Raw genomic sequence first — 137,933 nt, 5'->3', positions numbered from 1 at the left:
ACAGTAGGAAGAATTTCTTCACTATGAGAGTGGTGAGACACTGGAACATGTTGCCCAGGGCGGTTGTGGCTGCCCCATCCCTGGAGGGGTTCAAGGCCAGGTTGGATGGGGCATTGGGCAGCCTGAGCCAGTGGGATGTCCCTGCCCATGGCAGGGGGTTGGAACTGGACGGGATGATCTTTAAGGTCCCTTCCAGCCCAAACTATTCTATGATTCTATGAAGAAAAGCAAAGCTGATAAAGTTTCATAATCAATAAACCCCCTCCTCACCCACAGGCTCAGCACAAGCTGTCTCTGATGAGGGGCTGCCTTCTACAAGGGACAGTCTGATGAGAAATGTTGAGATAGACACAAAAAAAAGCAGAGATCAACAGAATTAAAGCCTTGGCTGAAGAGACACTCAGAGTGCTGAGACGGGCAAGCGCTGAACTCCATGGAGCTCAAAGCAGCAGCTGCGGAGGGGAGAGTTCTCCCAATGAACAGAAATCAGATGTGGATTTCTGGAGAAGGGCTTTAAATTCCAACGGAGATGTCTGATGGAAGGAAGAGGGATGCAAGTGCCAGGTGGCCAAAGTGGTGGGGTTGGAGGGGAGGAGCAAGGCTGTCCATGCAGGGTCAGACTCGAGGCACTGCTTTTCCACGCTGCCCAGACCTCCTACGGAGACATGCTGAGCCATTATCAATGAGAAAATGCTGCCATCATAATGCCCTTACCTGAACATAATGAAAAATAATCCTGAAAAATGAACATAAACTTCCTTTTATTAAATGTTGACACAAATCTTTTTTTCACCTGGACTCTTCAAACTTTTCTAATTAATTGTACAAGTTCTGAAGATGTGAAGAAAATTGCAGTAGAGACAAAGCTCATTGGGGTTTTCTGTGCTTTTGGGAGCCTCGTGGTGTATTTAACGCTGTGAACCTCAGTGCTGAGAGGAGAGAGAAGAGACCTCTCAAGGACAATACGTCAGAAGCAAACCCCAACGTGTCTTGGAGTCTTAATTGGCCCAAGGAAGGACAATTACTGACAAAGGTTGCGCAGGGACTCCTCGGAGCAGGGGACCGGAGGCCATGGCTGCAGGCAGACAAAGGCGCTGTGCAGGCAGCTGTAGTGCTGAGAAAAGCCGGGGTTTGCTGTATGAAACAGAAAGGCAAAGTCCTGACCCAGCCCTGGGAATGCAGATGTGTCCATCACCCATGGGTCTCCTCCCTCTCTGTGGATGATGGGATGGGACAGTCCCTGAACCACCCAGGGGACTAAGGAATTAAGTGCTCTGTCTCACTGCTTCCAACCCACCACCTCCTCCTCTCCTCCCCTCGCATTTTGAATCGTCCTGACTTTGGAGTCATCTGCTCTCTTCCTTTCTGTCTCTAAAACCGACTGCAAAGATGAAGGGAAAACACCAGTCTTTATTGCACGTATTTTTCTTGTGCTTCCTTCTGTGAGATATGTCTATTGGTTCTATAAACATAATGACTTAATGAAGCAGAGATTTGGGGCTGGAACGGTGAGTTTCATCTACCTCACTGCGGGCGCCTTTGAGAACCTGTTTTCCCCAGACTCCCTTCAGAGTCAGCAGGGGCAAGAGAAAACTCCAGAGGTGAGGTCCTCCCAGTCTGTAATTGGAAAGCAAAAGACAGGTTACAAATACCTCCCAGGTGCAGTTTTCTTCTCTGCATTCAGGTCGGGACACTCGACAGTGAGAGCAATGAGCAACTGTTTGGAAAGAGCTGTGTTGCCGTGCAGACAGATGTCAGCTGAGACTGAGAGACAGACCACGTGGAATCATAAACTGCTGTCATGATTTACAGTACTGAAGAAGACAACTTGTGCTTGGTTCCTATTCCACCTTCTTGTCCCCCTTTCTGAAGTGACGGAGAGCAAGAAGCTGTGGGAGAAAGCAGGGGATTACGGAAGAGACACTTAGTATTGCTGGGTTTGAAATACACAGGGATTCCTGGTCCAAAAAGGCAAGTACTGAAAAGTGGGATGAATGCTTTCAGTGTTCATATTGGGATTGTTTGATAGGTGAGCATTTGTGCAGTAGAAGAGATGAGTTGGGCACGTGGGTGCGACAGATGTTTGGAATAGGTCTGAGTGAATTTGGAATTTCCTAGGAATGAGGTGGAATAGCTGTCAGCCTCTTTAAAGTCCTCTGTTCTGGAGAAAGAACCCTTTACGGGTGTCTGAGAAAAGTAGAATGAAGACAACAAATTCTCTACCTGAAATGGGGAACAGAAAAAAAACAGGGAGTGAGAAATGCCTGCAGGACCATCTCTGTCTGTGTTACGTAGGGAGACTGAAAGAAAGGAAAGTAGCAGAGAAGAAAGGCTCAAACCTCTCATGCAGACGGTGACATTGTCACACTTGTGTTTTTGCCATGTTCCTGTCTCGGCAGGTTGAACTGAAGTACAGCATGGGTCCAGGGAATGGAACTGCAGTTACTGAGTTCGTCCTAGACGGCTTCTCAGGGCTCACCCAAAGACTGCAGCTATTTCTCTCTCTGGTCATTCTGCTCATGTACCTGACAACAGTGATCGGGAATGCAACCATCATCTTCCTTGTGTGTGTGGATCACCACCTGCAAACCCCCATGTACTTTTTCATCAGCAATTTGGCCTTCCTGGAAATCTGGTTCACATCCTCCACAAGTATCAAGTTGTTTGTGATCCTGGGTTTTGGAAGGAGAACGATTTCACTAGGCACCTGCTTTGCTCAATCCTATTTCTATTTTGCCCTGGGCTGTACAGAGTTTGTTCTGCTTGTTGTCATGTCCTTTGATCGCTATGTTGCTATCTGCCAACCTTTGCATTATGCTGCCATCATGAAGCCTCAGCTCTGCATCTACTTAGTTGTTGCAGCTTGGGTCATAAGCCTCACACTCTTCAGTTACCGCCTGGTTCTCCTCTATCAGTTGACTTTCTGTGGCTCAAACAAGATCCACCATTTCTTCTGTGACAACTCCCCCTTATTCAAACTGTCCTGCTCTGACACCAGTCTGCTTTGGAAAACAGACTCTGTTTTAGTGTCATTTGTCATCCTGGGTTCCTTATGTTTAACTCTGGCATCCTACATGCGCATCCTTTATTGTATTCTGCATCTTCCAGCAGCCTCTGGGAGGAATAAAGCTTTTACCACATGTTCTTCCCATCTCACCACCTTAGCTATCGTATATGGGAGCTGCATTGCTCTCTATGCATGTCCTTCAGGAGACGTTCCCTTAGAGACCAACAGAATTGTAGCTTTGCTGAACACTGTTCTGTACCCATTCTTAAATCCCTTCATCTACAGTCTTAGAAACAAGACTGTGATACAGGCCCTGAACAAAGCCATCGCCCATGCAACAATGCAGCTTTTCCACTTATTGCGATGCATTTCTGGACAGCGATTCCACTGATCTGCTGTCATACTTCCAATAATATCAGTGCCTGTGTATGGGCCTCCAAATCTGCCTCGACACTGAGCAATGCACTTGTCTGTCCACCGGGGTGGTCTCTACCTTCGTCCGGAACGGGGCTGGTATTGAGGGGCACTTACTGAGCAGAGTGAGTGTCTGAGCTCAGCTGCAGGAGGGATCCACCCTGCACAGCTCTACGTAGAGACTGGATTTTGTCTGGTCGGGAGACAACACGGAGTGACTTTGGTCTCAAGCTTTTATTGGGTACACTGGAGCCATGGGAAATATTCTGATCGAAAGGGTTTAAATCTATCAAGTGTGATTATGCATGAAAATCAAGTATATGTAAGGCAAGAATGGAATGCGGATAGAGAAGAGGGGATTCAGCAACTTCAGAGGACTGAAGGAGAAGAAATTAAAGTAGGATGCTGAATGGTTAATGGGAGTATCCATAAAAAAAGTCCCAAATTACTGTCTTGACTACTCCTATAGATAAGAACACAAAGATCTGTATTTTCAATGAATTCGACTGTTGGCATAATTTTACTCCAGTACAGACCATTAAGGTGTTTTGTCTCTGGGCCTATGATACTATTGGGCTCTCATTCAATTTAAAATAAATACTATAGCTAAGCCTGCCACAACCCAGAATGTATGAGATTGGTCGATATATAATAAGGAATACAGGCCAACAGCAAATGCTGTTCAACCCAGAATGGTCTCTTACAAGTGTTGAACTGCTAATGCAAACTAATATTCCTGAAATTCAACCATCATGCTCTCATTTCCTAAAAACATCCTTCGAGGGTTGGACAACCTGGCTGTGAAAACAATGCCCTTTGGGGCAGAACACAAAGGGAACTAACTGGAGTGTTAGAGACAGGATTGGGGGTCCTACATGGAATTGACTCAGAAATACTAATGAACAAATTGGCCACTGCCAGTAGTGATTTAACAAAAATAAGACACCCTTTGCAGTCTTCTCTATTAGCTTTAGGAACTAATCAGTGAACGTTATCAAAGTGTTACTGAAGTGGGAAAAGGTGGAGGAACGGGACCATGAATAAGTAGTAAATTCACTCGGTGTGATCCAAGATAACACTTCTTTGGCTCTCAGTTGTCTACAGGCACAATTATGGATGCAATCAGCGGCCGCCTTGATTATAAGAGAAGGTGGTGAAGGTCCTTTCCCCACCGAAATCCAGAAAATTGTTTGGGACAATGCCACTGACTGGGAGAGGGAGCTTCAATGCTGGTGAACTCTGGTAAATTTTACCTATGACCCCATCACTAATACGGCCACAGCCTTTATGTTGACCAAACCTAATGCTTCAATATATGTAATCCACCTCATTATTACATTAGGATTAAACCAGGATAAAACTGCGCTCTGTCCTTCTGAACATAGAACATGGGCACGAATGGTGAACGAGAGATGGTAAACTGTAAATTTAGAGTCTTGCATTAGACAAGAACAAGGATTCATTTGCGAAAGTAATGCAATCGATGCTCAAGACATCTGCCTCGACACTGAGCAATGCACTCGTCACTGTGAGATCCATCCAGATGCTCATCAGAGGACCGTACTGGTATATATGGGCCAGGGTTGTGTGTGTTTGAGAACTGCTTGTACCTCTATGGTAATAGATGAGATAATTATGGATAGTAAGAATCACTCTAATTTCTGTATTTGTAATTTCGTTGGGTGTGACTTTTCTTATTTAGCACCAGTCATATGCCATCAGCTGATAAAATCCAATTAAGCAATGTTTCAGAAATTATCACCTGTATCTATTGGAATGAATCTTACATCGGTGAAACAACTAATGCAACTTCAGGATTTGATCGAAATTTGGAAGGAGGTCCAACAAAATGGGAGAAAGACCCTGATAACAGTCCACCATGACACGGAGGAAAGAAATAGGGTCCTAAAAAGTTTAAAAGAAGATGCGAACCATCATTGGTGGGACGTGCTGTTTGGATGGTCCCCTACCACTACTGGCATTCTAAATAAGTTGTGTCACCCCGTTATTGTCCTTTTGATGTTAGTTTTAGTTAGCTTTGTTAGCTTTGTTTTCTCTGCTATGTTATTTGTTTGGAATTGGACAATGCTACAACAACGAACAACTTCTGCTTCTATGTCCAGTGCCCATGAGAATGTGTTAAAAGTAATTTACAAGCAAAATATCATCCGATTCCCCTTCAAGAGACAGATGATGCATTTGGCAAATGAATTTGCCCATGTTAAAAGACAGGAGGGAATTGATGAGCAAAAGCATTCGGGGGAGTTGGGAATGCTCACTGGAACTCGTGCTGTTCGTTGGTAAAGGCCTTGAAAGCAGATAAGCAGATGCGATTATCTTTCACAGAATGGGCCAATCGAAGTTCTAATTGGTCTTTAGCCTTTCTGATTTTATGTCTACAAGATCTCATTTCATGTTCGTAGTCCTCATGTGTTGCCTGCCCCTTCTTCCACAGTTTGAAACTTCTCCCAGTTGCTTGATACTCATCAGCCTCCTTATCCTGGCTGGGTGGTCTATAGCAGACTCCCACCACGAAATCTGTCTTACTAGGTGGATCTCTGATTTTCACCCACAGACATTCAACCCTCTCATCACCACCAATGAGTTCAAGGCTGTCAAAACTCTCTCTAACAAAGAGCGTTACCCCACCACCTCTCCCTTCTCGCCCATCCCACCTGAAGAGTCTGTATCCATCCACAGCAGCACTCCAGTCATGTGAGTCATCCCACCACATTTCCATGACAGCAATTACATCACAGTCCTCCTTACAACATCCAGCGCCTCTTGTTTATTGCCCATGCTGTGTGCATTGGTGTAGATGCACTTCAGTTGGGCTGAAGTCAATCCCACTACGCTCCTAAGGAGAACAATCTTAATTCCTAAGCAACTGCCCACTGAATTATTTGACCCTTTTGTGGAGCCATTTGAGGTGCTATTCCTCACTTCCTGTGAGGTGGCAGACCAAGGGTTCTTGCCAGCACACCATCCCCCAGAAACTGTAGTGCCATTCCCAGGCTTTTTGATCAAGCCTGATTATCTCCCCTCCCCTTCTCGTCTAGATTAAAGCTCTAGTAATGAGCCCTGTTATCTTCTTGGTGAGCAGTCTTCCGCCCGTAGGGGACAGGTGTATCCCATCTTTAGACAGCAAATCTGGTGATTTACCTGTCAACCCATGATCAAAGAACCCAGAGTTCTGCTCCTCACACCAGTTTTGGAGCCAGTTATTTATTTCCCAGCACCTCCTAATCTGGCAGTGCTGTGACCACAGGCAGGGACGGGCAATGGGCACTCGTGTAACACAGCTGCCTCCAGAACAGCCTTTGCATAAAGAAAGGGAATCTTCTCGGTGCGGTGCCTGAAGACTTAGGTCTTATTCTGGAGTTTCCTTAAAGAACATCCCCAAGAACATTGCTTGCAGATGGCAATACCAGTGTACAGATAACAGTGTGGGTGTGTAGCGTTGGGGCCCATTCAAGAATGGTTTTGGTTGGGAAAGACCTTGAAGATCATCAAACCCAACCACCGATCCAGCCCTGCTAAGTCTGCCTCTAGACTATGTGCCCAAGCACAACATCTACTCATCATTTAAACACCACCAGGAGTGTAGCGATGTGTCCAAAACTGAACAAGGTGCAGCCTCACTAGTGCTGAGCACAGGGGTGTTATAGATACTCAATCAATAGTAATTCCTGCAAAAGATTGCTTTATTCTGTTTATATGGGAAAGCATAGAAGCAAACAGCGCTGGGTGCGCCGGGGAGTCTCCACTCCACCAATAACGCACACCAAAGTCTAAGCTCTTAGTTCCTTTTATATTCTCTGCAGGTCGATATTGTAGATGTGGCAATTTCTCAAGAGTAGGTTTAAGCCGGTTTTAGGCTCGTTAGTTCCTTTTAAGGCGATTTTCTTTTCTTCTTCTTTACCTTCACTTCTGCACTTGGAGCTCAATTTCTTGCACAACATATGTTTCATGGTCGTTATCAAGTTAACCCGCAAGATGTCCTGCTATTGTTCCATGCCTCCTTAGGAGGTCCTGACCTTTACTCAGGTATCGAATCATCCCAGAAGGCCTTTTTTCCCTATTGTCTCTAATGCTATTTTGCAGGTTGTGCACCAACAGGCATTACACTGCGTTTTCTGGCACGAATTCCATCTATACTCTTCACATTGGCCATTATCATTATCGCCCCCATGAGAAAAGACCACGATGGACGGGAGGATCGAAGGTCATCTTCAGGTGAGCGTCAGGCGCCTCACGATCGTGTAACACGCTATGGGAGAGAGAGACGGAACCATATTTGTCCACCCCTTCCGGTCCCAATCAGGTCGTCTACCATCCTGACAACCACCAAAGGACTGTGCTGAACTCACGGGTGGTGTATTTCTGTTTTGATTGCATCGCTTGGGATTTTGTCGGATTGTTATACAGTTAATTGTTCTCAAGTTCTTATTTTCTATTAAATTCTTTAATAGTTCACTAAACTTGTCTTGGGATTGCATTAACTATATAATCCTTATTGTCGACTGTGTGGTTTGGCATACAGATCAAATTTGTTTAACGCCGTCAGGTGAGACCATAGTAGCAAATTGCATATTAGTTATAACATTTTGAATCAATCGTATAAAACATGGAATAGCACATGCCAAAACCAACATTGTGGCTAATTCACATAACAAATGCAACTAGATTTTTTTTTCCCATAGGCATCCGGGAAGCCAGGAAAACAGGTCAATGTCCCAGCCTTTCCAAGTTTGGACGGGGACGTGTGCTAACTACCGTATTTCGGCTGTAATTTGTTTAACTACTTCGCCATTATTGATCCTTGATCAATTGTCAAATTGATTCCCCAAGAAATAATTAAATCTCTCCCTAATAAATTAAAGTCTGCCTCCTCAACTAATAATAAGTTCACGACACAGATTTTGATTTCTGATTCTATCAATACATTCTTCATGATGGGAACTTTAAAAGGTTCCCCCTTTGCTCCCACCACCACGGCTTTTTCCTTACTCAACTGACATCCTTTTGGTAATTTTGGAATGGTAGATTTCTCGGCTCCGATGTCTACTAGGAAGATGACTTCTTCCCCCTGGGGACCTATCCATCATTTTATCAAGGGCACTGATGATGGTGTTGTCCCCAGGATGTAGAGCCCCTGACGCCCTTAATCCTCCTGAAACATTTTCTCGTCCTGCATTTTCTTTTTGCATTTTCGTTTAAGATGACCTTCCTTTCCACAATAATAACATTCAAGGCCTTCTCCTTTGGGGGCCCTATAATTTCGTGGCTTTTCTCCTCTGAAGAGGCTCCCTGAAGGTTTAATATTAGGCCTGTGGTGTTGTGTATTCCTTTGTGTTTCTCTAACAGTGGCCACGAATATCTTTGCCTTTGCTTTTTCCTTTTCTTCATCACGTCATACATAAACCTTTTGAGCCTCCCGAAGGAGGTCCTGTAGACCCCTATCTTGCCACCCGTCTAACTTCTCCAACTTTTTCCGAATATCCTCCCAGGATCTAGCCACAAACTGAGTTTTTAATAGAGCCTCCCCGACTGGGCAGTTGCGATCTACTCCAGAATACATTTGGAGGCTCTTCCTTAATCTTTCCAACAAGTCAGTGGGAGATTCATCTCTCCCCTGATGTTCCCCAAAGGCCTTCACTATATTTTGTCCCCTGGGAACCGCCTCCCTAATGCCTTGAATCATCATTTCCCCTAAATCCAACATGTTTTGCCTATCATGTACCTTTTGATGATTCCAATTGGGGTTTTGATTCGGCCATTTCTTCTCCCCTGGCAGACCCTGATGATGTCATCTTTCCCAATTTTGCATACCTGCTTGCCTTATCATTTCCCTCTCCTCCGTAGTAAACAATATACTTAAAACTGACTGAATTTCATCCCATGTAGAGGTATTGGGTCCCAAAAATCGGTCTAATTTTTCAGAGACCCCCAAGGGGTCGTCTAACAGTTGCCCTATTTCCTTTTTAAATGTTCTTACATCCCCTGTATTGAGGGGAACTGCTACAAATCCTATTCTCTCAACATTTCCTTCCAGAGGAACTTCGCGTAAAGGGTGGAGTTCCTTTGGTGGTTCCTCCTCTCTTCTGGTCCTACTTCTAGTTCGCAAAGCAGGGGGTGACTGTGGGGGGCGCTGTAGGACCTCCATTATCCGAAGTGGGGAGTTCCACCCTCTCTTTCCCTTGGTTTCATCTGGGGGTAGTAAATTATCTAAAACCTCCCGATCTTGTGTGTCCTTCTTTTTCTCTCTTAAGGGGTACAATGACATCCTCGTTGGGGACCCTTGCCATAAAGCAGCATAGTCACTTTCCTCCTGGCTGAATGGTTCCTTCCCATTTACATATAGATTCAAAGCCTGACAAATCCAATCATCAAAAGACCTGAAAATTGGCCAAAACAAATGGTCAGGCGTTATTTCCTCCCTGGTCCAAACTTCCATACAGTAATGGACCATTTTCTCCTCACTCTTCTCCTTCCGGGATGGCCGTTCATCCAGTGTTTGAACATTAACCCCAGTGGACTGTCTGAGGGTATTTCTGGTAACTTGCTCCCAATCTGTTTCCGAGGACCTCTCTGTGTGCCCTTCCAGGCCTAGGGAATTTACCTTTCCTTTGCCCCATCTCCGCCGTGTGACTCCTTTCACCCTTTTTCACTCACTTCCTTCCTTCGGTGACCAGGTCCCTCGTGGGAGACTGGAAATGCACCTAGAAGAGGTCCACACTCGCTTCATAACCCTGTTGTGTCTCAAGCACGCACACTTTGGCTGTTCACCCAACTCAACGGTACTTACAGTCCGACGTTCCTGTCCTGAATTCGTGCACAAGAATTATGGGTACAAATTTGGCTGCAGCGATTTTGTAGGGAGCTCAAACTTTGCTTCTAGCTTTCCTCTATTCAGGGTTGATATCGGCAAGGTATCTACCAGAATCGTTCCTTCACCAGGCCACGGTTAGTGGGGCACCCCCTGAACAAAGGAACATCTCCGGCAACCCAAGCCGATATCCCAGATGAGCCCCCATTTTTGTTATAGATACTCAATCATTCGTAGTTTTGGCAAAAGATTGCTTTATTATCTTTATATGGGAAAGCACAGAAGCAAACAGCGCTGGGTGTGCCGGGGAGTCTCCGCTCCACCAATGACGCAGACCTACGTCTAAACTCTTAGTTCCTTTTATATTCTTCTGCAGGTCGATATTGTCGATGTGGCAATTTCTCAAGAGTACGTTTAAGCTCTTTTCAGGTTTGTTAGTTCCTTTTAAGGCGATTTCCTTTTCTTCTTCCTTACCTTCCCTTCTGCACTTTGAGCTCTGTTTCTGGCACAACATGGTTTTCATGGTTGTTATCAAGTTAATCCGCAAAAAGTCCTGCTATTGTGCCATGCATCCCTAGGAGATCCTGACCTTTACTCAGGCTCTCAATCATCCCAGCAGGCTTTTTTCCCTGTCGTCTGTAACACTATTTTGCAGGTCGTGCACCAACAGGCATTACACTGCGTTTTCTGGCACGAATTCCATCTATACTCTTCACACTGGCCACACTATTCCTTGTTCCAGCCAAGATGCTACTGGCCCTCTTGGCCACCTGGGCACATTGCTGGATCAAGTTCAGCCCCAGTCGGAGGGCACTTTGATGCGCACTCCTGAACTTGTATGTACAGAAGACCCTTTATTATAAAAGCAGCTGCTTTTATACAACTCTGCTAAATACAACTTTTATACAACTCTGCGTGGGGTTGTTGTGACCCAAATGCAGGACTCTGTACTTGGCATTGTTAAACCTCATGCAATTGCCCATGGCCTTTTACCCGACTGCTCTATAACTCTTCTATGGTCCGACTCGTCCTTGAACCAACCCTTCTGTAACCAAATCCTTCTAAAATACAAATGAACTCTCACACTTCTATGACTCGCCTCTTCCATGGCTCATATTCTATCACCCTTTTATGACCTGAATCTTCTATGAGCAGAGACTTCTTTGACCGTACTCTGCTGTGAGACTTCTATGAGCCACCACTTCTATGAACCTTCTAAAACTGAACTCCTCTATGACCTGACTGCTTTGCAACTGCATGGAGCTGTGTGTGAGACACTTGGCATCTCACGTAACTCTACAGACCTGTCTTTGGAATTACATGGAATAACAGCTCCAAATTTCATTCAGCAATGTGATAATGTTCACAACACCATCATTGTAGGCAAAGCCAGATCTGCCTCTCCATGGCATGGGCATGAGGGCTTGGTCTTTCTGCTTCATCAAGCAAACCCAGGCTTTTCTCAGCATCACAGCAGCACCTTTGCCTGCAATCATGGCCTCCAACTCACTGCTCCAAGGAGTCCCTGAGGAGGCTTTGTCGGGAACAATCCTCGCTGAGACCAATTAATAATTCATGGCACTCTGAGTTCTACTCTTGACTTGTTGAGAGGTTTCTTCAGTCTCCTCTAAGGAGCTGAGGTTTGTCTCAGCAGTGAATGTACCCTGGGTCTCATTAAAATCCAGAAAGCCTTAACGACCTCTTTCTCTCCTGAAGTTTCCCCCAGGCCTTCAAGCCTTGCTCCTCACCTCCCCAGTGCCACCACTGCTCCCATTGCCCCCCTGGCTTTGCATCCCTTTCCCTTCCACCATACTTCCCTGCACTCCAGAGCTGAGGGTTCCAGCTCCATTGCACCATCTCCCCCTCTTCTCCTTACAGACCTGGCTGCACGCAGGCACAGGGGAATAAGAACACGTGGGTATGAACTGGAGAGGGGCAGATTTAGACTGGACAGTAGGAAGAATTTCTTCACTATGAGAGTGGTGAGACACTGGAACATGTTGCCCAGGGCGGTTGTGGATGCCCCATCCCTGGAGGTGTTCAAGGCCGGGTTGGATGGGGCATTGGGCAGCCTGAGCCAGTGGGATGTCCCTGCCCATGGCAGGGGGTTGGAACTGGACGGGATGATCTTTAAGGTCCCTTCCAACCCAAACTATTCTATGATTCTATGAAGAAAAGCAAAGCTGATAAAGTTTCATAATCAATAAACCCCCTCCTCACCCACAGGCTCAGCACAAGGGTCTCTGATGAGGGGCTGCCTTCTACAAGGGACAGTCTGATGAGAAATGTTGAGATAGACACAAAAAAAGGCAGAGATCAACAGAATTAAAGCCTTGGCTGAAGAGACACTCAGAGTGCTGAGAGACGGGCAAGCGCTGAACTCCATGGAGATCAAAGCAGCAGCTGCGGAGGGGAGAGTTCTCCCAATGAACAGAGTGAGGGGAGGAGAAAATCATAGAAGGATGCAGTGGGCCTTTGTCTGGAGAGTCTGAGTCTGCAAAGATGACATCAGAAATGGCCACTGGATCAGGATGAACACTCTAGAAGACTGCTTTGCGACCGTGGATTCCTCTCTGTCTCACAGATGAAGACGTCCCACAATTTACAACACTCACAGTCATGTGTTCCCTGTGCTGCTTTTACAGCAGTTTCTGGCGATGTGGAGGATGAAGACCCTGATGTGTTTGCTTTCAGTCATCCAAAGCCTTCTCATCAGCAGTCCCCGTTGTGTCTGGAACAGCGATATCCATGGATCTTTTGCATTTCCATTGGCAGTGATTCAAGCAAGCTCAGTCCCCTCTGAGCTGAGGGAAGGCCGTGCCCTCTGTAACCCCCTGCTCCCCAGTCTCTGCCAGCACTGCTGGGGGCACTATGCAGCTCTGTAGGTGCAGCTGCTGTCCAGAGTCTGCTTTGAGGAAGGTGTATTTTCACAGGTCTCACTTGTGGCCCATCCATCGTGGCACTGAACACCTCCAGGGATAGAGCGTCCACGACTTCTCTGGGCAACCTGTGCCAGTGCCACCCCACTCTCACAGGAAAATATTTCTTCCTCAGATCTCATTCCAGTCTCCACTCTTGCAGCTGAAAACCAGACCCCATCATCCTATCCCTGGACTCCCTGATCAAGAGCCCCTCTCCAGCTTTCCTGGAGCCTCTTTCAGCTCTGGAAGCTGCTCTGAGGTCTCCCTGGAGCCTTCTCTCCTCCAGGCCAAACAACCGCCACTCCCTCAGCCTGTCCTGGTATGGGAGGTGCTCCAGCCCTCAGATCATCTTTGTGGCCTCCTCTGGATTTGCTCCAGCAGATCCATTTCCTTCCTGTTCTGAGGACACCAGAGCCGGATGCAGGACTCCGGGTGGAGGGTCTCATTGGAGTGGGAGAATAATCTCCCTTGCCCTCCCGGTCCCACGGCTTTGGATGCAGCCCAGGATATGTTTGGCTTTCTGGGCTGCAAGTGCACATTGTCAGCTCATGTTCATCTTCTCATTCACCAGCACCCTAAGTTCTTCTCCGTGGGGCTGCAGCCAATCACGTTGTCCACCAGCCTGCACTGTGCTTGGGATTGCCCCGACCCAGGGGTAGGACGTTGCGGTTGGTCTTGTTGAACCTTATGAGATTCAGAGAGGCCCACTTCTCCAGCTTGTCCAGGTACCTCTGGGTGACATCCCATCCTTCAGGTGTGTCAACTGCACCACTCAGCCCGGGATCATCTGCAATCTTGCTGTCTATCTTGATGAAAACAGCCCTGGCCCCAGTACAGACCCTTGAGAGACAATACTTGTCACCCATCTCCACGTGGACATTGAGCCATCGACCGCTACCCTCTCAATGTGACCAACCAAACAATTCCTTATCCACCGAACAGTCCACCCATCAGATTTGTATTTCTCCAGGCTGAGGTATCATGTGGGCAGAGGATGATGAGGAATTTAACCCGGCAGCCTTGTCATCCTGAGTAGAATATAGATTATTTCATTGTTGGACCATGGCCACAGCCCGAATTGCAGTGTGGTCAGAGCAGCCCAACCGCTGGGCAGGCACTAAAATCCCATCCGATACCAGGAATCACCTCTGCTGGGAATCTGTCCCCTTGGATTCTCAGTGGTGCAGGGACTGGCATCTGTGTTGGGAATTTCCAGTGAAGAAAGGGAAAATTTAGATGAGATCTTAGGAAGCAATGTTTTCTCGTCAGGTGGTGAGGCCCTGGCCCAGGTTGCCCAGGGAAGGAAGTGGTGGCTGCCCCATCCCTGGAGGGGTTCAAGGACAGGTTGCGTGGGGCTTTGGGCAACCTCCAGTGGGAGGTGTCCCTGCCCATGGCCAGGAGTTGGAACTGGGTGGGCTTTGCTATCCCTTCTGACCCAAACTATTCAATGATTCTAAAGGATGGATACCACCCTCCTGCCAAGAAGGGGTGGTGACGGATCTGAAAGGAGGCTGCTGGCTATGCCTTGAGAGGAAACCTATGGACAAGCTTCCTCATGCTGTAGGGGCTGGGAACGGGCAGTGCCAGCAGAGCCTGGAAATGGGCAATTCAAATCTGAAGAGCATCCAGGTGGAAAGGGGAGTCTATGGAACATTCCACAGATCTATTCCCAGGCCTAAAGGCAATCAGCATTCCTCCAGATATTTCCAAACCTGCACCACATCCCCTCGCACAGCAGGGGGTTCCCCACAGCCCTGACGGACCCTGCTGCAATGAGCCATCACCCATGGATCAGCTCCCAGTGCTGTCTTTGTTTGCCAATGGAATTGATCTCTAAACTGGGCTGGGATGCAGTCACAGGGACATGGGCACCTCTGTGCAAGCTCCATCTGCATCTCCCAAGGTTCTCTGGTCTCCAGCAGGTTCCTTGCACGTGGTTGGAGAGCAGACACATCTCACAATCTATGGGCAGTTTTAAATCAACTGAAAAAAAAGTCTTTCAATAAAATGACTGAGTTTCATCCATGATTGCAAAATTACAATTTTTCAGCATGGGCATTAATAGCAGGAGAAAGAAATACAAATCTTCCTCAGTCCTTGCATTGCCAGTGCTGTCTTGTACTCTGCATCTTTGATCTTCCCCACATTCCAGTGATGTCCCCCAGCCTGAGGAAACACACCACCTCTTCAATTGTGCTTATATTTATCATTTCCTCTTTGTCTGTCAAAAACATTTCGTGTATAGTTGTCTCTCCTGGAAGGTGAACCTCCTTGGAGCCCATGGACTGCTAACGGAGCCTGTTGGATCTTTTTGGGGAGTCTTATCATGTTTCACTTTTGTGTGTTCAAAACTAACAACACGCCATCCCCCCGCTGCTGTGTCTTTTGGCAGCCAGTTCTCTGAGGAAATCAGATGTGGATTCCTGGAGAAGGGCTTTAAATTCCAACGGAGATGTCTGATGGAAGGAAGAGGGATGCAAGTGCCAGGTGGCCAAAACGGTGGGGTTGGAGGGGAGGAGCAAGGCTGTCCATGCAGGGTCAGACTCGAGGCACTGCTTTTCCACGCTGCCCAGACCTCCTACGGAGACATGCTGAGCCATTATCAATTAGAAAATGCTGCCATCATAATGCCCTTACCTGAATATAATGAAAAATAATCCTGAAAAATGAAAATAAACTTCCTTTTATTAAATGTTGACACAAATCTCTTTTTTCACCTGGACTCTTCAAACTTTTCTAATTAATTGTACAAGTTCTGAAGATGTGAAGAAAATTGCAGTAGAGACAAAGCTCATTGGGGTTTTCTGTGCTTTTGGGAGCCTCGTGGTGTATTTAACGCTGTGAACCTCAGTGCTGAGAGGAGAGAGAAGAGACCTCTCAAGGACAATACGTCAGAAGCAAACCCCAACGTGTCTCGGAGTCTTAATTGGCCCAAGGAAGGACAATTACTGACAAAGGTTGCGCAGGGACTCCTCGGAGCAGGGGACCGGAGGCCATGGCTGCAGGCAGACAAAGGCGCTGTGCAGGCAGCTGTAGTGCTGAGAAAAGCCGGGGTTTGCTGTATGAAACAGAAAGGCAAAGTCCTGACCCAGCCCTGGGAATGCAGATGTGTCCATCACCCATGGGTCTCCTCCCTCTCTGTGGATGATGGGATGGGACAGTCCCTGAACCACCCAGGGGACTAAGGAATTAAGTGCTCTGTCTCACTGCTTCCAACCCACCACCTCCTCCTCTCCTCCCCTCGCATTTTGAATCGTCCTGACTTTGGAGTCATCTGCTCTCTTCCTTTCTGTCTCTAAAACCGACTGCAAAGATGAAGGGAAAACACCAGTCTTTATTGCACGTATTTTTCTTGTGCTTCCTTCTGTGAGATATGTCTATTGGTTCTATAAACATAATGACTTAATGAAGCAGAGATTTGGGGCTGGAACGGTGAGTTTCATCTACCTCACTGCGGGCGCCTTTGAGAACCTGTTTTCCCCAGACTCCCTTCAGAGTCAGCAGGGGCAAGAGAAAACTCCAGAGGTGAGGTCCTCCCAGTCTGTAATTGGAAAGCAAAAGACAGGTTACAAATACCTCCCAGGTGCAGTTTTCTTCTCTGCATTCAGGTCGGGACACTCGACAGTGAGAGCAATGAGCAACTGTTTGGAAAGAGCTGTGTTGCAGTGCAGACAGATGTCAGCTAAGACTGAGAGACAGACCACGTGGAATCATAAACTGCTGTCATGATTTACAGTACTGAAGAAGACAACTTGTGCTTGGTTCCTATTCCACCTTCTTGTCCCCCTTTCTGAAGTGACGGAGAGCAAGAAGCTGTGGGAGAAAGCAGGGGATTACGGAAGAGACACTTAGTATTGCTGGGTTTGAAATACACAGGGATTCCTGGTCCAAAAAGGCAAGTACTGAAAAGTGGGATGAATGCTTTCAGCGTTCATATTGGGATTGTTTGATAGGTGAGCATTTGTGCAGTAGAAGAGATGAGTTGGGCACGTGGGTGCGAGAGATGTTTGGAATAGGTCTGAGTGAATTTGGAATTTCCTAGGAATGAGGTGGAATAGCTGTCAGCCTCTTTAAAGTCCTCTGTTCTGGAGAAAGAACCCTTTACGGGTGTCTGAGAAAAGCAGAATGAAGACAACAAATTCTCTACCTGAAATGGGGAACAGAAAAAAAACAGGGAGTGAGAAATGCCTGAAGGACCATCTCTGTCTGTGTTACGTAGGGAGACTGAAAGAAAGGAAAGTAGCAGAGAAGAAAGGCTCAAACCTCTCATGCAGACGGTGACATTGTCACACTTGTGGTTTTGCCATGTTCCTGTCTCGGCAGGTTGAACTGAAGTACAGCATGGGTCCAGGGAATGGAACTGCAGTTACTGAGTTCGTCCTAGACGGCTTCTCAGGGCTCACCCAAAGACTGCAGCTATTTCTCTCTCTGGTCATTCTGCTCATGTACCTGACAACAGTGATCGGGAATGCAACCATCATCTTCCTTGTGTGTGTGGATCACCACCTGCAAACCCCCATGTACTTTTTCATCAGCAATTTGGCCTTCCTGGAAATCTGGTTCACATCCTCCACAAGTATCAAGTTGTTTGTGAACCTGGGTTTTGGAAGGAGAACGATTTCACTAGGCACCTGCTTTGCTCAATCCTATTTCTATTTTGCCCTGGGCTGTACAGAGTTTGTTCTGCTTGTTGTCATGTCCTTTGATCGCTATGTTGCCATCTGCCAACCTTTGCATTATGCTGCCATCATGAAGCCTCAGCTCTGCATCTACTTAGTTGTTGCAGCTTGGGTCATAAGCCTCACACTCTTCAGTTACCGCCTGGTTCTCCTCTATCAGTTGACTTTCTGTGGCTCAAACAAGATCCACCACTTCTTCTGTGACAACTCCCCCTTATTCAAACTGTCCTGCTCTGACACCAGTCTGCTTTGGAAAATAGACTCTGTTTTAGTGTCATTTGTCATCCTGGGTTCCTTATGCTTAACTCTGGCATCCTACATGCGCATCCTTTATTGTATTCTGCATCTTCCAGCAGCCTCTGGGAGGAATAAAGCTTTTACCACATGTTCTTCCCATCTCACCACCTTAGCTATCGTATATGGGAGCTGCATTGCTCTCTATGCATGTCCTTCAGGAGACGTTCCCTTAGAGACCAACAGAACTGTAGCTTTGCTGAACACTGTTTTGTACGCATTCTTAAATCCCTTCATCTACAGTCTTAGAAACAAGACTGTGATACAGGCCCTGAACAAAGCCATCGCCCATGCAACAATGCAGCTTTTCCACTTATTGCGATGCATTTCTGGACAGCGATTCCACTGATCTGCTGTCATACTTCCAATAATATCAGTGCCTGTGTATGGGCCTCCAAATCTGCCTCGACACTGAGCAATGCACTTGTCTGTCCACCGGGGTGGTCTCTACCTTCGTCCGGAACGGGGCTGGTATTGAGGGGCACTTACTGAGCAGAGTGAGTGTCTGAGCTCAGCTGCAGGAGGGATCCACCCTGCACAGCTCTACGTAGAGACTGGATTTTGTCTGGTCGGGAGACAACACGGAGTGACTTTGGTCTCAAGCTTTTATTGGGTACACTGGAGCCATGGGAAATATTCTGATCGAAAGGGTTTAAATCTATCAAGTGTGATTATGCATGAAAATCAAGTATATGTAAGGCAAGAATGGAATTCGGATAGAGAAGAGGGGATTCAGCAACTTCAGAGGACTGTAGGAGAAGAAATTAAAGTAGGATGCTGAATGATTAATGGGAGTATCCATAAAAAAAATCCCAAATTACTGTCTTGACTACTCCTATAGATAAGAACACAAAGATCTGTATTTTCAATGAATTCGACTGTTGGCATAATTTTACTCCAGTGCAGACCGTTAAGGTCGTTTGTCTCTGGGCCTATGATACTATTGGGCTCTCATTCAATTTAAAATAAATACTATAGCTAAGCCTGCCACAACCCAGAATGTATGAGATTGGTCGATATATAATAAGGAATACAGGCCAACAGCAAATGCTGTTCAACCCAGAATGGTCTCTTACAAGTGTTGAACTGCTAATGCAAACTAATATTTCTGAAATTCAACCATCATGCTCTCATTTCCTAAAAACATCCTTCGAGGGTTGGACAACCTGGCTGTGAAAACAAATGCCCTTTGGGGCAGAACACAAAGGGAACTAACTGGAGTGTTAGAGACAGGATTGGGGGTCCTACATGGAATTGACTCAGAAATACTAATGAACAAATTGGCCACTGCAAGTAGTGATTTAACAAAAATAAGACACCCTTTGCAGTCTTCTCTATTAGCTTTAGGAACTAATCAGTGAACGTTATCAAAGTGTTACTGAAGTGGGAAAAGGTGGAGGAACGGGACCATGAATAAGTAGTAAATTCACTCGGTGTGATCCAAGATAACACTTCTTTGGCTCTCAGTTGTCTACAGGCACAATTATGGATGCAATCAGCGGCCGCCTTGATTATAAGAGAAGGTGGTGAAGGTCCTTTCCCCACCGAAATCCAGAAAATTGTTTGGGACATTGCCACTGACAGGGAGAGGGAGCTTCAATGCTGGTGAACTCTGGTAAATTTTACCTATGACCCCATCACTAATACGGCCACAGCCTTTATGTTGACCAAACCTAATGCTTCAATATATGTAATCCACCTCATTATTACATTAGGATTAAACCAGGATAAAACTGTGCTCTGTCCTTCTGAACATAGAACATGGGCACGAATGGTGAACGAGAGATGGTAAACTGTAAATTTAGAGTCTTGCATTAGACAAGAACAAGGATTCATTTGCGAAAGTAATGCAATCGATGCTCAAGACATCTGCCTCGACACTGAGCAATGCACTCGTCACTGTGAGATCCATCCAGATGCTCATCAGAGGACCGTACTGGTATATATGGGCCAGGGTTGTGTGTGTTTGAGAACTGCTTGTACCTCTATGGTAATAGATGAGATAATTATGGATAGTAAGAATCACTCTAATTTCTGTATTTGTAATTTCGTTGGGTGTGACTTTTCTTATTTAGCACCAGTCATATGCCATCAGCTGATAAAATCCAATTAAGCAATGTTTCAGAAATTATCACCTATACCTACTGGAATGAATCTTACATCGGTGAAACAACTAATGCAACTTCAGGATTTGATCGAAATTTGGAAGGAGGTCCAACAAAATGGGAGAAAGACCCTGATAACAGTCCACCATGACACGGAGGAAAGAAATAGGGTCCTAAAAAGTTTAAAAGAAGATGCGAACCATCATTGGTGGGACGTGCTGTTTGGATGGTCCCCTACCACTACTGGCATTCTAAATAAGTTGTGTCACCCCGTTATTGTCCTTTTGATGTTAGTTTTAGTTAGCTTTGTTAGCTTTGTTTTCTCTGCTATGTTATTTGTTTGGAATTGGGACAATGCTACAACAACGAACAACTTTGACTTCTATGTCATTCATGAGAATGTGTTAAAAGTAATTTTCAAGCAAAATATCCTCCAATTCCCCTTCAAGAGACAGATGATGCATTTGGCAAATGAATTTGCCCATGTGAAAAGACAGGAGGGAATTGATGAGCAAAAGCATTCGGGGGAGTTGGGAATGCTCACTGGAACTCGTGCTGTTCGTTGGTAAAGGCCTTGAAAGCAGAAAAGCAGATATTATCTTTCACAGAATGGGCCAATCTAAGTTCTAATTGGTCTTTAGCCTTTCTGATTTTATGTCTACAAGATCTCATTTCATGTTTGAAGTCCTCACGCGTTGCCTGCCCCTTCTTCCACAGTTTGAAACTTCTCCCAGTTGCTTGATACTCATCAGCCTCCTTATCCTGGCTGGGTGGTCTATAGCAGAGTCCCACCACGAAATCTGTCTTACTAGGTGCACCTCTGATTTTCACCCACAGACATTCAACCCTCTCATCACTACCAATGAGTTCAAGGCTGCCAAATCTCTCTCTAACAAAGAGGGTTACCCCACCACCTCTCCCTTCTCGCCCGTCCCGCCTGAAGAGTCTGTAGCCATCCACAGCAGCACTCCAGTCATGTGAGTCATCCCACCAGATTTCCATGACAGCAATTACATCATAGTCCTCCTTACAATATCCAGCGCCTCTTGTTTATTGCCCATGCTGTGTGCATTGGTGTAGATGCACTTCAGTTGGGCTGAAGTCAATCCCACTACGCTCCTCAGGAGAACAATCTTAATTCCTAAGCAACTGCCCACTGAATTATTTGACCCTTTTGTGGAGCCATTTGAGGTGCTATTCCTCACTTCCTGTGAGGTGGCAGACCAAGGGTCCTTGCCAGCACACCATCCCTCAGAAACTGTAGCGCCATTCCCAGGATTTTTGATCAAGCCTGATTATCTCCCCTCCCCTTCTCATCTAGATTAAAGCTCTAGTAATGAGCCCTGTTATCTTCTTGGTGAGAAGTCTTCCGCCCGTAGGGGACAGGTGTATCCCATCTTTAGACAGCAAATCTGGTGATTTACCTGTCAACCCATGATCAAAGAACCCAGAGTTCTGCTCCTCACACCAGTTTTGGAGCCAGTTATTTATTTCCCAGCACCTCCTAATCTGGCAGTGCTGTGACCACAGGCAGGGACGGGCAGTGGGCACTTGTGTGACACAGCTGCCTCCAGAACAGCCTTTGCATAAAGAAAGGGAATCTTCTCGGTGCGGTGCCTGAAGACTTAGGTCTTATTCTGGAGTTTCCTTAAAGAACATCCCCAAGGACGTTGCTTGCAGGTGGCAATACCAGTGTACAGATAACAGTGTGGGTGTGTAGCGTTGGGGCCCATTCAAGAATGGTTTTGGTTGGGAAAGACCTTGAGGATCATCAAAACCCAACCACCGATCCAGCCCTGCTAAGTCTGCCTCTAGACTATGTGCCCAAGCACAACATCTACTCATCATTGAACACCACCAGGAATGTAGCGATGTGTCCAAAACTGAACAAGGTGCAGCCTCACCAGTGCTGAGCACAGGGGTGTTATAGATACTCAATCAATTGTAATTTCTGCAAAAGATTGCTTTATTCTGTTTATATGGGAAAGCACAGAAGCAAACAGCGCTGGGTGTGCCGGGAGTCTCCACTCCACCAATAACGCACACCAAAGTCTAAGCTCTTAGTTCCTTTTATATTCTTCTGCAGGTCGATATTGTAGATGTGGCAATTTCTCAAGAGCAGGTTTAAGCCGTTTTTAGGCTCGTTCGTTCCTTTAAGGCGATTTTCTTTCTTCTTCTTTACCTTCACTTCTGCACTTGGAGCTCAATTTCTTGCACAACATATGTTTCATGGTCGTTATCAAGTTAACCCGCAAGATGTCCTGCTATTGTTCCATGCCTCCTTAGCAGGTCCTGACCTTTACTCAGGTATCGAATCATCCCAGAAGGCCTTTTTTCCCTATTGTCTCTAACGCTATTTTGCAGGTCGTGCACGAACAGGCATTACACTGCGTTTTCTGGCACGAATTCCATCTATACTCTTCACAATGGCCATTATCATTATCGCCCCCATGAGAAAAGACCACGATGGACGGGAGGATCGAAGGTCATCCTCGGGTGAGTGTCAGGCGCCTACACGATCGTGTAACACACTACGAGAGAGAGAGAGACGGAGCCATATTTGTCCACCCCTTCCGGTCCCAATCAGGTCGTCTACCATCCTGACAACCACCAAAGGACTGTGCTGAACTCACGGGTGGTGTATTTCTGTTTTGATTGCATCGCTTGGGATTTTGTCGGATTGTTATACAGTTAATTGTTCTCAAGTTCTTATTTTCTATTAAATTCTTTAATAGTTCACTAAACTTGTCTTGGGATTGCATTAACTATATAATCCTTATTGTCGACTGTGTGGTTTGGCATACAGCTCAAATTTGTTTAACGCCGTCAGGTGAGACCATAGTAGCAAATTGCATATTAGTTATAACATTTTGAATCAATCGTATAAAACATGGAATAGCACATGCCAAAACCAACATTGTGGCTAATTCACATAACAAATGCAACTAGATTTGTTTTTCCCATAGGCATCCGGGAAGCCAGGAAAACAGGTCCATGTCCCAGCCTTTCCAAGTTTGGACGGGGACGGTCTGCAACTACCGTATTTCGGCTGTAATTTGTTTAACTACTTTGCCATTATTGATCCTTGATCAATTGTCAAATTGATTCCCCAAGAAATAATTAAATCTCTCCCTAATAAATTAAAGTCTGCCTCCTCAACTAATAATAAGTTCACGACACAGATTTTGATTTCTGATTCCATCAATACATTCTTCATGATGGGAACTTTAAAAGGTTCCTCCTTTGCTTCCCACCACCACGGCATTTTCCTTACTCAATTGACATCCTTTTGGTAATTTTGGAATGGTAGATTTCTCGGCTCCGATGTCTACTAGGAAGATGACTTCTTCCCCCTGGGGACCTATCCATCATTTTATCAAGGGCTCTGATGATGGTGTTGTCCCCCAGGATGTAGAGCCCCTGACGCCCTTAATCCTCCTGAAACATTTTCTCGTCCTTGCATTTTCTTTTTGCATTTTCGTTTAAGATGACCTTCCTTTCCACAATAATAACATTCAAGGCCTTCTCCTTTGGTGGCCCTATAATTTCGTGGCTTTTCTCCTCTGAAGAGGCTCCCTCCAGGTTTAATCTTAGGCCTGTGGTGTTGTGTATTCCTTTGTGTTTCTCTAACAGTGGCCACGAATATCTTTGCCTTTGCTTTTTTCCTTTTCTTCATCACGTCATTACATAAACCTTTTGAGCCTCCCGAAGGAGGTCCTGTAGACCCCTATCTTGCCACCCGTCTAGCTTCTCCAACTTTTTTCCGAATATCCTCCCAGGATCTAGCCACAAACTGAGTTTTTAATAGAGCCTCCCCGATTGGGCAGTTGCGATTTACTCCAGAATACATTTGGAGGCTCTTCCTTAATTTTTCCAACAAGTTCAGTGGAGATTCATCTCTCCCCTGATGTTCCCCAAAGGCCTTCACTATATTTTGTCCCCTGGGAACCGCTCTCCCTAATGCCTTGAATACTCATTTCCCCTAAATCCAACATGTTTTGCCTATCATGTACCTTTTTGGATGATTCCAATTGGGGTTTTGATTTGGCCATTTCTTCTCCCCTGGCAGACCCTGATGATGTCATCTTTCCCAATTTTGCATACCTGCTTGCCTTATCATTTCCTCTCCTCCGTAGTAAACAATATACTTAAAACTGACTGAATTTCATCCCATGTAGAGGTATTGGGTCCCACAAAATCGGTCTAATTTTTCAGAGAACCCCCAAGGGGTGGTCTAACAGTTGCCCTATTTCCTTTTTAAATGTTCCTTACATCCCCTGTATTGAGGGGAACTGCTACAAATCCTATTCTCTCAACATTTCCTTCCAGAGGAACTTCGCGTAAAGGGTGGAGTTCCTTTGGTGGTTCCTCCTCTCTTCTGGTCCTACTTCTAGTTCGCAAAGCAGGGGGTGACTGTGGGGGGCGCTGTAGGACCTCCATTATCCGGAGTGGGGAGTTCCACCCTCTCTTCCCCTTGGTTTCATCTGGGGGTAGTAAATTATCTAAAACATCCCGATCTTTTTTGTCCTTCTTTTTCTCTCTTAAGGGGTACAATGACATCCTCGTTGGGGACCCTTGCCATAAAGCAGCATAGTCACTTCCTCCTGGCTGAATGGTTCCTTCCCATTTACATATAGATTCAAAGCCTGACAAATCCAATCATCAAAAGACCCGAAAATTGGCCAAAACAAATGGTCAGGCGTTATTTCCTCCCTGGTCCAAACTTCCATACAGTAATGGACCATTTTCTCCTCACTCTTCTCCTTCCGGGATGGCCGTTCATCCCAGTGTTTGAACATTAACCCCAGTGGACTGTCTGAGGGTATTTCTGGTAACTTGCTCCCAATCTGTTTCCGAGGACCTCTCTGTGGGCCCTTCCCAGGCCTAGGGAATTTACCTTTCCTTTGCCCCATCTCCGCCGTGTGACTCCTTTCACCCCTTTTTCACTCACTTCCTTCCTTCGGTGACCAGGTCCCTCGTGGGAGACTGAAATGCACCTAGAAGAGGTCCACACTCACTTCATAACCCCTGTTGTGTCTCAAGCACGCACACTTTGGCTGTTCACCCAACTCAACGGTACTTACAGTCCGACGTTCCTGTCCTGAATTCGTGCACAAGAATTATGGGTACAAATTTGGCTGCAGCGATTTTTGTAGGGAGCTCAAACTTTGCTTCCAGCTTTTCCTCTATTCAGGGTTGATATCGGCAAGGTATCTACCAGAATCGTTCCTTCACCAGGCCCACGGTAGTGGGGCACCCCCTGAACAAAGGAACATCTCCGGCAACCCAAGCTGATATCCCAGATGAGCCCCCATTTTTGTTATAGATACTTAATCATTCTTAGTGTTTGGCAAAAGATTGCTTTATTTCTGTTTATATGGGAAAGCACAGAAGCATACAGCGCTGGGTGTGCCGGGGGAGTCTCCGCTCCACCAATGACGCACACCTACGTCTAAACTCTTAGTTCTTTTATATTCTTCTGCAGGTCGATATTGTTGATGTGGCAATTCTCAAGAGTAGGTTTAAGCTCTTTTTCAGGTTTGTTAGTTCCTTTTAAGGCGATTTCCTTTCTTCTTTCCTTACTTCCCTCTGCACTTTGAGCTCTGTTCTGGCACAACATGGTTTTCATGGCGTTATCAAATTAATTCCGCAAAAAGTCCTGCTATTGTGCCATGCATTCCCTAGGAGATCCTGACCTTTACTCAGGTCTCCCAATCATCCCAGCAGGCATTTTCCCTATCGTCTGTAACACTATTTTGCAGGTCGTGCACCAACAGGCATTACACTGCGTTTTTCTGGCACGAATTCCATCTATACTCTTCACACTGGCCACACTATTCCTGTTCCGGCCAAGATGCTACTGGCCCTCTTGGCCACCTGGGCACATTGCTGGATCAAGTTCAGCCCCAGTCTGAGGGCACTGAGATGCGCACTCCTGAACTTGTATGTACAGAAGACCCTTTATTATAAAAGCAGCTGCTTTTAGACAACTCTGCTAAATACAACTTTTATACAGCTCTGCGTGGGGTTGTTGTGACCCAAATGCAGGACTCTGTACTTGGCAGTTGTTAAACCTCATGCAATTGCCCACTGGCCTTTTACCCGACTGCTCTATAACTCTTCTATGGCCCAACTCGTCCTTGAACCAACCCTTCTATAACCAAATCCTTCCGAAATACAAATGAACTCTCACACTTCTATGACTCGCCCTTTCCATGGCTCATATTCTATCACCCTTTTATGACTGAAGGCTTCTATGAGCAGAGACTTCTTTGACCCTACTCTGCTGTGAGACTTCTTTGATGCCACCACTTCTATGAACCTTCCAAAACTGAACTCCTCTATGACCTGACTGCTTGCAACTGCATGGAGCTTGTGGTGAGACACTTGGCATCTCACGTAACTTACAGACCTGTCTTTGGAATTACATGGAATAACAGCTCCAAATTTCATTCAGCCATGTGATAATGTTCACAACACCATCATTGTAGGCAAGCCAGATCTGCCTCTCCATGGCATGGGCATGAGGGCTTGGTCTTTCTGCTTCATCAAGCAAACGCAGGCTTTTTCTCAGCATCACAGCAGCACCTTTGCCTGCAATCATGGCCTCCAACTCACTGCTCCTAAGGAGTCCCTGAGGAGGCTTTGTCAGGAACAATCCTCGCTGAGACCAATTAATAATTCATGGCAACTCTGAGTTCTACTCTTGACTTGTTGAGAGGTTTCTTCAGTCTCCTCTAAGGAGCTGAGGTTTGTCTCAGCAGGAATAGTACCCTGGGTCTCCATTAAAATCCAGAAAGACTTAACGACCTCTTTCTCTCCTGAAGTTTCCTCCAGGCCTTCAAGCCTTGCTCCTCACCTCCCCAGTGCCACCATTGCCTCCCATTGCCCCCCTGGCCTTTGCATCCCTTTCCATTCCACCATACTTCCCTGCACTCCAGAGCTGAGGGTTCCAGCTCCATGTGTACCATCTCCCCTCTTCTCCTTACAGACCTGGCTGCACGCAGGCACCAGGGGAATAAGAACCGTGGGTATGAACTGGAGAGGGGCAGATTTAGGACTGGACAGTAGAAGATAGTTCTTCACTATGAGAGTGGTGAGACACTGGAACATGTTGCCCAGGGCGGTTGTGGCTGCCCCATCCCTGGAGGGGTGTCAAGGCCAGGTTGGATGGGGCATTGGGCAGCCTGAGCCAGTGGGATGTCCCTGCCCATGGCAGGGGGTTGGAACTGGACGGATGATCGTTAAGGTCCCTTCCAGCCCAAACTATTCTATGATTCTATGAAGAAAAGCAAAAGCTGATAAAGTTTCATAATCAATACAACCCCCTCCTCACCCACAGGCTCAGCACAAGCGTCTCTGATGAGGGGGCTGCCTTCTACAAGGGACAGTCTGATGAGAAATTGTGGAGGATAGACACAAAAAAAGCAGAGTATCACAGAATTAAGCCTTGGCTGAAGAGACACTCAGAGTGCTGAGACGGGCAAGCGCTGACTCCATTGAGCTCAAAGCAGCAGCGCTGCGGAGGGGAGAGTTCTCCCAATGAACAGTAATATCAGATGTGGATTTCTGGAGAAGGGCCTTTAAATTCCAACGGAGATGTCTGATGGAAGGAAGAGGGATGCAAGTGCCAGTTGGCCAAAAGTGGTGGGGTTGGAGGGGAGGAGCAAGGCTGTCCATGCAGGGTCAGACTCGAGGCACTGCTTTTCCACGCTGCCCAGACCTCCTACGGAGACATGCTGAGCCATTATCAATGAGAAAATGCTGCCATCATAATGCCCTTACCTGAACATAATGAAAAATATCCTGAAAAATGAACATAAACTTCCTTTTATTAATGTTGACACAAATCTTTTTTTCACCTGGACTCTTCAAACTTTTCTAATTAATTGTACAAGTTCTGAAGATGTGAAGAAAATTGCAGTAGAGACAAAGCTCATTGGGGTTTTCTGTGCTTTTGGGAGCCCTCGTGGGTGTATTTAACGCTGTGAACCTCAGTGCTGAGAGGAGAGAGAAGAGAACTCTCAAGGACAATACGTCAGAAGCAAACCCCAACGTGTCTCGGAGTCTTAATTGGCCCAAGGAAGGACAATTACTGACAAAGGTTGCGCAGGGACTCCTCGGAGCAGGGGACCGGAGGCCATGGCTGCAGGCAGACAAAGGCGCTGTGCAGGCAGCTGTAGTGCTGAGAAAAGCCGGGGTTTGCTGTATGAAACAGAAAGGCAAAGTCCTGACCCAGCCCTGGGAATGCAGATAGTGTCCATCACCCATGGGTCTCCTCCCTCTCGTGGATGATGGGATGGGACAGTCCCTGAACCACCCAGGGGACTAAGGAATTAAGTGCTCTGTCTCACTGCTTCCAACCCACCACCTCTCCTCTCCTCCCCCTCGCATTTTGAATCGTCCTGACTTTGGAGTCATCTGCTCTCTTCCTTTCTGTCTCTAAAACCGACTGCAAAGATGAAGGGAAAACACCAGTCTTTATTGCACGTATTTTTCTTGTGCTTCCTTCTGTGAGATATGGTCTATTGGTTCTATAAACATAATGACTTAATGAAGCAGAGATTTGGGGCTGGAACGGTGAGTTTCATCTACCTCACTGCGGGCGCCTTTGAGAACCTGTTTTCCCCAGACTCCCTTCAGAGTCAGCAGGGGCAAGAGAAAACTCCAGAGGTGAGGTCCTCCCAGTCTGTAATTGGAAAGCAAAAGACAGGTTACAATACCTCCCAGGTGCAGTTTTCTTCTCTGCATTCAGGTCGGGACAACTCGACAGTGAGAGCAATGAGCAACTGTTTGGAAAGAGCTGTGTTGCCGTGCAGACAGATGTCAGCTGAGACTGAGAGACAGACCACGTGGAATCATAAACTGCTGTCATGATTTACAGTACTGAAGAAGACAACTTGTGCTTGGTTCCTATTCAACCTTCTTGTCCCCCTTTCTGAAGTGAACGGAGAGCAAGAAGCTGGGGAGAAAGCAGGGGATTACGGAAGAGACACTTAGTATTGCTGGGTTTGAAATACACAGGGATTCCTGGTCCAAAAAGGCAAGTACTGAAAAGTGGGATGAATGCTTTCAGTGTTCATATTGGGATTGTTTGATAGGTGAGCATTTTGTGCAGTAGAAGAGATGAGTTGGGCACGTGGGTGCGACAGATGTTTGGAATAGGTCTGAGTGAATTGGAATTTCCTAGGAATGAGGTGAATAGCTGTCAGCCTCTTTAAAGTCCTCTGTTCTGGAGAAAGAACCCTTTACGGGTGTCTGAGAAAAGTAGAATGGAAGACAACCAAATTCTCTACCTGAAATGGGGAACAGAAAAAAAAACAGGGAGTGAGAAATGCCTGCAGGACCATCTCTGTCTGTGTTACGTAGGGAGACTGAAGAAAGGAAAGTAGCAGAGAAGAAAGGCTCAAACCTCTCATGCAGACGGTGACATTGTCACACTTGTGGTTTTGCCATGTTCCTGTCTCGGCAGGTTGAAACTGAAGTACAGCATGGGTCCAGGGAAATGGAACTGCAGTTACTGAGTTCGTCCTAGACGGCTTCTCAGGGCTCACCCAAAGACTGCAGCTATTTCTCTCTCTTGTCATTCTGCTCATGTACCTGACAACAGTGATCGGGAATGCAACCATCATCTTCCTTGTGTGTGTGGATCACCACCTGCAAACCCCCATGTACTTTTTCATCAGCAATTTGGCCTTCCTGGAAATCTGGTTCACATCCTCCACAAGTATCAGTTGTTTGTGATCCTGGGTTTTGGAAGGAGAAACGATTTCACTAGGCACCTGCTTTGCTCAATCCTATTTCTGTTTGCCCTGGGCTGTACAGAATTTGTTCTGCTTGTTGTCATGTCCTTTGATCGCTATGTTGCTATCTGCCAAACCTTTGCATTATGCTTCCATCATGAAGCCTCAGCTCTGCATCTACTTAGTTGTTGCAGCTTGGGTCATAAGCCTCACACTCTTCAGTTACCGCCTGGTTCTCCTCTATCAGTTGACTTTCTGTGGCTCAAACAAGATCCACCATTTCTTCTGTGACAACTCCCCTTATTCAAACTGTCCTGGCTCTGACACAGTCTGCTTGGAAACAGACTCTGTTTTAAGTGTCATTTGTCATCCTGGGTTCCTTATGTTTACCTCTGGCATCCTACATGCGCATCCTTTATTGTATTCTGCATCTTCCAGCAGCCTCTGGGGAGGATAAAGCTTTTACCACATGTTCTTTCCCATCTCACCACCTTAGCTATCGTATATGGGAGCTGCATTGCTCTCTATGCATGTCCTTCAGGAGACGTTCCCTTAGAGACCAACAGAATTGTAGCTTTGCTGAACACTATTCTGTACCCATTCTTAAATCCCTTCATCTACAGTCTTAGAAACAAGACTGGTGATACAGGCCCTGAAGCAAGCCATCACCCATGCAACAATGCAGCTTTTCCACTTATTGCGATGCATTTCTGGGACAGCGATTCCACTGATCTGCTGTCATACTTCCAATAATATCAGTGACCTGTGTATGGGACCTCCAAATCTGCCTCGACACTGAGCAATGCACGTGTCCTGTCCACCGGGGTGGTCTCTACCTTCGTCCGGAACGGGGCTGGTATTGAGGGGCACTTACTGAGCAGAGTGAGTGTCCTGAGCTCAGCTGCAGGAGGGATCCACCCTGCACAAGCTTCTACGTAGAGACTGGATTTTGTCTGGTCGGGAGACAACACGGAGTGACTTTGGTCTCAAGCTTTTATTGGGTACACTTGGAGCCATGGGAAATATTCTGATCGAAAGGGTTTAAATCTATCAAGTGTGATTATGCATGAAAATCAAGTATATGTAAGGCAAGAATGGAATGCGGATAGAGAAGAGGGGATTCAGCAACTTCAGAGGACTGTAAGGAGAAGAAATTAAAGTAGGATGCTGAATGGTTAATGGACTATCCATAAAAAAAGTCCCAAATTACTGTCTTGACTACTCTATAGATAAGAACACAAAGATCTGTATTTTCAATGAATTCGAACTGTTGGCATAATTTTACTCCAGTACAGACCAGTTAAGGTCGTTTGTCTCTGGGCCTATGATACTATTGGGCTCTCATTCAATTTAAATAAATACTATAGCTAACGCCTGTCCACAACCCAGAATGTATGAGATTGGTCGATATATAATAAGGAATACAGGCCAACAGCAAATGCTGTTCAACCCAGAATGGTCTCTTACAAGTGGTTGAACTGCTAATGCAAAACTAATATCCTGAAATTCAACCATCATGCTCTCATTTTCCTAAAAACATCCTTCGAGGGTTGGACAACCGGGCTGTGAAAACAATGCCCTTTGGGGCAGAACACAAAGGGAACTAACTGGAGTGTTAGAGACAGGATTGGGGGTCCTACATGGAATTGACTCAGAAATACTAATGAACAAATTGGCCACTGCCAGTAGTGATTTAACAAAAATAAGACAACCCTTTGCAGTCTTCTCTATTAGCTTAGGAACTAATCAGTGAACTTTATCAAAGTGTTACTGAGTGGGAAAAGGTGGAGGAACGGGACCATGATATAGTAGTAAATTTCACTCGGTGTGATCCAAGATAACCTTCTTTGGCTCTCAGTTGTCTACGAGGCACAATTATGGATGCAATCAGCGGCCGCCTTGATTATAAGAGAAGGTGGTGAAGGTCCTTTCCCCACCGAAATCCAGAAAATTGTTTGGGACAATGCCACTGACTGGAGAGGGAGCTTCAATGCTGGTGAACTCTGGTAAAGTTTACCTATGACCCCATCACTAATACGGCCACAGCCCTTTATGTTGACCAAACCTAATGCTTCAATATATGTAATCCACCTCTTATTACATTAGGATTAAACCAGGATAAAACTGCGCTCTGTCCTTCTGAACATAGAACATGGGGCACGAATGGTGAACGAGAGATGGTAAACTGTAAAATTTAGAGTCTTTGCATTAGACAAGAAACAAGGATTCATTTGCGAAAGTAATGCAATCGATGCTCAAGACATCTGCCTCGACACTGAGCAAATGCACTCGTCACTGTGAGATCCATCCAATGCTCATCAGAGGACCGTACTGGTATATAGGGGCCAGTGTTGTGTGTGTTTGAGAACTGCTTGTACCTCTATGGTAATAGATGATATAATTATGGATAGTAAGAAGCACTCTAATTTCTGTATTTGTAATTTCGTTGGGTGTGACTTTTCTTATTTAGCACCAGTCATATGCCATCACTGATAAAATCCATTAAGCAATGTTTCAGAAATTATCACCTGTATCTATTGGAAATGAATCTTACATCGGTGAAACAACTAGATGCAACTTCAGGATTTGATCGAAATTTGGAAGGAGGTCCAACAAAATGGGAGAAAGACCCTGATAACAGTCCACCATGACACGGAGGAAAGAAATAGGGTCCTAAAAAGTTTAAAAGAGATGCGAACCATCATTGGTGGGACGTGCTGTTTGGATGGGTCCCCTACCACTACTGGCATTCTAATAAGTTGTGTCACCCCGTTATTGTCCTTTTGATGTTAGTTTTAGTTAGCTTTGTTAGCTTTGTTTTCTCTGCTATGTTATTTGTTTGGAATGGACAATGCTACAACAACGAACAACTTCTGCTTCTATGTCCAGTTGCCCATGAGAATGTGTTAAAAGTAATTTACGAAGCAAAATATCATCCGATTCCCCTTCAAGAGACAGATGATGCTTTGGCAATGAATTTGCCCATGTTAAAAGACAGGATGGAATGGATGAGCAAAAAGCATTCGGGGGGAGTTGGGAATGCTCACTGGAACTCGTGCTGTTCGTTGGTAAAAGGCCTTGAAAGCAGATAAGCAGATGCGATTATCTTTCACAGATGGGGCCAATCGAAGTTCTAATTGGTCTTTAGCCTTTCTGATTTTATGTCTACAAAGATCTCATTTCATGTTCGTAGTCCTCATGTGTTGCCTGCCCCTTCTTCCACATTTGAAACTTCTCCCAGTTGCTTGATACTCATCAGCCTCCTTATCCTGGGCTGGGTGGTCTATAGCAGACTCCCACCACGAATCTGTCTTACTAGGTGATCTCTGATTTCACCCACAGACATGCAACCCTCTCATCACCACCAATGAGTTTCAAGGCTGTCAAAACTCTCTACTAACAAAGGAGCGTTACCCCACCACCTCTCCCTTCTCGCCATCCCACCTGAAGAGGTCTGTATCCATCCACAGCGAGCACTCCAGTCATGTGAGTCATCCCACCACATTTCCATGACAGCAATTACATCACAGTCCTCCTTACAACATCCAGCGCCTCTTGTTTATTGCCCATGCTGTGTGCATTGGTGTAGGATGCACTTCAGTTGGCTGAAGTCAATCCCACTACGCTCCTAAGGAGAAACAATCTTAATTCCTAGCAACTGCCCACTGAATTATTTGACCCTTTGTGGAGCCATTTGAGGTGCTATTCCTCACTTCCTGTGAGGTGGCAGACCAAGGGTTCTTGCCAGCACACATCCCCCGAAACTGTAGTGCCATTCCAGGCTTTTTGATCAAGCCTGATTATCTCCCCTCCCCTTCTCGTCTAGATTAAAGCTCTAGTAATGAGCCCTGTTATCTCTTGGTGAGCAGTCTTCCGCCCGTAGGGGACAGGTGTATCCCATCTTTAGACAGCAAAATCTGGTGATTTACCTGTCAAACCCATGATCAAAGAACCCAGAGTTCTGCTCCTCACACCAGTTTTGGAGCCAGTTATTTATTTCCCAGCACCTCCTAATCTGGCAGTGCTGTGACACAGGCAGGGACGGGCAATGGGCACTCGTGGAACACAGCTGCCTCCAGAACAGCCCTTTGCATAAAGAAAGGGAATCTTCTCGGTGCGGTGCCTGAAGACTTAGGTCTTATTCTGGAGTTTCCTTAAAGAACATCCCCAAGAACATTGCTTGCAGATGGCAATACCAGATGTACAGATAACAGTGTGGTGTGTAGCGTTGGGGCCCATTCAAGAATGGTTTTGTGTTGGGAAAGACCTTGAAGATAATCAAACCCAACCACCGATCCAGCCCTGCTAAGTCTGCCTCTAGACTATGTGCCCAAGCACAACATCTACTCATCATTTAAACACCACCAGGAGTGTAGCGATGTGTCCAAACTGAACAAGGTGCAGCCTCACTAGTGCTGAGCACAGGGGTGTTATAGATACTCAATCAATAGTAATTCCTGCAAAAGATTGCTTTATTCTGTTTTATATGGGAAAGCATAGAAGCAAACAGCGCTGGTGCGCCGGGAGTCTCCACTCCACCAATAACGCACACCAAAGTCTAAGCTCTTAGTTCCTTTTATATTCTCTGCAGGTCGATATTGTAGATGTGGCAATTTCTCAAGAGTAGGTTTAAGCCGGTTTTAGGCTCGTTAGTTCCTTTTAGGCGATTTTCTTTCTTCTTCTTTACCTTCACTTCTGCACTTGGAGCTGCAATTTCTTGCACAACATATGTTTCATGGTCGTATATCAAGTTAACCCGCAAGATGTCCTGCTATTGTTCCATGCCTCCTTAGGAGGTCCTGAACCTTTACTCAGGTATCGAATCATCCCAGAAGGCCTTTTTTCCCTATTGTCTCTAATGCTATTTGCAGGTTGTGCACCAACAGGCATTACACTGCGTTTTCTGGCACGAATTCCATCTATACTCTTCACATTGGCCATTATCATTATCGCCCCATGAGAAAAGACCACGATGGAGCGGGAGGGATCGAAGGTCTCTTCAGTGGAGCGTCAGGCGCCTCACGATCGTGTAACACGCTATGGGAGAGAGAGACGGAACCATATTTGTCCACCCCGTCGGTCCCAATCAGGTCGTCTACCATCCTGACAACCACCAAAGGACTGTGCTGAACTCACGGGTGGTGTATTTCTGTTTTGATTGCATCGCTGGGATTTTGTCGATTGTTATACAGTTAATTGTTCTCAAGTTCTTATTTTCTATTAAATTCTTTAATAGTTCACTAGAACTTGTCTTGGGATTGCATTAACTATATAATCCTTATTGTCGCTGTGTGTTTTTGGCATACAGATCAATTTTTTAACGCCGTCAGGTGAGACCATAGTAGCAAATGCATATTAGTTATAACATTTTGAATCAATCGTATAAAACATGGAATAGCACTGCCAAAACCACATTGTGGCTAATTCACATAACAAATGCAACTAGATTTTTTCCCATAGGCATCCGGGAAGCCAGGAAAACAGGTCAATGTCCCAGCCTTTCCAAGTTTGGACGGGGAACGTGCTGACTAACTACCGTATTTTCGGCTGTAATTTTGTTTACTACTTCGCCATTATTGATCCTTGATCAATTGTCAAATTGATTCCCCAAGAATAATTAAATCTCTCCCTAATAAATTAAAGTCTGCCTCCTCAACTAATAATAAGTTCACAGACACAGATGGTGATTTCTGATTCTATCATACATTCTTCATGATGGGAACTTTAAAAGGGTTCCCCCTTTGCTCCCACCACCACGGCTTTTTTCTTACTCAACTGACATCCTTTTGGTAATTTTGGAATGGTAATTTCTCGGCTCCGATGTCTACTAGGAAGATGACTTCTTCCCCTGGGACCTATCCATCCATTTTATCAAGGGCACTGATATGGTGTTGTCCCCAGATGTAGAGCCCCTGACGCCCTTAATCCTCCTGAAACATTTTCTCGTCCTGCATTTTCTTTTGCATTTTCGTTAAGATGACCTTCCTTTCCACAATAATAACATTCAGGCCTTCTCCTTTGGGGGCCCTATATTTCGTGGCTTTTCTCCTCTGAAGAGGCTCCCTGAAGGTTTAATATTAGGCCTGTGGTGTTGTGTATTCCTTTGTGTTTCTCTAACAGTGGCCACGAATATCTTTGCCTTTGCTTTTTCCTTTTCTTCATCACGTCATACATAAACCTTTTGAGCCTCCCGAAGGAGGTCCTGTAGACCCCTATCTTGCCACCCGTCTAACTTCTCCAACTTTTCCGAATATCCTCCCAGGATCTAGCCAGCAAACTGAGTTTTTAATAGAGCCTCCCCGACTGGGCAGTTGCGATCTACTCCAGAATACATTTGGAGGCTCTTCCTTAATCTTTCCAACAAGTCAGTGGGAGATTCATCTCTCCCCTGATGTTCCCCAAAGGCCTTCACTATATTTTGTCCCCTGGGAACCGCCTCCCTAATGCCTTGAATCATCATTTCCCCTAAATCCAACATGTTTTGCCTATCATGTACCTTTTGATGATTCCAATTGGGGTTTTGATTCGGCCATTTCTTCTCCCCTGGCAGACCCTGATGATGTCATCTTTCCCAATTTTGCATACCTGCTTGCCTTATCATTTCCTCTCCTCCGTAGTAAACAATATACTTAAAACTGACTGAATTTCATCCATGTAGAGGTATTGGGTCCCAAAAATCGGTCTAATTTTTCAGAGACCCCCAAGGGGTCGTCTAACAGTTGCCCTATTTCCTTTTTAAATGGTTCTTACATCCCCTGTATTGAGGGAACTGCTACAAATCCTATTCTCTCAACATTTCCTTCCAGAGGAACTTCGCGTAAAGGGTGGAGTTCCTTTGGTGGTTCCTCCTCTCTTCTGGTCCTACTTCTAGTTTCGCAAAGCAGGGGGTGACTGTGGGGGGCGCTGTAGGACCTCCATTAATCCGAAGTGGGGGAGTTCCACCCTCTCTTTCCCTTGGTTTCATCTGGGGGTAGTAAATTATCTAAAACCTCCCGATCTTGTGTGTCCTTCTTTTTCTCTCTTAAGGGGTACAATGACATCCTCGTTGGGGACCCTTGCCATAAAGCAGCATAGTCACTTTCCTCCTGGCTGATGGTTCCTTCCCATTTACATATAGATTCAAAGCCTGACAAATCCAATCATCAAAAGACCTGAAAATTGGCCAAACAAATGGTCAGGGCGTTATTTCCTCCCTGGTCCAAACTTCCATACAGTAATGGACCATTTTCTCCTCACTCTTCTCCTTCCGGGATGGCCGTTCATCCAGTGTTTGAACATTAACCCCAGTGGACTGTCTGAGGGTATTTCTGGTAACTTGCTCCCAATCTGTTTCCGAGGACCTCTCTGTGTGCCCTTCCAGGCCTAGGGAATTTACCTTTCCTTTGCCCCATCTCCGCCGTGTGACTCCTTTCACCCTTTTTCACTCACTTCCTTCCTTCGGTGACCAGGTCCCTCGTGGGGAGACTGGAAATGCACCTAGAAGAGGTCACACACTCGCTTCATAACCCTGGTTGTGTCTCAAGCACGCACACTTTGGCTGTTCACCCAACTCAACGGTACTTACAGTCCGACGTTCCTGTCCTGAATTCGTGCACAAGAATTATGGGTACAAATTTGGCTGCAGCGATTTTGTAGGGAGCTCAAACTTTGCTTCTAGCTTTCCTCTATTCAGGGTTGATATCGGCAAGGTATCTACCAGAATCGTTCCTTCACCAGGCCACGGTTAGTGGGGCACCCCCTGAACAAAGGAACATCTCCGGCAACCCAAGCCGATATCCCAGATGAGCCCCCATTTTTGTTATAGATACTCAATCATTCGTAGTTTTGGCAAAAGATTGCTTATTATCTTTATATGGAAAGCACAGAAGCAAACAGCGCTGGGTGTGCCGGGGAGTCTCCGCTCCACCAATGACGCAGACCTACGTCTAAACTCTTAGTTCCTTTTATATTCTTCTGCAGGTCGATATTGTCGATGTGGCAATTTCTCAAGAGTACGTTTAAGCTCTTTTCAGGTTTGTTAGTTCCTTTTAAGGCGATTTCCTTTTCTTCTTCCTTACCTTCCCTTCTGCACTTTGAGCTCTGTTTCTGGCACAACATGGTTTTCATGGTTGTTATCAAGTTAATCCGCAAAAAGTCCTGCTATTGTGCCATGCATCCCTAGGAGATCCTGACCTTTACTCAGGCTCTCAATCATCCCAGCAGGCTTTTTTCCCTGTCGTCTGTAACACTATTTTGCAGGTCGTGCACCAACAGGCATTACACTGCGTTTTCTGGCACGAATTCCATCTATACTCTTCACACTGGCCACACTATTCCTTGTTCCAGCCAAGATGCTACTGGCCCTCTTGGCCACCTGGGCACATTGCTGGATCAAGTTCAGCCCAGTCGGAGGGCACTTTGATGCGCACTCCTGAACTTGTATGTACAGAAGACCCTTTATTATAAAAGCAGCTGCTTTTATACAACTCTGCTAAATACAACTTTTATACAACTCTGCGTGGGGTTGTTGTGACCCAAATGCAGGACTCTGTACTTGGCATTGTTAAACCTCATGCAATTGCCCATGGCCTTTTACCCGACTGCTCTATAACTCTTCTATGGTCCGACTCGTCCTTGAACCAACCCTTCTGTAACCAAATCCTTCTAAAATACAAATGAACTCTCACACTTCTATGACTCGCCTCTTCCATGGCTCATATTCTATCACCCTTTTATGACCTGAATCTTCTATGAGCAGAGACTTCTTTGACCGTACTCTGCTGTGAGACTTCTATGAGCCACCACTTCTATGAACCTTCTAAAACTGAACTCCTCTATGACCTGACTGCTTTGCAACTGCATGGAGCTGTGTGTGAGACACTTGGCAATCTCACGTAACTCTACAGACCTGTCTTTGGAATTACATGGAATAACAGCTCCAAATTTCATTCAGCAATGTGATAATGTTCACAACACCATCATTGTAGGCAAAGCCAGATCTGCCTCTCCATGGCATGGGCATGAGGGCTTGGTCTTTCTGCTTCATCAAGCAAACCCAGGCTTTTCTCAGCATCACAGCAGCACCTTTGCCTGCAATCATGGCCTCCAACTCACTGCTCCAAGGAGTCCCTGAGGAGGCTTTGTCGGGAACAATCCTCGCTGAGACCAATTAATAATTCATGGCACTCTGAGTTCTACTCTTGACTTGTTGAGAGGTTTCTTCAGTCTCCTCTAAGGAGCTGAGGTTTGTCTCAGCAGTGAATGTACCCTGGGTCTCATTAAAATCCAGAAAGCCTTAACGACCTCTTTCTCTCCTGAAGTTTCCCCAGGCCTTCAAGCCTTGCTCCTCACCTCCCCAGTGCCACCACTGCTCCCATTGCCCCCCTGGCTTTGCATCCCTTTCCCTTCCACCATACTTCCCTGCACTCCAGAGCTGAGGGTTCCAGCTCCATTGCACCATCTCCCCCTCTTCTCCTTACAGACCTGGCTGCACGCAGGCACAGGGGAATAAGAACACGTGGGTATGAACTGGAGAGGGGCAGATTTAGACTGGACAGTAGGAAGAATTTCTTCACTATGAGAGTGGTGAGACACTGGAACATGTTGCCCAGGGCGGTTGTGGATGCCCCATCCCTGGAGGTGTTCAAGGCCGGGTTGGATGGGGCATTGGGCAGCCTGAGCCAGTGGGATGTCCCTGCCCATGGCAGGGGGTTGGAACTGGACGGGATGATCTTTAAGGTCCCTTCCAACCCAAACTATTCTATGATTCTATGAAGAAAAGCAAAGCTGATAAAGTTTCATAATCAATAAACCCCCTCCTCACCCACAGGCTCAGCACAAGGGTCTCTGATGAGGGGCTGCCTTCTACAAGGGACAGTCTGATGAGAAATGTTGAGATAGACACAAAAAAAAGGCAGAGATCAACAGAATTAAAGCCTTGGCTGAAGAGACACTCAGAGTGCTGAGAGACGGGCAAGCGCTGAACTCCATGGAGATCAAAGCAGCAGCTGCGGAGGGGAGAGTTCTCCCAATGAACAGAGTGAGGGGAGGAGAAAATCATAGAAGGATGCAGTGGGCCTTTGTCTGGAGAGTCTGAGTCTGCAAAGATGACATCAGAAATGGCCACTGGATCAGGATGAACACTCTAGAAGACTGCTTTGCGACCGTGGATTCCTCTCTGTCTCACAGATGAAGACGTCCCACAATTTACAACACTCACAGTCATGTGTTCCCTGTGCTGCTTTTACAGCAGTTTCTGGCGATGTGGAGGATGAAGACCCTGATGTGTTTGCTTTCAGTCATCCAAAGCCTTCTCATCAGCAGTCCCCGTTGTGTCTGGAACAGCGATATCCATGGATCTTTTGCATTTCCATTGGCAGTGATTCAAGCAAGCTCAGTCCCCTCTGAGCTGAGGGAAGGCCGTGCCCTCTGTAACCCCCTGCTCCCCAGTCTCTGCCAGCACTGCTGGGGGCACTATGCAGCTCTGTAGGTGCAGCTGCTGTCCAGAGTCTGCTTTGAGGAAGGTGTATTTTCACAGGTCTCACTTGTGGCCCATCCATCGTGGCACTGAACACCTCCAGGGATAGAGCGTCCACGACTTCTCTGGGCAACCTGTGCCAGTGCCACCCCACTCTCACAGGAAAATATTCTTCCTCAGATCTCATTCCAGTCTCCACTCTTGCAGCTGAAAACCAGACCCCATCATCCTATCCCTGGACTCCCTGATCAAGAGCCCCTCTCCAGCTTTCCTGGAGCCTCTTTCAGCTCTGGAAGCTGCTCTGAGGTCTCCCTGGAGCCTTCTCTCCTCCAGGCCAAACAACCCGCCACTCCCTCAGCCTGTCCTGGTATGGGAGGTGCTCCAGCCCTCAGATCATCTTTGTGGCCTCCTCTGGATTTGCTCCAGCAGATCCATTTCCTTCCTGTTCTGAGGACACCAGAGCCGGATGCAGGACTCCGGGTGGAGGGTCTCATTGGAGTGGGAGAATAATCTCCCTTGCCCTCCCGGTCCCACGGCTTTGGATGCAGCCCAGGATATGTTTGGCTTTCTGGGCTGCAAGTGCACATTGTCAGCTCATGTTCATCTTCTCATTCACCAGCACCCTAAGTTCTTCTCCGTGGGGCTGCAGCCAATCACGTTGTCCACCAGCCTGCACTGTGCTTGGGATTGCCCCGACCCAGGGGTAGGACGTTGCGGTTGGTCTTGTTGAACCTTATGAGATTCAGAGAGGCCCACTTCTCCAGCTTGTCCAGGTACCTCTGGGTGACATCCCATCCTTCAGGTGTGTCAACTGCACCACTCAGCCCGGGATCATCTGCAATCTTGCTGTCTATCTTGATGAAAACAGCCCTGGCCCCAGTACAGACCCTTGAGAGACAATACTTGTCACCCATCTCCACGTGGACATTGAGCCATCGACCGCTACCCTCTCAATGTGACCAACCAAACAATTCCTTATCCACCGAACAGTCCACCCATCAGATTTGTATTTCTCCAGGCTGAGGTATCATGTGGGCAGAGGATGATGAGGAATTTAACCCGGCAGCCTTGTCATCCTGAGTAGAATATAGATTATTTCATTGTTGGACCATGGCCACAGCCCGAATTGCAGTGTGGTCAGAGCAGCCCAACCGCTGGGCAGGCACTAAAATCCCATCCGATACCAGGAATCACCTCTGCTGGGAATCTGTCCCCTTGGATTCTCAGTGGTGCAGGGACTGGCATCTGTGTTGGGAATTTCCAGTGAAGAAAGGGAAAATTTAGATGAGATCTTAGGAAGCAATGTTTTCTCGTCAGGTGGTGAGGCCCTGGCCCAGGTTGCCCAGGGAAGGAAGTGGTGGCTGCCCCATCCCTGGAGGGGTTCAAGGACAGGTTGCGTGGGGCTTTGGGCAACCTCCAGTGGGAGGTGTCCCTGCCCATGGCCAGGAGTTGGAACTGGGTGGGCTTTGCTATCCCTTCTGACCCAAACTATTCAATGATTCTAAAGGATGGATACCACCCTCCTGCCAAGAAGGGGTGGTGACGGATCTGAAAGGAGGCTGCTGGCTATGCCTTGAGAGGAAACCTATGGACAAGCTTCCTCATGCTGTAGGGGCTGGGAACGGGCAGTGCCAGCAGAGCCTGGAAATGGGCAATTCAAATCTGAAGAGCATCCAGGTGGAAAGGGGAGTCTATGGAACATTCCACAGATCTATTCCCAGGCCTAAAGGCAATCAGCATTCCTCCAGATATTTCCAAACCTGCACCACATCCCCTCGCACAGCAGGGGGTTCCCCACAGCCCTGACGGACCCTGCTGCAATGAGCCATCACCCATGGATCAGCTCCCAGTGCTGTCTTTGTTTGCCAATGGAATTGATCTCTAAACTGGGCTGGGATGCAGTCACAGGGACATGGGCACCTCTGTGCAAGCTCCATCTGCATCTCCCAAGGTTCTCTGGTCTCCAGCAGGTTCCTTGCACGTGTTGGAGAGCAGACACATCTCACAATCTATGGGCAGTTTTAAATCAACTGAAAAAAAAGTCTTTCAATAAAATGACTGAGTTTTCATCCATGATTGCAAAATTACAATTTTTCAGCATGGGCATTAATAGCAGGAGAAAGAAATACAAATCTTCCTCAGTCCTTGCATTGCCAGTGCTGTCTTGTACTCTGCATCTTTGATCTTCCCCACATTCCAGTGATGTCCCCCAGCCTGAGGAAACACACCACCTCTTCAATTGTGCTTATATTTATCATTTCCTCTTTGTCTGTCAAAAACATTTCGTGTATAGTTGTCTCTCCTGGAAGGTGAACCTCCTTGGAGCCCATGGACTGCTAACGGAGCCTGTTGGATCTTTTTGGGGAGTCTTATCATGTTTCACTTTTGTGTGTTCAAAACTAACAACACGCCATCCCCCCGCTGCTGTGTCTTTTGGCAGCCAGTTCTCTGAGGAAATCAGATGTGGATTCCTGGAGAAGGGCTTTAAATTCCAACGGAGATGTCTGATGGAAGGAAGAGGGATGCAAGTGCCAGGTGGCCAAAACGGTGGGGTTGGAGGGGAGGAGCAAGGCTGTCCATGCAGGGTCAGACTCGAGGCACTGCTTTTCCACGCTGCCCAGACCTCCTACGGAGACATGCTGAGCCATTATCAATTAGAAAATGCTGCCATCATAATGCCCTTACCTGAATATAATGAAAAATAATCCTGAAAAATGAAAATAAACTTCCTTTTATTAAATGTTGACACAAATCTCTTTTTTCACCTGGACTCTTCAAACTTTTCTAATTAATTGTACAAGTTCTGAAGATGTGAAGAAAATTGCAGTAGAGACAAAGCTCATTGGGGTTTTCTGTGCTTTTGGGAGCCTCGTGGTGTATTTAACGCTGTGAACCTCAGTGCTGAGAGGAGAGAGAAGAGACCTCTCAAGGACAATACGTCAGAAGCAAACCCCAACGTGTCTCGGAGTCTTAATTGGCCCAAGGAAGGACAATTACTGACAAAGGTTGCGCAGGGACTCCTCGGAGCAGGGGACCGGAGGCCATGGCTGCAGGCAGACAAAGGCGCTGTGCAGGCAGCTGTAGTGCTGAGAAAAGCCGGGGTTTGCTGTATGAAACAGAAAGGCAAAGTCCTGACCCAGCCCTGGGAATGCAGATGTGTCCATCACCCATGGGTCTCCTCCCTCTCTGTGGATGATGGGATGGGACAGTCCCTGAACCACCCAGGGGACTAAGGAATTAAGTGCTCTGTCTCACTGCTTCCAACCCACCACCTCCTCCTCTCCTCCCCTCGCATTTTGAATCGTCCTGACTTTGGAGTCATCTGCTCTCTTCCTTTCTGTCTCTAAAACCGACTGCAAAGATGAAGGGAAAACACCAGTCTTTATTGCACGTATTTTTCTTGTGCTTCCTTCTGTGAGATATGTCTATTGGTTCTATAAACATAATGACTTAATGAAGCAGAGATTTGGGGCTGGAACGGTGAGTTTCATCTACCTCACTGCGGGCGCCTTTGAGAACCTGTTTTCCCCAGACTCCCTTCAGAGTCAGCAGGGGCAAGAGAAAACTCCAGAGGTGAGGTCCTCCCAGTCTGTAATTGGAAAGCAAAAGACAGGTTACAAATACCTCCCAGGTGCAGTTTTCTTCTCTGCATTCAGGTCGGGACACTCGACAGTGAGAGCAATGAGCAACTGTTTGGAAAGAGCTGTGTTGCAGTGCAGACAGATGTCAGCTAAGACTGAGAGACAGACCACGTGGAATCATAAACTGCTGTCATGATTTACAGTACTGAAGAAGACAACTTGTGCTTGGTTCCTATTCCACCTTCTTGTCCCCCTTTCTGAAGTGACGGAGAGCAAGAAGCTGTGGGAGAAAGCAGGGGATTACGGAAGAGACACTTAGTATTGCTGGGTTTGAAATACACAGGGATTCCTGGTCCAAAAAGGCAAGTACTGAAAAGTGGGATGAATGCTTTCAGCGTTCATATTGGGATTGTTTGATAGGTGAGCATTTGTGCAGTAGAAGAGATGAGTTGGGCACGTGGGTGCGAGAGATGTTTGGAATAGGTCTGAGTGAATTTGGAATTTCCTAGGAATGAGGTGGAATAGCTGTCAGCCTCTTTAAAGTCCTCTGTTCTGGAGAAAGAACCCTTTACGGGTGTCTGAGAAAAGCAGAATGAAGACAACAAATTCTCTACCTGAAATGGGGAACAGAAAAAAAACAGGGAGTGAGAAATGCCTGAAGGACCATCTCTGTCTGTGTTACGTAGGGAGACTGAAAGAAAGGAAAGTAGCAGAGAAGAAAGGCTCAAACCTCTCATGCAGACGGTGACATTGTCACACTTGTGGTTTTGCCATGTTCCTGTCTCGGCAGGTTGAACTGAAGTACAGCATGGGTCCAGGGAATGGAACTGCAGTTACTGAGTTCGTCCTAGACGGCTTCTCAGGGCTCACCCAAAGACTGCAGCTATTTCTCTCTCTGGTCATTCTGCTCATGTACCTGACAACAGTGATCGGGAATGCAACCATCATCTTCCTTGTGTGTGTGGATCACCACCTGCAAACCCCCATGTACTTTTTCATCAGCAATTTGGCCTTCCTGGAAATCTGGTTCACATCCTCCACAAGTATCAAGTTGTTTGTGAACCTGGGTTTTGGAAGGAGAACGATTTCACTAGGCACCTGCTTTGCTCAATCCTATTTCTATTTTGCCCTGGGCTGTACAGAGTTTGTTCTGCTTGTTGTCATGTCCTTTGATCGCTATGTTGCCATCTGCCAACCTTTGCATTATGCTGCCATCATGAAGCCTCAGCTCTGCATCTACTTAGTTGTTGCAGCTTGGGTCATAAGCCTCACACTCTTCAGTTACCGCCTGGTTCTCCTCTATCAGTTGACTTTCTGTGGCTCAAACAAGATCCACCACTTCTTCTGTGACAACTCCCCCTTATTCAAACTGTCCTGCTCTGACACCAGTCTGCTTTGGAAAATAGACTCTGTTTTAGTGTCATTTGTCATCCTGGGTTCCTTATGCTTAACTCTGGCATCCTACATGCGCATCCTTTATTGTATTCTGCATCTTCCAGCAGCCTCTGGGAGGAATAAAGCTTTTACCACATGTTCTTCCCATCTCACCACCTTAGCTATCGTATATGGGAGCTGCATTGCTCTCTATGCATGTCCTTCAGGAGACGTTCCCTTAGAGACCAACAGAACTGTAGCTTTGCTGAACACTGTTTTGTACGCATTCTTAAATCCCTTCATCTACAGTCTTAGAAACAAGACTGTGATACAGGCCCTGAACAAAGCCATCGCCCATGCAACAATGCAGCTTTTCCACTTATTGCGATGCATTTCTGGACAGCGATTCCACTGATCTGCTGTCATACTTCCAATAATATCAGTGCCTGTGTATGGGCCTCCAAATCTGCCTCGACACTGAGCAATGCACTTGTCTGTCCACCGGGGTGGTCTCTACCTTCGTCCGGAACGGGGCTGGTATTGAGGGGCACTTACTGAGCAGAGTGAGTGTCTGAGCTCAGCTGCAGGAGGGATCCACCCTGCACAGCTCTACGTAGAGACTGGATTTTGTCTGGTCGGGAGACAACACGGAGTGACTTTGGTCTCAAGCTTTTATTGGGTACACTGGAGCCATGGGAAATATTCTGATCGAAAGGGTTTAAATCTATCAAGTGTGATTATGCATGAAAATCAAGTATATGTAAGGCAAGAATGGAATTCGGATAGAGAAGAGGGGATTCAGCAACTTCAGAGGACTGTAGGAGAAGAAATTAAAGTAGGATGCTGAATGATTAATGGGAGTATCCATAAAAAAAATCCCAAATTACTGTCTTGACTACTCCTATAGATAAGAACACAAAGATCTGTATTTTCAATGAATTCGACTGTTGGCATAATTTTACTCCAGTGCAGACCGTTAAGGTCGTTTGTCTCTGGGCCTATGATACTATTGGGCTCTCATTCAATTTAAAATAAATACTATAGCTAAGCCTGCCACAACCCAGAATGTATGAGATTGGTCGATATATAATAAGGAATACAGGCCAACAGCAAATGCTGTTCAACCCAGAATGGTCTCTTACAAGTGTTGAACTGCTAATGCAAACTAATATTTCTGAAATTCAACCATCATGCTCTCATTTCCTAAAAACATCCTTCGAGGGTTGGACAACCTGGCTGTGAAAACAAATGCCCTTTGGGGCAGAACACAAAGGGAACTAACTGGAGTGTTAGAGACAGGATTGGGGGTCCTACATGGAATTGACTCAGAAATACTAATGAACAAATTGGCCACTGCAAGTAGTGATTTAACAAAAATAAGACACCCTTTGCAGTCTTCTCTATTAGCTTTAGGAACTAATCAGTGAACGTTATCAAAGTGTTACTGAAGTGGGAAAAGGTGGAGGAACGGGACCATGAATAAGTAGTAAATTCACTCGGTGTGATCCAAGATAACACTTCTTTGGCTCTCAGTTGTCTACAGGCACAATTATGGATGCAATCAGCGGCCGCCTTGATTATAAGAGAAGGTGGTGAAGGTCCTTTCCCCACCGAAATCCAGAAAATTGTTTGGGACATTGCCACTGACAGGGAGAGGGAGCTTCAATGCTGGTGAACTCTGGTAAATTTTACCTATGACCCCATCACTAATACGGCCACAGCCTTTATGTTGACCAAACCTAATGCTTCAATATATGTAATCCACCTCATTATTACATTAGGATTAAACCAGGATAAAACTGTGCTCTGTCCTTCTGAACATAGAACATGGGCACGAATGGTGAACGAGAGATGGTAAACTGTAAATTTAGAGTCTTGCATTAGACAAGAACAAGGATTCATTTGCGAAAGTAATGCAATCGATGCTCAAGACATCTGCCTCGACACTGAGCAATGCACTCGTCACTGTGAGATCCATCCAGATGCTCATCAGAGGACCGTACTGGTATATATGGGCCAGGGTTGTGTGTGTTTGAGAACTGCTTGTACCTCTATGGTAATAGATGAGATAATTATGGATAGTAAGAATCACTCTAATTTCTGTATTTGTAATTTCGTTGGGTGTGACTTTTCTTATTTAGCACCAGTCATATGCCATCAGCTGATAAAATCCAATTAAGCAATGTTTCAGAAATTATCACCTATACCTACTGGAATGAATCTTACATCGGTGAAACAACTAATGCAACTTCAGGATTTGATCGAAATTTGGAAGGAGGTCCAACAAAATGGGAGAAAGACCCTGATAACAGTCCACCATGACACGGAGGAAAGAAATAGGGTCCTAAAAAGTTTAAAAGAAGATGCGAACCATCATTGGTGGGACGTGCTGTTTGGATGGTCCCCTACCACTACTGGCATTCTAAATAAGTTGTGTCACCCCGTTATTGTCCTTTTGATGTTAGTTTTAGTTAGCTTTGTTAGCTTTGTTTTCTCTGCTATGTTATTTGTTTGGAATTGGACAATGCTACAACAACGAACAACTTTGACTTCTATGTCATTCATGAGAATGTGTTAAAAGTAATTTTCAAGCAAAATATCCTCCAATTCCCCTTCAAGAGACAGATGATGCATTTGGCAAATGAATTTGCCCATGTGAAAAGACAGGAGGGAATTGATGAGCAAAAGCATTCGGGGGAGTTGGGAATGCTCACTGGAACTCGTGCTGTTCGTTGGTAAAGGCCTTGAAAGCAGAAAAGCAGATATTATCTTTCACAGAATGGGCCAATCTAAGTTCTAATTGGTCTTTAGCCTTTCTGATTTTATGTCTACAAGATCTCATTTCATGTTTGAAGTCCTCACGCGTTGCCTGCCCCTTCTTCCACAGTTTGAAACTTCTCCCAGTTGCTTGATACTCATCAGCCTCCTTATCCTGGCTGGGTGGTCTATAGCAGAGTCCCACCACGAAATCTGTCTTACTAGGTGCACCTCTGATTTTCACCCACAGACATTCAACCCTCTCATCACTACCAATGAGTTCAAGGCTGCCAAATCTCTCTCTAACAAAGAGGGTTACCCCACCACCTCTCCCTTCTCGCCCGTCCCGCCTGAAGAGTCTGTAGCCATCCACAGCAGCACTCCAGTCATGTGAGTCATCCCACCAGATTTCCATGACAGCAATTACATCATAGTCCTCCTTACAATATCCAGCGCCTCTTGTTTATTGCCCATGCTGTGTGCATTGGTGTAGATGCACTTCAGTTGGGCTGAAGTCAATCCCACTACGCTCCTCAGGAGAACAATCTTAATTCCTAAGCAACTGCCCACTGAATTATTTGACCCTTTTGTGGAGCCATTTGAGGTGCTATTCCTCACTTCCTGTGAGGTGGCAGACCAAGGGTCCTTGCCAGCACACCATCCCTCAGAAACTGTAGCGCCATTCCCAGGATTTTTGATCAAGCCTGATTATCTCCCCTCCCCTTCTCATCTAGATTAAAGCTCTAGTAATGAGCCCTGTTATCTTCTTGGTGAGAAGTCTTCCGCCCGTAGGGGACAGGTGTATCCCATCTTTAGACAGCAAATCTGGTGATTTACCTGTCAACCCATGATCAAAGAACCCAGAGTTCTGCTCCTCACACCAGTTTTGGAGCCAGTTATTTATTTCCCAGCACCTCCTAATCTGGCAGTGCTGTGACCACAGGCAGGGACGGGCAGTGGGCACTTGTGTGACACAGCTGCCTCCAGAACAGCCTTTGCATAAAGAAAGGGAATCTTCTCGGTGCGGTGCCTGAAGACTTAGGTCTTATTCTGGAGTTTCCTTAAAGAACATCCCCAAGGACGTTGCTTGCAGGTGGCAATACCAGTGTACAGATAACAGTGTGGGTGTGTAGCGTTGGGGCCCATTCAAGAATGGTTTTGGTTGGGAAAGACCTTGAGGATCATCAAACCCAACCACCGATCCAGCCCTGCTAAGTCTGCCTCTAGACTATGTGCCCAAGCACAACATCTACTCATCATTGAACACCACCAGGAATGTAGCGATGTGTCCAAAACTGAACAAGGTGCAGCCTCACCAGTGCTGAGCACAGGGGTGTTATAGATACTCAATCAATTGTAATTTCTGCAAAAGATTGCTTTATTCTGTTTATATGGGAAAGCACAGAAGCAAACAGCGCTGGGTGTGCCGGGGAGTCTCCACTCCACCAATAACGCACACCAAAGTCTAAGCTCTTAGTTCCTTTTATATTCTTCTGCAGGTCGATATTGTAGATGTGGCAATTTCTCAAGAGCAGGTTTAAGCCGTTTTTAGGCTCGTTCGTTCCTTTTAAGGCGATTTTCTTTTCTTCTTCTTTACCTTCACTTCTGCACTTGGAGCTCAATTTCTTGCACAACATATGTTTCATGGTCGTTATCAAGTTAACCCGCAAGATGTCCTGCTATTGTTCCATGCCTCCTTAGCAGGTCCTGACCTTTACTCAGGTATCGAATCATCCCAGAAGGCCTTTTTTCCCTATTGTCTCTAACGCTATTTTGCAGGTCGTGCACGAACAGGCATTACACTGCGTTTTCTGGCACGAATTCCATCTATACTCTTCACAATGGCCATTATCATTATCGCCCCCATGAGAAAAGACCACGATGGACGGGAGGATCGAAGGTCATCCTCGGGTGAGTGTCAGGCGCCTCACGATCGTGTAACACACTACGAGAGAGAGAGAGACGGAGCCATATTTGTCCACCCCTTCCGGTCCCAATCAGGTCGTCTACCATCCTGACAACCACCAAAGGACTGTGCTGAACTCACGGGTGGTGTATTTCTGTTTTGATTGCATCGCTTGGGATTTTGTCGGATTGTTATACAGTTAATTGTTCTCAAGTTCTTATTTTCTATTAAATTCTTTAATAGTTCACTAAACTTGTCTTGGGATTGCATTAACTATATAATCCTTATTGTCGACTGTGTGGTTTGGCATACAGCTCAAATTTGTTTAACGCCGTCAGGTGAGACCATAGTAGCAAATTGCATATTAGTTATAACATTTTGAATCAATCGTATAAAACATGGAATAGCACATGCCAAAACCAACATTGTGGCTAATTCACATAACAAATGCAACTAGATTTGTTTTTCCCATAGGCATCCGGGAAGCCAGGAAAACAGGTCAATGTCCCAGCCTTTCCAAGTTTGGACGGGGACGTCTGCTAACTACCGTATTTCGGCTGTAATTTGTTTAACTACTTTGCCATTATTGATCCTTGATCAATTGTCAAATTGATTCCCCAAGAAATAATTAAATCTCTCCCTAATAAATTAAAGTCTGCCTCCTCAACTAATAATAAGTTCACGACACAGATTTTGATTTCTGATTCCATCAATACATTCTTCATGATGGGAACTTTAAAAGGTTCCTCCTTTGCTCCCACCACCACGGCATTTTCCTTACTCAATTGACATCCTTTTGGTAATTTTGGAATGGTAGATTTCTCGGCTCCGATGTCTACTAGGAAGATGACTTCTTCCCCCTGGGGACCTATCCATCATTTTATCAAGGGCTCTGATGATGGTGTTGTCCCCAGGATGTAGAGCCCCTGACGCCCTTAATCCTCCTGAAACATTTTCTCGTCCTGCATTTTCTTTTTGCATTTTCGTTTAAGATGACCTTCCTTTCCACAATAATAACATTCAAGGCCTTCTCCTTTGGTGGCCCTATAATTTCGTGGCTTTTCTCCTCTGAAGAGGCTCCCTCCAGGTTTAATCTTAGGCCTGTGGTGTTGTGTATTCCTTTGTGTTTCTCTAACAGTGGCCACGAATATCTTTGCCTTTGCTTTTTCCTTTTCTTCATCACGTCGTACATAAACCTTTTGAGCCTCCCGAAGGAGGTCCTGTAGACCCCTATCTTGCCACCCGTCTAGCTTCTCCAACTTTTTCCGAATATCCTCCCAGGATCTAGCCACAAACTGAGTTTTTAATAGAGCCTCCCCGATTGGGCAGTTGCGATTTACTCCAGAATACATTTGGAGGCTCTTCCTTAATTTTTCCAACAAGTCAGTGGGAGATTCATCTCTCCCCTGATGTTCCCCAAAGGCCTTCACTATATTTTGTCCCCTGGGAACCGCCTCCCTAATGCCTTGAATACTCATTTCCCCTAAATCCAACATGTTTTGCCTATCATGTACCTTTTGATGATTCCAATTGGGGTTTTGATTTGGCCATTTCTTCTCCCCTGGCAGACCCTGATGATGTCATCTTTCCCAATTTTGCATACCTGCTTGCCTTATCATTTCCCTCTCCTCCGTAGTAAACAATATACTTAAAACTGACTGAATTTCATCCCATGTAGAGGTATTGGGTCCCAAAAATCGGTCTAATTTTTCAGAGACCCCCAAGGGGTGGTCTAACAGTTGCCCTATTTCCTTTTTAAATGTTCTTACATCCCCTGTATTGAGGGGAACTGCTACAAATCCTATTCTCTCAACATTTCCTTCCAGAGGAACTTCGCGTAAAGGGTGGAGTTCCTTTGGTGGTTCCTCCTCTCTTCTGGTCCTACTTCTAGTTCGCAAAGCAGGGGGTGACTGTGGGGGGCGCTGTAGGACCTCCATTATCCGGAGTGGGGAGTTCCACCCTCTCTTCCCCTTGGTTTCATCTGGGGGTAGTAAATTATCTAAAACATCCCGATCTTTTTTGTCCTTCTTTTTCTCTCTTAAGGGGTACAATGACATCCTCGTTGGGGACCCTTGCCATAAAGCAGCATAGTCACTTTCCTCCTGGCTGAATGGTTCCTTCCCATTTACATATAGATTCAAAGCCTGACAAATCCAATCATCAAAAGACCCGAAAATTGGCCAAAACAAATGGTCAGGCGTTATTTCCTCCCTGGTCCAAACTTCCATACAGTAATGGACCATTTTCTCCTCACTCTTCTCCTTCCGGGATGGCCGTTCATCCCAGTGTTTGAACATTAACCCCAGTGGACTGTCTGAGGGTATTTCTGGTAACTTGCTCCCAATCTGTTTCCGAGGACCTCTCTGTGGGCCCTTCCCAGGCCTAGGGAATTTACCTTTCCTTTGCCCCATCTCCGCCGTGTGACTCCTTTCACCCTTTTTCACTCACTTCCTTCCTTCGGTGACCAGGTCCCTCGTGGGAGACTGGAAATGCACCTAGAAGAGGTCCACACTCACTTCATAACCCTGTTGTGTCTCAAGCACGCACACTTTGGCTGTTCACCCAACTCAACGGTACTTACAGTCCGACGTTCCTGTCCTGAATTCGTGCACAAGAATTATGGGTACAAATTTGGCTGCAGCGATTTTGTAGGGAGCTCAAACTTTGCTTCCAGCTTTCCTCTATTCAGGGTTGATATCGGCAAGGTATCTACCAGAATCGTTCCTTCACCAGGCCACGGTTAGTGGGGCACCCCCTGAACAAAGGAACATCTCCGGCAACCCAAGCTGATATCCCAGATGAGCCCCCATTTTTGTTATAGATACTTAATCATTCGTAGTTTTGGCAAAAGATTGCTTTATTCTGTTTATATGGGAAAGCACAGAAGCAAACAGCGCTGGGTGTGCCGGGGAGTCTCCGCTCCACCAATGACGCACACCTACGTCTAAACTCTTAGTTCTTTTTATATTCTTCTGCAGGTCGATATTGTTGATGTGGCAATTTCTCAAGAGTAGGTTTAAGCTCTTTTCAGGTTTGTTAGTTCCTTTTAAGGCGATTTCCCTTTCTTCTTCCTTACCTTCCCTTCTGCACTTTGAGCTCTGTTTCTGGCACAACATGGTTTTCATGGTCGTTATCAAATTAATCCGCAAAAAGTCCTGCTATTGTGCCATGCATCCCTAGGAGATCCTGACCTTTACTCAGGCTCCCAATCATCCCAGCAGGCATTTTCCCTATTTTCTGTAACACTATTTTGCAGGTCGTGCACCAACAGGCATTACACTGCGTTTTCTGGCATGAATTCCATCGATACTCTTCACACTGGCCACACTATTCCTTGTTCCGGCCAAGATGCTACTGGCCCTCTTGGCCACCTGGGCACATTGCTGGATCAAGTTCAGCCCCAATCTGAGGGCACTGAGATGCGCACTCCTGAACTTGTATGTACAGAAGACCCTTTATTATAAAAGCAGCTGCTTTTAGACAACTCTGCTAAATACAACTTTTATACAGCTCTGCGTGGGGTTGTTGTGACCCAAATGCAGGACTCTGTACTTGGCATTGTTAAACCTCATGCAATTGCCCATGGCCTTTTACCCGACTGCTCTATAACTCTTCTATGGCCCAACTCGTCCTTGAACCAACCCTTCTATAACCAAATCCTTCCGAAATACAAATGAACTCTCACACTTCTATGACTCGCCTCTTCCATGGCTCATATTCTATCACCCTTTTATGACCTGAAGCTTCTATGAGCAGAGACTTCTTTGACCCTACTCTGCTGTGAGACTTCTTTGAGCCACCACTTCTATGAACCTTCCAAAACTGAACTCCTCTATGACCTGACTGCTTTGCAACTGCATGGAGCTGTGTGTGAGACACTTGGCATCTCACGTAACTCTACAGACCTGTCTTTGGAATTACATGGAATAACAGCTCCAAATTTCATTCAGCAATGTGATAATGTTCACAACACCATCATTGTAGGCAAAGCCAGATCTGCCTCTCCATGGCATGGGCATGAGGGCTTGGTCTTTCTGCTTCATCAAGCAAACCCAGGCTTTTCTCAGCATCACAGCAGCACCTTTGCCTGCAATCATGGCCTCCAACTCACTGCTCCAAGGAGTCCCTGAGGAGGCTTTGTCAGGAACAATCCTCGCTGAGACCAATTAATAATTCAGGGCACTCTGAGTTCTACTCTTGACTTGTTGAGAGGTTTCTTCAGTCTCCTCTAAGGAGCTGAGGTTTGTCTCAGCAGTGAATATACCCTGGGTCTCATTAAAATCCAGAAAGCCTTAACGACCTCTTTCTCTCCTGAAGTTTCCTCCAGGCCTTCAAGCCTTTCTCCTCACCTCCCCAGTGCCACCATTGCTCCCATTGCCCCCCTGGCTTTGCATCCCTTTCCCTTCCACCATACTTCCCTGCACTCCAGAGCTGAGGGTTCCAGCTCCATTGCACCATCTCCCCCTCTTCTCCTTACAGACCTGGCTGCACGCAGGCACAGGGGAATAAGAACACGTGGGTATGAACTGGAGAGGGGCAGATTTAGGCTGGACATTAGGAAGAGTTTCTTCACTATGAGAGTGGTGAGACACTGGAACATGTTGCCCAGGGCGGTTGTGGATGCCCCATCCCTGGAGGTGTTCAAGGCCGGGTTGGATGGGGCATTGGGCAGCCTGAGCCAGTGGGATGTCCCTGCCCATGGCAGGGGGTTGGAACTGGATGGGATGATCTTTAAGGTCCCTTCCAGCCCAAACTATTCTATGATTCTATGAAGAAAAGCAAAGCTGATAAAGTTTCATAATCAATCAACCCCCTCCTCACCCACAGGCTCAGCACAAGGGTCTCTGATGAGGGGCTGCCTTCTACAAGGGACAGTCTGATGAGAAATGTTGAGATAGACACAAAAAAAGGCAGAGATCAACAGAATTAAAGCCTTGGCTGAAGAGACACTCAGAGTGCTGAGAGACGGGCAAGCGCTGAACTCCATGGAGCTCAAAGCAGCAGCTGCGGAGGGGAGAGTTCTCCCAATGAACAGAAATCAGATGTGGATTTCTGGAGAAGGGCTTTAAATTCCAACGGAGATGTCTGATGTAAGGAAGAGGGATGCAAGTGCCAGTTGGCCAAAACGGTGGGGTTGGAAGGGAGGAGCAAGGCTGTCCATGCAGGGTCAGACTCGAGGCACTGCTTTTCCACGCTGCCCAGACCTCCTACGGAGACATGCTGAGCCATTATCAATTAGAAAATGCTGCCATCATAATGCCCTTACCTGAAAATAATGAAAAATAATCCTGAAAAATGAAAATAAACTTCCTTTTATTAAATGTTGACACAAATCTCTTCTTCACCTGGACTCTTAAAACTTTTCTAATTAATTGTACAAGTTCTGAAGATGTGAAGAAAATTGCAGTAGAGACAAAGCTCATTGGGGTTTTCTGTGCTTTTGGGAGCCTCGTGGTGTATTTAACGCTGTGAACCTCAGTGCTGAGAGGAGAGAGAAGAGAACTCTCAAGGACAATACGTCAGAAGCAAACCCCAACGTGTCTCGGAGTCTTAATTGGCCCAAGGAAGGACAATTACTGACAAAGGTTGCGCAGGGACTCCTCGGAGCAGGGGACCGGAGGCCATGGCTGCAGGCAGACAAAGGCGCTGTGCAGGCAGCTGTAGTGCTGAGAAAAGCCGGGGTTTGCTGTATGAAACAGAAAGGCAAAGTCCTGACCCAGCCCTGGGAATGCAGATGTGTCCATCACCCATGGGTCTCCTCCCTCTCTGTGGATGATGGGATGGGACAGTCCCTGAACCACCCAGGGGATTAAGGAATTAAGTGCTCTGTCTCACTGCTTCCAACCCACCACCTCCTCCTCTCCTCCCCTCGCATTTTGAATCGTCCTGACTTTGGAGTCATCTGCTCTCTTCCTTTCTGTCTCTAAAACCGACTGCAAAGATGAAGGGAAAACACCAGTCTTTATTGCACGTATTTTTCTTGTGCTTCCTTCTGTGAGATATGTCTATTGGTTCTATAAACATAATGACTTAATGAAGCAGAGATTTGGGGCTGGAACGGTGAGTTTCATCTACCTCACTGCGGGCGCCTTTGAGAACCTGTTTTCCCCAGACTCCCTTCAGAGTCAGCAGGGGCAAGAGAAAACTCCAGAGGTGAGGTCCTCCCAGTCTGTAATTGGAAAGCAAAAGACAGGTTACAAATACCTCCCAGGTGCAATTTTCTTCTCTGCATTCAGGTCGGGACACTCGACAGTGAGAGCAATGAGCAACTGTTTGGAAAGAGCTGTGTTGCAGTGCAGACAGATGTCAGCTAAGACTGAGAGACAGACCACGTGGAATCATAAACTGCTGTCATGATTTACAGTACTGAAGAAGACAACTTGTGCTTGGTTCCTATTCCACCTTCTTGTCCCCCTTTCTGAAGTAACGGAGAGCAAGAAGCTGTGGGAGAAAGCAGGGGATTACGGAAGAGACACTTAGTATTGCTGGGTTTGAAATACACAGGGATTCCTGGTCCAAAAAGGCAAGTACTGAAAAGTGGGATGAATGCTTTCAGCGTTCATATTGGGATTGTTTGATAGGTGAGCATTTGTGCAGTAGAAGAGATGAGTTGGGCACGTGGGTGCGAGAGATGTTTGGAATAGGTCTGAGTGAATTTGGAATTTCCTAGGAATGAGGTGGAATAGCTGTCAGCCTCTTTAAAGTCCTCTGTTCTGGAGAAAGAACCCTTTACGGGTGTCTGAGAAAAGTAGAATGAAGACAACAAATTCTCTACCTGAAATGGGGGACTGAAGTACAGCATGGGTCCAGGGAATGGAACTGCAGTTACTGAGTTCGTCCTAGACGGCTTCTCAGGGCTCACCCAAAGACTGCAGCTATTTCTCTCTCTGGTCATTCTGCTCATGTACCTGACAACAGTGATCGGGAATGCAACCATCATCTTCCTTGTGTGTGTGGATCACCACCTGCAAACCCCTATGTACTTTTTCATCAGCAATTTGGCCTTCCTGGAAATCTGGTTCACATCCTCCACAAGTATCAAGTTGTTTGTGATCCTGGGTTTTGGAAGGAGAACGATTTCACTAGGCACCTGCTTTGCTCAATCCTATTTCTATTTTGCCCTGGGCTGTACAGAATTTGTTCTGCTTGTTGTCATGTCCTTTGATCGCTATGTTGCTATCTGCCAACCTTTGCATTATGCTGCCATCATGAAGCCTCAGCTCTGCATCTACTTAGTTGTTGCAGCTTGGGTCATAAGCCTCACACTCTTCAGTTACCGCCTGGTTCTCCTCTATCAGTTGACTTTCTGTGGCTCAAACAAGATCCACCATTTCTTCTGTGACAACTCCCCCTTATTCAAACTGTCCTGCTCTGACACCAGTCTGCTTTGGAAAACAGACTCTGTTTTAGCATCATTTGTCATCCTGGGTTCCTTATGTTTAACTCTGGCATCCTACATGCGCATCCTTTATTGTATACTGAACCTTCCAGCAGCTTCTTGGAGGAATAAAGCTTTTACCACATGTTCTTCCCATTTCACCACCTTAGCTATCGCCTATGGGAGCTGCATTGCTCTCTATGCATGTCCTTCAGGAGGTGTTCAGTTAAGGACCAACAGAATTGTAGCTTTGCTGAACACTGTTCTGTACCCATTCTTAAATCCCTTCATCTACAGTCTTAGAAACAAGACTGTGATACAGGCCCTGAACAAAGCCATCGCCCATGCAACAATGCAGCTTTTCCACTTATTGCGATGCATTTCTGGACAGCGATTCCACTGATCTGCTGTCATACTTCCAATAATATCAGTGCCTCCAAATACAGCTGCCTCAGCTTTATGTTCTTGTCGGATTGTGTTAGGATAAATGATAAAAATCTCATCTGCACACACAAAGGACAATGTGAAATCCCAAGTTATCGGCTGCTGAGGAATGAATGTCTTGTCCCAGCTTCTTCCAGGGATGCCCTGGGAGAGCCATCAGCCCCATTGTCCATTGAGATGAGTCCTTGAAAGCAGCTCTCTGGATCTCTATTTGGACTAAGGGTGTTGTTGCCTACGTCTGCAGGACACATTATGGGATGCAGGACAAGACCATTTTTGGATTGCACGGGACTTCTTTTGTGAAGTTGATGGGAGGACCTCACAAGTGCAATCTGTTGCGTCTTTTAATCAGATTTAATTTCTAACTCTTTGCTGCACGAGTGAATCTCTCTCTCACTGTGAATGTGTGAGCACGAGGCTGTGCGGGCAGTAACTGGAGCAGGACCGTATGTCACTGGTGACAGCGACTGAGGGACTGGAGTGACTGCAGTTAAGAGTATGTGTCTGTGCGTGTGTGACTGGGGTGGTCTCTGCCTTCGTCCGGAATGGGGCTGCAGCCGCTGAGGCTGGTATTGAGGGGCACTTACTGAGCAGAGTGAGTGCCTGAGCTCAGCTGCAGGAGGGATCCATCCTGCACAGCCATACGTAGAGACTGGATTTTGTGGTTTGAGCTAAGGCATAACCACTTTTCTCATTTCAGCTTAGTCTCATTTGAGTAACTTCGTTTCCTGGAAGTTCACTGCATTTGTTTCAGACAGGGTTTGTCTCTGGCAGTGATCACACAAGGCACTGGGATGCACAAAGGCCATTGCTTGTGCTTCTTCCTCCAGAAACCAAGGCCATCCTCAGGCTGGTAGAGCCATAAGTGAGATCAGCAAAAAAGGATATCACCTGCAGGGAGGGACGGACAGGACAGGAGACCCCAAAATGACCAACAGAGGATTCCATCCTATATACTCCTCACTTGAGATAAAACTAGAGTTCACTAGGGTCACATTCTCTTCTTTGATGGCAGACTTCTGGTGAGGACCTCGACTGTCTCTTTGCCCCTGATCCCACACCCATGTATTCCTGAATCCAGTTCCTGAGTCCTCCCTCCCAGTACTCACCCTTTTCCCATTCCTTCTCTGCAGCATCTGTGGTGAGGGCATACGATCTGGGGATTATGTGTATGTAAAGTCTTTTGCAGAGAGGACTCTGGGAAGGACCATTCCAGGTGCTCCTTATCTCCTTCACAGCAATCAAAATCAAGGAGCAGAGCCCATGGATCCATCGCACCCGACTGAAAAAGGCACATAAATCTCCATGAAGGATCACGCGAGTCCAACCAGGAAAATGATTTTGATGTCAGTTTTAGTTAGTTTTGTTAGCTTTGTTTTCTCTGCTATGTTATTTGTTTGGAATTGGACAATGCTACAACAACGAACAACTTTGACTTCTATGTCATTCATGAGAATGTGTTAAAAGTAATTTTCAAGCAAAATATCCTCCAATTCCCCTTCAAGAGACAGATGATGCATTTGGCAAATGAATTTGCCCATGTTAAAAGACAGGAGGGAATTGATGAGCAATAGCAGATGGGGGAGTTGGGAATGCTCACTGGAACTCGTGCTGTTCGTTGGTAAAGGCCTTGAAAGCAGATCAGGGGAGCTGGCTTGCAGAAGTTCACTGATAACAGGGCATGGGAATGTGGGCCCCAGCAGAACGCTGACTGCATCTTCTTCAGTGGTCTCAGAAGGGGACTGCACCTGCGCACACTTCGAGGAGAAAAAATTCATCCTGAGGAAGGCTGTTGATTTCATCCCCGAGACCTCGGCCCATGACCACCCGGAGGCACTACGCGGGTGCAAGACTGGAACAAACCTTCCAGAACTAATTATAATACGGAGTGGGGAAAAGTTATGAATATGTAGTAGGCACTTATAACTGTGCATGTCTTTACTCTGTCAGTAGCTGTTTGTTAAGTTACGCGGTGTGCAAGCGAGGAGGAGAATCCCCTTGCACCCCAGTGCTGGGAATAAACATATTTGCTTTAGAACTCAGTTTTGGGTTATAGGGTCTGAAATCCACAGAACACTCAATGTCTTACAGTGAGGGGCCCAAAACTGAACACAGTATTCAAGGTGCGGCCTCACCAGTGCAGAGTACAGGAAGAGATTCCCGTCCCTCGACCTCCTGGCCACACTGTTTCAGATAAAAGCCGAGATGCTATTGGCTTTCTTGGCTACCTCGACACACTGCTGGCTCATGTTCAGTCAGCTGTTGACCAACACCCCCAGGTCTCTCCCTGCCAGGCAGCTTTCCAGCCATTCTTCCCCAAACCTGCAGCACTGCACGGGATTTTTGTGTCCCAGCACAGGATTCTGCGCTTGGCCTTGTTGAACTTCATGCCATTGGCCTCAGCCCATCAATCCATCCTGTTCAGGTCCCTCTGCAGAGCCTCCCTACCCTCAAGCATATTAATACTTCCTCCCAGTTTAGTGTCATCCGCAAACTTGCTAAGGGCACACTTGATGCCCTCATCCAGGTCACTGCCATTGAACAGGACTGGACCCAGCACTGAGCCCTGGCGAACACCAGTTGTGACGGGCCTCCACCTGGAGTTAACTCCATTGACCACCACTCTTTGGGCCTGCCATCCAGCCAGTTTTTAACCCAGCAGACGGTATGCCTGTCCAGGCCAGGGATAGCGTTTCTCAAGGAAGATACTATGAGAAACTGTGTCAAAGGCTTTACTAATCCAGGTACACTACACCCACAGCCATCCAGCCACCATCCTCATCCATCAAGGGGTCGCCTTGTCATAGAAGGTGATCAGGTTAGTTGGGCAGGACCTGCGTTTTGTAAACCCACGCTGAGTGGGCCTGATCACCAGGTTGTCCTGTAGATGCTGTGAGATGGCACCAAATATGACCTACTCCATGACCTTGCCCGGAACTGAGGGCAGACTGACAGGCCTGTAGTTTCCTGGATCCTCTCTCCAGCCCTTCTGGTAAAGGGATCTAACATCTGTCAGCCTCCAGTCCAATGGAAATTCCCCAGTCAGCCAGGACTGCTGGTAGATGATGGAAACAAGTTTTCACCCAGCTCCCTTAATACTCTTCAGTGAATCCCATCCAGCCCCATTGACTTCCAAATATCTAATTGGCTGAGCAGGTCTCCAACCATTTCCTCTTGGCTCAAGGAAGCTTTGTTCTGCACTTTCTCCCTGTGTATTGGTTTGTGAGGCTGAGTATCCAGGAAGTATCTCCCCATACTATTAAAGACTGGGGCAAAGAAGGCATGAAGCACCTCAGCCTTCTCCTCATCCTTTGTCACTGTGGAGATTCTGCTTGGTCCTTCTTTTATTATTAATATATTTGTACAAGGATTTTTGATTATCTTTCGCAGAATGGGCCAATCTAAGTTCTAATTGGTCTTCAGCCTTTCTGATTTTATCTCTACAAGATCTCATTTCATGTTCGTAGTCCTCACGCGTTCCCTGCCCCTTCTTCCAGAGTCTGTATATTTTCCTCTTTTTCCCAGTTTCCATCCAGAGCTCTTTACTCAGCCAGGCTCGTTTTCTTCCCTGCAGGCTCATTTTCCAGCACACGGGGATGGCTTGCTCCTGTGCTTCCAGGAATTCCTTCTTAAAGAACATCCAGCCCTCGTGAGCTCCTTTGCCCTTAAGGACTGTCTTCCATTGAACTTGATTGAGCAGCTTTCTGAACAGACCAAAGTCTGCCCTCCAGAAGTCCGATGTGGCCGTTCCACCACCCCTCTGCCTTGCTTCTCCTAGAACTGAGAATTCTACCATCTCATGATCGCTATGTCTCAGGCGTCCTCCACCTGTCACATCTCCCACAAGTCCTTCTCTGTTCACAAACAGCAGGTCCAGCACGGCACCTTCCCTTGTCAGCTCGCTCACCAATTGTGTCTGGAAGTCTTGCACACACTCCAGAAACCTCCTAGACTGTTTCCTCTTTGCTTTTTCTTCCAGCAGACATCTGGTAAGTTGAATTCTCCCACAAGGACAAGGGATCCTGAAACTTCTCCCAGTTGCTTGATACTCACCAGCCTCCTTATCCTGGCTGGGTGGTCTATAGCAGACTCCCACCACGAAATCTGTCTTACTAGGTGCACCTCTGATTTTCACCCACAGACATTCAACCCTCTCATCACCACCAATGAGTTCAAGGCTGTCAAAACTCTCTCTAACAAAGAGGGTTACCCCACCACCTCTCCCTTCTCACCTGTCCCACCAGAAGAGTCTGTATCCATCCACAGCAGCACTCCAGTTCTGTGAGTCATCCCACCACATTTCCATGAGAGCAATTACATCACAGTCCTCCTTACAATATCCAGCGCCTCTTGTTTATTGCCCATGCTGTGTGCATTGGTGTAGACGCACTTCAGTTGGGCTGAAGTCAATCCCACTACGCTCCTAAGGAGAACAATCTTAATTCCTAAGCAACTGCCCACTGAATTATTTGACCCTTTTGTGGAGCCATTTGAGGTGCTATTCCTCACTTCCTGTGAGGTGGCAGACCAAGGGTCCTTGCCAGCACACCATCCCCCAGAAACTGTAGTGCCATTCCCAGGCTTTTTGATCAAGCCTGATTATCTCCCCTCCCCTTCTCATCTAGATTAAAGCTCTAGTAATGAGCCCTGTTATCTTCTTGGTGAGTAGTCTTCCGCCCGTAGGGGACAGGTGTAACACATCTTTAGACAGCAAATCTGGTGATTTACCTGTCAACCCATGATCAAAGAACCCAGAGTTCTGCTCCTCACACCAGTTTTGGAGCCAGTTATTTATTTCCCAGCACCTCCTAATCTTTCCGTCATCATTGTCAGTAGCTGGAATGATAGGGGAGAAAACAATTTGTTCCCCTAAACATTTCACCATACATCCCAAGGCCCTAAAATCCCTTTTATTTACTCTCCATTTTTTTCGTTGAGATCACATTATTACCTAATTGGAAGATCACCAATGGATAAGAATCCGTGGCCTGAGCAGGGTTGGTAGTTTTCTCACTACATCTTTAACTGAAGCCACAGAGGAAGAATCTATAGTACAATGTTCTATTCGCGATTTGCAGTTTGCAATGAAAGCGCTCCCGGGAGAAAGAGCTAACGAGCAGCAGCATTCCGTGCTAGCAGTTCCCCTTAGCTGCTATTGCTGAACGTTTCCAATTTGGCAGCGGAGCATATTCCAGTCGCGTCTGATCAATCTATACTGAGGCAAACTTATCTACACGTTGTGCGCTTTGCAGAGACAGCTCTGCCAGAGAGGGGATTTGTAGAAGCATTTTGTTTTAACAAAGTCTACAATGTCCTTGAAGGACTATAAATGGTGCAGTGAAGTGGAAACAACCGATAGCAGCATTAGACTATGGCTGTATGCCCAGAAGCTGAGAGGGAGGTGTAAGTTAGAGAAGTATAAATCATAATAACTTAGGGGAAAACCACGTAAAATATGCAAAGCTAAGTAACCAAGTAAGGACTTGATCCAGGCGTGTGGGCTGTAGCAACTGACCAATAGTAGTATACACTTATACACGTCAATAGCTGTCTGTAACCAATCAAATGATGCCAAGTTTTAGATGTAACATAAAATTGGGTTTATAAGGAGCTCTCTAAGAGCAATAAAGGTCTTCGATCCAAGATATCGGAGGCCGTGCCGTCAATCTCCTCAAACGGTGACCCCGACAGTCACACGACACAGCAAGAGAGTCGCTGATCTGGGGATCTAAGAGACTCTGGAAAGGATAGTGCACAGGGGAAGACATCTCAGCTGAACGATCGTCTTGCCGGCTGGACCGAGCAGACAAAGAAGAAGAAAAGCCCTGGTGCCCAAAACCACCTGTTCCATGAGATTCAGGTGAGCAGCTGAGAAACTACATAGATGGGGGCCAATATGCTGACAGACGAGAAAGCAATAGTAAAGATGTTTAAACATATTTTGAAAAGGAAAGGAGCTCAGTATGAAGAACATAAATTAGAATTGTTGTTAGCCTGGCTAAGAAGCAATAATATGCCCGCGGAATCCCTGAGCGTTTTTGATATCGGTACTTGGATGGAGGCAGGCGAAAAATTGTTTGAGGGTGCCTCCAAGGGAGATCTGAACGCAAGTCGAGTTTTAACAGCGTGGCGCTTAGTATTGGACACAGGAACAGACTTGTGGGCCATAAAACCAATGGCCATCTCTGCGCGAAATGCTCTGTTTGAAAACAGCAACCAACAGGAAACCGTAGAGCCAAAGTGCGCCACAGATTGGGGTGGTGGAGCGGTACCGCCATCCAGTGATCAGATTAAGGAACCAACCTATAAGGATGTGTCTGCAAAGCGAGATTGAACCTGGTGGTGAGGAGGATTATAAGGACAAAATATCATTATCGGACTGTAAAGAGCAAGGAAATAAAAGGGGACAAGCTCAAACATCCAATCAGCTATCCCCAACAGCGAGGCCACCACTGGCGGCCCCCGAGGAAAATAGAAAGGGAGAGTCCATTAGAGAACGCTGGAGAAAAATAAAATTCGAAGCATTAAAGGAGGAGGGGGAAATGCTTAACGTGTTCCCAGTGATCATTACCCCAGCACAAGCAAATCAATATCGTGCATTTGAGTGGCAGCTCGTTAAGGAACTGTGTAGGGCGGCAACGCAAAATGGGCTCCAGGCCCCATTCACACAAACATTATTAGAAAACATAATGACAGGTCAATTAATCACTCCCTTTGATGCCTCACAATTAGCTTCAATGATTTTAACACCTACACAAAAACTGTTGTGGCAGGACCGGTGGCTCGAATTTTGTGAAGTCAAGGCAATAGAACACCTCGGGAGGCAACCAGGTGACCCGTTATTCGGGGTAGGCATGCAGCATTCTATGGGAACTGGCCCATTTCCTGACCCTCAGGCACAAGCTAGGATGCTGCCTGAAATATTGAGAGATTCAGCACAATTAGCACTCAAGGCATTTGCAACATTACCCGAGGCCGGAAAGCCACCGGTATGTCTTACTAATATCAAGCAAAAGCCTGGAGAACCATATATGACATTCATAGATGGGCTGAGAGAGGCCATAGATAAAGCAATCGAACCCCCAGAAGCAAGACAGTCGTCAGTGTTAAAATTAGCCATAGAAAATGCGAATGTTGATTGTAAAAAGGTTTTGATTGTGCTACCAAGAAATTCAATGCTTGTAGAGATGATGGATGCAGCCAATAGGGTAGGGAGCATGGAACAACAGGCCGATGTATTGGCTGGAGCATTTGCTGCCGCTTTAAAACCATGGCAACCTAAAAGGTGTTCTACACGTGGCCAACGGGGCCATCTGAGCTCCCAATGCAGAAATCGAAATGTTAAAGAGTGCACAGGCTTAAGGCACAAATGGGCACCAGGACTCTGTCCAAAATGTCATAAGGGACCACATTTTGCTAACCATTGTTGATGGAGATTTGACCGGGCTGGTCACCCCATCGATCAGCAGGGAAACCAGAGGAACAGCGTGAATCAGGGGTGCGCCCGGACGCAAATACCCATGAAGGTGCCAAATCAACTGCCAGCGTCGGACAGCCGTGACAACAATCAGGATGTTTGGATCAGCTCGTCGCAAAGACTCGAGGAAGTGCCGGAGTGGATGTCATAACAACTGAATCGGTAACATAGACAACATCAAAGGTACACAAAATACCACTTAATGCCCATGGCCCCCTTGGACATGATTTGAGTGCTTTATTATTAGGACGTTCTAGTACCACTGCGCAGGGTGGTTTTGTTCTACCTGAAGTAATTGACAGTGATTATGTTGGCATAATTCAGGCCATGGTCTGGACTCCGAGTCCACCGGTATCCATAGAATCAAGAACACGTTTGGCACAATTGATACCCTTTGCAAACAAAGCCCTCCGGCATGAGAAAAAAGAAAGAGGTAGCGGAGGGTTTGGCTCAACAGGACAGGGAAAAAAGATAATGTGGGCATTGGAAATACAAAATACAAAACCAAAAATGAAAGTGACATTAATTTTGAAGAATTGTGAGGTGTATCAAGAAATGTGAGTCGACACAGGAGCTGATGTAACGGTCATTGCGGAAAAGGAATGGTCTGAAGAATGGCCAGTGGTTATACCACATGGTGCCCCAGTTGGCATAGGGGGCAACACCACATCTAAAATGAGCAAAAACATAATCGCAGTAAAAATGCCGGATGGGTTGTTATGCTGGACTAAACCCTACATTGCAAACATACCCATGAACCTCATGGGCAGAGACTTATTAGGACAGTTGAAGTGTGTATTGTCAACAAATTCAGAACAGCATTTTTAATCTTGGCCGCTGATGAGCGACCACTGCTCAACTTAAGGTGGAAAACAGAGAAACTAATTTGGGTAGATCAGTGGCCACTGGTGAAGGAAAAGGTCACCATACTACAACAGTTGGTACAGGAACAGCTGAATGCAGGATACATTAAGGAATCTACCAGTCCTTGGAACACGCCAGTATTTGTTATACCCAAGAAATAAGGGAAATGGAGATTGTTACATGACTTGCATCGAATCAATGAGGTTTTAGAAGACACGGGTCCAGTACAAACAGCATTACCATCCCCAACCATAATTCCAAAAGGGTGGAAAATTTTAATAATAGATTTGAAGGACTGTTTTTTCACAATCCCGATACATCCTGAGGATAGTGAAAAATTTGCATTTTCAGTTCCTGTTGTAAATAAAGAGGGACCGATGAGACGTTATCAATGGGCAGTATTGCCTTGAGGGATGAAGAACTCACCAACGACATGTCACATATTTGTGGATAAGGCCTTGAGACCTTTCAGAGAAAAACACAAGGAACTGTTGGTATATCATTATATGGACGATATATTGACAGCTGGCCAAGATTTAGAAGGAATAAAAACAGAACTATGTCAAATATTAAGTGAAAGCAAACTCCGGGTGGCACCAGAAAAGGTGCAAGAGAAAGCACCGTGGCAATATTTGAGGTGGAAAATTTTAGACCAGAGCATTATACCTCAAAAGGTAACAATTCGAGTCCAAATCCAAACACTTAATGATGTGCAAAAGCTTGTCGGAAATATTAATTGGATAAGGAATCTACTAGGAATTGACAATCAAACTTTACAACCCTTGTTTGAATTATTGAGAGGAGATTCAAAATTAACAGCCCCCAGAAATTGGACAAAGGAAGCAGAAAAGGCATTGCAAGAAATTGAAAACTTGATTAATGAGAGACAAGCACATCGCATAGTGTATGGGCAACCAATTAATTTGTTGATTATAAACAATGAAGTACAACCCATAGGAATAATAATGCAATGGCTAAAGGAAGAAACAGACAGGGAAAGATTAAAATTGTTAGAGTGGCAATTTTTGCCACACCAGCCACACAAGTCTGTCCTTACTCGGCCAGAAATGTTTGCCAAATTAATTATGAAAGGTAGAAATAGAATACTAGAATTTTTTATTCTGTCCAGGGGCAGAATAACCTCCCTGGACCTGCTGGTCACACCGTTTCTGATACCGAGATGCCTTCTTGGCCACCTGGGCACACAAGAGTGTTCCTAGGGGGTGTCTAGAGGGATTCTGGGGGACCCTACAGGGGTTCTGAAGGCACTAGAGGAGTCCTGGGGGTACTAGATGGGGTCTGGGGGCTGCTAGATAGGTCCAGAGGGCTCTAGAGAGGTCATGGGATCACTAGAGGTTTCCTTGGGGTCCTACAGGAGTCCTGGGGGTACTAGAGAGATCCTGGGGATCCCTAGTGGGTTTCTGGGGGGTTATTGAGTGGTCCTGGTAGTCCTAGACAGGTCCTGGGGTCTGTAAAGGGCTCTTGGGAGTCCTAGAGTGTCTGGAGGGGTCCAGAGCGATCCTGTGGGTCCCTAGAGATATCCTGGGGGGGCTTTAGAGGCCTCCTGGTGTTCCCCAGAGGGGTCCCTGGGGTCGCTAAAGGAGCCCTGTGGAATCCTAGAAGGATCTTGGAGGTCATTAGATGGATATTGGGGGTTGCTAGATGGATTCTGGAGGACCCTAGAGGGGTCCTTGGGATTACTATGGGGGTCTTGGGGGTCCTAGAGAGATTCTGGGAGTTCCTAGAGGGACCTTGGGATTTCCAGAGGTGTCTTGGGGTCCTAGAGAGGTTCTGGAGGTTTCTACAGGGGTCCGTAAAGGGCTCGTAGAGGGCTCTTAGGGGTCCGAGAGGGATACTGGGAGTCCTAGAGGGGATCTCGGGGGTCCTAGGGGAGCCCTAGGCGTTCTATAGGCACTAGAGGGGTCCTGGGGGTCCCTGGAGGAATTTGGGAGGGGATCCCAGAGGGAACCTGGGGGATCCTAGAGAGGTCCTGAGGGTTACTTAAGGGGTCCTGGATGGGTCCTGGGATCCCTGGAAGGGTCCTGGGGCTCCCTAGAGGGTTCCTGGGGATTCTTTGAGGGGTCCTGGAGGGGTCCAAGAAGGGTCCTTGAGGCTGCTAGAGGGATCCGGGGGAGGGGAGGGGGGTTCTAGAGGGGTCCTGGAATCAATAGATGTTTCCAGGGGGTCCTAGAGGGATCTTGGGGATCCCTAGTGGGTTTCTAGGGGTTTCTAGAGCTAAGGCTCTCGTCCCCCATGTCAGCCTGGGGATGGAACCCTGTACTTCATGTCCCCATCAGAGATAGAGCCCCATCCCTCTTGCCCCCTCCCAGGGATGGAGCCCTGTCCCCCATGTCCCCTCCAGGGATGCAGCTCCATTCCTCATGTCCCCTCTAAGGATGGAGATCCATCCCTCACGTCTCCTCCAAGGATGTAGCTCTGTTCCCTCTGCCCCCTTGGGAGGACGATGGCCACTTGACACTGTTCCCATCCCTGCAAGACCCAATCTGCGGATGCCAGTGGGGGACACGACTGGGGACACAGTGGCCAGTGCAGAATTGGCCCACAGCAACCCCTGCTTCGAGGACAAGGACCCGGGCAGGGCCGAGGCCACGGTCCCTGGGCAGGGCTGAGCCACGCTGCCCTTCCCCATCCCTTCCCACTGCTGCTTTTTCTACGGATGCTGTATTTAAATAAAGCCACAGGTATTCTCAGATTTGGGACTGGGTGGAACTGGGAGGGACTGGGGCACTTTCCATCAAAACTGCATCTTGGGTCCCGGGCGTCACAGGATCTGCGCGGGGACAGTGACATGTGAGGTTGTGGATGTGTGGGGCACAAGGGGACAGTGGGGACGGAGCCCTATGGGGCACAAGGGCATCACAGGGACGTGATGTGCGGCACAGGGACATCACCAGGTGGGGCACAGAGGGACAGGGACATGTGGGACATAAGGACGCTGTGGGGACAGGGATGTGTGGCGCACAAGGGAGCCGTGGGGACAGGGACATGTAGGTCACAGGGACATCACAGGGATGGGGCACAAGGGCACTGCGGGGACAGGGACATCACAGGGACAGGGACACAGGAATGCGTACATGTGGGCGCACAGTGGCTTAGCAGGGACGGGGCACACAGGTAAAGGGACAGAAGGACACTGTGGGAACAGGGATGTGGGACACATGGGGCAGAAAGACTCTGGAGATGGAGGCACAGGCCCACCGCAGAGCCCCACCGCGCTGTCCCCCCTCAGAGCAACCACAGCCAAGGCACAGTGGTTGCTCGTCCCACTTTATTGCCCGTGGGTGCTACAGGTTCTTGCAGACCACCTTGGTGGGCATGGTCTGGAGCTCTAGGTTCTTGCAGACCACGTAGCTAGGCAATACCTGGAGATCCAGGTTCTTGTAGATCACCTTGGTGAGCACTGTCTGGAGCTATGGGTACTTGTAGACTGCCTTGGTGGGCATGATCTGGAGCTACAGGTTCTTGTAGACCACCTTGTTGGGCACAGTCTGAAGCTACAGGTACTTGTAGACCACCTTGCTGGGCACAGTCTGAAGCTACAGGTACTTGTAGACCACCTTGTTGGGGACAGTCTGGAGCTACAGGTACTTGTAGATCACCTTGTTGGGCACAGTCTGGAGCTCCAGGCGCACGGGGCACTTGTAGAAGTGGCTGAGCAGGGTCTCAGTATAGCCCACCAGGAAGTAGAGCTTGGCAGGCGGCAGCACCCGTGCCAGCACGGCACACACCACCACCAGGTTGGCGCGGCGCTTCAGCACAGCAGCGTCGGCTAGGACGCCCGGGAAAGTGCCCGCCAGGAACCGGCGCAAGAACGCATCCTCCACTGCCCGCTCTGCTGCGCCTGCCTCCCCGTCCAGGTTCCCTGTGGACACCGAGAGCGGCAGAGCTGGCACAGCTGCCACCACTGTGGCCACGTGTCCCATGGCCCTGCCCTGCCGTGGCCATCTGTAGCCCATCTCTGCCCCCATGGTGCCCTTGTGCCCATGTCCCTGCATGCTTCATCTCTGTCCCCACCATGTCCCTATGCCCCAAATGTCCCTGTCCTTGTGTGCCCCACATCCCTGTCCCCATGACACCCTCATGCCCCATGTCTCTGTTTCCACCATGCCCTGTGCTCTGTACCCAACACCTTCGTGACCCACATGTCCCCATCCCCACTGTGCCCTTGCGCCCCACATCTCTGTCCCCACGTGCCCCACTGTCCCTGTCCCCACAATGCCCTATGGCCCATCCCCATAATGCCCTTATGTCCCACACGTCCCCATCCTGTCCCTGTCCCTGTCCCTGAGATGCCCAGAGCTGCCCACATGTCCCTGTCCTTACGATACCCACAACTGGACTGCCCCACACGTTCTTGCAATGCCCACGGTTGCCCCACACATCTCCATCCCCGCAACGTCCATGGCTGCTCCACACCCAACGTGTCCCCGTCACCACCATCCCTACGGCCCATCCCCATGACGCCCATGTGCCCCACATGTCCACATCCTCACGATGCCCATGTGCCCCACATGTCCACATCCTCACGATGCCCACGTGCCCCACATGTCCACATCCTCACGATACCCACGTGCCCCACATGTCCACATCCTCACGATGCCCATGTGCCCCACATGTCCACATCCCCACGATGCCCACGGCTGCCACTCAGGTCCCTGCTCCCCAGCCCATGAGGTGACGCACCGGTGTGCAGGGAGAGCCAACCCTTGCGATGGGCGATGTAGTGAGGCGGATGCGCCATCTCGTAGGTCACGGCTTTGTCTCCTCTGCCACCGCGCACACGCGCCGCCCGCGTCTGTGGGGACGGAGCCGTCACAGGGGGGACCCGCAGGGAAGGAGTGGGGGGGGAAAGGTGCCCCCCAGCTTACCTTGAGGCGGGCAGGGGTGGTGTGCAGGGGCCGGGTGACAGCGGGGACGATGGGCACACAGGGCACAGCCTGGGGAAGGGACAGGGGTGAGAGACAGGGGCACACCTCCCCCCTCTCAGTGTCCCCATTATCCCCCATCTCCATAACCCAGTGTCCCTATGCCTGGTGTCCCATAAATCCAGTGTCTCCCATTCTCCCTATACTCACTGCCTCCACATCCAGTCTCCCTATTCCCACTGCCCTCATTCCCAGCTCCCCGATCCCCAATTCTCTCCATTCCCAGTATCCCCAGTGCCACCACTCCCAGTTCCCCCCGTTTCCCCAACCCCAGTTCCCCCATCCCCCGTTTCCCAGCTTCCCCTATTTCCAGTGCCCCCACTCCCAATTCTCCCCATTCCCAGTTCCCCAGTGCCACCATTCCCAGTTCCCCCCACCCCCAGTTCTCCCATTTCCCAGCTTCCCCTATTTCCAGTGCCCCCCATTCCCAGTGCCCTCATTCCCAGTTCCCCCCACCCCCAATTCTCCCCATTCCCAATATCCCCAGTGCCACCATTCCCAGTTCCCCTCACCCCCAGTTCTCCCATTTCCCAGCTTCCCCTATTCCCAGTTCCCCCCACCCCCAATTCTCCCCATTCCCAATATCCCCAGTGCCAACATTCACAGTTCCCCTGTTTCCCAGCTTCCCCTGTTCCCAATTCCCCCATCCCCAGTTTCCCCCATCCCCAGCTCCTCCTATTCCCAGTTCCCCCGTTCCCCCATCCCCAGTTCCCCCCATTCCCAGTTCCCCCCCCATCCCCAGCTTCCCCCATTCCCAGTTCCCCCGTTTCCCAGTTTCCCCCTTTCCCAGTTCCCCTCATTCCCAGCTCCCCCCATTCCCAGTTCCCCCCCGTACCCTCACAGCCCTCCAGGCCGCCATCGCCGCCATCTTGGCAGGGGGCGGGGCTGTGGGGGGGGGGGGGCGCCCCCTGGCGGCGGGAGGGAGGGAGAGCGGGAGCAGCGGGGGTTCCCGAAGATCCCGGGGGAACTGGGAGACCCTGGAAGCACTGGGGGGCTATTGGGGGCGCGGATTTATTCGGGGTGCTGGAAGCACTGGGCGTATAGGGGATTATTGAGGATACTGGGAAGATTGGGAGCACTGGAAGGTAATGAGGGTACTGGGAGAGCTCAGGGATAATGGGGAGCACTGGGGGGAATATGTGGGTTATTGGGGGGACTGGGAATACACTGGGGGTAATTCGGAGCACTGGGAAGTAATGGGGAAACGGTAATAGTGGGACGACGGGTAGTGGGAGCACTGGGGAACAGTGAGGATAACGGGACACTGGGGGGCACTGGAGGATACTGGGAATAATGGTGGGAAACGAGATCCGAGAGGTACTGGCGGGCACTAAGGGTAATGGGACATATTGGAGGTTACTGGTGGGTACTAAGCAGGGACTGGGATGGCAGGAGGAGGCACTGGGATGGCAGGAGGAGGCACTGGGAGGGCAGAAGAAGGCACTGGATGGCAGGAGGAGGCACTGGGAGGGCAGGAGGAGGCACTGGGATGGCAGGAGGAGGCACTGGGAGGGCAGGAGGAGGAACTGGGAGGGCAGGAGAAGGCACTGGATGGCAGGAGGAGGCACTGGGAGGGCAGGGGGAGGCACTGGGATGGCAGGAGGAGGCACTGGGATGGCAGGAGGAGGCACTGGGAGGGCAGGAGAAGGCACTGGGATGGCAGGAGGAGGCACTGGGACGGCAGGAGGAGGCACTGGGATGGCAGGAGGAGGCACTGGGAAGGCAGGAGAAGGCACTGGGATGGCAGGAGGAGGCACTGGGATGGCAGGAGGAGGCACTGGGACGGCAGGAGGAGGCACTGGGATGGCAGGAGGAGGCACTGGGATGGCAGGAGGAGGCACTGGGATGGCGAGGGGAGCTGTGCCCCCACCCGCGAGTGGCGATGGCACTAGAGGACAAGGACAGAGATTTGGGGGAGGACGACAGAGACCACGACGATTGACGTGGGTTCCCCCCACCCCTGTCTGCTGCCCCCAAACATCGGGGGTCTCTCCAGCCCTCCAGGTGCCCCTCCAGCTCCCCTAAACACCCTCAATCTCCCTCGATGCACCCCTAGGTGCCTGCCCAGCCCCCCTGGATACCCACAGCCCCCTCAGGTGTTCCCCCCAAACCCCTCAGTTCCCCCCCCCCGCCCCCGCCATGACCTCCACTCCCAGGTTCCCCCCGAGATGCCCTTCAGTCCCCCAGGTGCCCCCCAGGTTTCCCACTGCTCCCCACCAGCTTCTCCTCCATCCCTCCTGGATACCTCCAGGTGCACACTCCCCCCCCAGAGTCTCAGACACCCCCAGCCCCCTGTGTGCTGCTCCTGGTGGGAGGCCCCCTGACCAAAGGTGGGGGTTCCCGGGGTGCAGCCTCCCCTCTCCCCCGAAGCAGGGAGGCTGTGGGCACCCCCAAAGCGAGGCTTTTATTTTCCAGGGTGCAGCCGCGGTGCTGGCCCCACAGCACTGGTCCTGGCGAGGGCCGTGTGCCCCCCAGAGCAAGTCAGGGGGGTCAGGGGAAGGTTATGGCAGCAAGGGGGGGCAGCTCCAGGGGGAGTTGTGGGGCAGCAGGGGGCCGGGGCTCAGGACTGGGACCAGTGCCAGGCTGGTGGGTGCCATGGTGGCCGTACTGGAACTTGAGGCGCAGCTCGCCAATACGGGAGTGTGGCAGGATGTTGGGGATCCACTCAATGATGAATGGCGTCGGCTCCTTCTGCGTTGGGGACGTATTGCCTGGGCAGGGGGAGAGACGGTAACGATAGGCCCAGTGCCCCCCAGTTCCTCCTAGTGATCCCTAATCCCCTCCCAGCGCTCCCCATCACTTCTAGCGCCCCCTCAATCCCTCCCAGCAACCCTAACCCCTTCCAGTACCCCTCATCCCTTCCAGTGCCCCCAGTCCTTTCCAGCGACATCCATTCCTTCCAGTGTCCCCCTCACCCTTACTAGCACCCCTAATCACCTCTCCCACCACTTCCAGCGTCCCTTCAATCCCTCCCACCAACCCTAACCCCTTCCAGTGCCCCCCATCCCTTCTAGTATCCTCAATGCCTCCCAGTGCTCCCCATCCCTTCCAGCAACCCCGCAATCCCTTCCAGTGCACCCCCATCCCATCCCTTCCAATGCCCTTCAATCTCTTCTAGTGCTCCCCAGTCCCTTCCAGCACTCCCCAATCCCTTCCAGCACCTCCCTCCTCCCTCCCAGTGATGTTGCTCCTCTACTGGGAAGTTTCTTTGGGGATGCGAGAGCTCCTGGTGCCCCAAAACCCACCCAACCCCCCTGGACTTCCTGGGCCAGGGAAGCAGCGGTCAGGGATGCCAAGTGGGACGGGGGGTCCTTCCCCCTACAGGGCACAGGAAGGGACTGGAGAGCTCTGGAAGAGACTGGAGGAGCGCTTGGCACACTGTCCCCCTCTCCCTCAGGAAGCACTCACCCACTTTGAGGAAGGTCTTGAGCTCGAGGGGCCGGATGGCCGGTTGCTTCTCAGGGTGCCTGTATGCCTCAGCGATGCTCTCCACCTCCACCTTGGGGCACCTGAAAAGCTCGTAACTCCCGTCCCGGTTCTGGATGAAGCTGCGCGTGATCTCCAGCGGCAGCTGTCAGCAAACAGGGGGGCACCACGGTGAGGGGCTGGGGGAAAGGGGCAAAGGGAGGTCCCAAGGCTGCCTCCCCCGCTTACCTCCGGTGTATCAAAGATCTGCTTGACCTGCAGAACGTTGGTGATGTGCCACGTGTACTTGGAGAAGGTGCCCAGGGGAAGGGCATCCTTGCGGACAAAAGCTGTGGGGAGGGAACAAGCTGTGAGGAGGAGGCTGGAGGTCACTGGGGGTGGTTCTGCCTCCCCCCTTTTCCTCTGTCCTCAGCTCTTGCTCCAGCTGGCAGCTCTCAGCCTCATCTCTTGGCTTTGTCCATGCTGGGAACTCTGCTCCAGGGCTCTGTTCAGCCCAAGCTGCACAGGAAGTGGATTTGAATTGGTGCTGAGCTAGAGCGAGCTGCGGTGCCTCTCTCGGACATTGCACACCTGTTACCCCAGCCCTACACGTTTCACACGCATCCCCTCAGCTCCGGGCGTTGCATACATGTTCCCTCAGCTCCAGGCATCACACACATCTTCTCTCAGGCCCAGGTATCGCTCACACGTTCCCTCGGCTCCATCTGCTTGGGCTGATGTCCAGGGAGGGTACAAATAGGGATGCTGAGGGTCCCATGGGAGCACCCCGTGCTCCTGCGGCCCTGACACCACACATTGAACATTGCACAGGGCACAAGAGTGTGGGTTTAAGTTTGACTTCGTGCTCCACGCTACTGTAAGAATGTGCAAAGCAGTGAGGACACTGGCCAGCACAGAGGGCTGTAAACATCCCTCGGCTCTGAGGCAGTGCTGGTTGGGGGACAGGGATAAAATCCCAGCTTTGAGCCTAGTGGGGCTGAGTTTGTTCCTGCAGCCCAGGCTTGTGCCGCACTCGGGCTCTGCTAAATGTTAGGAGCACTGGAGCCCACAGAGGCTGAGCTGAGGCAGGAGCTGACAGGAAATCCCTGCGGAGCAGAGGCTTCGTGTCCTGCTCAATTTGTGTCCTCTGCCCCAGGGCTCACCCACATCACCCCAGAGCTTCTCACTCAGCTGCAGAGATGGGAAAAGCTGCTGGAAACCAGGTGAGTGAGGAGTATTTCTTGCTGCTGGGATTTTCTCCCCAAAGCAGCGTGCCTTAATCAGCACACAAAGAGCTTTTCATGTGCTGGTGTGTTGATACCTTACCAGTAGTGGAGTTGGGCAGCCTCTTCTTTGTGCTCCCGCTGGAAATCCTCTGCTGCAGTGCGTCAAAGAAAGCCTGAGGGATGTGGAACACCAGCGGCTCCGGTTTGCCTGGGTTGGCATGAAGAGCAACAAAGCTGGTGAAGGGGCTGGAGAACAAGGAGCAGCTGAGGGACCTGGGGCTGTTTAGCCTGGAGAAAAGGAGACTGAGGGGAGACCTCATGGCTGTCTACAACTCCTTCAAAAAAGGTTGTGGTGAGGTGCGTGCTGGTCTCTTCTCCCAAGTAACAAGCAACAGGATGAGAGGAAATGGCCTCAAGTTGCGCCAGGGGAGGTTTAGATTCGATGTTAGGAAACATTTCTTCACTGAAAGGGTTCTCAGGCACTGGAACAACTGCCCAGGGCAGTGGGGTGGAATCTCCATCCCTGGAGGTGTTTAAAAGGCAGATGAGGTGCTTAAGGCTATGATTTGGTAATGGACAGGTACAGTTTGGCTTGATGATCTCAAAGGTCTTTTCCAATCTAGTGATTCTATGGTTCTATGATGAAGAAGATGGAGTGAGGGCAAAGGGGCATGGGGTAAAGGGGCTACTGAGGGCTGTGTGGTTCAAACCTACCACCATCCCTCTTGGGTTTTGATCATCTCCACAGCTCGTGACTCTGCCAGTGGGCTGGAATTTTGCTGCCAGCATTTTATCACCTTCACAGTAAATTCATTCCTTGAATTCCAAGACCAATGTTTGACCCTGTCCTCTGTCTCTTGTCCCATCTGCGCTGCTGAGCAGAGCCACGTCCTGTCAGTCTCACCCCACACCAGGCAGAGCTGTACAGCCACATCTCCGGGCAGGTGATGATCCTCAGGAGACCCTTCCCTCTGAAGCTCTTCACTGATCTTTCCAAGCAGGAATTCCCCCCACCTTCTGTGCTGTCCGCTAGAGCCCCCTGTCCCCTCCTCGCCCCTGCAGCCCCGTGCTGGACGTGCTCCCGTGTGCCCCTGCCTGGCTTGTCTTGGGAAGTGCAGGAGCTGTGCCCTCGGGACTTCTGCTCCCAATGGAAATCTCTTTTAAGAACCACAGAATCATTTAGGTTGTGAAAGATCTTTAAAATCACAGAATCATGGAATGGTTTGGGTTGAAAAGGGACCTCAAAGCCCATCCAGTTCCACCCCTGCCATGGATCAGGGGCTCAAAGTCTCATCTAACCTGGCCTTGAACACCTCCAGGGATGGGGTACCCACCACTGCTCTGGGCAACCTGTTCCAGGGCCTCACCACCCTCACAGCAAAACATTTCTTTCTAAGATTCCATCTCAATCTTCCCTCTTTCAGCTGAAAACCATTCCCCCTCGTCCTACCCCTGTGCTCCCTGATCAAGAGCCCCTCCCCAGCTTTCCCGCATCCCCTTTCAGTACTGGAGTCTGCTCTAAGGTCTCCCCACAGCCTTCTCTTCTCCAGGCTGAACTACCCCAACTCTCTCAGCCTGTCCTCCTACAATACGTTCTTCAGCCCTCGGACCATCTCCATGGCCTCCTCCGGACTCATTCCAACATTTCCGTATCCTTCTTATGTTGGAGATTCCAGAACTGGACCCAGGGCTGCAGGTGGGGTCTCACAAGAATGGAGCAGAAGGGCAGAATCCCCTCCTTCTCCTTCTGGTCCCACTGCTTTGGACGCAGCCCAGGATACAGTTTGGATTTCTGGGCTGTGAGCGCACGTTGCCGGCTAATGTTGAGCTTCTCATCCACCAGCATTCCAGTTCCTTCTCCTCAGGGCTGCTCTCGATCACATCATCCCCCATCCTGTATTGTAACCACAGTCTGCCCAGACACAGGTATAGGACCTTGCACTTGACCTCATGAGTTTTCCAAATCCTTACCCTCAAACTGGTAATGCATGGTCTGGTGGATGCGTTCGGTGACGCTGGCCAGCCAGTCCTGGAAGGAGAGGGTCACCTGCGACTCGTCCAGCAGCTGGTTGCAGCCTGCGAGAGAAAGGAAAGGGCAATCTGAACCCATACACCAAGCCACACCGGCTGCCCCACAGGCACAGCTCCTCTGCCACCAGCACCAGCTCCAGGATTCCCAATTTTAGTGCACGAGTTCCCCTAGCATCACAGACCGAGATTAAACAGAGTGCAGAAAGGCAGCAGGACAACAAACAGAGCTGTGTTTCCATCAGCTTCAAGGATTAAGCACTGCTGCTTTGGGCACTTTGCTCCTAGGGCTTGGAAATGCAGGACAGGGGCAATCTTATGTAAACCCCTGGCTGCTATCAGCAAGAGTTGCAGTCTCGGCATCACTGCAGAATTGCACCATCTCCCCAGGGAGCTGCCTTCACAATCCTGATCCATCACTGGGAGCAGGACCTATCAGGTCCTCACCTTCCCCACTGAGCACCTGTGCCACTGCAGGCCACGGGACAGGATCTATGCACTGTCTCCCGGGGAAAGGAGGAAAAATAAAGAGATTTGTACTCCTTTCCAGGCTGCAACTAAAGCCGAGAGGAAAAAAAGCGCTAAACAAAGGCTCCTACCCAGAGTATAACCAGCAAGGAGAACAACTTTCTCTAAGGGCTCTGAGTTGTTGGTCATGACATTGGACTGATCCCTCCCTCTGAATGTCAGGTATAAACAGATGTAAACACACATGAAGACGAAGGGAGAGGATTTAGATTAGACATTAGGAAGAAATTCTTCATGATGAGGGTGGGGAGGCCCTGGCCCAGGTTGCCCAGAGCAGTGGTGGCTGCCCCATCCCTGGAGGGGTTCCAGGCCAGGCTGGATGGGGCTTGGAGCCCCTGATCCAGTGGTAGGTGTCCCTGCTCATGACAAGGGGTGGAACTGGATGGACTTTGAGGTCCCTTCCAACCCAAACCATTCCATGATTCTATGTGTCCAGGACAACCTCCCCAGCATTACCTGAGGTCTCATTTATTTCCCACACTTGGCGAGACTCCAGATTGTGCTTCTGAGCAAGAATATCCCACCAGGAACCACGGCTACTCTGGCCACAACAAGTCCTACCAGCAGCTCTGGACATTCAGAGATGCTGCAAACACCAGCAATGGCAAGAAAGCCACAGAGACCAGCTCACAACCTTGGCTGAGCCAACTTGCCTATCCAGGTTATCCAGGAGTGCATGGAATGACATGAGAAAATATTAAATCACGCCTGCCCGCTCACGGCAGCACCGACCCCACAACAAGGCAGCTTCCTTATGCTTGGTGCACCAATAAATCCACCCTGAAAGGACACCAGCATGGTCCTTCTCTACCTACCATGCTTACCAGAGCTACACCAGCACCCCGAGCTGCAAACAACTACCAGCAACACCAAAGTGCCCCAACCCAATTTTCACCCCGTACAGCAAGAGACGGACCAAGAGGGCTAAGCTGTGCCCTCTACAGGGGTTATGGCACACAAATCGACTGGCTGCGGGCACCTGTGCCCTCCCAAGCCGCATGGCTGAGGCTCACCTTGTCTTTTCAGTGAGGAGGTGACGGCCGGCTTCTTGAGACTGCTCCTGTGGGGGCTGCTGTGAGCTGAGTCCTGGGCCAGGAGAGGGCTGGGCGCCTGCACCCCTGCGGGATCAATGCAGAGAGTGTAGGTTCACAACTCCTGGTGCCGCAGGCAGCCCGGGCGGGCATCGCTGCCACAGTCAGGGCAGGGGGATGGAGAAATCGACACTCTCCAAGCTGTCACACAGCTCTGGCCACCTTCAAACCACTAAAAGACTCGCTCAGACCTGGGACAGGAATGTGCCAACACCCAGAGCCTCTCTGAAAGCTCCCACTGGCACCAGACATGGCACAAGGTGAAGAGATCATGGCAGGGCTGTCGATCATGAGCTCATGCCAGCTGTGAAACAGTTTTCACCTGCAGACCAGGCCAGCCCCATCCCACTGAGCCTCAGCACTCACCAGGCGTTACGTCTTTTTTCCTCTTCTTGGGCTTGGCAGCAGCCACCTCCCTGGCCTGCACTGTGGATTCAGGGCCACTGACCAACTGCGGGACTGTGAGACCTTTCAGACCTAGGGGAAACAAGACATTGTCTTTAAAAGCATCCCAGCTGTGGGCAGCAGTACTGTGGCATCTCGCGTTCCTCTGAGACCTCCTAGCATGCTGCAAATGCCCTCCAAGAAGCCCCACAGTCCCCCAGGCCCTGCAGAGATGTTTCCTAGGGGCAAAACCAAGGCAAGAGGTGGTTTAATTCATTCACAGCACCCAGGTCACTCTGCTTGGGGCAGTTTTTCACCCTTAGGTGCCTAAAGCCGGGTGGGATTGTCCAGGCGCACCTATCGTGGATGGACTGAACTCCAGCAGCTACCGGCGAGCTGAGCTACCCCAGTGCTGCTCTGGACCTAACAGGAGAGGACAACCAGGTCCCCGCTCAGAGGAGGAACCCAACTTACCCCAAGGGCCAATCGCAGCACAGCACAACAGGATCTGCACCCCTAGCTCCCAGAGGAGCACAGGGAGCACCTCGCTCTGCTCCCACACAAAGGAACAGCAGAGGAACCACTCCCTGCAGATATGTCTGCTTGCAGAGGGAAGGAGCAGGAGATAAAGCCTGGGAGAGGTGGCATCAGCCCAATGCGGCTCCCTGACACCCCTTGACATCCTCTATGCCCCACCTACCACTGGAGTCGTAGGTGAGGAAGTCGGCGAACTCCTGTGCCAGGCTCTCATCACTGGCAAAGGCACAGATGCAGGCGAAGAAGTGAATGCAGCGCAGTGGCGGTGTCTCCTCAGCTGGGCCTTCCTTGCCCGGCTTCAGAGCCTGGCAGGAGCAGGAGAACCTGTGCTCTGCCAGCGTCTTGGTGCTTATCTTGTGGGCGAAGGAGGCATGTAGGTAGCCAAGGCTGTGCTTCTGACTCGCTTTGCACTTCACCACCAGGACATTCTTGGTGATGCGCTGCACCAGCGGCCCTGTGGGCTCCGTTGCCAGCTGCCATATGGTTTGTTTGGTTTCAGGAGAAGCCTGCATGGAGTTGAGCACTGAGCTTTTCAGGGTGAGTGGGGTGGCCTCGGTTTGGCAGTTCAGGGCCAGTTTGATGTGCTGGCACTGGTTCTCCACCACACCTTGCGTGGCTGCTTTCAGACATGACGGAACATAGCAGCGGCCGGAGCTGAGCTGTGTGATGATGGTCCCATCCACTGTCTGGATGGCAGTCTCTGAGACCCCCAGCTCCACAAAGCACCGGTAATCTGGTCCCCGGTCCCTCTGCCGCACTGAATAAACCTGTAAGTTGGAGCCGGTGATGAGCTTGACGGCATCGATGCTGGGTTGCTTGCGTGTGCCATAGCGGAAGACGGTCCCGCAGGTCTTGTTCTTGCAGCTCAAGCCTCGGGTGCCATTGTAAGTGCCGCAGCGGGGACATTTCCGGATGCCCCGGAGCGTGGCTTTCCCCAGGTCAGACAGGAAAGAGGGGACTTTAGTCCTCACAGATGCTGGCTCCATCCTTGGGGAAACCTGGAAGGGCAAAGATAGAGGAGATGAGTTGAGCGCCTGCAGGCTGGAGGGGCAGCAAGGATGCAGCCTGCGTTGGTGACACCTGCAGGTCCTTCTGCAGGAGGTGGTGGCTGCTCCCAGCAGCCACAGAGATGGAGGGGATAAACAGCAAGTGAGGGAAGCAGCTGGGGTCCCTGCTGGCCACCACATCCCCTGCCATGCTGGCCGCTTTGCTCTTTCCTTGCAAAGGAAAGGACAAGTGGGTGTGACAGGACACGTTGAGGCAGTGTGGCTCTTGTCATGGAGCCACCCTTGGAAGCACTGGACCCCAACACCTCCACCTTGGAGCAGTCCCTCTGCTCTTTCCCTGTCTCAGCTGTGCAGGAGGAAAATGGAGCTAAAAAGGGAGTTTTTGGTGTCTGCAGGCTATGTGCCATGGATTCACCCCCCAGGTAAATGCAACTAAAGGACACGGAAGGTAAAACGAAGAGAGGACACAGAGGCCTGTGCGCCTGCTGAGCCCAGTGCAGCTGCTGTAAGCGACACCAAAGTGCCCAGGGCAGCAACAATGGAAGAGAAGGGCACAGAAATGGGGCAATTTCCCCTCAAATCTGCCCACATCAGGTTTTTGTGCCAGGTTGGTGACTGAGGTGAGTCCCAGTGAGCAGCTGCAGGAGCAGCAGCTGCAGGAGCAGCAGCTGGCCCCGCCATCCTGTCTGAATCACAGAATCGTTCTGGTTGGGAAAAACCTTTCAGATCGTTGAGTCCAACCATAAACCTCACACTGCCATCTCCAACCACTTCCTCAAGTGCCACATCCATATAGCTCTTCAATCCCTGCAGGGACGGGGACTCCACCACTGCCCTGGGCAGCTTCTGTCAGGGCTTGATAGCCTTTCTGTGAAGACATTTTTCCTGATACCCAATCTAAACCTCCCCTGGCACAACTTCAGACCATTTCCTGTCATCCTATCTCATGTTACTTGGGAGCAGACCCCAGCACCCACCTCACCACAACCTTTCTGGGAGCTGCAGAGAGCGATGAGGTCTCCTTTCAGCTTCCTCTTCTCCAGACCCAGAGCCCTCATCCACTCCCAGTACCCCTGCGCTCCAGACCCTTCCGCAGCTGTTCCTTTCTCCGGACACGCTCCAGCCCCTCAATGTCATTCTTGGAGTGAGGGACTCAAAACTGAACATGTGATTTCAGATGCGGCCTCACCAGCGCTGAGTCCAGGAGGACGATCCCTGCCCGGCTCCTGCTGCCCACCTCATGGCTGATCCAAGCCACAATTCCTCTGCCAACTGCATTTCCCTCTTCCCCTGCCCAGGCTCACACAGCCACGACTCAAACCCCTTTTCTGGGGCAAATCCAATTACCGTGCGAAGAGCCAGACATAGCGAGATTTCAGCCTGGGGACTGCGGCACCTGCAAGGCTGGAAACTAAGCGCAGGGTCTTCCCTCACCCCTCATCCTCTCAGCACTGGGTCTCGGGATCTCTCCTCGCTCCCTGTCCCCTTAGGACCGGGTTTCAGGGTCTCCCTCGCGCCCTTTTTCGCCTCAAGACCGAGTCCTCCCCCGCCCCCCTCACCTCAACAATCCCACATCGCCCCATTCGCGCCCGGCGATGACGTCACGATGGCGTCACTTCCTCTCCCGCCAGCGCGGAGGGACCCCCCCCTCCCCTCCCGCCCTTTTACCTGGCCCGCGGCGCGCGCCCCTGCCCGAACCGCCGCGAGGCCTCTGCCCCCCGCGCGCCACGCCCCCCGCATTCCCATTGGCCCAGCGGTACCACGTGGGGGTGCGCGCGGGGGGTGATGGGAGTTGTAGTCCGATAGGCCTCGCCCCACCACTCCCATTGGTGCAGCGACGTCGTAGGGGGATGATGGGAAGCGCAGTGGCCTTTTCGCGTCCTTTTCACTCGCTTGAAACCGTTTTCACTCTTTTCATTTAGTTTGACTTGTTTTACTCTTTCACAGCTCCCAGCAGCCCCAGGCGCTTGCACCAAAGCCAATTTTCTTCTTTATTTCCCCCCACGTCCACTAAGAAACCACACCCTTCCCACCCTCTTCACCTTGGGGTGGGTGAAAGCCACAAGAAAAGAAAGCACGCAACGAGCTTCAGTTTTAGCTATTTTTTTTTTCTTTTTTTCTTCCCTTTTCAGGCTTTTTTTGCAATTTTTTTGAAGGCTGGTGAAGAGGTAGGACAGAAAAAGTCAGTTTTGGCCTCTGAACATCGAACAAAAAAAAAAATGTGCTGAGGTTCATAGAATTCTGGGTGTCCAGGTTCTCCCAGCACAGCCTGGAATATTGGATGAATTTTATACAATTAGGTAAAACCAGGAGAAAACGAAGTTCGCATTCCAAGAGTGTACAATAAGAAAGGAAAAAAAGTGAAGATTTGAGGCATAAATCTCATCAAAGGACTCTGCCTCCAACCTTTAAATAACGAAACGTACAAAGGCGGCGAGCGGTTGTGCAAAATATTAATTTGCTAAAATATTTTACATAATCAGTACATGGAAATGTAGAAACCGGTAAAAAAAACCCCCAAACCACCCCCCACCCCCCGCCCCGGCTGCTTCACAGATTTGTCAATGTGTCCCCAAGAGAAGTTTCGCTGTCCCAGCGTGGGAATCCTTGCTGAGGAGCGGAGCCGGGCGCTCTCCCCTTTGTAAGGCAAAGACAACCCTGAAAACGAGGCTGAGATAGAAAAAAAACGATGTAAACTCATAATTTATCATCAAGAAAACCCTGCGTGGGCAACGTGGAGGCGGGGGGTTTTATACAAGAGGCTGCTTTAAAATCAACGGCGACGGCTTTTGCGCGCGCTTTTGGCTTCTTCTTTTTTGTACAAGGGTTTATAATACAGTTGGAATCATTGAGGGGTGCAAACCGGGACCGGGGCGCTGCTCCCGAGGGAAAGAAGGACGAAGGGAACGGCTTTGCCCAATGTGCAATGCGCTGCCCCAAAATTCCAGCGGCAGCGCTCCCTGCATTCGCTGTGTTTCAAAAAAACGTGGATCTTCAGAAACACAAAAAACAAAAAAAAGGAGGAAAAAGAAGGCATAAGTTGGCGGACATCCAGCATCTCGTGTGGTTTTTGTTACGTTCTTCAATGATTTTATGATGAAAAACGTTTTTGGGTTTCTTTCTCTTAAATAAATACATGGCATCCGATGGATCCGGGCGGTGGCCGTGGCTCCAGCCCGCCAGTTGCCCAGTTCTCCCCTTCTCAGGGTGTTTCAAAGCCGGCCACGCGGTAGCCGGTCTGGTTGGCGAGCACGCTGCCGTTCTGCCCCTGTGGAGGCTGCACGCCATAGCTGGCACCCATCCATGCCGCCGAGGACTGTGTCTGGCTGTCAAGGTGGGAAAACACCATGTTAGGCAAACGTGTGGGTGATGAGGGAGAACTTAATGGAGAACAGGGCTACACCTTCATAGAATCAGGGAATGGCTGGGTTGGAAAGGACCTGAAAGCCCATCCAGTTCCATCCGCCTGCCATGGACAGGGACACCTCCCACTGGATCAGGGGCTCCAAGCCCCATCCAACCTGGCCTGGAACCCCTCCAGGGATGGGGCAGCCACCACTGCTCTGGGCAACCTGGGCCAGGGCCTCCCCACCCTCACAGCAAAACGTTTCTTCCTAAGATCCCATTTCAATCTTCCCTCTTTCAGCTGAAAAATATTTTCCCTCGTCCTATTGCTGCAGTCCCAGACCAAGAGCCCCTCCCCCACTTTCCTGCATCCCCTTTTCAGTACTGGAAGCTGCTCTAAAGCTGCCCCAGAGCCTTCTCTTCTCCAGGCTGAACATCCCCAACTCTCTCAGCCTGTCCTCGTATGGGAGGTGCTCCAACCCTCAGATTATCTCTGTGTCCTCCTCTGGACTCATTCCAACATTTCCATATCCTTCTTATGTTGGAGATTTCAGAACTGGACCCAGGGCTCCAGGTGGGTTCTCACCACAGCACAGCAGAGGGGCAGAATCCCTTCCCTTGCCCTGTTGGTCTCACAGCTTTGCATAGAGTCCAGGACACTTTTGGCTTCCTGGCCTGTGAGCACACACTTAGGCAAATGTGTCAGTAATAAGGGAGAACTTAACGGAGAATGCGGCTCCATTTCCTTCTTGTTCTTAATTGGCATTCATATACTGATACACTTCAATATAGATACCTTAGAAATCACAACATTGTTTTGCCTGTAAACTGCATAATTATTGTTTTGCCTGTAAACTGCATCGAAGGAAGTCATGTTTTGACAGTATGCCAGTTAACTTTATCCAGATGTCTACTGCCCTCCTTACTTCACTGACACTGTGCAAAGTACACATTAAGCAAAATGTGATGTGCAAGCTAGTTCATGAAATACACACATCCAATTACATACATAAATGTAATTTTATGTAAATGCATGCATTTTATGTATGTAAATATGTATTTATATGTATGTAAATAGACACAGAGAGTTGTGATGGGGAATGTCTAAGTAATGACGGACCAGAGCATTCCAGCAGCTGTTACAAGCCACTATCTCCGACTGCCACCTCCTGTGGATGGGAAACGGGGCCACAAAAAGCCCCAATACTCACTTGAAGCCCTGCTGGTTCCATGCTTGCCCGTACATCCCATAGGCGGGGACCTGCCAGCCATTGGGCACGTACTGGCCGATCTGGGCGCTGCCGTACCACTGGCCCCACTGCCCATAGGGTGGTGGATAGGTGATCTGATTCTGCAAGGGCAAACACCCTCATTAAGAGATTGACACCAACTCAGAGATGTGCCAGGGGCTACATTTTAGGAGCTTTCTCCACAACTTGTCCTGCAGGGAAATCCCCATGGACAACACAGGTCGTAGCACAGGCAACATGTGCCTCAGCAGGTCTGTAACTGGCATGCACAAAGGTTTTACAGCCACTTAACGGAGCTTTGGCACAGACTAAGGAGCAAAAATGCAATAGCAGAGAAGTTCTGACCTGCTGGACTGGACTGATCATGTCTGGCGTCTCCTTGCCCCAGTAGCACTTCACTATGTGTCCTTCTATAGTCGTCCCATTGACAGAAACAATGGCATGCGCAGCACTCTCGTGGGAATTAAACCTGCCAAAACACAAGCCACACCAATAAAACAACTAATTTCACAGAATCATAGAATGGTTTGAGTTGGAAGGGACCTTAAAACCCATCCAGTTCCACCCTCTGCCATGGGCAGGGACACCTCCCACAGGATCAGGGGCTCAAAGCCCCATCCAACCTGACCTTGAACACCTCCAGGGACGGGACAGCCACCACCGCTCTGGGCAACCTGGGCCAGGGCCTCCCCACCTTCACAGTGAATAATTTCCTCCTTATGTCCAGTCTAAATCTTCCTCTCTCCAACTTAAAGCCATTCCCCCTCATCCCATCACTACAGGCCCTTGCAAAATCCCCTCTCCAGCTTTCCCCAGACCCTTTCGGGTACTGGAAGGTCACTGTAAGGTCTCCATGGAGCCTTCTCTTCTCCAGAACAACCCCAATTCTCTTAGTCTGTCCTTGTACAGGAGGTGCTCCAGCCCTCAGATCATCTTTGGTGAGGAACAGCCAGAAATAACCCCAAGAGTTAACCCTCACCTGCTCAGCACAGGTTTAGGCTCGGTTCAGACCCCAGACTGACCACAGAAACCTCCTGCCACCCCACTGCGGGCAGCAGGGTCTGTGAGGCTACACCCACTTTTCCTGTCTCGGTGTTGTAACTCTCCCTAGGCAAATCTGAAAACTCAGGAGCAAGGAAAATAAGTCAATTAGCAATTACTTTATTATTTGGAACCTCATCAACAGAGAGACTTTGAAACTTGACTGCTTGCCTCAGCAAGCAGTGAAATTACACAACAGGAACACAGAGATCTCTTGCAACGAAGGGTGCTGCACCAGTTTAGCCTGGGTTAAGAGGTTTTGCCCTGCACCAAGAACACTAGAAGCTGTAATTTCCTCTTCAGATCCATCTGCAAAGCATCCCCTCCAGTTCGGCATACATCCCACCATGCTTCGCTGACACCCACAGCATCCAAATCCAACAGTTCCTATTCAATTAATCTACACCTACCGTACGAAGGAGTAGCCTTTATCTGGGAAGACTCGAATTTCCATGATCTGTCCGAAGGGAGAAAAGGTCTGGCGCATTAGCTGTTCTGAAGTAAGAAGAAAGAGAGCATCAGACTGAGGCAGTTGCTGTTACTCAGAGCTGCTGGGACATGAAGGCGGGGTGAGCTGTGCCACCTGTCAGTCCTGATGTCACGCCGCCGCAGTACACGGTGCAGTTGCTCGGGCTGGACTGATTGACCACGTCCTCATAAGAGAGCTGTTTGGCGTTAGCTGGAAGAGAGTTTATACAGTGACTCAGCAGATCAGACACACAACAAAGAGAAATTCTAATCCCAAGTGGCACAAGATCATGCAATGCTTTGGGTTGGAAGGGACCCTAAAGCCCATCCAGTTCTAAACCCCTGCCACAGGCAGGGACACCTCCCACTGGATCAGGGTGCTCAAAACTCCATCCAACCTGGCCTTGAACACCTCCAGGGATGGGGCAGACGCCACTTCTCTGGGCAACCTGGGCCAGGGCCTCCCGACCCTCACAGGAAAAACGTTTCTTCCTCCCCTCTAAATCTCCCCTCTTTTAGCCAAGCACAAACTGCAAACACCCATCAAGCAGGTCCGATACATCTAGCTCAAAACCTCCGCAACAGAAATACTGTCTTTGATGCAATCCCACTCGCTTTGTACTACAATCAAAAGCCTTAAAAGCAAGGAGTGAGGTTAAAAAGCCAGAGTTGTCCAGGCTGCCTAAAGAGAATGCAAGCTTTCAACCCGAGTGTGCAGAAACCCAGCGAATCCCTCGCTGCAGTGCAAACATAGCCACCCCTGCTAAGGCAGCTGCTTTATTCAGGAGGTTTGAAATGACTCAAGAAAGCCTTTGACCTTTCCTTTGCAAATTACAGATGCAAATTGAGGACTTACTTTCATATGTACTCTTTGGAGCTGGAGGTTTTCTGGTAGCCCAGTTTGTTCGGATTTGCCTTCCACCGAGCCACTGACCACCCATCTGCTGAATGGCGTTCTCTGCATCCTAGGAGGGAGGGAGGGAAGAAAACCCCACCATCAGCCTTTTGTGACAAAGCCACTCAAATGACAGCACCGTGCACCCACCCTGCCTGACACCTGCAACGTGCTAGAAGAAATCCTACTCCAAAAGCAGTGGATTTAGGCAGGGTGAAGGGTGAGGGCACCTGAGACCTGCTCGATGTATAAGGTCTGTCACAAAAACCCCTGAGACATTGCTTGTAACTCTATTTAACAAATAAAGAAAAACAACTACGCTCAATCTTCACAATCATCCCCTTCTGAGCTGGCACCCCGCTGCACATGATGCTGCAAACATCCAAAGCAATTCCACAGATCATTTTCTGAAAGGCTGTTGAGTATCTCTGTTGGTTTTGCTTTCACTTCTTCTCCTGACAAACAATGGGTTCCCTTGAGCCCTGACTGGATCTTTGGAGAGAGGCAGAAACTGCAGGGAGCCAGGGCTGGGAGCAGGGTGGGTGCTCAGGCACAGGGATGTTGTTCTGAGCTAAAAAACACATCACAGACAGAGCCCTGGGGGCTGGCACACTGTCGGATGTGAACTCACTGCTCACTCTTGCACACCAACATCTCCTGATCAAAGGTAAGGAAACATCTATCTCTATTTGAACCTGCATCTACTCGCACCGAGTGAAGTGGCGGAGCCGAGCCCTGTCTCACTGTGACAGGTTAGAATGCGGTCTGTACCCATCTCTCTGTCTCCCCCTTCCCACTCTTGGTTCCTTAGCTATAGGGTCAGTCTTGGGTTGTTTGTGTTGGACCTCAAACACCAGACGCATTGTCAGTCTCTGCCCACCGCCTGTTTGGACGATGTGCTTCAGGAATGAGAAAGCCAAGTGCTTCAGGAATGAGAAAGCAATACAGCAGAGCGTTTCCCCAAACAGAGAGCAAAGCTTCCTGACAGCAGGCAGGGAGAGCAAAGCTGGACAGAGATCGGGACCAACAATGCTCCTTCGCATAGCAGCTGCTGAAAATCACTGTCTGCTTTCACTGGGTGCTCGAGGCCGCAGCTTACCCATTTATTGAAGAAGGAGACGAAGCCATATCCTTTAGACTTTCCTGTCGCCATGTCCTTAACCACACGCGCGTCTCTAAAAAGCAGAAATGAGAACCAGTTTAGCACCATCGCAAGACCACCTTACAAAAACTACAACTCGAGTCACATGTACAGCTTATTTTCATGTTTCACCTTTGCTAACCTCAACTGTTTATCGCACCAGCAACACAGTCAAAGCAAAAGGCTTCTTTTCTAAACAGAACTTTACTAATGCTTTGCCAGGTAGTAGCAAAATTAAAACTTAATTGTGTAAACATGCAAATCAATAGCTTCTCTAACAAATATGACAGTTGGCTCCCGCTTCAAAATGCTTTTACAGACTGTTAAGACACAAAGCATGGTCAAAGCAGCTATTCCAAAGAATCACTTAAGGCAGGTAGCTGGCTAAACATTAGCTGAGTGGCTCTCTTGAACCATGCAATCTTTAAACTTGCTATTTGCCAACACATTCTACCTACTCATTCGAAATATTAAATAGAAAAAATGAAAAGAAGATAGGAATTAAAAGGCATACGTCGCCTGTTAACCGAATTCTTTAATTTTCTCGGGTCAATTCGTTACCCCCTTTTTGGACTGTGGGCAGCTGTAAATTTTGAGAGATTGACATTTTCAGAAATTATTGAAGAAAATAAAACACCGCAACATTCATGTCTTAAAAACGACATTATTACACATCATTTAAACTGCATTGTACAACAGCAATCATACAGGACTGATTGGAAACTATGAGATACAAAAAAAGTAAAAAAAAGAAGAAGAGTAATTTATAAAAGTAAATAAGAAAACTACAACGTTTGTCCACTGTGAACTGTAGCTTGTAGTTAGCCATGGCAATTCTGTCCATTCTTCAGAGACAACTCTGCAAAATAACCAGAGCCCTATTATTTGAGATTGAGTTACAAAAGAGAACCCAGCTACAAGAGCTAAACCCCACTCCTGGAACTCTATTCTACAGTGCTTCTCAGGCAATTTGTGTACGAGTCAGCTGAGGGCCGAGATGCTCTCGCGCACAAGGCCTCCCTCTCCTCCCCTCCTGCACCCCACACGTACAGGCATTAAAAGAACAGAAAGAACAATGTAAAATCAGTCAGAACGTCATGCAATATAACTTATAAAACAATATGGGTCAGAGAAACTAGAGTTAATGTGCGCACATTTAGCATTCCAAGACTGGCAAGAAAAGGCACAGTGGAGGTTCGTTACGCTCAAGTTTTTAAGCCTTTTAGGAACTGCAAATGCTGCATCGTAAGCCTAATACTGGCATACGTTAGCCCATAGCGCTGCCATCACTGCTGAAAGCCCGAGGTCCCACAGCTGCAGGAAGAACGGATTTCTTTCCTCTTTGTGAGACCCCCTCCCTTTCCCCTTTTTTCTCTCCGCCTTCCTGCATGAGGTCAGAATTTGGGTTATACGTTACAAATTGCCTGAGAAGAGCCACTTTGGTGAGCTTAGATGGGTTCGCTCTCAAGAGTCTACAGAGGGAAGAGGGGAAACACTCATCTCTACTTACCCTCAACTGAAAACTTTGAAAATAAAGACTTGAGAAGAAGTGAAAACATGCATACAGCAAGCATAAAAGGAAACCACAATGAGAGTGTGCTCTTACAGTGATTAAAAAAACCCAGATGCAAAGAGTTACTAAAATCTCTTATGCGCTAATCATGCAGTAGCTCTACCTTGGTGTCATTAAAAATAAAAAGCTCAGTTTAGCACCAATGAAGACAATGATGGAAAAAAATAAATGAGGAAATACTCCATTAGCACCACATTTCCAGAAAGCAGTCACTGAGGTAGAACAAGTAAAGTCAAGCAACTTAAATCGACCACTTAGGAGGCAGTAGTGATGTTTTTTTCAGGTTAAATTTAAGCAAGTACAAAATTGAGGACCCTTTGTCTTTTTGTAACCCTTTGCGTTTGGAGCAAAATTTCAAATGAGTCGTTATGGGGACAATTCTTGACCTACTGCTCTCATAGGAGGAAAGGAGCTGAGTTTGGGTTTGGGCAGTCAGTTTAAGGCAGGGCAACCCACGAGATTTCCAGATGTTAGCTCTCCAGCTGTGTGCGGAGCGCCCCAAAAGCAAGAGCACCACTCCCCGTCACCACCACCACGCAGCAACAGCTTGCGGCCAGAAAGCTCTTCTAGAGAAGATGGGACAAGGGGCACAGCTCCAGGAGTACAGTCTCTGGGACGATGTTCCCTGTGGTTTTATACTCTCCAAGATGTACTTTTTGCCTCAGGCCGAGGGGACTTTGGGTTTTGGGGGGCATTTCTTAAAGGCAACTTCCAGGAACTCTCACCTCGGACACTCAGCTTGGGAAACCTTCCTGGCTCCCTTGCAGCCCCACCTACGTTTGTCTGGCTATCTCTGCCTCCCTTCCGCACTCATTCCAGCAGGACAGCTCTGCTCTAAAGTCCCTCATCCCTTCCATCCAGACCACACCGGGCCAAAGGATAAACTGACTCTCTTAGGAGTCTGACCCTCTGCGTTCCCTAGATGATGATTACAGGATGTGGTCAAGCATTACAGTTGTCTGAAGCAAGTCACATTCATCTTTCCTTTAACCTTATGATAAAAGGAAATCAAGCTGACATTAAGAGAGCAATACACTGGACTCTGAGGGGAAAAAAAACAAAAGCAAACTTACTTCAATTAAATGCTTCACTACACAACACTCCAAAGCACTCTATGTTCTCTTACATCACCATCAAGAAACTTCAATGTCCAGTACAGACAACACTACAAGGAAAATTAATGGTTTACATTTGGAGGATGGAATGAATGAACCGCTCCTTACTCTGCTACACAGACCTGTGAGCACCGCTCCCCATCCCTAATGTATTCACTCGTTATGCCGTGGCTCTGCACTACTGGGATGAGCGCAGCTCCTCGACCTGAGACGCCTCATGGCTTTGGCACAGCCCTTCGAGGTGGGGGCTTATGCTGATCCAGTGCCAAATGCTTTGAGGCCACTCTAGTTGCTAAAAAAGGTTCGTTTTGTATGAAATGGGAATCTAACTGCAAAAAAACCACGAGCTACCGGTGGCCAGCTAAGAAAAAATCCAACGCCTCATGAGATGTGAAGGTGCAAACGGACTCAGCCCCAAACTGCACAGCGCGATGCTGGTTTGCAGTGAAATGCAAACCCTGGATTTAGGAGTCAATTTTTTCCAGCGTTGCTTTGCCAAATGAGGCAAGGAGTGTACGACTAAAGCAAGTTTGGTGCAACTTTTCTAAGAGAGCAGAACAAGCTAGTATAAAGGAAGCGGGTTACACATCCCTGCTTAACACCTGGTCACGGCATGAACAGATCAACATACATTCCTGCACTGCAACAGCTCTCATTATTACTTACTGAAACATAAGGCTGCCTCCACTTAGGAAAGATAACTTTTAGTGTATTTGCCCTAGGAAATTACTTACGATATTCTTCCAAAGGGCGCAAAAGCTGCTTTTATGTCTTCTGTTGTAATTTCTGGACTGAGGTCTCCGACAAAGACATGGAAATGGTCTTTTTGGGGGGGAAAAAAAAAAGAAAAGAGAAGGGATGTTAATGTTTGAAAACAACCCCTTCTGTGCATGCACACATGGAGCACAGCAACCTTGCACAGCACAGCTTTCCAGCTACTGTGGAAAACCGCGTGAAGGCCGGAGTTTACTATGAAACCGAATTTATCGTGGTTTGTAATAGATCCTGTGCTTGGCAGCGCCACAGAGTCAGTGCTTTTAAGGATACAACAGCGACATACGGCATTTATGCTCTGTATTTCACAAACTGCTTTACGACCAGTCAGCATTTACTGTACAAAGCCTTAAAGTCTTTACTTAGTGTGCCTAGACTATACAAAAGTCTTCCTCTCCATGTTAAGATTCGAGGTGACAGGAGGCCACCAGCGAACTGAAATCTGATCAGATGAAATGCTCAGCAGTTACAAGAAGCAAAGGATAATTCTTGTTCTAGAGCAGGATGGATTTTGAGCAGAGCCAAGGCATCTGCTTTAACACCACAGGTTGCGAAGAACAAATCAACAATACCTTGCACTGCAAGTTTGTTGTTAAAGCATTTGAGTTCTCAAAAGCCACCAGTTTGGGTTGCCCAGCCAACACACCATGTGAATTCAACATGTGTGAATGGGTGTGCAACTGAACTAATGCTGAAGGCAACAGAATGGAAACAGTAATCCCTTTGATTTACATCAGAGCCATTAAAACAGGCACCAAAGAGAAACTCGGGCACTGCGTCTTACAAGTCCTGGCAACACAGACTGATCTGCACCACAGCAGGTATGGAATTCTTGACTCCACTCGGACACTAAGGCAGTTTAGCCCTTCTTGCCTACAGAAATTCAGGCTCAGTGAGAGAAGCAGTGATCCACAGGCTCGCCAAGAGCAGTGGAGGTCAGTTTTGGAAACAGTCCAGATGCTCCCAAAGGAGTGCACAGGACAGGGAGCCAACGGTTCGGCTCCGATAGCCTAGCACAAGGGGTTTGGAATTTTTCCAACAACTGCACAGGTGACTAACAGCTGGAGCTCAGCACCAGAAACGAGGGGTGGCTGCTACAGGGAAATGAAAGGGAAGTATTTCCATAAAATATAAACTCATAATGAACTAAAACCCCAGTCACAGCTTCAGGTGGGTTAGTAAGGACCCTCAAGAGCTGTCGTTTTATGTTTAAGAAAATCCAATTACCTTGTGAGTGCTGTGTGTTCACAACAGTACTACAAAGGTTGGATTTGTTCTTAAGTTATTAACACAAACATGGCGAATGATATCTTGGGACTATGATCAAAAAGCTACTGCTTACCGTTTACATTTAAAAGCTACTGGCACAAATTGAACAGGTACACAAAGCATGAGCGACACTTACTGCTGGTGTCTTTCTTCTGGCTGCTGGGGGTTGTCGCCCAGTTCACTTTGACCTCCTGCAAACATCAGCGGCTCGTGTTAGATTGAGCAAAACCCAGCCAAGTCCAAACACCTTCAGCACTTCTTTCTGGTGCTACAGGGGCACCAGACATGCAAGTCTAGGGTGCGAGCTCAAGCTTAAGATGTGTTTCTTGGGAGAGAGTTTGCTCTTCCAAACCGTGTTTCACTGGTTAAGAGCAAAGATGGGAAACTCCTGGTCTGGGGTTTTTGTTTCATTTGGTTGGGTGGTTTTTTTTGAAGGTGTGGAGAGAGAGGGACGTTGTCCTGATAAGGTTGGCAGTGTTAAAATATTTGTGTTACGATCACTGTTTCCAAGCCCTCCCCTGCTCTGCATTCCCACCTCCCTCTGTAGTATCCCTACAACAGCCTGAACAGCTGTTCTTGACTGCGTCACATTAAGACCTCCTTGCAGTGTACCCACTTCATCTCAGGTGACATTTCACCCGCACCGCCTGAGCCAGCCCGCTTTCCAACTCCAGCTCACCCTGCAGACACGACAGCTTACCTTACCCATTATCTTCCGGCCATTCATTGCAGCCAGTGCTGCAGCCGCGTGCCGGTGCTCATAGAACTCGACAAAACAGTAGGGATCATTTCCAGCTGTCTGATAAAAGAAATGCACAAAGGATTACTAATACAAACCTCCCCAAACCATACTCTCAATGTTCTACTCAGCCCCTTGCACTACATCTAAACATCTCAATATGGACAGGCTTTTTTTCTCTACAATCAGACCACAGTCGATGCTCCTGGAGATTCCAGTTCTGATTTGGAAAGGTAAAAGTATGTCAAAGAACTTTGCAAATCCCAAATACATTAAACTGTTCAGTCTCCCTCACCATACCCACCCAGCCTCTTAAGGTGTTATCTTTAACACCAGATACGAGGCAGAAACGATGACAAAAGTACAAGATTACCACCTCAAGCCTTATTACATCCCTTTAAGGAGGTCCAGTGGATTTCTGAAACACGCAAGTACGACCCAAAACCAGTCACCGTAAGAAACATGAAAATGATTACGTTAAAGCTCTTACATCCATTATCATTTTGCAGCTTTTGCATGGTCCGATCTGGCTGAACAGCTGGAGGATGAGAGCTTCGGTCACATCTCTTGACAGGTTCCCCACGTATCTACAGGTCCAAACGTGAAGTTAGAAGCCTGCCTGCTCATCCATAACAAAGCTAATACAGCTGAAAGCTGCTCCCTCAGCACCCAATCCACCAAAATAAAGCCTGTGGCAAGACGATATCCTGACTCATGCAGTGTTGGAGCAGGAGCTGTTGGGTGGACAGTGGGCAGCAACAGTGCCTGACCTCAGTTCCACAGAAGGCCTGCAGTTCTCAAATTGCACCCCAGTGAGATTTATCTGAACGACAAGCCAGATACAGACAATTCAACCTAAACAAACTGCTTTCCGTGCAGGGAAATGGCAGTTCTAGTAACCATTCTCGATAATCTTCCTGGAGGTGTTCAAGATCAGGTTGGGTGGGGCTTTGAGCAAACTAATCCAGTGGGAGGTGTCCCTGCCCATGTCAGGGGGTTGGAACTGGATGGGCTTTAAGGTCCCTTCCAACCCAAACCATTCCTTGATCCTCTCATTTGCAGTCACCGTTCACCAGGCATCGTTTCCCTGCCTGCCCCAGCAGCTCAAGCTAGTGTTTAGCAAGCACATTACACAATATTCAGCCAGTTCCTTTTCAAAAAGGACTAATCATTTGAAAGCATCACATCTGCCTGAAAATGCCAAGAGCAAACACACTCAAGTGTGTGCATTCCCCTGTCCTCCTCCGTTTGAAAGGACCAGCCTCCTCACAGGCAGACAGACTGAGAATCCCTGCTCCAATTTGGGATTTTGGCATTCCTGCGGACAAAGATCACCCTTGACCCACAAGTAGGTTTAAAAACAGCAAAAAAACCAAACCCAAGTAATGGGATTTTTAAAAAAAGCACACAGAGAAACCTCAGCGCTACAGGTGTGGCAGCATCTTTCCACAAGGGAACATTCTGTGGCAAACGGTGAGCTCTGCAACGAGAACCACAGACAAACTGTGCCACTGAAACCACGTTAATGCATCAACAACCCCCCGTCTGGGTGCAAGAGTTGCAAAGACGATGTAGGGAAACAACAAGGCAGCAAAACCAGCGACTTCTTGTGCTCCTCCTGTTGACACAAGGCCCTCCTGAAGAGATGGATGTGCTCCAATATTTGGTTTAGCAGAGGAGAGAATGGGGGAACAAGACACAGAGTGTGTTTTTCTGTTGGAAACGACCTGACAAGCTCTGCGTTAATAACGTGAACAACTATTTTAGGGAGGATTCACAATTTTGTCCTGTTTAAAATCAACACGTGCAGATTGTCACAGGCACCTGCTAACTCAAAGCCAGCAATGCCTGTGCTTCAGATGTGCTTCTGTCCTTACAGCGGGGTTTAGCGTGCTCCCATTAACTTTGTGCTCATTAACACCAGAACACCTTGCATCAAGTTCAATCAAGAGCCACATTGAGCCACTCTTTTTTTCCCCTCTCTCTTTATCCATTATTGTTGCTGTTTGGATAACAAATAAGCCAAGGCATTAAAGAGATAAGACTCTTAACATCACCTTCTAGGTCTAAGTTTATGAACAGTGTATCTGTTACTGACAGTCTCTCAAATGCAGTGTCTACACCCTGACCTTTGCACTCAAGTTGGATTTTTGCTGTGATAATCAGACTGGCAACTCCTGGAACATCCCCTGCCTTAAGACTGGATTTAACTGCAAAAGGCAGGACGTAGGTGAGCAATTTCCACCAGCCTCATGGACCTCTGCATGGCCACAATTTTCCGAGGATCATCATCAGCAAGACATGTGTACATACACCTAAAGAGCACATGGAATTTCACACTATGCTAGATGTCGGCCTAGTGGCTTCTGCACAAACCAGACCTCAGCTCCCAGTGCACCGACATGGCCAAGACAACCCTTAATGGCCACACAAGCAGTAATGACATGCAGACCAGCGTTCTACAAAACACTAACACAGGGAGGGGGATCATAAAGCACATTGGTCACTCGGAAAAACAGCTCAACATCAGCCAAATTCAATTCATGTTTTTCTTGGGGTGTTTGTCAGTGTAACCTCAACACCCGTAGCTGCGGATGCACACTGCCTGCTCCCTGCAGCCACTCTGGAGAGGATTCTCCAGTCCACTTGTTGGCAAGCAACAACAAGGATCTGCGATACTGTCAGCCGTACTGAGAGGGATGGGAGAAATTCAGCCCCTCTGCTGTGTGCTCTCTGCGTGACACTCGAGCTGTCTGACCATCAAATCTTTCCACAGAGTTGGGCCGCAGCTCTGTTTCCATGTGGCTTACGGCAGGGCAGAGTCCAGCATTCCCAGACCTTGTCCCGGACCAGTTACACAAGAAACAGCCGAGTGCCAAGATGACCCTGCCAGGCAGGGACAGAAGCCTTCTCCTGCCTGACAGCTCTGTCATCTCCTGCACCTTTCCCATCCTTCTCTTTCTTGCTAATGGGATTCTCATTAATAAGCTGGTTGATGATGAAGGATGACACAAAACAAGGCAAATTATGCAGACAACTCCATTTATTCCCTGCCCACATCAGCACACAACTTCTGGAAAAGAAATACCAAACTGCTGGGTGTCAGCGCATCTCCTCAGACATACAAAGTGCATCAGAAGCATGTGTATTCCACAAGCACCTATGTACTCATATGGAAAATACAGCCAGGAGGTCTTTGGAAATCCAGGAACACTGTCTGCCTTGTAACTGCTCTTCAAACTTATAATCTTTGCTGTTAAAGAGTGGCTTTCAAGGAAGGTAACCAGCCACTTGAAGAGCTGCCTCTTCAGGAAATCATTTGCATAAGTAATACAGCCCCTCACACCAGGGCTCCAACAACTCCCTTCAGAGAAACAGGTTACGTGGAAATGGCAAAAACATGAGATTACTTCCAACGTCTGGAATCTGATCCAGGAGAACTACTTAAACACGCTGAGGGAACTAAAGAACAAGGCACACACAATGCAGACCCTTCATGATGCAGAAGGACCACGCAGCCGTAGAGGGAGCACCATAACAGCGTTTCTACCTCCAGAAATCCTCCCAAAAGCAGGTGTTTAGCACAGACTTCAGGCCCAAACTGGAAGGAGATATCTTGTAGTTGCACGTTCTTCCTTCCAGCTGGTTATTCTAAACTCCATCTGTGACACTGAGCCTGTGACAAACTTCTATAGGACTCCAGAAAGCTGCTCAGAACGGTTTGGGGCAATCCTGCGCTCTGTGCATCGCTCAACACCCAGCCCTGAAGACCAGAACCTGGTCATGTGTGTGCACGGAGCCACACGTGCTCAAAGACAGATAATCCACTCCATTAAGCATGGGCCAGGGCTGCCGAGACCAAGACCATGAGAAACCAGACAACGATTCCATTGGGACAGGGGAGAAAACACTTCTTTAATAAACACACCAATAAGCCAACAGGTCTGACCCATGTTTGCAGACACCAAGAATAGTTCCAAAAATGCACAAACCAAAAAGACAACAGGATCGTAGACACAAGAGAGTGTTTAATGCCCAGGAAAGCGTCAACCAAGGAGCTGGTGTAAGTCACGTAAGAGCCTTGTTTTGCAGCAGTCCCTCAGGCAAGTCAGAGAATAGAATCAAGGAATGTCTTGGATTGGAAAGGACCTCAAAGCACATCCAGTTCCATTCCCCCTGCCATGGGCAGGGACACCTCTCACTGGAGCAGGTTGCTCCAAGGCCCATCCAACCTGGCCTTAAACCAACTCCAGGGACAGGGCAGCCACCACTGCTCTGGGTAACCTGGGCCAGGGCCTCCCAACCCTTACAGCAAAACATTTCTTCCCAAGATCCCGTCTCAATCTCTCCTCTTTCATCGAAAACCGCTCCCCCTCGTCCTATCACTCCGTGCCTTTGTAAGAAGTCCCTCCTCAGCTTTTCTGCATCCCCTTTCAGTACTGGAGGCTGCTTTAAGGTCTCTCCAGAGCCTTCTCTTCTCCAGGTGGAACAACCCCAACTCTCTCAGCCTGTCCTCAGAGCAGAGGTGTTCCATCCCTTGGATCACCTTTGTGGCCTCCTCTGCACCTGTTCCAGCAGATCCCAATCTTTCTGATGGTGGGTCACTTATCAGGCCTTAGGGTGGGTGCAGCCATCAACCAAGAGCAAAACTTTCTCCTTGCCTCAGAAAAATTCCCTCTCCTGCCCATCTTTCCTCTCTACAACTCCTGCACTGAAACAGCGTAGCTTACATAGAGCTGGAAGAGAAAGATGGGGGTCTGTGATTTCCCTACTCCAAATGAGAAAAAAAACTCCAGCCAAAGAAAAGGAGAGAAGCACACATGTGAGATGTGCACAGGAACTCTCCTGTGCCTTTCCCACACATCCAGCTGCAGGAGCACGAGTCAACAAAGAGCCCAGATCCGTTCTGATAGCAGCAGGCGTCAGCCGAAAAGCTGTCTGTAATTAAAGGATCCCAATTGATAATTTCAGCACAGTGAGGAGCTGCCCTACAGCTAGGATTAGTTCTTCAGGTTACATCAGGCTGGCAGCGTGCTTCAAACACTTGGATTTTGTGGGCACCTGCTATTTCCACCGACATCGCAGTGGGGGGGATCCAGCTTTTGGGCCAGGGCAGCCCCTCAGCAATGGAAAAGAACCCAGAGATGGCAAAACTCAGCTAGGTGCTAGCAAGAAGGCACAGTAGGCAAGCACAAGGGTGGACAAGGCCTCAACCCCCTTTCCTGGAGATGGAGGGGCTGCAGGATGAGAAGAGGGAGCAGCTGGCCTGGGGGGCACAGCCTGCTTTCCTGGAGGCAGAAACTGTGGTATAAGGCGAGGGAACTGGTGGGCAGTGGCGACAGAGCCTCAGCCCCTGGAGGTGGAGCGGCTGTGGTACGAGGGGAGGGAAGCAGAGGGGCTGGGATAAGGGGCACAGGGCTCATTCCCCTTTCCTGGAGACAGAGAGGCTGTAGGATGAGGGGCAGAGGCTGCGGGGCAAGGGCCTCGGCCAGGGTCTCAGCCCCATTCTCTGAAGGAGGAGAAGCTCCGGGATAAGGGGCGGGGGCGGGGGGAAGAGCATCATCTCCCTCAATTCCCTAAAAGCAAAAAGGCCGTGGGATCAAGGGAGGGAGCAGAGGGCAGCGGAACTGGGGCAGCGCCTCGGCTCCTTCCCTGAAGGAGAAAAGGTCGTGGAGTGAGGGGCGCTACCCCTGCGCCGGCGGGGGTAGCGGCTCAGCTCCTTCTCTGGAAGGGGAGAGGCCGGGAGATGAGAAGAAGCCGCTAGACTGGGGGGAGGGGGGAACAGGTCTCAGCCCCCCCTCCCTGGAGGCAGAGAGGCCACGGGATGAGGGGCAGGGAGCAGGAGGACGGGGGTCTCAGCCCCCTTCCCTGGAGACAGAGACTCTGCGGGTGGAGGGAGCTGGGGGAAGCGGGGCCGGGGAGGAAAGGCCAGAGGGTAAGGGGTAGGGGCTGGACCAGGGGGGCAGGGCCTCAGTCCCCACCTCTGGAGATCCAGAAGCCACAGGATGAGGTGGGGGTAGCGGGCGGCCGGTCCCGTGGCACTAGGGCCGCTCAGCCCCGACAGCGCCGAGGCCCGGGCCGCGCCCCCCGCATCCCGGGTGGCCCGGCCCCGCCCCGTGTCCACTCACAGTGTTTTGGGCATTTCATCCTCCATGGCGCCGCCGCCACCCAGCCCGGGCCGTTCCCGCTGAGCCGGCCCCGTCAGCACCCTGGGCAGCCCGAGCGGGCGGCACTATCACCCCGCGGCCGCGCAAGATGGCAGCGCAAGATGGCGGCGGCGGGGGGCGGGGCCGGGGCGTGCGCGGGAGGGCTGGAGCGCATGCGCAGAGGGCGGGGCCACCGAGCGTGAGGGGGAGCCCCTGCGCGGGGTCGAGAACGCATGTGCGGGTTGGAGCACGCGCGCCCGCGCGAGAGGGGCGGGGGGAAGCTCCTGCGCGGGGCCGAGAGCGCATGCGCAGGGTGAAGAGCGCGCACGCAGGAGGGGCGAGGAGCAAGATGGCAGCTGTGAGGAGGCGGGGCCAGCGTGCGCGATGGACAGAGAGCGCATGCGCAGGGTGGAGCGCTAGCGCGGCGGGCAGCACGAGGCCAGGAGGGAGGGCAGCTCCGCGCAAGATGGCGGCGGCGAAGGGGGCGGGGCGAGGAGAGCGCCTGCGCGCAGAGGGGGGGGCGGGGAAAGACAGTAGCTCCGCGCAAGATGGCGGCGGCGCTGCAGACGCACGTGCCCGGGCAGCCGGTAGCGGTGGCGCTGAAGGCAGCGTCCGCTCAGAGCCTCAGCGCGGAGTCATTGACGGGGGCGAAACCTCCCTGCCCTCCCGCCCACGGATCCAGCTGGGCCGTGTCTGCAGAGCCTTCTCGCCCTCCGTGCCTGAAAAATAAAGGAATTGGGGAGGGGAAACAAGGAAAAATAAAACAATTAAGAAGGGAAATAAGGAATTAAGGATGGGGATAAAAATAAATGAGCAAGGAGTGCGATTAAAAGAATTAAGGACGAGGACAATTTAAAAATAATTAAGGAAAAAGAATCAATCATAGAATCACCAGGTTGGAAAGGACCCACTGGATCATCGAGTCCAACCATTCCTAACTCCCTAAACCATGTCCCTCAGCACTTCATCCACCCGTTCCTTAAACACCTCCAGGGAAGGGGACTCGAAACCCTCCCTGGGCAGCCTCTGCCAGTGCCCAATGACTCCTTCTGTGAAGAATTTTTTCCCGATTTCCAGTCTGACCCTCCCCTGGTGGAGCTTGAGGCCATTCCCCCTTGTCCTGTCCCTTGTCACTTGGGAGAAGAGCCCAGCTCCCTCCTCTCCACAACCTCCTTTCAGGGAGTTGTCGAGAGTAGTAAGGTCTCCTCTCATCCTCCTCCAGGCTAAACAACCCCAGCTCTCTCAGCCCTCTCCAATGAGAGGGAAAAGTAAAAATTAAAGGATATGAAAAGAATAAGGAGAAGTAAAAAAAAAAAAAAAGGAATTATGGAAAAAATAAAAGAATAAGGAGGGAGATAAGGGGAAGTGAAAGGAAATAAAGAGAAAAATGAAAGAGTAGAGGTATGAGGAAAAAACTAGAAGAGTTAAAGATAAATTAAGAATAACAAAACTAAACTACTGCGCCGCCCGGGAATCGAACCCGGGTCGCAAGAATGGGAATCTTGCATGATACCACTACACTAGCGGCGCACTTGAGACCTGTTTTCCAGCCCCGCCATTATGTGCGTGCGCTCGCCCACCCGCCGCGCGCTGCCCTTCGGCCGCGCCGTCCTTGGGCCGCCCCGCCCTGCCCCGCCATGGCGGCCCTCATCCCGCTGCTGCTGCTGCTGTTGACCGTGACCGGGCCCGGCCATGCCCAGCGCGACCGACCCGGCAGCATCGGTGCGGGTGGCGCGGGCAGCGCTGACAGCGTAGTCGTAGGGAGAGAAGAACTGGGGGGAGAACCTGGGAGGGAAGTAGAGGAGCAACTGGGGGGAAAAGGGGAGGCGAAACTGGGGAGGGACACCTTTGGGGAGGGACACCTCTGGGGAGCTGGGAAGCTTGAGGGCGAGGAAATGAGGGGGAAAGTGAGGAGAATTATGGGTGAGAGAAATTAGGTGGAGAGAGAAACTTTGGGGGGGGATTGGGGGTATGCTGTAGGCACTGATATCCCGGTTCTTGTAGCCGTGAGGAGGGGAGGATGCTGAGGGGGGGGAGGATACTGAGGGGGGGAGGATGCTGAGGGGTTGCGTTGCCGGGGGCGCTGATGCCCGGTCCCCACACAGCCGTGGTGGGCGGCGGGATCGGCGGAGCGGCCACCGCGTTCTTCCTGCGGCAGAGGTTCGGGACAGGTGTGCGGCTGCACGTGCTGGAGCGCGGGGTGCTGGGAGGGCGCCTGGCGACGCTGCAGGTGGAGGGGGGCAGCTACGAGGCGGGGGGATCCGTCCTGCACCCCCTCAACCTGCACATGAAGCACTTCGTCAAGGAGTTGGGTAAGCTCAGACACCTCTCTTGGCATCCACGTGCCCTGAAACCACCCCAGACACCTCAAAAACAACCACCCCAGACACCTCAAAACCAACCACCCTGGCTTCTCCACACTCCCCTACCCCAAAACCAACCCCCACCCCGGCATCCCTACACCCCAAAACCACCCCCTACCCCAAACCCAACTCCCCTCGGCATCCCCACACTCCAAACCCACCCCCCTGCTCGAAACCCAACTCCCCCAAGGGGTGCTCTGGGTCCAATCCACCCGCTCTGATGTGGGGACACTCCCATAAAGAGCACTATTCCCCTCACTGTCCTTCCCCCATTCCCTCCTCATTTCCCTCCCCACATCTCTATTCATCCTGTATCCCTTCCCTACTATCCCCCACATCCCTCCCTACTTTCTCCCCCCATATCCTTCCATTTCTGCTGTCTCCAGCCTCTCACATCCCTTCCTCATTGTCTCTCCATTATCTCTCCCTCTCCCCACTATCCCCTCCTATATCCCTCCCTGCTGTCCCCCATGTTCTTCCCCACTATCCCAATAGCTTTTCCCACTGGCTCCCCCTCCTATATCCCCCCTCTATCCCTACTCCCGTATCCCTTCCCACTATCCCTCACCTCCTATATCCCACCCCACATCCTATGTCTCTCCCTGCTATCTCCCCCACCTCCAATATACTTTCCCACGGCCCGTATTCCCCCTTCCCTCTCCAATATCCTCCCTTCTGTCTCTCCACCCATATCATTCTGTATGCATCCCCACTATGCCCCCCCCCATTTCTCTCCCGTATTCATCCCCACTATCCTCTCCACCCACCCCTCTGGGAAAAGCAGACCCACATCCTGATGAAAATGCACCCCCAACCATGGGTGATGCATTGATCCTGCCATAAGGGTCCAAAAATTCCTGCCTGTAACGACCTGGGCTCCTGGCCCAGAGCTATTTCCCCTTTCCATGCCTTGGGGATTCAGTCTTTAATTGCTCACCCGTATTAAAGGGAAGTTAAAATCAAGGTGTAATTTAGTTCAGCTCGATGCAAGTTCTCCCTTTCCTTAAATTTACCTTTTTTCACCCTCTCCTCAAGGCCTCTCAGTTGCCCCAGTGCACAGCACCCTCATGGGTGTTTATAACGGGGAAGAGTTTGTGTTCGAGGAGAGCAGCTGGTATCTCATCAACCTCCTCAAACTACTCTGGCACTACGGGCTCAACCCCCTGCGCATGTACATGTGGGTGGAGGACATACTGGACAAGTTCATGCGGTACGTTGGGCTCTGCATGGGTGTAAAACCACCTGCCAGGTTGTAAAAATGCGTGAAATCATCCCATGGCCAATGAGAAAGGAGTCTTTGTTTCCCCTCTTTCCATTGGCAATCATTTCTCCAAGGGCAAATGTTGAGATCAGTGCTGTCGTCTTCAAAAAAAAGAGGCTGTGGCGGATGTACATGATGGGTGTAGGATGAGCACCTGGCTGCCAAAGAGAATCAAATTTGTAACTTGCGCTTCTGTTAGGAGAGATCCTTAAATTGTTGGAAAGGACCTCAAAGCCCATCCAGTTCCACCCCACTGTCATGGGCAGGGACACCTCCCACTGGATCAGGGGCTCCAAGCCCCATCCAACCTGGCCTTGAACCCTTGCAGGGATGGGGCAGCCACCACTGCTCTGGGCAACCTGGGCCAGGGCCTCCCCACCCTTGTAGAAAAACATTTTTTCCCCAAGATCTCACTTCCAATTTTCCCTCTTTTTGATGAAAATTACTCCACCTTGTCCTGACCCTGCACTCCTTGATCAAGAGCCCTGCCTCAGCTTTCCTGGAGCCCCTTTCAGTACTAGAAGCTGCTCAAAGATCTCCCCGCAGCCTTCTCTCCTCCAGGATGAACAACCCCAAGTCTCTCAGCTTGTCCTCGTACAGGAGGTGCTCCAGCTCTTGGATCAGCTTCATGGTCTCCTCTGCACTCGCTTCAGCAGCTCCGTGTCCTTCCTTTCTTGAAAACACTGTAAAGTTGACTAATGAAGATTCAGCTCTGCTTAGGTGTGCGCCACTTAGGCCGGGGCTTGGCTGAAAGGACAAGTCCTTCCACTCCCATGAAGGGCTGTGTGTCTCAGGAGCTGCACTGTGGGAGCCTCCACAGCTTCCGAGGGCAACACGGACAATGAACAGTGACTGAACCTCTATTTCTTGTCTCTGGTTCCAGGATCTACCGCTACCAGACGCATGATTATGCCTTCAGCAGTAACGAGCGCCTGCTTCACGCCCTGGGAGGGAATGACTTCACCCAAATGCTGAACCAAACCATCGATGAAGCCATGCAGAGAGCCGGCTTCTCCCATAAGTTCATCAAGGAGGTAGTTTGCCCAGTCATGAGAGTGAATTACGGGCAAGGTGTCAACATCAATGCTTTTGTAGGTGAGTCTTCCATAGGGTGTCCATCCCATGGACCTCGTGCTCTCCATGGGTGCTGGGATTCCTGCTTCCAGGGCTGGCACTTCCTGTGCTGCAACAACTTGCTGGCCAACATGACCTCTGAGCCATTGCCTTCATCAAACTGTGTCCCAAAGGGATATGTTTTCCTGCACAATTTTCCACTTTGTTTCAAGTGCTCACCTATGGAACGCAGCCAAACAAACCCCTCTAAGAACCGTGGTTTCCTTGTAGGTGCTACGTCTCTGGCAGCGGTGGAATCCGGCCTTTGGTCCATAAAAGGGGGGAACAAACTCGTCTGCACTGGCCTTCTCTCCTCCTCCAAAGCTGAAGTGATCCCTGGCATGGTTCTGTCTATAGAGCCAAAAATCAGACCCACACGCACAGGTGAGTTGGGTTTGTGTTCCCTTCGGAGGGGAGGGGAAGGGAAGGGCATGCTCCAGCAGCTGGAGATCAGTGTTGGTCTCCATGACCACTTATCTGCAGCTCTTGGCAGACCAAAGGAACACACAGGGTCTTCCTTAGTCTTTTATAGGATCATTAAGGTTGGAAAAGACCTCTAAGCTCATCCAGTCCAACCATCAGCCCAACCCCACAGTGCCTACTAAACCATGTCCCCGGTGCCACATCTATGTGCTTTTTGAACACCTCCGGGGATGGAGACTTCACCAATGTCCCGGGCAGCCTGGTCTAATGCTTCACCACTCTTTCAGTAAAGAAATTATTCCCAATATGCCATCTAAACCTCCTCTGGCACAACTTGAGGACATTTCCTCCTATCTTATCCCTTGTTACCTGAGGGCAAAGCCCAGCACCCACCTCACCACAACCTCCTTCTCAGAAGCTGTAGAGAGTGATGAGGTGTCCTGTCAGCCTCCTCCAGACTAAACAGCCCCAGGGCCCTCAGAACCCCTTCCTCTGCTCCATTCCCTTCTCCAGGTGCACTCCAGCCCCTTGTAGTGAGTGGCCCAAAACTGAACCCAGTAAAAACTGTGCTCAAAGCCTCAGTTCAAAGCCCTCTCTCAGTTTCTAAAGCTCTTTCAGCTTCACAAGGCGCGATTAGCCCAGGTGGGCTGGTGCTTTAAAGGCTCTGTCAGCAGGGCAAGGGGGATTCCTTCCATCTGTAGCGCGCAATAACTGAGCTCTTTTCCCCAGGAGACCCGGTGAAGCTCTACCAGGTCACTTACAACACTTCATCTGGACTAACGGCAGATACGTACGACATCGTCATCATTGCTGCTCCGCTGGGCCGCAAAATGGCCAACATCACCTTCAAGAATTTTGACCCTCCTGTCCCAGAGTTCCCAAATAATTACCACCAGACTGTCACAACCTTAGTCCATGGACGATTAAATGCCTCCTTCTTTGGTTACCAGGACCCCTCTGCCTTCAGTCTTGGTGCCATCTTCACTACAGAGAATCCCAAACTGTTCATCAACAGCATTGAGGTGGTGTCTCCCGTGGAAGACGTCAGTGCTGAAGGGAAGCTGCCCTTGCAATCAGCCGTCTGGAAGGTGTTCTCCAAGGAGGTACTCACCAAGGAGCAGCTTCACTTGCTGTTCTCCTCCTATGACTCTGTTACGGTGAAGACATGGTTGGCGTATCCCCACTACAGCCCCCCGGAAAAATGCCCTCCCATCATCCTCCATGACCGAGTCTACTACCTGAATGGCATTGAGCGGGCAGCGAGTGCCATGGAGATGAGCGCCATTGCAGCCAAAAATGCCGCCCTGCTTGCTTACCACCAGTGGTACGGGATCGCTGACAGGATTGACCAGGAAGATTTGCACGAGAAGCTGAAAACGGAGCTTTGAGCCACATGGAGCTGACAGCCGGATCCTCGTGGGAGGACCTACACTACAACCTCTGGAAACGAATCATTTGCTGCAGCTGTTTAGCCATAATTAACACTAATGAATGAGGAACTCTGCTTTGCTCGTAAGGAAGAGACACCCAGCCAACTCAGCAAGCCAGTTGGCTACAACAGTGGTGGAAAGGCAGAGGAAACTTCCCTGAGGCATCTAGACCTTCCTCAAGCAAGCTTCTCAAGCTACTCCTATGCAAAAGTAGAGTTTTAAATGCCATAGTGACCCCAAAAGTGCCCTCCATGGTAAAGAGTCTACTAAATTCAGGATCTGCGTCACTGTGATTAACCCACAGATGTCGCTTTCCTTCTCTGGAAGTGTTTCAGGCTGGGGGAAGAAACAAAAAAAAAAAAAAAAAAATCAACTTTTTGACTGTAAAACTTTCTGCCTCCACTGTCTTCTGAAAGGTGTAGAGTAGCTTACTTCTCGGGGTGGGATTGGTGTAGTGGAAGTTTGGGCTGGGCACTTAATTTGCCTTCAAACCAAGTACTGTAACCTACAGGTGGGGGACTGGGCTGCTGGGAACAGCAAAAATGGGTGGAAACTAAGGAAAACCACTAATGTCCTTTGCTTGGGCAAGGTTTCAAAGTGTTAATTTAGTTACTGCCAGGTACCGCTAGGTTTGGGTTGGTAAAAGCCCTTTTAATGAGAGTTACTGCATCCCTTGCCTGTGTCTAATAATGCTGTGACACCTCAACCCTTCCCAAGTATTGTCATTAGAAATAAATGAATGCACTGATTGGGAAGAAAGCTGGCACCGTGTCCTTGAATCCTAGAATGTCCTGAGTTGGAAGGGACCCACAAGGATCATAGAGTCCAACTCCTGTCCCTGCACAGGACAACCCCAACATTCACACTGTGGGGCTGAGGGCCTTGTCCAAATTCTTCTGGAATATTGTCAGGCTTGGCACCGCAACTGCTTCCCCGGGAAGCTGTTCCCGTGCTTCACAACCCTTTACGGGAAGAACCTTTTTCTAATATCCAACCTAACCCTCCCTGACACATCTTCCTGCCCTTCCCTCAGGTCCTTGAGAGAGCATTTGCCGTGTTCTTCCTCCTCAGCAGTGCTTGAGAAAGCACTTGGCAATTTTTATATTGAAAATGACAACAAAAAAAAGACCATCTCTGTACTCAGGGCCTGTAAGGAAGCTCTTTTCCTCACAAAACCAAACCCCAAAAAGGCTAACATCTCCCTGGCTCCCACTCCAAAGGCTTCTTCCATCCAGTTCAGCCCCCACAGGCTTTGGTTCCTGCACCACAACACCATGATGTGGGAGTAAAAAAACCCCTTTATTTCTAAAGAAAATCTCTACTTTTAAGCAGCCCAGCTTGGCACAAATACCCTTTGCAGAGAATTTTACCTCTGTGCGGGGAATTAAGAACCAACAAGCAGTGACCAAACACAACACAGCCCAATAGCTTCTTCTTTACAAGACACTAAGAGGAAAGACACCAAAACTAGCAATTTAATATCCTCTCCAAGAAATTAAGGCTCCCAAAGGCCTTCCCAGAGTTTTAAAGGTATTAAGAGCAGAATGAACCCCACACTTGGCTGAGGAACCAGCATCCTGTTACCCTGAAAAGCAAGCACGACTCACACCGGTTATGTCAACCATTACAAAATGTATTTAACAAAAATCAGTAAGTTTACACGGGGGGGTGCTTTGCAGCAGGAGTAAAGAAAACAAGCGGGATAGGTGTGGTCATGGCTGGTTTCTCCGGTGCTATACTCGTTCCAAGGCTTCCAGCATGATGATGCTATTTCCTCGTATGACCTAGGAGTTGGAATTCAAGCAGGCAGTGAGAAATAAACCGTGGTCTCCCCATTCTGTGGCACCACAGGCCCCCTCTTAAAATTTATTCCCCTAAAAAGCTCATGCTGTGCCAAAAATAGACCTTAATTCCCCCCCCCCAGTGCTAAATCCTAATTGAACTTAGCTCTCAAGCCCCACTGATTGTTCTGTGCTCTGGCAGGAAAGACCACTTCTTAAAATTAATTTGGTTTTACAGGCCCCTGCTGTGCCCAGTCGCCCTCACCACCATGCCAATGTTGTTCTGCTGTCCTCCCGGTGCCATCTCCACACACTCATCGATGACGAGGTTCATGAAGGGATCGAAGCCCCGCAGGATCCCCTGGACATGTCGGCCGCCATTCAGTTTCACTGCAAGAAATGGGGTAGGGTTGAACAAAGGGAGTGGCACTCAACGTCCTCTCGCCTGAACCACAGCTCAGAAATCAAGCAGGGAAATAGGGAGAGAGGTTTTTTTAGTTAAGCATTTTGAGCATCACAACCAACGCAGTGAGAAAAGACTATCCTAAGAGTTTAGTTGTGTGAATTTTAAATTAATAATGATGCTAATTAACGGAGTTCGAAGCCTGAAATTAGTCAAAGCCTACTGTGGGTGGTCTGGTTGCTGCTGGGCAGCAGTGCCAGCCTGGGCAGCTGGCATTCCCTGGATCCTTGCTGCAGGAGGATAGACTAGGGGTGGAAAACTCGGCGAGGGAAGCTGAGGAGTAGGGGTAGGCAGCCAGGGAAGGACAGGGCAACAAGAGAAGGGGACCAGGGGAGGAGAGGACATGGGAGGAGAAGGGGAACAGCAGGGGACCAAGTAGGGGCAGAGGAAGGTGGCTGTGGGGGAGGGAGCAGGAGATAGAGGTGGGCAGCTGGGGGAGGCAGCTGTAGGGGAGAGGGACAGCAGGAGAGGGAGCAGGGGAGCAAGGGGAAGCAGAGAAAGGTAGGGGGCAAATAGGGGACAGCAAGTGGGGGTGGCAGCAGGGGGAGGCGGCTGTGGAGAAGGAGGAGCAGGGAAAGGCGTCGGGGGGGGGGGCAGGAGGGGAAGACGGCCGAGCACTCACATGACAGCTTCTTGTCCATGAACCTGCAACGAGAAAGCGACGCGGGGGGTCAGCACCGGGCAGGGGACAAAAGAGAGACACAAACACCCCCCCCAGACCCCGAGCCGCCACGGCAGCGGCCTCCGCGGTGCAGGCCAGGCCGCGGGCGGAGAAGCCCGGGCATCGTGGGGCCGTTCCCACCGCCCCCTCGCGGCTCCCCCGCACCCCTTTAGCCCTCGATCGCGCTTGCGGCCCTGGCCCGGTCACCATTCTCACTTCTTCAGCTCGGGCGGGTGTGCTTTGCTCATGGCGTCCCGCGCGCTCCCCCCACTCCACCGCGCGCGCCGCGCTTTGACGTCACAGCGCCGCCCGCAGCCAATGCGCACGCGCCTCGCTCACCCCTCCCACCCAGCCTCCGACAGCCAATCCCCGCCCCGCGGCAGCCAATGGGGACGCCTCTCGCTGGCCCCGCCCACCCCGTCCCCACCATCCCAGCGTCCCGCTCGCCACGCGTTGACGTCACCTCACCCCTGGCAGCCAATGAGAGCCGCTCTTCACTCCCTTTTCCCCACCCCCTCCGTTCTTCCCGGCGCCCCACGCGCCTTCCCGGCAGCCAATCAGCGCATGCGCGGGGGTCCACGTGCACCTGGCGCTGCGCGCGCTGTGGGCACCCGGGGGTCGAGCAGCGCTTTGCACATGGGGCTCGGCCTATGCCTGACACACACATTGCACACGTGCAGGGGTCACCCCGCAGGATGCGCAGGCGTGGGGGTCACCCTGGGCATTGCACATGCATAGGGGTCACCTCACAGTGTGCACACACGTGCAGGGGTCACCCTGGGCATTGCACATGCATAGGGGTCACCTCACAGTGTGCACACACATGCATAGAGGTCACCTCACAGTGTGCACACACGTGCATAGGGGTCACCTCACGGTGTGCACACATGTGCAGGGGTCACCCCAGGCATTGCACATGCATAGGGGTCACCTCACAGTGTGCACACACATGCATAGAGGTCACCTCACAGTGTGCACACACGTGCATAGGGGTCACCTCACAGCGTGCACACATGTGCAGGGGTCACCCCAGGCATTGCACATGCATAGGGGTCACCTCACAGCGTGCACACACGTGCAGGGGTCACCCCAGGCATTGTACGTGCATAGGGGTCACCTCACAGCGTGCACACACGTGCAGGGGTCACCGAACACCCAACAGCATGCATACAGGCAGGGGTCGCCCCACAGCACGCATGTACACGGGGTCACCCCATAGTGTGCACACAGGGGGCTCCCCCTGTGCTTTGCACATGCAAAGGGGCCGCCCTATGCTGTGCACGCATATGCGCACATCCCCAACGTGCAGTGCACATATGCGTTGCCCCACACCGTGTGCACAAGCGCCCCGACACCTCCTACCCTGCACCTGCACAAGCGCCTGCGGATGCAAGGGCCCCCCTGCAGCCCCACACACCCCCCCCCGCAGCACCCAGGGGGGCAGGAGCGCTGCACCTCGCCTTTAATGAGCGCGTGGGGGCCCCGGTGCCCCCCAACTACTGCTGGATGGCGGCCAGGCTGTCCTTCATCTTCTTGGCCATGACGGGGACAAGGCGGAGGTGGTCATCGCCGCAGGCAGCTAGACAGGCATCGAGCTGGTCCCGCACCTGTGCCTCTGTGCCCCCTGCCTCCAGCGCATCCTTTGCTTTGTCATTGCAATGCAGCGTGCAGCGGCTCAGGCGGTCCTGGGAAGCATCGGGGAGGGTCAGCAGGTCCTGGGGTGTCCCACATGCCCTATGCCCCCCCATATCCCATGTCCTCTCCATGCCCTGTGTCCCCCCTATGTCCCCCCATGCCCTGTGCCCCTCCACATCCTGTGTTCCCCCCATTCCCCCTGCGCTCCCACAACATATGTGTGTGTGTTCCCACCTGGAAGTGCTCCAACTCGGCAGTTACGATGGCCTGGGCCTGGGCAAGGGGCATGTGGCACCGCTCGATGCAGCGCTGCACCTGCTGCATGGAGGCTGCGGCATCCTCGCAGCACCGCGCACTGCACCGGAACATGGTGCCCTGCGGGGACACGGAGGGGAGGGGGGGGGGGGGGGGCGTTGGTGGGGTGAGGACACCCCCTGTTTGTGGGAGCAGCCTGCAAGGACATGGATGTGACACGAGCCAGGGGTGGAGTGAGGCTTCCTGAGGCGACTGGAGGGGGGCACAAGACATGGGGGCAACACAGGAAAGAGGGGGGCACAGGGCATGGGGGGAGCACAGGGGACATTGGGGACACAGGACATGGGGGGGACATAGGGAAGCATGCGGGGACACAAGGTGGGGGGGGGCATTGGGAGCACAGGGCATGGAAGGCACAGGGCACACAAGGACAACACAGGGGAGCAGAGGGCATGGGAGACAGAGCATGGGGGGACACAGGGCATGGGGGGGACAGGGAGCATGGGGGGAGCAGAGGTTATGGGGAGGACAGAGCACCGGGGGGGGACACAGGGCATGGGGGGGACAGGGAGCATGGGGCATGTTGGAGGGGCCCATGGCATGGGAGGGACACAGGGCTCGCAGTGAGGGGGCACAGGTCATGGGGGACACGGAGGGGGCACAGGGCATGGAGGAGCAGAGGGTGGAGGGGTGTCGGGGGAGCACAGAGCAAGGGGGACACACCGGGCTTGCACTGGGGGGCACAGGGCCTGCTCAAGGCACAAGGTGGGGGGGGGGCTGAGGGCTTGCAGGTTGGGCTCAGGCCTTGCAGGGGGGGTCAGGGCTTGCAGAGGGGGTCTCAGGGCTTGCAGGTTGGACTCAGAGCTTGCGGGGGGGGGGGGCTCAGGGCTTGCAGGGGGGGTCAGGGCTTGCAGAGGGGGTCTCAGGGCTTGCAGGTTGGACTCAGAGCTTGCGGGGGGGGGCTCAGGGCTTGCAGGAGGGGCTCAGGGCTTGCAGGTTGGACTCAGGGCTTGCAGGGGGGGCTCGGGCCTTGCGGGGGGGGCTCAGGGCTTTCAGGGGCGGCTCAGGCCTTGCAGGGGGGTTCGGGGCTGCCGGTCCCCGCGCTGCAGGCGCAGCCGCGCTCTCGCCGGGCACGTGGCGGCGGAGGGAGGCGGCGGGGTGGCAGCGTTTCCCCGCGGTCCGCAGCCCCTGCCTGCCCCCCCCCTTCCCCGGCTCCTGGCCGCCTCTCCCCCCCTCTCCCCCTTTTCCCGTGCCTGCATCCCGCGGATCCGCTCCCGCTCCAGCGCCTGCACGGCGCTCTCCACCGCCGCCTGCACCCGGCCCTGCGCCGCCTCCGCCATCGCCGGGACCCGCCCGCACCGGGGGAGGGGACAGGCTATACCCCCGCCCCGAGCCCCGCGAAGGGCAGCGAGCCTGGGGGAGGGCTGGGGGTCTGCAGGGAGCGGGCAAGGGGTGGGGAGACTCTTGATGGTGATGCTAAAAATGGGGATGAGGGCAAGGGATGCAAGGGCGATCCCATCACTGCCGCTCCTGCCGTGTCCTCTGGCTCATTTGCAGCTCGAGTGGACACCCCGGAGCATCACCGTGGTGGGAAAGACCATGCTGGGTGCCATGGGAATCCCTGCTTTGTGAAGGTGTCATAGGATCATAGAATGGTTTGGGCAAGAAGGGTTGGTTTGGGTTGCAACGGTTTGGGTTGAAAGAGACCTTAAAGCCCACCTTAGTTCCACCCCTGGTCCAGCTGCTCCAAGCCCCATCCAACCTGGCCTTGAGCACCTCCAGGGATGGGGCAGCCACCACTGCTCTGGGCAACCTGGGCCAGGGCCTCCCCACCCTCACAGCAAAACATTTCTTCCTGAGATCCCATCTCAGTCTTCCCTCTTTCAGCTTAAAACCATTCCCCCTCGTCCTATCTCTGCACTCCAGCTTTCCTGGAGCTCCTTTCAGTACTGGAAGCTGCCCTAAGGTCTTCTCCAGGCTGAACAACCACAACTCTCTCAGCCTGTTCTCCTACAGGAGGTGCTTCAGCTCTCGGATCATCTCTGTGGCTTCCTCTGGACTCACTTGAACAGATCCATGTCCTTACGTTGATGACTCCAGAACTGAACACAGGGCTCCAGGTAAGATCTCAGCAGAGCAGAAGGGCAGAATCCCCTCTCTTGCCCTGCTGGTTCCACTGCTTTGGACGCAGCCAGGACATGGGTGGGTTTCTGGGTTGGGAGTGCACATTGCTGACTCCGTGTTTGCACCACTGCGTGGAAATGCAAAGCCCCCACTGCAACGCAATGTCTGCAGCACAACCCGGCACTCGCACCATAATGCAGTCCCTGCACTGCGATGCAACATGGTGCTGCCCTGCAATGCCCACACCACGATGCAACACAGCAGAGTGCTGCATCACAGTGCAACACTGGATGGAAATGCAATGCCATGCACTGTGATGCCATGCGTGCGCTTGTACCATGATGCAAACCCGGCGCTGAAATGCAACACCGTGTTGCTCTGCCCTGCCTGCACCACAATGCAGCACGAGAGTGCGATGTAATGCCTGCGGCACAGTGCAGCTCTTCATGGAAATGCAACGTTTGCACCATGATGCAATGCCCACGCTGTAATGCAGCGTTTGCACCAGGATGCAACAGTGCATGGAAATGCAATGCCCGCGCTGTAATGCAGCGTTTGCACTAGGATGCTACACTGCATGGAAATGCAATGCCCACACTGCAGTGCAATGCCTGCACTTTGATGCAACACAACACTGCCCTGCAACACCTTCACCACAATGCAACGCAGTGGCGTGATGCAATACTTGCGTTACACTGCAACACTGCATGGTAAGGTTGGGGAAGGCCAGCAGTGCTTTGTAGCAACTCCCCCACTGTTCCCCCGAGGATGGATCCTGCACCCATCTTAGAATGCTAGAATCAGCAGGTTGGAAAAGACCTCTTGGATCACCAAGTCCAACCATTCCTATCTGCCACTAAACCATGTCCCTGAGCACCTCGTCTATGGGTCTTTTAAATACCTCCAGGGATGGGGACTCCACCCCCTCCCTGGGCAGCCTCTGCCAGTGCCCGATGACTCTTTCTGTGAAAATTTTTCTCCTGATATCCAGTCTGACCCTCCCCTGACGGAGCTTCAGGCCATTCCCTCTTGTCCTGTCCCCTGTCACTGGGGAGAAGAGCCCAGCTCCCTCCTCTCCACAACCTCCTTTCAGGGAGTTGTAGAGAGCAATAAGGTCTCCCCTCAGCCTCCTCTTCTCCAGGCTAAACAACCCCAGCTCTCTCAGCCGCTCCTCATAAGACTTGTTCTCCAGCCCCTCACCAGCTTCGTTGCTCTTCTCTGGACACACTCCAGAGCCTCAACATCCTTCTCGTGGTCAGGGGCCCAGAACTGAACACAGGACTCAAGGTGCGGTCTCCCCAGTGCCGAGTACAGAGGGAGAATCCCCTCCCTGGCCCTGCTGGTGACCCCATTTCTGATCCAAGCCAAGATGCCGTTGGCCTTCTTGGCCCCCTGGGCACACTGCTGGCTCATGGTCAGTCGCTGTCAACCATCACCCCCAGGTCCTTCTCCTCCGTGCAGCTCTCCAGCCACTCTTCCCCCAGTCTGTAGCGCTGCATAGGGTTGTTGTGCCCCAAGTGCAGGACCCGGCATTTGGCCTTGTTGAACCTGAAGCCATTGGCCTCAGCCCATTGGTCCAGACTATCAGTTCCCTTTGGAGCCTCCCTACCCTCCAGCAGATCCACACTTCCTCCCAGCTTAGTGTCATCTGCAAACTTGCAAAGGGTGCACTCAATACCTTCATCCAGGTCGTTGATAAAGTCTTACTCCATTTCCCAGTCAGGCCCACTGAGGCCAGGCTGGGAGGGGGTGCTGAGCCCATGGAGTGGGGCTCACAGAGCAGGATGAGATTGATGAAAATCTTGATGTGAGCTGAAAATGCGCACTCGCAACCCAGAAGGCCAATGGTGTCCTAGACTGCATCCAAAGAAGCATGGCCATCAGGTGAAGGAGGGGATTCTGCCACTTTACTCTGCTCTTGTGAGATCCCACCTGGAGTCTCTGTGTCCAGTTCTGGAGTCCTCGACGTAAGAAGGATATGGAACCGTTGGAGTGAGTCCAGATGAGGCCACAGAGATGATCTGAGGGCTGGAGCATCTCCCATAGGAGGATAGGCTGAGAGAGTTGGGGTTGTTCAGTCTGGAGAAGAGAAGGCTGTGGGGAGAGATTAGAGCAGCTGCCAGTGCTGAAAGGGGCTGCAGGAAAGCTGGGAAGGGGACTTTTTACAAGGCCATGGAATGACAGGATGAGGGGGAATAGCTTTAAATTGGAAGGAAGATTTAGATTAGACATCAGGAGGAAGTTCTTCACAATGAGGGTGGGGAGGCCCTGGCCCAGGTTGCCCAGAGCAGTGGTGGCTGCCCCATCCCTGGAGGTGTTCCAGGCCAGGTTGGATGGGGCTTGGAGCCCCTGATCCAGTGGGAGGTGTCTCTGCCCATGGCAGGGGGTTGGAACTGGGTGGGTTTTGAGGTCCCTTCCAACCTAAACCATGCTATGATTCTGTGAGCTCTGTGCATGGGGAACATCAGTGCTGCCTGCCCTGCTCCCTCAGCGCTGGAGAAGCCAGATCTGCTCCGGCACCTGCGCACCAGCTGTGCTGGCAGTGGGTGTGCAGAGGAAAGGGTGTGCGCACACCCCCCCACGCACAGCACGCACCCGCTGCACCTCCCCATCCATCCATCCATCCATCCATCCATCCATCCATCCATTCCCATTCGCTTCACAGTTCGGGCTGGAAACACAGGAAAACGGGGCTGAGCCCATCACTGCGGTATCAATTCTGCAAACAACCATGAGACCTAACAAGTTCACTGCCAATGTCCCCACCAAAAAAAAAGCCTCGAGAGATGAATTTTCTGAAAAAAGTGTCCTTTATATCACTTAAATAACTATAATCCAGATATTAAGGGAAAAAAAAAGAACAGTTGATCACAATAACATATTATAGAAATCAAAAATTAATTTAACCAGACAAAATAAATTAAAACATTAAATATTAACTTTCAGTGCAACATATACAGAAGACATGAGAGTAACCAGGACTTGAACAAAATAAACCAAACCAAACCAAACAAAAATAAGCTTTGGGCTGGTTATGATCAAGACTACGGAAAGGATTAATGCTGTACCGGGAGGTTAGAGCACCGGTTTGAGGAGGTTTCCTAGGATTAAGGTTCATTTTATTATTAATAAAAAAGTCCTATCTGTCCCCAGAGTGAGCGCGGTCCGTGTGGATGCTGCGGCAAAGAGTTCGCCGGCACTTTTGTCTCGATAGAAAAATAAAGCCCCATCCTGCAAGGGGTGGGGGAGGAGGTTCTGGCTTCGGAAAAAAAAATAGAATTGGAGAAAAATAACCCCAAAACCTAAGGAAAAAAAAACAAAACAAAAAAAACCCCAACCCAGTTGCGCTTTGCTGGGCTGGGGTCTGGCTCTGCGGCGGGGGCGATGCTTTGCTGGCACACTGATGGTGCTGCTGAGCCCGTCTCCTGCTGTTTTTCCGTGGTGGAAAGGAATAAAGGCAAAAAAAAGGGAAAACCAAACAAATAAAAAAGACCAAAACCAGAGGAGAGAGGCTGCGCTGGTCCCTGGCGCGGGTGTCCTGGGTGGGGAGCGGTGGTGGGACCCCCGGCTCTGTCAGACCCCTGTGGGGAAGGGGATGGGATGCGGTTACACTCCGGGAATGCTGGCAGCCGGCATCGTGCTGTGGTGCCCCCCGATTCCCTTACCCGTCTCCGTGTGGCAGCAGGAGGTACCACTTTTCAGGAGCCCTCCCGGCTTTTCTTGGCCGCCACCAGGTGTTCGGCACCACTGGCATCGCTTCCGCAGCTGGCAGCAGCTGTAAGGAAGCAGGGAAGGGATGGGTGGGGGCTCCTGGGGCCGCATCCTGCCCCAAATGGGCTGGGAAGGGGTGCTGAGCCCCACGGCCCAGTGTACTTACTGTATGAGCAGGCACGCGCTGATAAGCAGCACTGAGGCCACCACCGACACCACCACCAAGGCAGTGATCGTCTGCTTCTTCTGGTTGGCAGCCACCACGGCTAGGAGGTCAGCGTGCTCACACCGCGTCCCCACATACCCCGAGTGGCACCTACACCATAGGCAGACGATGGGAAAGGCATCAGAATCAGTCCCAGGGGCAAGGAGAGAATCACCCAAAGAGCAGGGAGGGAGAAAAGAATCTGGAGCATCATCCCAAGAACAGGAAAGGGCAAGGGCATCATCCCAAGGAGAGAGGAGGATGAAGAACATCACCTGAAGGTGAAGGGAGGGTGAAGAACATTGTCCTAAAGAGTGAGAAGGAAGAAGAACATCGTCCCAAGAAGCAGAAAGGGCAAAGAACGTCATCCCAAGGAGTGGAGACGATTAAGGACACTGTCCCAAGGAGTGGGGAAGACTTAAGGACGTTGTCCCCAGGACCGGGAAAGGGCGTTGTCCCAAGGAAAATGGAAGGGGAAGAGCTCCATCCCCAGGAGTGAGGAGGGGGAAGAGCTTCACCTAAAAGAGCTGCGAGGGGGAAGAGCTTTATCCCCAGACTATGGCATCTGCCAAAATGGGCTCAGCTCTACTTTTTGGGGATTCCCCTGGGTAAGCCAAGGGGAGACAATGATTTGAATCGCAGGAGTTGTTTTCCCGGCACTTACACACATGCTGGTTTGTCCTCCTGGACCAGGAACCGGCAGGTGCCGTGGAAGCAGAACTGGCTGTGAGAGTCGGGACAGTCATTGAAGTGGGATCTCACTGCTGCCGCCACCGGTGGGCCTGGAGCTGGGAGCAAAAACAAAGGAGAAAAATGGCATTTGGAGGGCACATTGGGGGCCAGCAGCCACCCTGGTGCTGCCAACAGCAAGTCAGCAGCTGAGTTTTAGGCCTGGATGTAGTTATTTTAGGGTCCAGCAGCCACATCGAGCCAGGACCACCCAAGGTCTTCCTTAAACCAGTGCCGAAAATAAGCCTCACTGGCACTGGAGGAATTTCCTAAAGAGCTTAAAGCTTAAAATGGAGGAGGAGAGAGTTAAGTAACAGTGGAGCCGGCTGCAGCCCCACTCTGGTGGCTTTGCCGAGATGCTGTTTTCCATTACACCCTGCACTGCTTTGAATTATCCTCCACAGCCGAGACGGAAAACAAATATCCTGCTTTTGGATTAGCCCGGGTATAAAGCACATCCGATTGCTGTCGTTTCAAAGCCACCTCAAGTTCCTGTTGCCGTGAATTTATGGCAGGCCAAGGTAATTAAACCCATGTCTGCCAAATGCTTCCGGGTCTTCAGGGAGGCAAAATGAGGGAAGATGGAGTAGGGCAGACTCAGCAGAGATGTGCCAGAGCAGTCACCCAATGACTCTACCTCTGGTGGTGGGAGGTTGGGGATGGGAGGTTTGGAGGTGCCGGAGCTGGTGGCAGCATCCTTGGGGTGTCAGGAACTGGGATCTGGTCTTTGTGGTGAGAAATGCCATCACCATCTGCATCACTGCTGGAAATTAGCATGGAGAGCGCGGCCAGAGGTGAAATCTAGGCCTCGATACTCCCACAAAAATAACCCTTTTGGGGGTTTTAACCCTTGAAGCTGAGCCCCAAACAGAGCTGCAAACGTCCCTGCTGCCAGTGCCTGCTGTGTCCCCCTGGCCCGGGCTCCGAGCCCTCCAGCCTGGTGGCAACAGTCATGCTGTTATGAGGAACAACGGTTTTCTGCTGCAAGAGGGGAGATTAAGGTGAGATCTTAGGAAGGAATGTTTCGCTGTGAGGGTGGGGAGGCCCTGGAACAGGTTGCCCAGAGCAGTGGTGGCTGCCCCATCCCTGAATGTTCAAGGCCAGGTTGGATGGGGCTTGGAGTGACCTGATCCAGTAGGAGGTGTCCCTGCCCACAGCAGGGGGATGAAACTGGATGGGCTTTAAGGTCCCTTCCAACCCAAACCACTCCATGATTCTATGTGCTGGCTTTGCAGCCCTTTGCAGGGTAGCGCATCCCTTTGTCCCCACCGGCAGCATGTCCCCAGATCCAGTGTCGGCTCCCAGGGCCTCCTGGCTTGCATTAAGCCCTGGTGTGCTCGCAGCTGCTCACCACATTGCAGCCACAGTCCTGTGCTGCCGCCGCCTGCACGGACCCTGTCCCCAACGTGTTGTCACCTCTTGGACCCCTTCCCTCCAGCCCCTTTGGTTGGGCATGGATCCATCGGGAGAGGGGCTGTGAGCATCCTCAGCAGTGCTGGTGCCTGCCCCACACAGGGTTTTGCTCCGAAGTCTCCCAGTGCTGCAGCAGCGCTGTTTCCGTTAACACTTCCCAACTGATGCTGGTGAACCATCCCATTTTCCAGCCCCAAAAGGAGTTTTTTTCCCTCCCTTCCTGCAGCCTGCACATCCTGACTGACAGCAAAGCCGCTGCGCTGGGGTAAGTGAAGGGCTCTTGGCTGTCGCAGCCCATTGTGCCGCATTTATGAATGAGGCGATTTATCGAGCGCGACCAGCTTGGTGCCTCTGCGAGCTGGCGTCAGGCACCAGCAGCCTCCCCGTGGGAGCTGCAGCACAGTTAATAAGACCAAACTTCCCTGCACGTTGGGATTTGCCTCCCTAAACAAGGTGCATGGGAAATACCTGCTGCAGATCCCCATTTCCCAGTTTTCCCTTAGGAATTAAGCACCTGTGGGTCAGGATCCCACCTGGGAACCCATTAGCCCCTAGGGAGGAGGGTGGGATGCAGGAGCATCCCTCCAGCTCATCCAGCACACACATGGATGAGGGTGGTTCCCCTGCGCCCATGCTTTGCTTCTGTTCCTTGGCACAGTGGCGATGTGGCTGCCCCACAAACACCCCAGGATTGCACACCCCAGGCTTTGCCCCGTGGCCAAACTCACCACTCTGGGCTGCCGTTGTGTTCTCCAGCGCATGGCACATGGCAAGCAGGACACCTGGGGAGAGGTCAGAGAGAGAGGGGTCAGCTGGATCATGCGTCCTGCAAGCCAGGAGAGTTGGCTGACACCTCTGGGTGGGTTTTACCCAAAATCACTCAAAGATTTATAAGGTTCCTTAAAAGGGAAAAATGCAACAGTGTTTGCTAGGGTGTTTTAAAGCCTGAAACGAAGCTGTTATTTGCATGTTTCTCTGGTTGCCCAGACAAGTGGTGGCTGCCCCGTCCCTGGTGGTGTTCAAGGCCAGGCTGGATGGGGCTTTGAGCAACTGGATCCAGTGGGAGGTGTCCCTGCCCATGGCAGGGGGATGGAATTGGATGGGCTTTGAGTTATTTTCCCACTCAAACGAGTCTGTGATGATGATTCTATGTACGCTAGGCACGTGCTTGCTCATCCTACAGCTGCCTGCTTGCACAGCATCCCCTGTCAGCCCACCCTGTGTCCTCCCACCAGCTCCTCCGGTCTGTGTCCATAAAGCGGGACTGGATCCAGCTTTGCTGCAAGCTCAGGTGCTGCAACGGCCTCACCAGCCCTGCCTTCTCCCTGCCTGCAAACACTGCCTGAGCTACAAGTGCTGCTCTGATCCCTGCAAATCTGCAGGCTCCACCTTTGTGGTGTGAGCTCCCCTGTGCAAAATGCCCAGGCACAGCTGGTCTGGTGCAGGCAGAAATACCCTGTGTAGGCAGAAAAAAACCACGCAGCCCTCAGCACAGGGATGCTGGAGGTCCATGCAAGCTCAGAACAAAAGAGAAGGGAGACAGAGGGGTCTGGAGACCCCCCTCACCAACTAAGAGGCTTTACCAGGGCAGCTCGTCCCCGGGTTGTGAAGCGAGATGAGGCTGGCAGCCCCTACACTGGGTTTGACCTAATTTCTTGCATGGGTTTAATCAAATCACACAGAAAGGCAATAGGCAGGAGACCAAGCCGAGCATCAACTCTTGGGGTTTGCATCCAGCAAACCACACAGTGACCAGCAGCTGTAGTTAGCGCAGCAGCCTCCCTCATTTCAGCTTCTCCTAGTCACACCTTTCCTGGTGCTGCTGCAGACCTGGCCAACCCCCAGGGATTTTCTTCCTGTGGAGATTTAATTTGAGGTGTCTTATCTCCTCCCAGGTTTCTGTCCTGCTGCTGCTGGTAGCTCATTGTTGGAAGATGCTTCGCTCTTTTGCCCGTGCTGATACCCACACCTCCATACGGCGAAGAAACTATGTGTTATTTGACAAATGGCTCATTCCTGTGTCACAGAGTGGTTGTATCATCCCCTTCGGCATTCCAGCTTGTCCTGCCAGGACTCTGGTGGTGCTTCTTCCCTGTTTCTCCCCACCAACAGGTATAACCCAGCTTGAGTTAAAGCCACTTCAGCTGGAGGAGCCTGGCTGAGGAAGCAGCCCGGCTCACTCTGTGCAATTGCCTCATCCTTGGTCACAGCTCCACTTCCCCTCGCCAACCACTTTCCATCTCTGATGCCAGCCGAGGACTCTGGTAAGCTCCCAGAGAGCTGGTGTGAGGACACCGGGCAGCCCTGGCTGAGCCAAACACCTTATGGAGACATGGAGCATCAGTGTCTGGCCAAACCGAGACCCTTGAGAGCAGGGCTACACCTGGCAGCAGCCCTGAGCCACTGCAGGCGCTCGCTTTTGGCAACTCCACCCCAGTCCCATTTTTGGCTTTTTCCTCTCCCCAAACCTGAAAGATCAAATCCTGCATCAACAACTCCAGTTTTATGTCAAAGTAGGTGCTTGGCCATGCCAGCCAGGCTGCTGCCACCATCCCCATCCCCTGGCTCCTTGGATTTAGGAAGGCCTCCTTGCCATCACCCCCAGTCAGCAAAGCCTCCCTGAACTCACCCTCACAGCAGAAGACCCCTCAACTTGTTGATGGACCCCCAAACCCCTCAACTTGCTGACAAACACACCCATAACAACTCCAACACGACATTAATCACCAGCCTCCACTTCTTGACCAGCAAAGGGCTCAATCGCTCTCACCCTAAGCAATTTGTAATGCTCTTCATGAGGAGCTCACAGTTATCATCAGAGTTTGTTCCTTGCCCAAAGTTTTCCCTCCTAATCTGCTTGGCTTGGATTTTTCCCCTCAGCTTTGCAGTTCAGCCCTGGGCAGCCATCAGGTGCACAGGCATCAAGCTGGAGGACATTCCCCTTTTGCCTCAATCTGCTGCTTTGATGTGGTTTATAAAGAGCTCTTCTCCCCACACAGCATCTGTGGCACCGTGGAAGCTTGGACCCAACCCAGACTGGATGCTGGGAGCAGCCATCACCCCTGGAGAGGAACTGGGAAGAGCAGGGAGCCTGGCCAGGTGGGAAACCCACAGCTCAGCCCACGAGGTGGGCAACCACCAGGGATGGAGAGGTTCAAAGCCACACCAGCGGGGAGCAGAGGGGATGTGGGCATTGCCAAACCGAGCTGGTGGGAGCTGCTGGATGAGGTGGGGAAGGGTAACGGCTGCTGGAGTAACCAATCCCCAAGGGGGCTTCCTGCTTGAGGGGTGCTTGGTGGAGGAGATGTGCCAGACTAACCGACCCCCAAGGCAGCCTCATGCCTGTGGGGTGCTTGGTGAAGATGTACCCGAGTAACTGACCCCCGAGCCAGCCTCCCACCCGAGGGATGTGAAGTGAGGAGGCATTTCGGCATGGCCATGCCAGAGCCAGAGGAAGCGCTGGAGAGAAAAGCCGGAGGGGGACCAAGACCCACTTGCTTCCTGACCCTGAGAGCTGCCAAGAGCCCCTTGCGCACCAGGTTGGTGCTGCCTCGTCCCAGGCAACCTCAGCTCAACCACGGAGCTGCGGCGAGGAGCAGCAGAGCCCCGGTGCTGCGGGAGCCACAGGCAGGGAACGCACAACTCTCCTCCCTCGAGAGGAGAGGGAGGGTTGCAGCAAAACTGCAACCAAGCTGCAGCCAGCACTGCTGGGGGCGCGTTCCCTGGCCCCTCAGCATCACACATATCCAGGCAAGGAGCAACCACATCACAAATGTGCGCTCTCCCACTTCCATAGTCACCAAATCGGGATCCATCCCGTCCCACACGCAGCATCACCCGCATCCAGCCCCACGTACCTGCATGTTTGTCTCCTGTCCCCACTTGCCACCACCTCATCCCTTTCCCTAGCAAAAGGAGCATGAGATTAACGTCTCCTTTTAATTGCCAACCCAGCACCACGCTCTGGCTAATTAACGCTACCCTAAAGTAAATGAACGAGACTGGAGGGCTCGTTCTCCCGCCGAGGCTGTACTCACAAGTTGTGGCGAAGGCGCATTCCCACAGGCGAGGAGTGGTTTAAGCAAATAACTTCGGCAGGGACCGAAGCCAAAGGGGTTTGGAGGATTTACGGAGCAACAAGTGACCGCTTCCCAACCCTACACCCCCTCCCTGTGAGCACCAGCCCCTCTACCCTGAAAAATAAACCTATTTCAGGATGCTGGGGCTGGATGCTCGGGGTGCTGAGGAAGTTTGGGGGAGCAGAACCCCCATTGCTGCCCACCCGAACCCATCCCTGGGGCGGTCGGGGAGCAGCCCCCTCCAGAGATGCCAGTTGGGGTGCAGGACGGTGAAATAGGGAGTGTTTGGAGGAGGGAGGGACCTGGAGAGGAGGGTAGCAGGGTAGAGATGTACTCAAGGTAGCAGGGCACTGGAGGAAAGGGGGACTTAGGGGATTGGGGTACTGGGAAATGGGGGTACAGGGAAATGGGATACCTGGAGAAAGAGGGGAAACCAGGGGAGGGAGTCATCAGGGGATGGGTGTAGCAGGGTAGGGGGTACCCAGTGGATAAGGGTACTGGGAAATAGGAACCCCCGGGAAGGAGGCATCTGGGGAAGGGATCACTGGGAGAGGGGGGTACCTGCAGGAGAGGGTTATGAGGGGATGGGGGTACCAGGGTAGAGGGGCAGACAGGCGAGGAGGGGGGTACCGGGGGATGGGGGTCACTGGTGGAGGAGGGTACCTAGGGATGGGGGTATCCAGAAATGGGGGTATTGGAGGAGTGAGGAACCCAGGAAGGTTGGTACCTGGGGGAAGGGGGTAGTGGGCCAGAGGGGTACCAGAGTAGGGGGTACCCAAGGGATGGGGGTAATGGGAAATGTGGATACTAAAGGTAGGGGGGTACCCAGAGATGGGGAGTACGTGGGGGTAGGGGGTACCCAGGGAAGAGGGTACCTGCAGGACGGGGTCACTAGGGGATGGGGGTACTGGGAAAGTGGAGTACCCAGTGGATAGGGGTACCAGGGAAGCAGGGTACCCCGGAGATACAGGTACCTAGGGATGGGGATACCCAGGGGTGGGGATACCGGGGTATGGGGTGCCCAGGGATGGGGGCACCGGGCAAATGGGGTAACCAGGGCACGGGGGTACTGGGGTAGGGGGGTACCCAGAGTAGGGGGTCTATCGGGGCAAGAAGCCACGGGGAGAGGAGGGTACCCGGGGATGGGCGACACATAGGGATGGGCTGTACCCAGGTACAGGGTACCCAGGGGAAGAAGTCACCGGGGCTGGGGGTACGCAGGGACGGGGGTACGCGGGGATGGGGGTACCCGAGGATGGGGGTACCCGGGGATGGGGTCTCCCGGTTCCCCGCACCTACCCACGGCCAGCGCGGCCGCCGCCTCGCCCGGCATGCTGTCGGTGGGGCCGGGGGAGCCGGCAGGGCCGGGGGAGGCGGGCGGGGAGGCGGGAGGGGGCGGCCCGGCCGGGCGGGGAGCGGGGCGGAAATGGGCGAGGGCGGGGCCGGGCCGGAGGCAGTGCGAGAGGGCCCGGGGGGGTGTGGGGACCCCCTGCTGCCCCGCTGGGGTCTGTGGGGCCACCACCCCCCCCAGGGGTCAATGGGGGACACCCCCTCCTGCCCCGTTGGTGTCTATGGAGACACCCCCCGTGTTTGTGGGGAACCCCAGGAGTCAATGAGGACCAACTCTACATGGCTATGGGGGACCGCCCCCCCCATCCTGCCCCACTGGGGTCTGTGGAGGGCCCCCCCCAACAGGTGTCTATGGGGGACACCCCCTCCTGCCCCGCTGGTGTCCATGGAGACCCTCCTGCTGTGTCTATGGGGAACCCTGTAGTCAATGGGGACCACCTCTACATGGCTATGGGGGACCACCCCCCCGTCCTGCCCCACTGGGGTCTGTGGGGAACCTCCCACCCCCTCAGGTGTCTGTGGGGATCCCCCCCCACTCCTTCCCCATGGGCTCTATGGGCACCTGCCTCCCCGTCCTGCCCCACTGGGGTCTGTGGGGCCCATGCCACCCCACCCCCACTGGTGTCAATGGGGGACACCCCCTCCTGCCCCACTGGTGTCAATGGAGTCCACTCCGTGTGTGTGGGGAACCCCAGGAGTCAATGGGGACCACCCCCCCCATCCTGCCCCATTGGGGTCTATGGGGGACACCCCCTCCTGCCCTGCTGGTGTCAATGGAGACCCCCTCGTGTTTGTGGGGAGACCCCCTCGTGTTTGTGGGGAACCCCAGGAGTCAATGGGGACCACCTCTACATGGCTATAGGGGACCGCCCCCCCCACTCCTGCCCCACTGGTGTCAATGGAGACCCCCCCGCTGTGTCTATGGGGAACCCCAGGAATCAATGGGGACCACCTCTACATGGCTATAGGGGACCGCCCCCCCACTCCTGCCCCACTGGTGTCAATGGAGACCCCCCCGCTGTGTCTATGGGGAACCCCAGGAATCAATGGGGACCACCCCTACATGGCTATGGGGGACCGCGCCCAACCTGCCCCATTGGGGTCTGTGGGGCCCACCCCCCCCAACAGGTGTCTATAGGGGACACCCCCTCCTGCCTCACTGGTGTCAATGGAGACCCCCCCCCGTGTCTATGGGGAACCCCAGGAGTCAATGGGGACCACCTCTACATGGCTATGTTGGACCGCCCCCCCCTCATCCTGCCCCATTGGGGTCTGTGGGGAACCTCCCGCCCCCTCAGGTGTCTGTGGAGATCCCCCCCCTCACTCCTTCCCCATGGGCTCTATGGGCACCTGCCTCACTGGTGTCAGTGGGGAATGCCTCCCCCAGGGGTGCCTACAGGGACCCCCCCTTTCCCCCTCCTGCCCCTCAGGTGTCTATGGGGACCCCTCAGCTCCCACCACACGGAGGTCAGATGGGGAACAATTCACTCCTCCTGCTCCATTGAGGTCAATGGGACACTCCCCTCCCCCCCCCCCCCGAGGTCTATGGGATACCCCTCCCTATTGCTTCATGGGAGTCTCAGGGACCCCCACGGGTGTCTCAGGAAACCCTGACTTCCCTGACCCTGAGGCTGAAATTAGGACTCCCCCATGGAGGTCCTGGCCTCCACTGAGACCCAACATTCCCCCTTTGGCACCTGGAGGCTGGGGGCCAGCAGCAGCAGCGACCCCCCCTTCTTCCCCCTTTCCACCCCTCTGTGCATCACTGGGTCAGGCTCCCCGATTGCTTCACTGACCACAGGCGTGTTCCTCCAGTGGCTGCTGCCTGAGCGCCTACGCCCCTTCCTTGCCCCTCGCTGATCCCAGCCTTTGTCATCCCTCAATCCTTAGGGCCGAGCCCAGGTTCCCTTTGGGAGAAGGAACGCTGCATGGGAATGGGGGGGAACACATACCCACGGGGACCCCAAAAATGCTCATGGCTAAAGCCCAGTGCATTTCCCATGGCCCATGACTGGTGTTTGTCCTTGCTTAGAAGCCTCCTGAGATGGGGCTTGGCCTCGCAGGCGAGGGGCGACCATTGTTTTTGGGGCAGGAATTGGATCTAGTTGCATCCCCCTGGTGCAAGAGGCCCCACATCTGTGCCGCTGCTAAGCCAGCGTCCCCGCGGGAGCTGCTCCCAGCTCTGTGGGTTGAGCCTTCTCAGCGTTCCCAGGTGATACCATCTCACCTTAGCACTTGAAAGCAGCTCTTTGAAGAAGCTGGGAGCCGGTTGTTCCCCACACTCCCAGTCCCCAAAGCCCCAGCAGTGATTTTTACACCCAAACCCCAAGTGTTTCATAGAATCATGGAATGGCTTGGGTTGGAAGAGACCTTAAGCTTATCCAGTTCCAATCCTCCCTGCCATGGGCAGGGACACCTCCCACTGGATCAGGTTGCTCCAAGCCCCATCCAACCTGGCCTTGAACCCCTCCAGGGATGGGGCAGCCACCACTGCTCTGGGCGACCTATTCCAGGGCCTCCCCACCCTCAGAGCTAAACATTTCTTCCTAAGATCTCATCTCAATCTCTCCTCTTTCACTTGAAAACACAATCTGGACCACTTTTGAACCATTGGTGGTTTTCCCCTGAGCAGTGTCTTGAGCTCTGGGTATCCCTGAGGTACCAGGACTGCATGAAGAAGCTCAGCAGCCATCACCCACTTCCAGATATCCCACTGGAGCTCCTACTGTCCCCACAAAGGGTCACCAAACCCTCTGCCAGCAGCCAATGATTCACTTTCCAGCCAACCAAAGATAAAAACAAGCTGGGAGACGACCCCAGTGCGGGTAAGGTTGTGTTGTTCCCTTGGTTCTTGCCTTCCCCCACCTCCCCTGGGCTGATAACCAGGATATTTATTTGTAAATAGAGGCTTCCTCCTTTGCAATAGTCCTCCCACCTCGGCCATGAATCACTCGGTGGAAGTGATTGCTCCTGCAGCAAGAACTGGAATGGTGGCAGGGCTCGTGGAGGTCGGGCGTTGAAGCTAGGAGGGAGGAGTGTGCCGCAGGCAGGGCAGGCAGGAGCAAGGCAGAGCAGTAAGCCCAAAGGAATTCAGGGATGCTGGTGAGTCCCTAGAAAGCCACCTTGGAAGCCATGGGCAAGTCATACTGAAAGGTGTCTCTTTCTTCCTGGCATGAGGATGTGCTGCGAAAGAGTGATGCTATAATGGGGCAACCCCCTGGCTTTGGCTTTGTATGACACAAGGGGAAGAGATTTCTGGTTAAAAGGAAAAAAAAATCAGGTTATTGATTTATAATTTGTCTTTTTTATTTGGAACCAGTCACCTTGGAAGGGAGCAATCCCACAAGGAACTATGTTATGTTTGAGCAAAGAAAAACCAGTAAGCAGCTTGCAGAGAGCTGGCTGAGGTTGCTGCCTGATGCTGCTTGCTCTCTGCCTGCAGGCTTTGGGCTGGCTCTGTGCAGGTATCCACCAGCATCCCTGACAACTGCCGACACCCCCAACACCCATTGGCATTCCTGACACCGACCAGCATTCCCAACACTGCCAGCATGCCTCACAGCCCCTGGCATCGCCGACACCCGCCGGTATCCCCAGCATCCACCAGCATCCATGACACCTGCCAACTGCTCACCGACCTGGTGCTGTTTCAGAAGCACTGGCCAAAAGCATCGCCCCTCACCACTCCAGCTGCCCTCCTAGCACCAGTTCAAGGGGTTTCATGATTTTCCTGCTGTTATATAACCACAAAAACAATTATTTACTTGTTTTGCCCCGATGCTGGCAAGGTGCACAATGCTGAGAGCCTTGGCGGGTTTGTTGTTTTTCTTTTTCCTTTTCCAGTTACTCTTTGTCAGTGGCTTATTCTGGGGTTGGAGATTAAAGGTGTTATTCCTCTGTCTCCAGATTAAGTGAAACGAGGGGCAGATCCTCCCTTGCTCGATGCTGGGCAGAGCTGGCTGGCCGCAAACTGAGTCCAAATTCACCAATGTAGGATAAAGCCCTGAAAAAAAAAGGTGTATGAACCCCCTTGCCTTTCACAAATTGGGGAGAATGAGGTTAATGTGTTTCTTTGTGAAGCTTCCCTTTGCATCACCCCATCTGATCCGAAGGCTGGAGCACCTCCTAAACAAGGACAGGTTCAGAGAGTTTGGTTTGTTCAGCCTGGAGAAGAGAAGGCTCTGGGCAGAACTTAGAAGAGCCTCCAGTAATGAAAGGGGCTCCAGGAAAGCTGGGGAGGGGCTTTTGATCAGAGAGGGCAGGGATAGGACAAGGGGAATGGTTTTCAGCTGCAAGAGGGGAGACTGAGATGAGATCTTAGGAAGAAATGTTTCCCTGTGAGGGTGGGGAGGCCCTGGCCCAGGTTGCCCAAAGCGGTGGTGGCTGCCCCATCCCTGGAGGTGTTCCAGGCCAGGTTGGATGGGGCTTGGAGCCCCTGATCCAGTGGGAGGTGTCCCTGCCCATGGAACTGGATGGGCTTTGAGATCCATTCCAACCCAAACTATTCCATAACTCTATGACCTCTCTGCCTGTGGGCAGTAGTCAAGGCTGGAAGGTGATGCTTGGACCTCTCTGCTGTCAGAGGCCGGAAAACCAAAGTACAGCAGAGCATGAATCAGTGGCTGTTTTAGGTGACCCCCCTGCTGCAAAACACCCTCCGTGCCCCAACAGATCAAGGAGGAGACTCCAGCCCTCGTGATGGATGGGGAATATCATGGTTGAATGTCACCATCTGCAGCCATTGCTTGGCAAGAACGCTCTATCGTATAATGGTTTGGGTTGGAAGGGACCTCAAAGCCCATCCAGTTCCAACGCCCTGCCATGGATCACGTTGCTCCGAGCTCCATCCATCCTGGCCTTGAACACCTCCAGGGATGGAGCAGCCATGGCTTGTCTGGGCAACTTGGGCCAGGGCCTCACTCATGCCTCCCGTGACAGAGATCCCTTTGATCTCCACTTAACGTATTCTGACCTGGCAGTGATAAAAAGGATGCCTCCCTCCAAAAGCCCTCTCGATATCCTGCCCCAAAGCAGGGTGTAACAAGCGGTGCTGTGTGCTGGTGTCCAGCATAAAAGCCTCCATCCGCCTGTTTATTTTGGATTGTGACCGTGAAAATCAGGCAAAGGGAAAACATCGCATTTCACCCTCCCCGCCCCTGCCCCAGCGGCTCACACAAACCCAAATTGTAGCCGCCGGGATGTTTTTGGCTTCTCTGTTGAACGCAGAAATCAATCAGGCTGTGGTGGGGGGAGCTTAGCCCTCCCCTGTTTATTTGCTTAATGTATGGGCTCAGGATAAATTAAATATTATGCCCAGGGTCACGCACCGATTGCTGCTGCCCCACAGCTCATGCATCCCAGCCTCAGGGATGCTCGCATCCCTGCAGCTCCCCCATCCCAAATCTGGAACTGGGGAGGGGTCTGATCCATCCCGGGGGTGCTGCTGGTGGGAAAGCGCCACTGCCGTCTCCTCTGGCTAAAAATGAGGCCTTAGTGGAGTTGTTTTTTTTTTTTTTTCCTGGCTTTATCTTGCAGCCACTGGTTCTGTTTTTCTGCCAGCTTAAAAGGCTCTTTCATAGCCGGGATTTTCCCCTGTGAATGTGCATTTTATTCAAGGGGTTTTTTTTTTGTGTGTGTGTTATTTTTTTATTTTTTTTTTTTCCTAAATAACTTCTTGGGGTTTTGTTCCTCCCCAGGCATTTTCTTTAGCTCCCCCCATTGCTGTTTATGACCTTTCTTTGCAAAAAGCCTCTATAAATAAAGGATTTTTGACCTAGGGGCTCAAACCTGGCCACTAGAAAGGGCTTTGTTGGCTGCAGCAACGCGGCTGCTTCCAGGCTGGCACCTCTCGGGCTAACGTCAATAAGGGACCAGTTAGCATGAGATTATGTTTCGTATATATGAATATATATATGTGTATTTATCTTCATCCAGACATGCAGAGGGGGGATAAACGTGGTGCGGTGTGAGCAGGAATTCTCTTTAGGAGCACAAGAGAAGGCAGAGGGGCTGAGAGCTGGTGGAGGAGGTGGCTGTCAGGTCCCTCTGCCAGGTGTTTTGGCTGCTGTGGGTTTACCAGCTCTCTCTGTAAGCCGCCGCGGTTGTGAGAAGCCACGTTCATTTACACCGCTGAGGGTTGCCTGACACAAGGGGCATTCAGCTGTGGTGGCCAGGGACCCAGCGAGCACTCGAGCCGCTGCACGTCTGGCCGTACCCTCAAAAATCCCAAAGCCAGGCTTTGTTTTTCCTCCTCAGAGGGCTTGCAAGCAGGACCGAGGGGCAGCACGTGGGATGCATGGAGCTGGGAAGCACAGGAGGGTGTTAGGGTGGCTTTTGGGGGAGCAGCACCCCCAAATCTAGTGGAAAATGTCCCTGTCCATGGCAGGGGTTTGGAACTGGATGGGCTTTAAGGTCCCTTCCCATCCAAACCATTCTACGAAACAACTGTGGGACCCACTGGGAAGGGACAGGGAGGCTTGGGATACCCTCACCACGAAGGTGGGACCCACTAGGCAGGATATCCAAGATCCAGCCAAAGTATTCAGGTTTGGGAAGTCTCCCTGTGCCCTTCCTTTCTCTGTGAGCCACTGGAGTGGGGCAAAGGGACCTTAGTGTCCGGCTTGGAAAAAGCACCCAAGTCTGGCCAGAAAGCAGCCGGCAGCTGAACAGAGGCCCTCAGTCTCTGGGCCATTAATCCAGCTGTCACAAAAGGCGCAGCGGCAGGTCACAATGCATGGCACATGCCCGAGCTTGATGTATTTGTCCTTGTTCTGCTTGTTTATCTATCATTTGCATTGTGCCTGCCTGGCAGGCTCACCGCCCTGCGCCCGTCCAACGCTGCTGGGAGCGCTGAGTCAGCACCCGCATCCCGCTGTCCCCACGCAGCGACCTCCCGGGCATCCGCCAACAGCTGCCCGGAGCTGGGAGGATTGGGATAGCATTGGCACAACCAGAACCTGGAGCTGGAAGACTTGGGTTGGCATTGGAACAACCGGAGCCCAGAGCTGGGAGGTTTGGGATAGCATTGGCACACCAGGAGCCCCTGCAGCCGCTCAGCTGCACTGGAGCATGCGACGAAAACATGAGAATGTGGGAAAGCAAACACGGCTCCCCCCTTGAGCTGTGACTCCCCAGTGCGATAGGCAACCCCACCTCCCACGGGAATGACTCACTCACCACCTTCGGAAGCGGAGATGGAGGTGAAGGATCGCAAAGGCTGGGAGCTCTGGGGATGGTGCTGGAACCCGCATGACTCAGCCTGGCAGGAACGGCAGGAATCTGTACCTGCCCAGGGAAATCGCACACTGGTAGAACAGGTCCAGGCATTCTCTGCTGCCATAACTCCCCTGGGAAGGAGAGAGAGAGAGAGAGAGACCCTGGAGGGATTGGATGCTCTTGGAGATCCTCCGAGATCTTGCAGCATCTCACACCTGCGTTTCTCAAGTGAGACAAATATCAGGAAGGGAAGGTTTAGATTTGCACCTGAGCTCAAGAAACAGTCGCTGCACAGCTGCTGACACGCTGCCTTTGGAGTCTGCAGCTTTGCTCTTGACCGTAAAACACTTAAATGCTCTGAATTTGGCCCATAACGGAGCAGAGACTGCAATAAACCTCTGACAGACGGGGAAGACAAGAGCTGAGAGCAGCCGTTGGTGGTGCTTTTGGCTCTGCTTTCCCAGTCCGCTGGGCAGGGGCCGGCTTGCTCGTCCCCCCAGTACCCCCGACACTTGGCTCAGAGAGAAAAGAAGAACAGGAGGAGACTTCCCAAGCATGATTTCCTTGGCTTGTATGTCTTGGATGTCCTGCCTGGTGGGTCCCACCTGCATTGGGGTATCCCAAGTTTCTCAGTCCCCTTCTGGTGTGTCCCCACAGTCATTTCATAGAATGGTTTTGTTGGGATAGGGACCGGGCAACATGATGGGGCTGTGCCATCTGCCAGGGGAGAATCCAGCAGTAGGTGACACCACGAGGAGCCCCTGCACAGGCAGGGTAGGGACAGGACAAAGAGCCACAGTGCTAATCTGCTCCGTCCCCTTACAATGGGACCTGTAAGACCAGGGAAGGAGCCCTTTGGCCAAGGGGACCTCACCATTGACACAGTCCCTGCACAACCCTGCCAGCAGCTCCTTGCCCAGGGCAGAGCAGGAAGAGCTTGGGAGACCCCATACTTTGCTTATGCTGCTGCCGGGCTTAACGACACTGAGACGATTTTGCTTGGTTGCAAAACAAACTTCAACGCTGGGCTCGTGCCAAGCCTGGAAAATTTCGAGTGCAAGGAGCAGCATGGGCAAAGTTGAGAGGCACCGAGCCTGGCTGCCGGTGTGCGCCTGTGCCTGGGGCTGCACAAAGCCCGTGCTCCACCGCAGCCGCCTGGACACTACTGGGATCCAGGCTTTGCCCCTCGTGCATTACAACAGAGCTGGGAGACGAGGATGCACAGCTGCAGCTGGTGCAAGAAGGGGAATTCGGGCACGGAGAAGGGAATTAGGTTTCTGGGGATGGTTTCTATTTTGGGGTTGTGTTGCAATGGTTTCCTGAGCTGTGATGTCGTGCCTTGGCCCAGTGACGGCATCCGTGCCAGTCTGTCTTGTTTCACAAGAGCTGCTCCAGGAAAATGACCTGTGCAATGCCTGCTCTAACTTCCCCTCCAGACAGCTCATGCCAGGTTTGCGATGGCTCCTCGCTGCTGTTTCCCTGTTGTAGGAAAGGGACCAAGAGCCCTTCATCCCCTAGGAGATAACTGCGTGGTGGAGGTAGCTCCAACATCAGACCTGAGCAGCTCTGGAGCTCTCCCGGGACACAGAGCTGTGGTGCCACCAGCTGTGCACCACAGCCTGCGTGCCCATGCTGCAAAAGTCCCTTGCAGAAAGCCTTAAAAGGCTCGGGCAGCATTAGAGACCAGAAGACAAATTAAAACCCAAACACAGAATCACAGAGTCGTTTGGGTTGGAAAGGACCTTAAAACCCATCCAGTCCCACTCCCTGCCATGGGCAGGGACACCTCCCACTGGATCAGAGGCTCAAAGCCCCATCCAACCTGGCCTTGAACACTTCCAGGGATGGGGCAGCCACCACTGCTCTGGGTGATGTGGGGCAGGGCTTCCCCACCCTCATCGTGAAGAATTTCTTCCTAATGTCTAATCTAAATCTTCCCCCTTCCAATTTAAAGCCATTCCCCCTTGTCCTTTCACTCCATGGCCTTGGAAAAAGTCTCTCCCCAGCTTTCCTGCAGCCCCTTTCCGTACGTGAAAGCTGCTCTAAGGCCACCTTCTCTTCTCCAGGCTGAACAACCCCAACTCTCTCAGCCTGTCCTCATACAGGAGGTTCACCAGTCCTCAGATCATCTCCGTGGCCTCCTCTGGACCCGTTCCAATAGTTCCATACCCTTCTTATGTTGGAGATTCCAGAACTGGACACAGGACTCCAGGTGGGGTCTCACAAGAGAAGAGAGGAGGAGGAGAATCCCCTCCCTCAACCTGAAACTTTTGAATCTTTTGCTTCTCCCATCACATCAAGAAACTCGATAACAAAGTTTGCTGCATCATTCAATGGCTCTTTGATGACTACCCGGGCCTGACAGCTCTGCTTGGATGAAGGTGTAAACTCAACAGGCTCTTTCAGAAGCACTTGGTGCCCACCCTGGCTGTCATTTAGGACTGCTGAAAAGAAACGGGAGCACAAAATGCTGCCCCAAGCATCACAAAGGCAACTTGACGTCAGGACCCAGGGAAGTGAAAGGCTCTGGGCCAAGAGAAGGGAAGCTGTGTTTGAAAAATGACAATTTCTGTCTAGGAAAAGGCAGGGCAGTGAAAGGAGCCCTTCTTTGGGGCTCTCCAGGAGCCCGGGCGCAGAACAAGAAAAGCCTTTGAACAGCCGGGTAAATCCTTGGCCGTCTGCCAGCCAGTGCCTGCAAAGAACCCAGCAGAAAAAAAAACCTCTGCTGGCTGGATTGGGAAAACAGGGAGACATCCCTGTGCGTCTGGTGGTCCTGAGATGTGAGCTCCTTTCCCAGGGAGGCTGGGTCCCAGCAAAACATTTCTAGCATCCCACCCCACTGGCAGGTGTGTGCCGGCCGGCTGCCTGTGCCGAGCGCGGTGCTGGCTGCGATGGGGATGGCAGCGAGGGAAAGGTGAGCACAGCCAAGGCAGCACGGCACAGCCGCTTGGTCCAGGACCGGCGGTGAGCGTGTGTGCTGAGGGCAGGGGAGCAGACAGCTCTACTGAGAGGACTGGAGAAAAAGAGAAAATCATAGAATCAATAAGGATGGAAAAGCCCCCTCAGCTCATCCAGTCCAACCATCAGCCCAAACCCACCATGCCTGCTAAACCATGTCCCAAAGTGCCACGTCTTCATGTTCTTTGAAACCCTCCAGGGATGGAGACTCTACCACACTGCCCTGGGTTGCGTGGTCCAGTGCTTCACCACTCTCGGTAAAGACACTTTTCCTGATGTCCAATCTAAACCTCCCCTGGTACAATGTGAGGCCATTTCTTCTCATCCTATCGCTTGTTACTTAGAAGACCAACACCCACCTCACTATAGCCTCCTTTCAGGCAGGTGTAGACAGCAATGAGCTGTCCCCTCAGCCTCCTCTTCTCCAGGCTAAACAGTCCCAGGTCCTTCAGCTGTTCCTTTAAGATTCGTGCTCCAGATCCTTCACCTATAAAAAAAGGAGGAAAAATCCCTGCTTGACTGCATGCTCCTTTGTCTTGGGTGTTTTGAAGGTTTGCTCTGCACCCGGCAGGCACCCGCTACGCACCCGCTACACCGCTGATGCAAGCAGAAACAACCATCTCCTATCAACAATATAACTTGTTCTGAGTAGGACGTCAGAGATCCTAGAATTACAGTATAGTTTGACCTGGAAGGGACCTCAAAGCCCATCCAGTTCCAACACCTCCCACTGGATCAGGGGCTCCAAGCCCCATCCAACCTGGCCTTCAACACCTCCAGGGATGAGGCAGCCACCACTGCTCTGGGCAACCTGTTCCAGGGCCTCCCCACCCTCATAGGAAAACCTTTCTTCCTAAGTTCTCATCTAAATCTGGGCCAGGGGCTTTGATAAGTTTGTTTGGATGATATGCATCACGTCCCAGCTCAGCAATGCCTGAAAAGTCTTAAAGCGGGGCTTCTGCCCCTTGGTCTCTCTTGCTACATGGGTTTTTTTTTGCACAATGCCAACATGGAGAGGACACTGAAATGCCAGGGTGGCCCAACAGGGATGGGGAACAGCAAAGAGCATCCAACACCTTCCATCGCTGAACAGTACCCTCAGGGGCGACCAAGGCCGAGATGCACAAAGATCACCTTCCATCAATCCCAGCTTTCACAATTCTTTTTCTCTCATGCTTGTTCTTCCAATTGCCATTAAATACCAAATGCCAGAAATTAAAGGATCGAAGAAGCCCTGGCAGGCTGCCTGGCTACCTCCACTCATGGCTGCTCACCAGAAAGCAGAAATTAAACCTCTCCCTTGGCTGTGGTGGGTGACAGAGGGCAAAATGCCGATTCCCAGTGCCTTATAATTCCTGTTTTGCTGAAAAGGGAACTAAATGTCATCAAAGCAGACCCTTGACGTGGCCAAGGGTGAGCAGCTCACTTGGGCTTCTCTGAACTTGCTGGCCTCACCCTGCAAAGCCCCGGAAGTCCGTGCGTAGCAGGACAGGGCTGGGTGCAGTTTAGTGGGAAAGAAGGGGTTTTATGGGATGTACAAGGTTTTCATAGGGCATTCGTGGGCTTTGCATGGACAGCCACCTTGAAGGGCAGCTCAGAGGGTTTGCTGAGGTGTGAAGGGTCAACA

At 50.6% G+C, this 137,933-nt stretch overlaps 11 protein-coding genes, 1 long non-coding RNA gene, 1 other non-coding gene and 1 pseudogene across 25 annotated transcripts; 6 read left to right on the top strand and 8 right to left on the bottom strand.

Annotated features, from left to right (window-relative positions):
- Positions 1-829: 829 nt before the first annotated feature.
- Positions 830-3,691, top strand: LOC128854669 (olfactory receptor 49-like). Its single transcript, XM_054088961.1, has one exon. It carries the CDS (start codon positions 2,382-2,384, stop codon positions 3,396-3,398), a length of 1,017 nt encoding a protein of 338 aa, XP_053944936.1. The 5' UTR covers positions 830-2,381; the 3' UTR covers positions 3,399-3,691.
- Positions 3,692-17,333: 13,642 nt separating this feature from the next.
- LOC128854644 (olfactory receptor 49-like) lies at positions 17,334-18,493 on the top strand. Its single transcript, XM_054088776.1, has one exon. It carries the CDS (start codon positions 17,477-17,479, stop codon positions 18,491-18,493), a length of 1,017 nt encoding a protein of 338 aa, XP_053944751.1. The 5' UTR covers positions 17,334-17,476.
- A 1,412-nt stretch (positions 18,494-19,905) lies between these two features.
- Positions 19,906-30,791, top strand: LOC128854643 (olfactory receptor 6X1-like; annotated as a pseudogene).
- Positions 30,792-44,658: 13,867 nt separating this feature from the next.
- LOC104068221 (olfactory receptor 49) lies at positions 44,659-45,818 on the top strand. The gene has a single exon (XM_009571070.2). It carries the CDS (start codon positions 44,802-44,804, stop codon positions 45,816-45,818), a length of 1,017 nt encoding a protein of 338 aa, XP_009569365.2. The 5' UTR covers positions 44,659-44,801.
- A 10,491-nt stretch (positions 45,819-56,309) lies between these two features.
- Positions 56,310-59,004, top strand: LOC128849214 (olfactory receptor 49-like). Its single transcript, XM_054049735.1, has one exon. It carries the CDS (start codon positions 56,867-56,869, stop codon positions 57,845-57,847), a length of 981 nt encoding a protein of 326 aa, XP_053905710.1. The 5' UTR covers positions 56,310-56,866; the 3' UTR covers positions 57,848-59,004.
- Positions 59,005-68,664: 9,660 nt separating this feature from the next.
- On the bottom strand, positions 68,665-72,059 carry MRPS24 (mitochondrial ribosomal protein S24). The gene is made up of 4 exons (XM_054049718.1): positions 72,011-72,059; positions 71,119-71,187; positions 70,934-71,045; positions 68,665-70,112 (listed from the first exon to the last, which is right to left on the bottom strand). Exons 1-4 carry the CDS (start codon positions 72,041-72,043, stop codon positions 69,829-69,831), a joined length of 498 nt encoding a protein of 165 aa, XP_053905693.1. The 5' UTR covers positions 72,044-72,059; the 3' UTR covers positions 68,665-69,828.
- A 1,511-nt stretch (positions 72,060-73,570) lies between these two features.
- Positions 73,571-83,120, bottom strand: C26H2orf42 (chromosome 26 C2orf42 homolog). Of its 6 annotated transcripts, none has more exons than XM_054049752.1 (9): positions 83,050-83,120; positions 80,538-81,372; positions 79,820-79,930; positions 79,376-79,480; positions 77,778-77,882; positions 75,907-76,052; positions 74,830-74,930; positions 74,584-74,746; positions 73,571-73,886 (listed from the first exon to the last, which is right to left on the bottom strand). In XM_054049752.1, exons 2-9 carry the CDS (start codon positions 81,358-81,360, stop codon positions 73,677-73,679), a joined length of 1,764 nt encoding a protein of 587 aa, XP_053905727.1. In that variant the 5' UTR covers positions 81,361-81,372; positions 83,050-83,120; the 3' UTR covers positions 73,571-73,676. The 6 variants fall into 6 exon arrangements, with proteins under 6 accessions (XP_053905727.1, XP_053905726.1, XP_053905728.1 ...); XM_054049751.1 differs by lacking the exon at positions 83,050-83,120 and adding an exon at positions 82,941-83,017; XM_054049753.1 differs by lacking the exon at positions 83,050-83,120 and adding an exon at positions 82,729-82,929.
- Positions 83,121-83,900: 780 nt separating this feature from the next.
- TIA1 (TIA1 cytotoxic granule associated RNA binding protein) lies at positions 83,901-101,275 on the bottom strand. 4 transcript variants are annotated; one of them, XM_054088895.1, is made up of 12 exons: positions 101,120-101,275; positions 95,482-95,578; positions 94,953-95,051; positions 94,389-94,443; positions 92,944-93,031; positions 89,480-89,555; positions 88,342-88,450; positions 87,601-87,696; positions 87,428-87,512; positions 86,322-86,445; positions 85,938-86,077; positions 83,901-84,707 (listed from the first exon to the last, which is right to left on the bottom strand). In XM_054088895.1, exons 1-12 carry the CDS (start codon positions 101,143-101,145, stop codon positions 84,584-84,586), a joined length of 1,119 nt encoding a protein of 372 aa, XP_053944870.1. In that variant the 5' UTR covers positions 101,146-101,275; the 3' UTR covers positions 83,901-84,583. The 4 variants fall into 4 exon arrangements, with proteins under 4 accessions (XP_053944870.1, XP_053944873.1, XP_053944871.1 ...); XM_054088898.1 differs by lacking the exon at positions 101,120-101,275 and adding an exon at positions 92,168-92,259 and having other exon boundaries at positions 94,958-95,051; positions 95,482-95,501; XM_054088896.1 differs by lacking the exon at positions 101,120-101,275 and having other exon boundaries at positions 94,958-95,051; positions 95,482-95,500.
- Positions 101,276-102,596: 1,321 nt separating this feature from the next.
- Positions 102,597-102,667, bottom strand: TRNAG-CCC (transfer RNA glycine (anticodon CCC)). The gene has a single exon. It is a non-coding gene; the product is annotated as a tRNA-Gly (tRNA).
- A 37-nt stretch (positions 102,668-102,704) lies between these two features.
- On the top strand, positions 102,705-108,084 carry PCYOX1 (prenylcysteine oxidase 1). Its single transcript, XM_054049744.1, has 6 exons — positions 102,705-102,859; positions 103,243-103,449; positions 104,536-104,710; positions 105,645-105,856; positions 106,106-106,258; positions 107,027-108,084. The coding sequence occupies exons 1-6, from the start codon at positions 102,775-102,777 to the stop codon at positions 107,683-107,685; spliced, it is 1,491 nt and encodes a 496-aa protein (XP_053905719.1). The 5' UTR covers positions 102,705-102,774; the 3' UTR covers positions 107,686-108,084.
- Positions 108,085-109,339: 1,255 nt separating this feature from the next.
- SNRPG (small nuclear ribonucleoprotein polypeptide G) lies at positions 109,340-112,206 on the bottom strand. 3 transcript variants are annotated; one of them, XM_054088941.1, is made up of 4 exons: positions 112,093-112,206; positions 110,594-110,616; positions 109,774-109,898; positions 109,340-109,511 (listed from the first exon to the last, which is right to left on the bottom strand). In XM_054088941.1, exons 2-4 carry the CDS (start codon positions 110,610-110,612, stop codon positions 109,461-109,463), a joined length of 195 nt encoding a protein of 64 aa, XP_053944916.1. In that variant the 5' UTR covers positions 110,613-110,616; positions 112,093-112,206; the 3' UTR covers positions 109,340-109,460. The 3 variants fall into 3 exon arrangements, with proteins under 3 accessions (XP_053944916.1, XP_053944915.1, XP_053944914.1); XM_054088940.1 differs by having other exon boundaries at positions 112,088-112,202; XM_054088939.1 differs by lacking the exon at positions 112,093-112,206 and adding an exon at positions 110,849-110,957.
- FAM136A (family with sequence similarity 136 member A) lies at positions 112,129-113,888 on the bottom strand. The gene is made up of 3 exons (XM_009563018.2): positions 113,776-113,888; positions 112,502-112,642; positions 112,129-112,317 (listed from the first exon to the last, which is right to left on the bottom strand). Exons 1-3 carry the CDS (start codon positions 113,860-113,862, stop codon positions 112,129-112,131), a joined length of 417 nt encoding a protein of 138 aa, XP_009561313.1. The 5' UTR covers positions 113,863-113,888.
- Positions 113,889-117,473: 3,585 nt separating this feature from the next.
- On the bottom strand, positions 117,474-126,165 carry TGFA (transforming growth factor alpha). Of its 3 annotated transcripts, none has more exons than XM_054088921.1 (6): positions 124,562-124,732; positions 121,433-121,486; positions 119,227-119,350; positions 118,524-118,673; positions 118,312-118,421; positions 117,474-118,227 (listed from the first exon to the last, which is right to left on the bottom strand). In XM_054088921.1, exons 1-6 carry the CDS (start codon positions 124,623-124,625, stop codon positions 118,220-118,222), a joined length of 510 nt encoding a protein of 169 aa, XP_053944896.1. In that variant the 5' UTR covers positions 124,626-124,732; the 3' UTR covers positions 117,474-118,219. The 3 variants fall into 3 exon arrangements, with proteins under 3 accessions (XP_053944896.1, XP_053944898.1, XP_053944897.1); XM_054088923.1 differs by lacking the exon at positions 124,562-124,732 and adding an exon at positions 124,742-125,315 and having other exon boundaries at positions 117,475-118,227; XM_054088922.1 differs by lacking the exon at positions 124,562-124,732 and adding an exon at positions 126,083-126,165 and having other exon boundaries at positions 117,476-118,227.
- A 3,344-nt stretch (positions 126,166-129,509) lies between these two features.
- Positions 129,510-136,767, bottom strand: LOC128854665 (uncharacterized). Its single transcript, XR_008453615.1, has 3 exons — positions 136,666-136,767; positions 133,310-133,479; positions 129,510-130,136 (listed from the first exon to the last, which is right to left on the bottom strand). It is a non-coding gene; the product is annotated as an uncharacterized LOC128854665 (long non-coding RNA).
- Positions 136,768-137,933: the final 1,166 nt, after the last annotated feature.

Source organism: Cuculus canorus, chromosome 26, assembly GCF_017976375.1.
Source record: "Cuculus canorus isolate bCucCan1 chromosome 26, bCucCan1.pri, whole genome shotgun sequence".
NCBI lineage: Eukaryota > Metazoa > Chordata > Aves > Cuculiformes > Cuculidae > Cuculus > Cuculus canorus.
This window is presented reverse-complemented; position numbering and strand designations above follow the sequence as displayed.

Coding starts and splice junctions, on each gene's coding strand:
- LOC128849214 (XM_054049735.1), top strand. CDS start 56,867: ATGGGTCCAGGGAATGGAACTGCAGTTACTGAGTTCGTCCTAGACGGC.
- MRPS24 (XM_054049718.1), bottom strand. CDS start 72,043: ATGGCGGCGATGGCGGCCTGGAGGGCTGTGAGG. Junction 71,188..72,010: donor CGGCCTGGAGGGCTGTGAGG/GTACGGGGGGGA, acceptor TCCCTTCCCCAG/GCTGTGCCCTGTGTGCCCAT. Junction 70,113..70,933: donor TTGGCTCTCCCTGCACACCG/GTGCGTCACCTC, acceptor CGGTGTCCACAG/GGAACCTGGACGGGGAGGCA.
- FAM136A (XM_009563018.2), bottom strand. CDS start 113,862: ATGGCGGAGGCGGCGCAGGGCCGGGTGCAGGCGGCGGTGGAGAGCGCC. Junction 112,643..113,775: donor AGCGGATCCGCGGGATGCAG/GCACGGGAAAAG, acceptor GTGTCCCCGCAG/GGCACCATGTTCCGGTGCAG. Junction 112,318..112,501: donor CCGAGTTGGAGCACTTCCAG/GTGGGAACACAC, acceptor GATGCTTCCCAG/GACCGCCTGAGCCGCTGCAC.
- TIA1 (XM_054088895.1), bottom strand. CDS start 101,145: ATGGAGGATGAAATGCCCAAAACACT. Junction 87,697..88,341: donor TCCAAAGAGTACATATGAAA/GTAAGTCCTCAA, acceptor ACTCTCTTCCAG/CTAACGCCAAACAGCTCTCT. Junction 87,513..87,600: donor CGTGACATCAGGACTGACAG/GTGGCACAGCTC, acceptor TTCTTACTTCAG/AACAGCTAATGCGCCAGACC.
- SNRPG (XM_054088939.1), bottom strand. CDS start 110,880: ATGAGCAAAGCACACCCGCCCGAGCTGAAGAA. Junction 110,617..110,848: donor CACCCGCCCGAGCTGAAGAA/GTGAGAATGGTG, acceptor TTCTCGTTGCAG/GTTCATGGACAAGAAGCTGT. Junction 109,512..109,773: donor AGAACAACATTGGCATGGTG/GTGAGGGCGACT, acceptor TCCAACTCCTAG/GTCATACGAGGAAATAGCAT.
- LOC104068221 (XM_009571070.2), top strand. CDS start 44,802: ATGTTCCTGTCTCGGCAGGTTGAACTGAAGTACAGCATGGGTCCAGGG.
- C26H2orf42 (XM_054049750.1), bottom strand. CDS start 82,439: ATGAGGGCTCTGGGTCTGGAGAAGAGGAAGCTGAAAGGAGACCTCATC. Junction 77,883..79,375: donor CTCCTCACTGAAAAGACAAG/GTGAGCCTCAGC, acceptor TTTCTCTCGCAG/GCTGCAACCAGCTGCTGGAC. Junction 74,931..75,906: donor GCTGCCCAACTCCACTACTG/GTAAGGTATCAA, acceptor CCCTCCCCACAG/CTTTTGTCCGCAAGGATGCC.
- LOC128854669 (XM_054088961.1), top strand. CDS start 2,382: ATGTTCCTGTCTCGGCAGGTTGAACTGAAGTACAGCATGGGTCCAGGG.
- PCYOX1 (XM_054049744.1), top strand. CDS start 102,775: ATGGCGGCCCTCATCCCGCTGCTGCTGCTGCTGTTGACCGTGACCGGG. Junction 102,860..103,242: donor CGACCGACCCGGCAGCATCG/GTGCGGGTGGCG, acceptor GTCCCCACACAG/CCGTGGTGGGCGGCGGGATC. Junction 106,259..107,026: donor AATCAGACCCACACGCACAG/GTGAGTTGGGTT, acceptor TCTTTTCCCCAG/GAGACCCGGTGAAGCTCTAC.
- LOC128854644 (XM_054088776.1), top strand. CDS start 17,477: ATGTTCCTGTCTCGGCAGGTTGAACTGAAGTACAGCATGGGTCCAGGG.
- TGFA (XM_054088921.1), bottom strand. CDS start 124,625: ATGCTCCTTTTGCTAGGGAAAGGGATGAGGTGGTGGCAAGTGGGGACA. Junction 121,487..124,561: donor GACAGGAGACAAACATGCAG/GTACGTGGGGCT, acceptor ACCTCTCCCCAG/GTGTCCTGCTTGCCATGTGC. Junction 119,351..121,432: donor CACAACGGCAGCCCAGAGTG/GTGAGTTTGGCC, acceptor TTTTGCTCCCAG/CTCCAGGCCCACCGGTGGCG.